This window comes from Diadema antillarum, unplaced genomic scaffold (assembly GCF_040938485.1).
Source record: "Diadema antillarum isolate AM-2024a unplaced genomic scaffold, OU_Dant_1.0 scf00000116, whole genome shotgun sequence".
NCBI lineage: Eukaryota > Metazoa > Echinodermata > Echinoidea > Diadematoida > Diadematidae > Diadema > Diadema antillarum.
Window position 1 is genome coordinate 299,718 of NW_027271005.1, and position 108,677 is coordinate 408,394.

The following is a 108,677-nucleotide window of genomic DNA, read 5'->3' on the forward strand; positions in this document are numbered from 1 at the left end:
AACACCAACACCAAAGAGGCCGGCACCACCGCGGCCAAATGCTCCACCATCCAAACCTTCATCTGCAGTGCCCACAAGCTCCGTAACTTTAGGGAGCACTGATGCTATTAAAAATGCTCCTGCAAAGACGGCTGATGAAGAAGGTGAAGCCAATATCTACACCGAAGCAAACTCACCTGGTCGGCCTGAAGAAGATGAAGAGTCAGATGGGGACAGGGACCATGATTATGAACTCATTCCAGGCAAGCAAACCTTGGAGCGGAACATGAAACCTCCAACGTGCAATAGTGAAGAAACGGCGCAAACCAACTCTAATCGGGCCAGCGGCTACATCGATGATGGCCTTTATCTGGAGCCCATCAAGAATGATGAGGCAGAGAAAGATAATGACTATGTTTATCCAGAGTTTATACCATCAGTTGCTTCTAACAACATTCCATCTCCAGCTCCGTCTCCTCCACCCCCTCCCCCTCCTAACCCAGAGCTGGATCAAGTCTTCTTACGCCCTGCTGCGACGAAGACTCGCCGGTCCTCCGTTAACCACCCCAAGAGAAAAGCTCCCCAAAAGCCTCGTCGGTCACACAGCATCCAGTCTGATTCTTCAGCTGACAACCACAGCTACATGGATATACCAAGGGGTGTTGAAGGCCCTGGAGACAGGTAAGAGCATGTTTCCTTTGAAGTATCTCCATATTCATTTCTCATGGGTGCGGATTGGTTTTTTTTTTTTTTGGTTTTTTTTTCAGAAGATTGAGCTGAGGTGTGTCTTGTCAATGTCAGACAACTGGATCAAACAATTTCTGTTTTGGGAGGTAAACTACAGTATATGATCATGCCAGCAGTTAGCACTTTCAGGAGAAGGAGTATGTCTTAACCCTTGTTTTCTTCCACTGGAGAACACTCATTTTGTTAAATATGATTTCAGCAATCACTGATGCATACATAGTTCAATGAATATGATATTTGTTTGGAAAAAATGATCATACAGTGGTGCAAGTCATCATTACCTCCGCCAAGGGGGTAGGTTATGTTTTCGTTACCGTTGGTTTGTTAGTTAGTTAGTTTGTCCGTGTGCAAAATAACTCAAAAAGTAGTGAACGAATTGGGATGAAACTTGCAGGAAAGGTTGAGAATGACACAAGTAACATATGATTAACTTTTGGTAGTAATCCGAGAATTTTGGGGGAATTTATGAAGGATTTTTGATATTTTGGCACGTAGGGTCAATGAACTTGGGAGTTCAGGCTGCGCGTATTTGAGGTTACAATGCGCGCACTAAAGTGCGTGCTCTAGTTTCTGCTAGGAGAAGGTGCGCCGTGCAGCTGAGTTTTTATGACATAACAAAGGCTTCTATATTGGGAAATCGGGTGACTCTCAGCACACAATGCTGTAATACGTATGGGTGGAAATCACTGATATCTCTATGGAAGAACAAGATCAGTGGTGGAAATGAGCTGCATACTTGGCGGAGGTCTGCGCTCTCAGAGTGCTTCTCTGGTTTGCAATGCAATTGTGTTAACCTGTGGTAGTGGCTAAAAGTGGAAAAACAGCATAAAGGGATGAGAGAGAGAGAGATTGGGCAAATAAAAAATATGAAATTTATTGCAATTCATGTAAACTCAGTATAACATACTTTTGTGTGCTTTGTCTTGGCCAATCTACCATTGATGTGAAACAACTCCAAATATCACACCTTCTGCCATGACATTTGTTTCTTGCCGTTTTGAGTAACTACATTGCGCTTCATTGGCAATTTGCAAAATGATATGCATATCATCTTAATTCATCCCATTTTGTCAGTTGCTGTTTATCAAATCAAGCTGCTTGTGACCAAATATATTATTACAACAGCTTGATTAACAATTTGCAAACAGGCATGTTATCTTCATTCATTCAGACTACTTTGTAAAATGGCTGTTAATCAAATCAAGCCACGTGTGAACATACAGCTCAATGTCAACATCATTCTCTGATGGTTTTGTTTCTGACATTCAGTTTAGAAATAAAACATGTCATTTCCAAAGAAGCAAAGAAAATGTAGAGCTGCATGCTAATCTATTGAAGAGCATCTATGAAGCATATATTAGAAAGATGCAATTTTGTCTGTGTATGTCTTACTTCATGGTTGTATGGTTTGGTTCTGGAAAATGTTTGAAGTACTAGTAAGAAGAAAAGTTTGGTCGACAAATGAAGATGCCTATTTTTTTTTTCAGTACCACTTTTTACTTCAAGTGATTTCTGTAAGTTGTTCCAGGGCAAATGTTGAGTGTTAATCTGCAATATCATGACACAATGTGGAATTAGTGTAACACACGTTATTGGTATCATAATGTGTTTGATTCATTTTAACTTTGATTTTGCACTGCCAATATCCTTTATGGGTGTGACTTTCCAACTTTTGAGAATGGACTTGAAAACTTTTCAGTCATTTCCATCTAAGTCTGAAGAAGTGGAGACAATTTTCAGACTTCCAATCAATCTCAACAGACTACCTCCCAGACCTCTGTCTGTACTGATACAGATTTCTTATGGCTCCCACGTGCTGAAAGAGCCTGAAATGAGTCTCTGTTGTGTTCATTGCATTCACGCTTGCTGGGATTCATCCCATGTGACTCAAAATGTATGTGAATACAGTAATAAGTTGCAGCCACTTGTCATGCAAATGACTCATTAAAGAACTGAGGAAAGATGTACGTGAATGGATGAATGAATGAGCAGGTGAGTGAGTGATTAAGGGAGTGAGTCTGTGTATGTATGAATGAATGAGTGAGTGAGTGAGTGAATGAATGAATGAATGAATGAGTGAGTGAATGAATGAATGTATGAATGAATGAGTGAATGAATGAATGAATGAATGAATGAGTGAATGAACCAAAGAATGCTTGAAGATTGAGAAAGCTAAGGTACAGTGAGCAAGTGGCAGAATGGAGAAAAGGTGGAAATGTTGCATATAGTTTTCATTTGGATTGCAGAATTATCACTTTGGTGTGGAAGGATTTATGGTATAAACCAAAATGAAAATGGGATCTAAATATTTATTATATCAGGAAAGATATATACTTGATGATATTCTGCTATGTGTTTGTAGAATTTGCTGAAATTTCAGAAAAGGTCTGGACTTTCAGAGTGATCTGTCATTATGCCATTGGATTCCCTTTATCAAGCAGAATTTCCCCCACAAATTTATTCAGAAGTAATAAGGAACTTGGAACCATGGGTGAGGTTGTTGGTTTTTTTTATGTCTGCCGTGAAGTGTTTCCAGATTGAGGTATTCTTCTTTTTTTTTTTTTGGGGGGGGGGGGGGGGGGGAGATGAATGTCAAAAGAACACTGAGAATATAAATTTCTGCTAAATGTAGGATTATTTCTTATTCCATTTCCAATTATCTCACGTGGAATGGCACGTACCTGGTTCTAAGCATGAAGTTCTGTTCGTATGTGGACCTGGACGATATACCATATGCACAGAGTACCCTTTTACCGTACGATTGAGTGTTGTGGTATGATTCATGTGCAACTTTGTCATTTTCTTTTATCATATAGTTTTATGGATATGGTGTCAGATTTATATATCAGAAGGGAGTGTTTGCAGGTGTGAAACTTGCATATTAGATGTAAGAGATGGTACCATTGTCCAGATCAGATGAGTCACAAACTCATTTGTTGATGATCTTCGCTCCCCACCGTGCGTGCTCCTCGATCCGCACTTCAATCAATCACAGAAACCAAAAGTGGCCTTTATCTTCCAGCGTGCTCTGTCGGAGATAGAAAGTGGAAAGAGTTTATGATTTCCTCCACAGAGGCTCCATATTTCTTCAGCCAGCCGCAATGTACACGGTGTAGGTTTATTAACTGGTCTGCTATATTACGTGGGTTTGTGTGTGCATGTGTAGTAAGCTGCTTGCTGTGATGTCTTTTTTTCTTGATTAACTGCCAGTTATCTGTGTAACTACACCATTCAGCTCTTATACTTTTACCCCTTGAGTTCTGGATGTTTGTACGTGTGGCATACATGTGGCTGTTAGAGGGAGTTTGCCAATATCAGGACTCAGACTAAGGCAGGTACAAATTTGATATCATTCTGTGATAATGTCAAAGTTAAATTAATTTGCATTGGAATCATAGAAGAATCATTCACATAAGGAATCTGTTGTCTTTTTCATGGCAAATTTGTGGATGTGGTTATGCACTGAAAATGTTACCAAAGTCAGTATAATGCCAAACTGGAAACTAACCTGTTGTAAGATCAGATTTATTCTTGTTTAAATCACAATGACTGGAGGCATGCTTTGTTTCTTCCTAATTTACTTGGTAAAGCATGAGGTTCAAATTTGTGTCATATGAAAAGATTGGTGAAGAAATCTCTATACGGGCCTACATTGCTTACTAATCTTGGACATTTATTTCAACATTTTCAGTGACTGCAGCAGGCAATGGTGGTGTTTATGATTATGGATACTAAGTTGGTGTGCTCTTTTTCTTTGCTAGTGATAACATGAGAGAAACAGTTCATTTTTTATTCTCAACATAACACACAGAGCCTGCTTTGCCCTGTTTGGTTTTGTGGGTATCATGGGGGGGGGGGGGGGGGAGAAGAATCCATCTAGAATTTTGTATCAAAGCCACTCTTTACCATTTGCAGATGGAAAAAAAAGAGGCTTTATTGCTTGTAGTTGTAAAATGTGAGTTAGGGATAGGAACAACCAATGTAAAAATGTTAGTCAGTTAATAAATGTTAAGTATTATTAAATATACAAAATGTGCACAGTAGTTTATTTCTAAAATAAACCATCTACAGGTCTGGTTTATTGAGAAAATTAGTGGTATTTCCTTATATTTTTGGCTTTATTGCAAAGTTTTATATGGTAGGGTATTTTGCAATACAAGTGAACTATAAATTTGAATCAAATGTGAGAACTCAAAACATTTTTGTTCTAAATCACTGCTCTCAGTGGTAAACAGTGGCTTTATAATTGTATAACTTTTGTAGAGATATAACTATACACAAATTTGTTAATGAGCCTATTAGATCCATTTTGGGCCAACTGTAGGCCTATCTACGAATACCTTTAATTTGCTTTCTAAAATCTAAGACAAAAGGATTCTATGAGTTATGAATGGTTTTGTGTGAAGACTCTCCTGCTTTGGGAGAAACCTGTGAGAGTTTACTAAGTGAGATGTTTCCCCCCGAAGAGCATTCACTTTGTGCTGACACAGTCCTACCCTAGTCCATTTACAAAAACAATAGGAATTAAATAAGGTACCGGTAATCAGTTTATTTTGTTCTCAAATGCATGGAGATTTGATAATTCACAGACTGCTGATGAAGTAGAATGCTTTGTTCCATGTGTCTCAATATAATCTTGAGGTAAACTGCAATTTGTGTATCTCGTAAAATTTAGTCAGAAGAGTAACACCATTGCTGTAAGTTTGATGTATCAATGAGACAAATTTGAAAGCAATTGTTTCTTACACCAATTCTTTGGTGAACTGTAAATTATGACAAGTGTAAGACAATGGCACGCTTAGAGTTGGGTAATTGAATGAAAGAGTTTAAAAAAAATGTCATCATGGTTGTTAGCATTGGTGAAACCGGTGAAACCATAATCTTGGTGTTTCTCACATTCTGTAGAATTATTGTCAGAAGCTGCAAGGCAGCTCTACCCATACTTTCTTTGAAAAATACAGAACAAAAGAAAAAAGAACTTTAGAAGTGCCTTACGTAACTTAGAACAAAAGTATATGCCAGTCTGTTGTATTTTTCTACAAGCACATTATGTGCAAGTTGGTGAAAATTCTGGTTTTTGGACATGTCAATCCCCCAAAATAATCATGCAACATTACTTCGTGTGCTTGTTTGGAGATTCTGCACACCCCACTATATAGGCCTATACACGTAATAATGTGCAGATCCAAATCCAAATTACTAAACCAGTAACCCAGAAAAATGTTATCCATAATATCATGATAAGTGTATGCTTTATACCTAGCTTTTATTTTCATCAATTAGCTCTGAAGAGGACAATCTGCTAGGATCGGAAGCTCAGGCCCCTTTTTGACTCAATAGCCTAGAAAGTTACAATTGACAGGAAACCACAAGGGTTTGGGGTTTTTAACAATACAAGTGGACCTATCCATGACAATTCGATATTTTGTTATTTTTTTTCCCTCAGAAAAGGAGAGGTTTGCTTGAAATTTAGTTTTAAAAAATGTTTGCGATGATGTTTGCTGTAGGATTTCTGTAGTGATCAGATTAGTTTCTGAACTCCACAAGCTGGAAATTCTTCCCAGACAAAGGCAACATGTGAATCCACTCAGTCAAAGCTTGCCAAGTAAAGATGTAGGGACCAGTAGCATTATTCCAATGGCGATTCTGTTTGTGCTTGTGAACTTGGATTGTGGTGAGGTCGTGGTCATTTTTATTTGAATCCTGTTCCAGGCGTTCCGAACTTCCCACTCATGACCGATGTTCAGTGGATGAATGGTAAAATAGGGTGATACAAACCCATAATTTCTGCCGGCCTGGGGCGACTAAAACTCACCGACGGGCCAGTGAAATGAATGGGTATTGCCTGTGAAATGCATAGGGCATTTACAGAATGCCCGTATATCTGGTTGACAAGTCAGATATTTTCATTGTTTTCTATGCTCGGTTGAATGTCTGAAGAAATCAGTACTTCTAGTAGGGCATATTTGTGTTACCTAGTAGTGCATTTAAGAGAAAGCTAAAGAGAAAGAATTAAACCATCTTTCTGCTGTAGGTAGTACTGTACTACTCTGTTGATCAGTTTTCTTTTCTCTGTACCCGGTATATGTTTCGCACCAGTCCCAGGCATTGAACAATGTGTAATTAGAATTTCAGTAAGATTTATGGGGTAAATAAATGTATCCACAAACATTGGCAAGATATACATGTAAAAAGGAAATTCGGTTATGGATTCCAGAAAAAAAAAGTGTTAGAAATGAGTGAGAGGTGCACAGAACCAAAGGAAAGATGGCTCCCATTTGAAGAAAAAGGTGGCAGGGGAAGCAAGAGAAATAAAATGGCTGCCTTACAGATATCTACCATGTACCTCGCCTACCTACAGCCTGCTAGGCCCCTTTACAAGAACGACTAGGCTTGGTGCACTCGCTGTAAAGGCAGGGAGGTGGAAAGCCTGCTGTCTGAGCATTACAGCCTGCCAGCTTTATTTTTTTTCCCCCTCATCTTACCATCCTGCCCCATTTGCCGTTTCAGTGTCTTATGTAATATTACATAACCGGGCAGTGCTAATCCCCCACTAAGTCATTGCTGAAGTTAGCACATACACACACTCACACACAGATATACACACCTGGGCTCCGCATATGCAATAAGGGTTTGATAGCAATCTCTTTTGCATATGGAATGGGGGTGTGGAAGTTTGCTTTGTGGCTTGCACAAAATGCTTTGGGCCTGTGGAGGTAGAGGGATCTGAGAGAGGGAGACCCAGCCAGAGAAGGTGACAGAGATAAGAGGAGAAAATGGAGCTCCAAAGGGTGGCAAGCTGGAGGAAGAAGAAGAGAAAATATGCTGAAATTTGCATACAAGTGCTCTGGTAGTAGAGTGAGTGGTGGGGGAGACTGGTGTGCCAGTGCTGGTGCAGAGTTCCCCTATGAAATGCAGTGCTTGGACTACAGTCTGCTCAGAGCCACAGGGTAGTGAAGGTTGGGCCCTGGCTAACACACCATCACTTCCTGCTCTGCTTGTGCTGGGCCCAGCACCAGCACCCAACCATGTGTGCCACCAATATGTGCGGGACTAGGGACTAGCTAGCTACAGTAGTAGCAGCAGCATCTGCTGGAACACGAGGAATCTAAGCTCTGTCCCTTTTGTTACTTGTTTCGCCACGCTCATCAAATGCTTGGCGCTCCAATCCATTCTGCCTGGCAACATTCGTTCTTTGATATGGCCCCCGAAGCAGGTAAATTTATCATTCTTGCTAGCTGTCTTTTGTACATGTTGGGAGCAAGACATAGTAGGTGACTCGGACCATGTGCTTTTGAGTGTGTGTGTGTGTATGTGTGTGTGTGTGTGTGCGCGCGTGAGACAGGAAGTATGACATTTAAATATGACATGTTTGGTGATTTTTTTTGGGGGGGGGGGCACTGGTGAGGGCAGAGAATGATCCTTATGTCATTTTTGCCTTTATGATTTATCCTTTCATGATCGTTTTAATAGATTTTCCTTAGTATAATGTAGTAAATGTAGATGTGATAGTTATGTGTGTGTTAGTGTTTGTGTGTGTGTGTGTGTGTGTGTGTGTGTGTATCCATATATATAATGTATGTATGAATGAAAGAAAACAAAGCTTGGTCAATTTCTGCTCATCAATTCCATTGTCGACTATTGTGCCACTGCATTACTCTTCAGACGATTCTCTGGTCCAGTACGAGTTGTAGTTGCCCCTCCTCCCACCCCCCCCCCCCCCCCCCCCACCCCCAATGTGCTTGATGAATTGATAGATTTAATCTATAAGACTCCTTAAAAATAAACTTATCCAGATTTTTTACCTATCATTCACATGTGAATTGTACAAACTAAGTGGCATGAAATGGTCAAGTAATATTAATGGTAGGCAGAGTACCAGTAAGATATTTTGTAAAGGCTAAGTCTTCCTAATTGAAAATATCATTAAGATATATTAAGAAGATGTTCGAAATTTATTCTACTAGAAGATTGTATTGCCTTTAAATTACTTGAAACAGTGAATGGACTGCAAAATGAGGAAATCATATCCTTTAAGAAAAGTTAGAAAATTCAAGGAAAAGACCAGCTCAAATTTAAAGACAAAATATGGAGAAATATTAGGGCCATCATATTAACAATGTGAATGTGACACGTAGCATTGAGAGTAGTAAGTGTAGAACTGGCTAAAATGTGACTTAGAATTCTCTCCAAATTTGCCAAAATGATTGCCTGTTGGATGAAAACAGTATCATGTTATGAGAAATACATTTTCCTGTCTTTGACAATTTTAAGGCAGTTTGAAAATGTATGAGGGTTTTTTTTTTTTTAAAGATCAATTCAAAGTCTGGTAAAGGACATGTAATTGATTGCTTCACAATTGTATTTTATCTTTTTCGCTGGAAGGTATACCTGGGGGACTTTATCAGTTACAGAAGTTTATGAATTGATGGTGAATGAGAAAAAAATTGCTTTCAACATTCCTGTGTGTTTAGATTATCTTATATAAAGATTGTAGAATATAATAGGCAATATTATTGAAGTGAAGTGTAGGACTAGGAATGGTGGTAGCTGAATGACTAGTCATGTTGCAAAGAATCAGTGTGATAGCTAAAATAGTAGAAGAGAATTTGATTGGCTGACCCAGCTTTAGTTCATCACAGTTTCCTTGTGTTGACCTCCACTTTTGCTAGGGATATAAATGACTTCAATCTGACGGGATGGGCTCACATAGAACATATTTATAGTACATGGAGTAGATATTTTCTCTGCAATACATTGGAATCGATTTGAGACTGATCATTATTAAACTACATAATGCACTTCCTTTCTGCAAAGACCGTCTGCATACATGAAAGCCCATTTGTATGTTTTTATACTGGACATGCTGAGATTTAGCGGAGTATTTGATACTGTCATTTCTGGTTATTTATGTAGAGATTTGAAAAGTGAACAGTGTTCTTCAATTTATCTGAGGAGTGTGCCAAGCCTGCTACAGCTAAGGTCTGAAATAATCAAATTTCATAAATGTTTGATATCAAACATGGTAGCAGAGATTTCAAGATGAATGTACCTTTAACAGCAACAGGTAGATTATGATTGGGAAATTGAGATCATCTCCTAATCATTATTACATGAACTCATTCATTACATGTTCCTTGAGAATTGGATGGGGGGGGGGGGGAGGGGTAAGAACTCTAGGTAGTTTGACAGAATACCACATGGTGGATCTTTGATGGTTTTGTGTCCAGTCATGTGGAGACAGCCATACTACATGCATGAATTCCCCTCCCAGATTTTGTTGTATCCCTCCCCCTTTGTCCTTGTTTGGTGTTCCCTGTATAGGGCACATTGATTGTCCAGCACACATGAAAGAAGTTTGCCGCCTTTTTACTTTTTCCCCTCTGGTTCTTCAAACCCCCCCCCCCCCCTTCTATTCTTGCTGGTTGGCCAAGGGGGGCTAGGACCATGCTGGTTGGCATTGCACAGTGAGCGGGCTTGTCTATGCAGCGTCACCATGTATCACGCCCAGTCGCCATGGTTGGCCTATTATGTAATCGCCTACCCTCAACCCAAGGCCTTCCCTGTGTGGCTGCTGCGCTCTGACCAATGGGCAAGCAGCTGGCTGAGTGGTGGCAGGAGCAGGGCGGTCAGTGCTTGACCAATCATGGCTGGACATGTGTGGTTGGAAGATCCAACCCTCTTCCCCTCTCTCTCCCTCTCTTTCTCTTTCTCTCTCTTTGTCAAGCCACAAGATGATACCCATAGGTGATGTTGTGTGCACCCCAAGGAATTTTATTGAGCATGCATTTATGTCTTTACTGTGTGTAAATACCAATTTTTTTTTGTGTGTGTGTATTCTGCCAGGTAATGAGACAGTTTTCTAGAAAGTTGAAATAATAAATAGGGGTTAGTTTATTGATAGCAAGTGAGCATGTGGGGAAAAATATATATATTTAGACTTTAGAGGCATCAGAAGACATCGACTCCACATCCAAACCTCCAGATGGATTCTTCAAAGAGAACCCCATCTTTGACAGCCCTGTTTCGTGTATTGCTTCATTCAATAAATCTGCAGCAAAGAGAAACTAGAGGATGATGTAATATTTAGCTGTATGATGATTGGGCACAGGTGATAACATGTTTATGTACTGCACATTTGGAGGATAAAAATACCCAAAAGTGCTGTAAAGCATTGAAGTGGAGCTATTTTTTCATTGATGTTTTTCTGAAACTGGAAGAATGGGCCTTTGTGACTGCCACATTGTTGATCTATGAGTCATCTTGGCGATTCGTCTTTCATTTTTGGCTTCATTGTCATTGTGGTCAGGTATGGTCATTCCTTGAGAATATTCATAATGTCTGATTTGATCTGTTCTGTTAAAATGCCTTGTAACATTGAGGAAATAAGTATTAGGTGACAGAACCCCCCCCCCCCCAAAAAAAAAAGAAGAAAAAAACAAAAAACAAACAAACAAATCTTAGTGAAAGATTATGAATTTTTTCCTCAGTTGTAAGATATTGTAATATCTTCTTTTTTTTATGTATCTTTTTTCTCACTGACATAGTCCCATTGGCCTGTCATATACAATGTACACTAGCAATGTTTACTTGACTGTAAAAATAAAAAGTAGAAGCAATGACCATTTAGAAATCAAGATTTTACCCTGAATTCTTGTCGCCCTGATGATTCATTCATACACTGTAGAAGTGGTGATGAGTAAAATTAGAATAAATAAGATGGGTGTAGGATGATTAACACAAGTATGTTTGCTTGCTTAGGACTCCATAAAAGGTGACAAAGCCTATTGAATGTCACTTTTGTGGGTCATCACAACTGAGGACAAAAAAATATTCACATGTGCAATAAGATCATTTCTTTGGTGTGCAAAGGAGGTTGCTATATTTGAAGATGGATATTACTAGGGTCTGGAATACAGCTTGACCGGTGGGTCACTTGACCATTGCTCATTCTCTGTGATCAGACTGGGGGCACGCTGCATCCAGAGATGGGAGGACCCATGCTTGTTTTGGCTTACTGGTTAGCGGAATGACATGCATGGTCATTTTGATTACTTATCCACTGAGAAACAGTAACACTAAATGGAAAGTAGTGAAGTAGGGAAAATAAATCATGTCTTTTCAGAGTTTGATGCCCCTTAAATTTGACCTCCCTCACCCCCCCCCCACCCCTTTTTTTCCCCCCATTTTCATAGCTGCCTGCTGTGCCTCAGGTTTTGGCCTCTCTCTCTCCCTCCCTCTTCACAGACCAATGACCATTTCCTGGAATCGTGGGTCAAAGTCCCTCAACAATGTTTCCTCCTTGCACCCAGTGGTGGCAGTTAAATGGTTAAAGGTCACAGATTACCAACTGACCAGTAAGGAGGGGGTGGGGTATAGAAGGTTAGAAAGGGCTGCAGTGTCTCTGCTGGAAAAGAAAAGAAAGCTACAGGAGTGTTGATTCATGTCTAGCATGCTGGCATGCCACAGATACTCCCGAGCGTGACTGTGGTCGAGAGTATGGCCAGAGAAATGTTACACTATTCAGTGGACACTACCTACGTAGTGGACGACCACCAGTAAAATTCTGAAGAAGGATTGAACTGATTTTTTTTCCCAAGGTGCATAACTTCCTGTGGATGCTTGTGAGTGTGTCCTGCTATGGCATACCAAGGAGGCACTATTGGTGATACTGGAATCAAATACACTGTGCTGAATTTCAGAAAGGTATGAACAGCTGTAATCCATCCTCCTGTGGATTCCTTTTGAGAGCTAGAAACTCTCAAGTTGCTGCTGCTGGTAGTGCCTCCACCCCAAGACTCTCCCATCTCCCGCCATATATTATATTTCTGTCTTTACGGTAGTATAAATTCTTCCAGACACAGATTGCTTGGGGAGGCATGCCTTATGTACACTATAATCCTTGCTGAAGAAGTGGATTATTACAGATATCATGTTTTATCAGTGTTTCATTTTCCCTTTGTTCATTTTTAAAGACACTTGTTTCAGTCATTTCCATATATCTCTGAATTTAGTTTGTTTTTAGTTTGTTTCTTTGTTTGTTTTTTGGGGGTTTTTTTTGCTGCTTTTATATGTATTAAACATGCATATATTGCCCAGATATACAATGTGTATCATTTGTCCATCAATAAGTTTCATTTGTCCCTGGCAAGCCGAATGGTGGCTTAGAAGCATCCCAACGCTGCAGTTCAGATTAGATTTGCTCAGTTCTTCAGACACAATAATCTCTGAATTGCAATCTTGTTGTGTTGTAACATTTAAACATGAGGGAAAAACAGGTGGATTGGGCATGGTTAAATCCCCTTGCTAACATTTGCAGATGCAAAACCCCCCCCCCCAAAAAAAAAAAAAAAAAAACCAAAAAAAAGCAACAACAACAACAACAACAACAACAGGTAAAGTGCTTCAAAATAATTCTAAAATGTGAGTTAGAGATAAAAATATCCAACATGAAACTATTAATTAGTATTATCAATGCTTAGGTTTATACAAAGTGTGAACAATAGTTTTTATTTACCATTTCTAGAACAAGCCATCACTGTTATGGTTTATTGAGAAAGTTAGTGCTATCTCCTTGATATTCGTGGCTGGTTGAAACATTTTTTGTGCCTTAGCCCTTAGGCTATTTTGTGATATAATTGAACTATGCATCAAATGTGATAATTATAACATTGTTTAATCACTGCTTTCAGTGTTCACAAACATTCAAATGACCACACGTTTTGACAGTGTTGATGTAGGGAAGAGAGAGTGGATATGTGCAGGTGTTTTAGCTCCCCCCCCCCCCCCCCCCCCGTCACCTTCCTTTCAGCTTCCAATCCACTTCCAGATGATTCATTCAGAAAATCAGACGGCTACATTTCATGTGGTGCAACAAGATACATTTTTGTTTTCTTTTTTTTTTTGGCAAGACACTTATTTCCCCAAGCTAGAGAAAGGAAAGATGGTTGTAGTAGTGGTGTGTATGCACTGTATCTGACATTGACTCATTTCTCGTGCCCTGTCAGCTCTTTGTACTTCCTGGAGAGTTACAGAGGAAATCTCTGCTGGAGTCTAAACAGTGCAGTCACTAAAGTTTACAGCACTAGAGATCTGAAACACTGCGTCCGACCGTCAGTCACATGGCAAGGAAGGAGTAGGGGATGGTGCTGGTCGAAAGCGAGTGATAGCCAACTGTGTACTATTTATGAGACAAGCTTACAATTGTGGCTCCTGGTAGTCATGTGAATGTTTTGTTATCACAAGAAGTCTGCTTGTGAGCTGCACTTTGAAATACTTGTTGGAGCTTTCTGAGAAAAACGAAAATGTTCGATATTTCGTATTCTCCTGTGGTGGAAGAGCCGTGGTGGTATGTATGAATGCGCCGTGGAAATATTCGTTGTGGAAAATGGAGACTCTATGTATAAGACTGTAAAGAGCGAAGTTCACTCGGAGCTTTTGATTTCCGTGTGTCATGGCCTATTAGTACTTGTCTCGGGCCGCTGTCTCTTTATGAAAGTGAAAATGAGTGGTGCTGAAGCAGGCTAGTCCGGCATGCTGCAGACACAATATGAATTCTACGAGCTCTGCACCTTTGTCAAGAATGTAGTTCGTCATCATGTGAGAATTTTATGTCACAACTGTAGAATGACTACCAGTGTTTGAAGGACTGGCATTGTTTGGTGAAGCACTTCCTGAAAAAGTGAAGAAGTGGTGATTGTTCCAAGTGATAAAAAGCTTAATGTTCTGGTCTGTCACTAAAGAGGCATATGTACATATAATCGCCATGAGAAAATAACTGCTGATTTTCTTCAGTTTTAATTGAGTTGAAGAAAAATGTTGTTAAAAGTATAAGTACGAATTTCTTTAAAATATTCTCCCTGCTCCCACCCCCTTCCCCCTTCAACTTCTGCAGGGCTCGCCGGTCTCCGTCGGATAGGAGTGTCAGCCTCTCCGACAGCAGCGGTGGCGAGGAGTTCGCCTCGCAGTCCGACGAGGACGAGGAAGATGACTACGCCGGCGTAGCAGACATCCACATCAGCGACGATGGCTTCGAGGAGGAGGAGCTGCCGGACGCTCGGAAACGACTTCAGAGCCTGGGCAGGAAGGCGCAAAAGGCATTCATGGTTGCCAAGGAGATAAAGGACTCTGAGAAGGTCTTCGTTGACGTCCTCAAGCTGTTGAATGTGGTGAGTAAACTTCACTGCACACTTTCTGCAGGTTTTCCCTCTACCAGTATTAAAATGTACCAGTAGCTTGTGCACCTATCACCTACATGTGTATTGTAGCCCTCTCGACTACTGGCAACAACTCGCTGTGACAACAGTGGAAATACTTCCTGTTTCCCGTGTTTTAGAAAGCTTGTAATCTGCAAGCTTCATATCTGTTACGCTGGTGAACAGAATTTCTGGAGATAATTTATCATGGAAGTCCTATCACAGTGAATCCGTGCTGTAGACAGGGCCTTACTTCACCTAACATCATTCATGCTTGATCAAGCTGTGGTACAGTATATATAATCACAATAACGGATACTATGCACTCTTGTATGAGAGCTGTCATAGAAACTGTATAAAGGAGTGTCTTTATATGGTCTGTATTTTGAAGTCTGAAAGCCTTCTATTAGTAAAAAACCTTTGCAGAATTGATACCTGTAGGTATAGCAATGCAGTGAACGGTATTTGTTTGTGATGTAGTTGCAGGGATGCTTTTGAAGAAGAAAGGTTTTCATTTGAGGAATATTTATTACACATAGGAAGCAATGAACTCGATAAATTGATTTTTTTTTTCACTAGGAACAAAAGTCTTGAAATGTCTATATTGCATATTGTGACAAGAAGCTTTCTTTTTTGGAAATGCTAATGTTGAGCAAAATCTGACGTAAATGTTCACATATGTGGAATATAATAGTCGCCTATGTCTAGCTGTTTCAACCCCTGTAGTACAGGCTATGTGAACTTTGACATCTGATACAGGAAATCCTACAAACTTCCTTGATAGGCACCGTAGGATAAGTATAGAGCTGTAATGTAATTTCAAGTGGGGAGTCTTAATGACATTGAAGACAAATTCAGGACGAGACTCCCACACTATACATCAATTTCCCTGTTGTGATAGAATCAGAAGAGGGGTATTTTGAGAGCCAAGTCCACTTCGACAAAGATAAAGCTGCAGTAAATTTCAGAATCTCTTCCTACACCTCGGTACGCTATCACACATCTAATTTTTAATGCATTTAATGCACTTTAATACGTAGGTCAAGATTTTAAAAATGATCATACCAATTGTTTGTAGGCATTTCGATGGTTAGAGGGATGGTACCATTTTTATTTAGATGGGCTCGCAGGTTTCCAACTTTTTTGTGTGTGTTTGTGAGATAATGAGAAACCTTATAAGATATGAAAGAACATGTTAATTTTAAAGGAATTAACAGTTTATTTGATGAGAATTCGTCTTGAAATGGCCAAGATATCCATGGTTTTGAAATGGCCAAGATATCCAAGAAAGGGATCTTAATAAAATGCGAGAGGCCATGACTTTCAATATCATTTTGTTTTACCTTGTTTTTGGATATCTCGGACCTTTCAAAACCGATTTGTCTCAAATATACTTTCAATTTCCCTTGGAATTGTATGCTCTTTAACATTTCATTGAGTGGTTTCTAAATATCTCATTAAATGTTCAAAGCCAACTCCTTACCTCTGCCAATACTAAAATTGTAGGTAGAAAATCAAAAGGCTAGACACCCAATATCAAATAACAACCGCTATGAGCAACAAATATATCTTGGGACTACAAAACCACTGTGCTGCAGTAAATACCAACTACACTGGGAGTTCTCTAAGAGGGTTTTGTGGTATAATAATGGCACACGAATGCAGTCTCAATAACGTCCAATTGAAGCAAGAATACAGCCGCATGCCATCTTGCATGTGAAAGTAAAACCATTAGAGCAGTCTGGATTGCCTGTCATTTTTTTGGAGATTTACTACACAAGAAAGTCTGAGAAGAGGTGCATTTTTACAAGCTACCACTGCCATAAATTAATTAGTCCTAAATGGAGTGCTAGTTAACGGTACTCCTTGGGAGCATATTACACATATTATGATATAGAAAAATGGAAAGACAGTTTTGGTATTGATGCTCCCCCCCCCCCAATTCATTCCCTGATAAATCATTACTCGACTATAAAGAACCAGATTGACTGGCATGTACAATTGATTGGCAATATACTGTAAGAGACCCCTTTCATTGTTTTGCTACCAATTGATCAAGGAATTATTATTTTAGTTCTTTGCTCATTGGTTCACCGTCAGCACAATCTTTTTATGATAAGATGGAAATGTGATTAGCATGCATGGGTAATTGCAAAACCTCTCCACTTTCAAAGAACCTGAACTGAGACCAGAGAAACCCATTATCTGCAGTCTGGTGGAGACTTCCCCCCTTTTTCCTTCCCTTCCTCATAGAAAGCCTCGCAGATTTCTCCCATTCTTAAAGGACAAGTTCACCTTCATAAACACAAGGATTGAGAGAATGTAGCAATATTAGTAGAACACATCATTGAAAGTTTGAGGAAAATCGGACAATACGTTCAAAAGTTATGAATTTTTGAAGTTTTTGTGCAGTAACCGCTGGATGAGAAGACTACTGCAGTGTGTAATGTCACATGCGTACAACAATATAAGGACAATATAAAGAGAATTTCACAAAATATCATCTTTTGAAAAAAGTACACATTCCCTTGACTCGTTACCGACATATGTTATGGGTAATATTATTCTCCCTGCCTTTAGAAAGCGGCAAGTCAAGTGCTCTTTTATTATGCGAAAAAAGTGAAAATATGTTGAATTTTCTTTACATTTTCTTTATACGGTTGTACGCATATGACATTACAAGCTGTAGTAGTCTCCTCACCCAGCGGCTCCAACACAAAAATTTTAAAAATTCATAACTTTTGCATCGATTGTCCAATTTTCCTCAAACTTTCACTGATGTGTTCTATTAATATTGCTGCATTCTCTCAATCCTTATGTTTATGAAGGTGAACTTGTCCTTTAATGCATGTACATTATTCCGAGTACAGCGAGATTAATGTTTCAAGTATCATAACACAGAGATATCCCCATGAGATTACTGTGTAAAATCTGTGCTCTGTCCAAAGTCTGGCTCTTCAGTCTTCGCTTCAATGGGTTTCAATTTCACAAGGTTTTGCAGACGGGATATCAGTTCTGCTCAGGCCACAAACATTTTTTAATGACATTAAATGAGGATCAACTTACCGCGTTGTAAGTAAACTGACTGCAAACTGGTCTTGATGTTATTATCGTTTGTGGAAGTAGAGTGTAGTGCTGGTGGAGTGGAAAAAGAGGATAAAACTACGTGCCTTGGACTTTACCTGTCATGTACAGTTTCCTGATTTAATCTGACAGTGTTCATTGGCATCAAGTCTGTCAGAATCCCACCCCACCCCATCATACATGCATTTGATATTTACATGTTTCTACAACAGATATATGGCGCTATACAAATGCTGTGGATCATCAGCATTTACAAAATGGCCCAAGATGGTGCTACAAAATTTGCAAAAACTCAATAAATCCCTTTCTCTTTCCCTCTTCTTCCTGGCTTTGTAGGACCTCCGCCAAGCCATTGATGAGAAGAGCAAGAAACTTGGAGGAAAGCCCCTCGTCGAGAAGGCCACGCTTGACCAGATCATCGGTCACCTGCCCCACCTCCTCATATTCAACGAGTGTCTGCTGACCGACCTGGAGTCCAGGATTAGGAACTGGTTAGTGACGGTCAGAACATGACAAAAATTTTTTTTTTTAATTCCTTGGAATGGACATTCTGAGGACATACTGAGGAATTATATTCTGAGGAATGACCCCCATGCTTGTGGTAGCCAAGCACCCATTCATTTTAAAAAAACTTACTTGCCCTACAACAAGTTTTGGTTACCCTGGGCTGATGCTCGAGTGTGTTTGTAACACTCTGACATAATCACCAAGACCAGTGCTACACGTGATTGAATACCCTGTGACTGTAGTATGTGCAATACTTGGTGGAAATCTGATTTTCCTTTTTGATTAAAAGCCAGAAGTCAAAATGTCTCATCACAGATTATGAGTTAAATGAGCATCTCTGACTAATGTCAAGTTTTCAGTGTTTGCTACATGGTAGCTCTGCATTCATGATTGGTAGATGTATTTCCTCCCGAGTCTCAATTGACTTTTGAGGCTCCCCTGAACTTAGCACAAATCTGATTTTGGAACCCTACATGTGGAGCTCCTGGCCAAGATGCCACATTGCGAAGAAGAAATGTGAAATTTGTTCATATTTGACATGGACACTGCTATTCCTCTGGTTTCACACCTCCCCACCCCTTTACATATTTTATTTATTTATTTATTTATTTATTTTTGTATCAGGTCCACCAATCCCAGGATAGCAGACATCTTCTTGACCAAGGGCCACTTTCTCAAGTTGTACTCCCAGTACATTCTGGACTTTAAAAACATCACTGCTGCCTTTGACGAGGCTTGCAACAAAAACCCCCTCTTCTGCCAGGCAGTCAAGGAATTTGAGGTGAGTGACTTGATATCAAAAGTGCAATTGCTGGTATCTCAGTGGGTAAAAGAAAAAGAGAAAAAATAGAAACCACGGGGCCTAATGACCAATGTTACCAATTCCATACCCCAAGTACATGTTATCCCAGGCTTACTCCGCCTGAAAACTTTAAAAGATGTGAGGAGACTAGATACAGTATGTTAATTGGAGTGCTCTTGGCTTTTAAAAAAAGAGCTTCGATTGAGATGATTATTGCTCACAGCAACAGAATGTATTCTTCCCTCGTAAATGACTTTTTGTCAGCGCCTACTTTTTAGCCCAGATTAATGTTATTCCCTCTTTGTGTTACGATATCCTATGTCTTTGATCATCCAAAAACAGTTTCTAATAGGTTAGTTAATTCATTGACTTCTTGATATATATTCATAGGAAGGTATAGATGTACACTGGTGATGGAATGCCATTCGCATTACCCTATGCACATCTGAGTCATGTACAGGCCTATCTTCTGTTGGGAAGGGGGAAAGTTACGTTTTGGGTTGTCCAAATGTTGTATGGAGTTTTTTAAAAAATGAATCATGATTGTCCTTTTGTTTGCAGATGAGCCCCAGGTGCCAGAGCTTAGCCATCAAACACTACATGCTGAAGCCTGTCCAGAGGATTCCACAGTACAAGCTGCTCCTCACAGGTAAAGCACAAGCCTTCCCAATATTAACCCTTCCGTCACCAAAGGCAGTTTTACTGAACAAAGTGTCAGTGGTACTCTCTAGTTGTGAGCGTGAGAGGGTTTCACTGGGAGGAAGGTGAAGCTTGTAGATTGAAAGACCTCTCTTCATCTCAGTAAAATCTCTCATTTTGCCAGCTAGCGGCATCAAACTTGGTAGTGTCACAGTGGTGTCAAACCCTCGTAAGGTTAGGCCAAGCATCTCCAGAGGACCTTGTTTTCCCATTGTTGTCTTTCATTAGTGCCTCCAGCAAGACAAGTGTTGAGGTTTGACCGATAGAGACCTTGACCATGACAGCTACTGCTACAGCTACCTTGGTTTTCATGACCGACCTTGAGTGACAATGTCAGGAACTTTTTTGTTTTGAAAACCTGTAATATTGTCATCTTTACAGCATCCATCCAAAGACCCTGTATGAAATTTCTATAAGGTAAATTGTGATGTGTTGATTACACATATTGCAAGATAGTGTTACTCTTGACCTTCTTTGCTCATGAAATGCTCAATTTCAGCATTATCTCCCCCCCACCCAAAAAAAGAAAATGGACCTAATAATTATTATTTTGCTTAAAGCTTCAAGCATCTGAATACTTGCAGCCAATTTCCTCACAAAAGAGTTGTGTAAACATGAAATTTGATAAAGCCCTTGTTTTCTTTGTTTTTTTCACAGATTACCTGAAGCAGCTTGATGCAAACAGTGAGGAACATCAAAAGACGACAGGTGAGAATCTAAACTGTCTTACTGGCCTCAATAATACAGAAAGTCTGAGTAGTATTCTGCACTGGGTCTCTGGCATGTAGTAATGACTGATGTATTCCTTCTTGGGGGGCAACAAGATCTATCTATCTATCTATCTATCTATCTAGCTAGCTATCTACCTTTCTATCGATTTGTCCATCTATCTATCTATCTACCTACCTACATTGTACCTACCTACCTACCTATCTACAGTGTATCTATCTAACTATCTATATGCATGTTACATGTAGGTAATGTATAAAAAGACAGTACGGAAGCGATAGACATTGTGTATTAATGATATTATATTTCTGCCTTTATTCATAAACTGTGGCTGGATTTAGTGAACAATTTTGCTCACTCACATCTTAACTTCTATGGCATCCTTAACATTTTATATAAGAATCAGTACATTTCTTGATGTTGACAATAACATGAAGTACATAATGTACGCCTTTTTCCTCCTCCTCACAGATGCCCTAAATATCGTCAGTGAGGTAGCCAATCACGCCAATGAGAGTATGAGACAAGGAGTGAGTATTCTGATCGGACATTCATTACTCGACACTTTAATCTGTGAAGCAATACAAGCAGCAGATTATTTCCAATTAGAGTTTTAATGGATTGCGTGGTTGTAACGTAAAGCTTGTCTCTGATCACTAATAGTCCTCAGAGGCGTAGGGCTGAATGAGCTATTGAAGAAGAGCACTTATGGTTTCAAAGTGATTTAGGGGAGACTTTTATTGCTTTCGACAGGTATGATGTTGAGTGTGAAACAGAGAGCAAGGTAGTTGACCACTATTTGAAGTGATTGTAGTTCTTTGTAGTGAAACATTGAGAGGGTAATGAATTATTTAAGAGCCTATGTATGCGTAAACTACAACTGCCCAGACAGCAGGTTATGTTTATGTATTGTCTCTGACTAGAGATAGATTGGAAATCAGATAATGCATGTATGATGCAGAACTGTCGGTCGTGTTGATTGACGTGTGTACGTTTGAGGTGGATTTACCTGTGACATTGGGTGGGGAATGATTTTATTCTAGTGTCAGACCCATTTGCACAATAAAAAGCCTTTGTCATTCTTATAAACAAGCATATCTTGTGCTGGTTTTTGCACTCTCTCTCTCTCTTTCTCAGCCCATCTTTGCTGACTGGAGTTATGATGTGCAGACTAATTAAATATGCACACACACACAAGCCTGCAAAAGTTTAGAGAATTATGCTGTCACTTTATGGTATGAACAAATATCACCATGGTAATGAACCGTACTGAATGGATTAATGTAACACTGTTGTCTATGGGAAATATTTAGTATGGTAAATCTGGTCACTCATAGAGTTGTGTATGTTCTGAAGTATGAGGGATAACTTTTAAATGATTTTGTTGTTTTCATAGCAGCTTATTTGTTTTGATAATGCAGGCTCTGGAAGCACATATAGGAGACCATGCAGATCAGACCTTTCACACTAGACGCATTGTGAAATGTGTGCTGTCTTATTTTTGATATATTTGTTCATCTTGATATTTTTGTCTGTGTGTACAGGATAACTTTGAGAAGCTGCTAGCCATTCAGCACAGTCTCATCGGCAGTCAGGAGATCGTGAAGCCAGGCAGGGTGAGTGTCATGTGACCTGTCTTTAGGATTCCAGCAGTCGTCTGCTGAGAACCAGAAGGAAAGTTAAAACACCGAACGTAAATACTGCAGGAGTTATTGTGTCCTTCTAGTTGTCAACCGAAGACTGTTTGTCTTATTGTCTTTGACCAGATTTTGATGTAAAAGCGTTTGAAGGGCCCATTTCCATGGTTTGACTCTAAAATTTTCCAAAAGGGAGTCAGTTACTGTTTGCCCATGTTGTGACAAACAGCACACTGTGAACAATCTTTTTGTCAATAGACATTGTGATGTACTGAAGGGGTTTATAAAGTGGTAGGGCATGACATTAGATATAAAAGTTCTCCTCTTTCTTTTCCCAGATGCTCATTTGTGTCTTTCTTTCCCATAGCTGACCGAGTTAAGTCCACCACAAGCAATGAGGCAGTCATGAAAGGGGAGGGGGTTCATTGTTCCTCCATTTGTATTAAGAATTTATGTGTGCTCCACAGTAATAGAAGATTACGAAATTGTCTTTTCAGATATTCATCAAGGAAGGAGAGCTGCAGAAAATGTCACGTCGGGTCAACCAACCTAGGAAATTCTTCTTGGTAAGCCCTTTTACCATTTCAGTAGCAGTTCAATGTTATGTGAACACTATGGTCAAATTTTGATAGTAGGTGTTCCTTGCAATTCAATCAATGTAATCTATTTTCAAACATCAAAGAATTTAATGCATGCCATTGTAGACAAATTAAATTTTTTTCAGGATACATTAAGATGCAAGTACAATTGTAGATGTGTTTTGTCTTGTACCTGTATTTTAGTGATCTTAACAAGATATCCATGATACAGAAGGGTTCCACTTACTTGGCACTCCCTTCTGATCTGCCGACAATTGTCCACGTCTTCTCCTCCGTATGGGGTGGGGGATCTGTACACCTTGTTGACAACATGTTTGGAATTATGGAATGTTAAATGAATGCAGATCTCATTGTAGCCATAGGTATAAAGGCTAGTGTCGAGTCATAATACATGTAACTATGTGAGCATTTTGCAGCCTCCCTTGTAAAAAACAAATGTACTTCCCCCCCCCCCCCAAAAAAAAAACAAAACAAAACAAAACAAAACAACAAACAAAACAAAACAAAACAAACCTGATTTTCTTACAGTGTTTTTTTCTTTTTTTTTCTGCAGCTGAGTGACATTCTCCTACACACCACTCCATTCCCGCCTGGACAGTACAAGCTGAACAATGAGCTCTCACTGGCTGGAATGAAGGTAAGGTGTCTTCCAATCTATTGCATCTATGAGGCAATTTTTACCCCAATTGAGAGTAGAAATACATTTTTTTTTATAAGTGGGATTTGCAGTGAAAGAAGACTTAAATTCAAGCTTCCACTTAGCATTTATATATTAGGAAGAAAATGGCCGTGTTTATTCTATGAAAAAGTGTATTATAAGGGAGCAGATTTTTATATTGTTTTAATGGAATGCAAAGTGATGCTGACTCATAACATCCAATTTGTTTATGTACAAAATACATCTTATATTCATAACTTGCATGGCATAGTATATTCAGTTGTTCTCAGGAACTGAAAAGATTTTTTTTTTTAATGATTTATTTGCTGCTGTCACTTTGGTAAGCAAAAAGAGGAGGAGAACTTTATAATTGTTTTCTTTTTTCTTTGTTGGATGCTAGACACTTGTTTTCTAAATGGCAAGTAGAAGAACATCCCCACTCTGAATAGCACACTTAATACTTAAAGGGACTTTACAGTACTGGTTGAGATATGGGTTCATGTTTTGAACATTCCTTAGTGAGATAATGAGAAACCTCTTATGAAATATGAAAGAGCATGTAATTTTAAGAAGGATTCAACATTTATTTGATGAAAATTGGTTTTCAAATGGCTGAGATATCAATCGGAATAGGGTTAAACCTTGTTAATTTTGTCATCTTTTTTTTTTTTCTAACAGGTTTCCAGGAACATCCAAGACGATTGCTATGAGCTTAGCATCATAAGTGTGCAGAGGTCCTTTACACTACTGGCCTCGTAAGTTCTCCACCTCCCTCTGACTTCTATTCTAGCGTCACTAGGGCTCTCCCTCTCCCCGTTATCTTATCCCAATGTAAAACATAGCAAGAGTATTGCAAGATCTCTCAAATGTATGCATAGTTTGCTGCTGCAGTTGTTAGGATGGAGATGCAAAGGACTTGTTCCATTCAGTCTTGTGCAAAAATGATCTCGACCATCTTCCAGCAATGACCCAAGTGTATCCTTCCGGCTACCTGACTATGGGTTAAAAATGCTCTTGTTTGGCAGTATGAAGATCAGTGTTTCCAGATAGAGCACTTCATACTTTATTAAGAGTCTGTCGGAATCGACTCTTCTCCATCAGGGAGGGGAGGATGGACCATGTCAGCTTGTTCTCCAAAACATTGCTGGTACCTCTGTGATATGATTTTCTCTTTTCAAACTTCTAATAACTCTGTCCATGTCATCAGAATTGCTCTCCGAAGGAAACAAGTGGTCCTTCCAAAAATAATATACAAACAGAAAAAAAAAATCCAAAGACTAATTTCCTTTTTTGTCTTTGGGCTATGTCAGACAGGGAAACTCCTTCATTCATGTAAATATTTGAGAAATACTTACTTAGAAAGCTCATGTCACCTGTATCTTCTTATCAGTAGTGAATTGATGATGATGAAATGTTTTTTTTTTTATTTTCCCCTCCCAGGTCCAAGGAGGATGGTGACTCCTGGTACGAGGCCCTCACAAAGACCATTGAAGAGTACGAGAGCAAGAAGAGTTCCTTCGGACTTGGCCGACCAGAGCTCCGAGTGAGTTGTCGTTTTGCTGTGAGGCTTGTGACTAAAATTGCCAACCGCTGAAATTTGTTTGCAGTTTGCGGTACTGCTTGAAAGTGTTGACAAGTGTGGCTGCGTTTTCTTCTCTTGTTTCTTTTAATGGAATACTTGTCAATGCGCCGTTGTAGTTCAACAAGTCCCAATATTCAACAGGCAAATCTCTGATGTATAAGTTCTCTCAAAGAACATAGGGGAAAATAAGTTCTCCCATTTACTTTCTGTTGTGTTAGGTCTGTTTCAATATTGTTGCGAAAATTTTGTTGGTGGCAATGTTTTTGTCATGGTAGCATGAAACAAAATATTTAGAAAGATACTTTGATATCATTTGGACAATATCTGATGTAACATCTCTGTTATTCTGTGCCAAAACAGAGAAGTTACATGTATACCAGAAGAGGCAGGATGCAATTTGGAGAGGACTTATTCTCATGGGGCCATAATGTTCAACAAAACATTTTTTTTAAAAAGACAAATGGCACGTCTACCATCTGCTCCTGTCGTGTGGGATGGAATTCAGTTGCGAGATTTTTGCCTTCAGCTGAAATAAAAGTACATTTCTGTCACAGACACGACACTGAGTGTCATTTTCTCAAAAACATGTGTGGTAGCTGTGATAAATTTGTGGAAAGACACTCCCCTTCCTCCAAGCACTAATCTCCTATTTGTTATCTATGGCTTCGGGGTAACAGCTCGTTTAAGAGTAGCCCTACAAGTGCCATAATTTGTTTTCATCCTGGGAGATGGGGAAAGCAAAGCGAAGAAAAACAGAACTGTGAATTGCAAATCCACTACTGCCTCCAGTGCGCTCTGTAGCTCTGTCATTTTGCTCCAAGTTCTGGTCAAGATATGCTACACGATGCTTCCCCTAATCTGTGGTCCTCCCAGCCAGATGTCCCTTTTTTTCTTGCTGCCCGCACATTTCATCGATTTCAGCAAAGCGAGAGCTTTTCCGGGGGAGATGGGCCCTAAAGATTCTCCTTCAGACTTCCTCTGTCACACGGTGCATTATTTCAGGCAGTATACTGGTAACAGGGTCCTCTAGCCAGTTCTTATCAGTTACAACCTGAAATCAATGCAAAGTGTGATGTTCTACGCCGCCGCACTGAGGGACTCTTTGGAAAAGTGCTTTGCTTGCTTGCGTACTGGCTCTGCTAGCTCCTTCTCTCTCTCTTTCAACATTCTTTCCTTTTTTTATACCTCCGCCCGAAGGGTGCCAGAGGCACTATGTTTTGTTTATGTTTGTTGTTGTTGGTTTTTTTTTGCTATCTGCTTGGCCCAGAACACGAGTGCTTCTGTATCTGTCAGTGAGATATTGCCTGTATTATTCAGCAGGGAATTGATGTGCAATTGCTATATGAGAAAAAGGAGAAAGTGGAATATTCCATTCGGGTTATTCCTTTCCCTGTGAGCAGCAAGATTTTTTATTAACACTTTTAACTGTGAAGCCAAGTTATGTGCTAGATGTGCAACTTCAAGTCTCTTGACACAGGTCAAGTTTCCTCAACCCTCAAGAATTTTAGAATTTTACTCCTACTCTTGATTGGTGGATTTATTTATTGATGATCTACTACCTCTGTTGGTTGTGTAGTCTTCCTTAAAGATGTTCACAAATTTTCAATTGCATGTTTTCTTGGGTCATGATGTGTTGAGCTACTTTGGATCAGCTCTTAATAGGAAGTAAGATGGGAATGAATTTAGCCATCCTCTCTATTCTTTCTTTTATCTGCTCTGCAGCCCACCCTGTCCGAGGGCGATTCATCCAGCCTCGGCCGCAAGGCTCCCCTGTGGATTCCTGACAGCCGGGTCACCATGTGCATGATCTGCACCAGCGAGTTCACCATCACTTGGAGGCGGCACCACTGCAGGGCTTGTGGCAAGGTGAGTGCCCCACATGTCCCTCTTCCTCTTCTTCCTCCTCCTCCCTCTTCTTCCTCTTCCTCCTCCTCTTCATCTTCCTCTTCCTCTTTCTCCTCTTCTTCCTCCTCCTCTTCCTCCTCCTCCTCCTCCTCCTCCTTTTCTTCCTACTCTCCCTCCTCTTCTTCTTCTTTCTCCTCCTCCTCTTCTTCTTCCTTTTCCTCTTCTCTTCTTCCTCCTCTCCCTTTTCTCCCTTTTCCTCCCCTCCCTACTCCCATTGCTCCTCCTCCTCCTTCCCCTTACCTCCTTTTCCTTATCATCATTATCATCTTCATCATCTTCCTCCTCCTCACACACAACTAACTTAGCTGTAAACTTTGCTGGAGAACATTTGCTGGAGAACATACAATTTTGAAGAGATAGAAAACAAGGATTGATGTGTATGAACAGGATGTTCAGGCTTCTGGCACCTTTTACTCAGGGGCAGCCATATGACAATAATCTGGGTTCTGTTGATCAGACTTTGTTGTGTGTCCTTTCATAGGTGACGTGTGGCAACTGTTCGCGGAACAAGGCTCCTCTGACGTACCTCAAGAGCAAAGAGGCCAGGGTGTGCGACAACTGCTATGAGACTCTGGTCACATGTGAGTAAAACCGTACTAGTATCTAGTGGAGCATATTAGAAAAACGCTGGGTGGAGGGAAAACCCGCATGAGATAATTGGCAAGAAGCTGACTGTACACAATCCAGTTACCAATAATTATAATGCTGCAGTACAATTTGCTGCCTGAAGCTGTATAATAGAGGCATTTACCATTCGCTACTTGGAGTGCAAGTAGTCTGGTCTCTCACAAACACAGATGAGAAATGCTGGATTGATAAACAACCATATTCAGCAATTTACAATATCACTTCCGTGCAATGTTATCTCTTATTATGAAGTTTGCTTGTACATGTACGCACAGTCAGTAGCTATATGAATCAAATACAATGATGGAATCATCTTAAATCAGAAACTCTATCCAGTTGGGTGGAAATGATGGCATTTTGATAATGGACTAGGGATGCAAAATTGATTCATTTGCTGTTTTCCCATTGATTACCAGTGAAATTCCTGGTACCCAGTATATGCTCAAATGTTTCTTTGGTGTTTATTCTAAGAAAGCGAAGAAAATAACAGTTAAAGGGATGTTACAGTATTGGTGGAGATGAGAATCGGTCTTTTAACTTTTTGCGAGATATCAAGAAAACACTTATGATATAGTACAAAGCATACCATTGTAAGAGGAATTCAAAGTTTATTTGATGAAAATCGGGTTTGGAATGACCGAAACATCCAAAAACAAAGTAAAACAAAGCGATCGTAATAAAGTTTGGGTTCCTCACTTTATTAGAATTGATCTTTTTTGGATATCTCAGCCATTTCAAAACCAATTTTCATCAAATAAACATTGAATTCCTCATAGAATTGCATGCTCTTTCATATTTCATAAAAGGTTTCTCATTACCTCACCAAAAATGGTAGAAACATGAAATTAGGTCTCAACAACCAAAACTATATGATCCCTTTAAGGTAATCTGTTCTTTCTCCTACAGCTCAAGGCAGGGAAACCACAGACTCCCCCAGAGAGAAGAAGGAAAGATCCAAGACGAACCGCAAGAAGTCCAACAGGCAGCCCGTGCGACCCAGTGCACTTAAAGTGAGTTCCCTTTTGCCAGTGATTTTATGATAAGCCTACACCCAAAAGGGGCCAGGAGGCAGTAGTTTTCATTCATATTAACAATTCAAGTAGTAAAAAGAATGGATTTGGCATCTAAGAGGATACCAGGTTTTATCAGGATGAAGGTGGCATTGATATGAGCATCTCTGCAGAAAATGTAATGGAGGAGGTTAGGAAGGGAAATAATGATTCACTATCATGTCTTGTGACACTAAGAGCAACACAATGTGCCCTGATCATTTGCTGTGCACCTTCACTCGATCATTAGCTGCGCACCTTCACTTTCGCTATTTCGCTTATCTGTTTATCAAACTTTTCACACCCATCTTCCAACTCGTTCCAGGTCTGCGCCAAGGACCAGACCAACTCGTCGATGAGCGGCTACCTGTGGATGCGGAAGCAGAAGAAGGACTGGAAGCGGCTGTGGTACCGGATCAAGGACAAGGTGCTCTACTCCTACAAGGCCAGCGAGGACGTGGTAGCCCTGCAGAGCATGCCGCTCCTGGGCTACGCTGTCTGCGTCATCAATGAGGTCAGCGTCTGAAATGATTAGTAGACCCTGTAGAGTGTTTTCTGATGCCATTGTTGTTTGTTTACTGCACCATGAAAAACCCAGAGGAAATTTTAGGTGGAGAGCCCTTGTTAGGTATAGATATTCATGGGAGCATTAAAGATAGCTAACATTGAATGAAGAGCTTTTGTAAATGTTTTTTTTTTCTTTGAGTGAATGAATTTAATTAATTTCCTTTCAAAATATAAGCAGCAAAATATTTCCATTACCAAGATACTGGCTGTCAATTGACCACTTCTCTAAATCCTGCGCTGTAAAAGAGCACAAGGGTTGCGAGGAAAGATGTCTCAATTACAGCGTATTGACAAGATGGCCGGAAATAGAACACCAACTGCTACATTAAGTCTTTCAGAAGCATTTGATCAATAAGAAACCGTGATAATTGCCAGATGATGCTTGAATTGCATGGCATAATTGGATTGTAGAGCAGAGTTGTTGAAGATAAAATCTTTTATGAACAAACAATTGATGGTGTGACACCCTGAATGTTTCAAAATGGTGCTTCTTTTGAACATCATATTGTAGAGCAGGACTCGACAGCCCTGGTATGTTTCTCTTTTGGAGGAGCCCTTATTCTTCTGTATATATAAGATGAGAAGATATTGCCTGGCTTTGTGTCATGAATCCTTGTCTTGGTTTATTTCCATCTGCAGCCATTCGAGGGCTTTGAGGCAGGCCTTATCCTTCAGCTGACCCAGGGGCCGATGAAGCACATCTTGAGGGCAGACACAGTAGAAGCCTGTGAGAGGTAAGAGAGGGAGGATTCATGACAACAACCCTTCGTAATCGTTCCCCCCCAAAAAAATAAATAAATAAAAATAAATAAATAAATAATAATAATAATTAAAAATAAAAATGAAAATTAAAAAAATTAAAATTAAATTTGAAATAATAATAATAATGATAATGAATAGATAAATAAAAATGAATAAAAAGAATAAAAAAATCCCCTGTAAAGTTTTTCTTGCAGCACGCGAAGTATTGAACTCTTTATTTGAGGAAAATGTACACTTCAATACTAAAATGACATTAACAATTGTTGTAATGCTTTCATTGTGTGTGTTTGTATGAGTAATGAATTATGGAGTTTTTCGTTTGTGTGCTGGGACCAAGCCATACATGATGTATATATCAAGATTGTTTTGATGAGAGACATGTTCTTTTATCACATTTTGTTATTGAACTACGAGGGATACTTCTTACCCAAGATATCTACAACCCTCTCCCTTACATGCTCAAATGCATGCTGCTACTGTAAAACATGATATATAAACGGCATGAATTTTTCGCGAATTGGAGCCGACGGCCTTTTTTGCGGCATGAAATTTTCGCGAACTGCCACTGGCATTCAATGCATATAGTGTAGACAAGAACTTTCGCATGCATTTTAATTTCAATCTTGGTGCTCGCGAAATTGGCGAAATTAAAATGCATGCGAAAATTTCCTCGTTTTACAGTATTTTAAATGTATGTGTTGCATAGAAGCAGGGAGAACTCTTTTACGGGAAAGACTCGCACTTTTCAGTTATATAGTGATTTCCATTGATTTACACATACACAGATCTGTATCCATGAAAGGGGCTGTTTCTTCTGTCGTAGTGTTCAGAACCTTATTGAATTAGCCTTTTCCAGTCAAAGCTGGGAAACACATCCCTGTTGTTACCATCCGTGTGATGGATGGGAACCTTCATTCATTTGAACCCCCCTCTTGCTTTCCAAAAGGTGGAATGAGGCGATGGTGGAAGCAAGCTGCCTGTAGCCACATCCCTTCACCCCAAGGATTTCTTCTCTCAGAAGGGACACCCCCTGCCCATCCCAGACAAGCATCGCGAAAGAGCTGGGCCAGTGGGCTCATCAGAGACCTCATGGACAGTCGGTGGATGAAGGTGGTCACAGATGCATTCTTTCCATTCTGCCATCTTCGGTGAATCACGAGTCTCGACAAAAGTAATCCCGTGAAGCAGCTGCAGCTGAGCTAGACTGGGATGGGTTGGTGCAGTGACAGTATGCGACGGTGCATGTGTGATACCAAAATGAAGTGACATTTTACAGTGTTTCTTGCATGTCTTCATCAGTGCACCTGCATTTGGTTGGCATGGAAAAGGATCTGACCTTTTCAAGTAGTGCTCCTTAGATGGAGCCCTGTACTTCAAACATTATCCAGAAACACACAAGTATATTCTGTGCTAATATTTTCACAAATATGTTGAATGCAGGTATTCCTTAGTAAACATTTCAACATTTTGATGAAAACAGATTAAATGTGAACATTTTTTTTCAAATTTAGAAGTAAGATCAACTCTTGCCACTTGTGATGCCGTACCTCAACTTGTTCAAATACAAGGGGCTAATGCCCAAAAGAAGAAGCTGGTATACAAAATAACAAAAACCCAGAATTACATTTCATTTTCTGCTGTTTTGTCTGAACAAGTTACAACATTTTTTTAATGATAGGATGATTGGACGCGACCAGTGTATGATAGTGTCTACCACCGATGTACTGTGATTAAAATACAAATTACAGTGGTTGCTTTCAAAAAAGAAAGGAGCTTCAATTTCTCTTACTTTTGATATGCAGAAGGCCATTAAAAGCCAGCACTCAAACATGGCAAAGTAATCTAGTGACAAATTAAGATGGTCAAAAAGTTGACATGGTTGTCTAAAAGTTACTCAGAAGTCCTCTGATTTTTTTTTCCATGTACCCATGTCTTTATTATGTCCATGTTAGAAGTTTCTGACAAAGTGGTTTATGCTTGTCTTTGTGTTGTATGTTCGACTTTACACTGTTTTGTAGAGACATCACGATTCAAGATTTAGTACAGCATTATCAATCACCCATGTAACTTGCGCAACAATTTCCGCATGTATTCTGTATGACAGCAGGTTTCAGCTTAGCATTACATGTTTGTTTCGTCTTGAATGACTTACGTGTGAACTATACACAATGGGCTTTCTCTATTTGCAAATACTTAAAAAAGAAATTGATATTCTTTTCCTGGCATACAGTCTTGTTGATTCAAATGGCCTCATGCACCTCTGCCAATTTCGCAAAAGATGTATGGCATGTATGCTCTAACTTTTGATACCAGAGTGAATGTGTTGGTGTGCTCATAAAATTAGTAGTGTAGTACAGAGAAAGATTGCAAGTTCATGTATTTGTTTAAGCCAAGTTACAGGCCAACATTCCATTCAAAATTCCATGTGAAATGAAGCGTGACAAAACTTTTCTGCTTTTGCTGTTCAGATGGCTCACTGTTGTGGGGCTTCAAATGTAACTTATGGCAGTCTGTCATTGTCTGTTTACTCGCATCATATTTTTTGCACCGTTTTGCCAGATGTCCTTCACGAACAAATGATCCTGTTACTCAATCACAAAGTGCCTCTTTTACTGAAATAGTATGTCAGTGAGTAGGAAGCATAGTCTTTGGTTCCTAGTGTCAGTAGCACTGTCCTAGTCACAGCTTTGAGAGTGCACCAAGTACTTCAGTAGATACAGTCAGCCTCACCAAAGTCCAGTCCAAAGGGACAAGAGAAGATCATTCAACATTTGATTTCCACTTATATCCATCTAGGAGTAGGATTTTCTTTTGGCTTGACCAATTTTTCAACCTAAGCGATGTTAACTCTTGCGAGGTCGACTGTACTTCATTAATTGGAGACACCTTTCAAAGCAGCTGGAGTCTCCATGGCTTCAGCAAAGTTCTTGCACTCACAATTTTGTATCGTCAATTGCGAGAAGGGGATGGGAGTGATGAAAGGGGATATATTTGAAGTAGCTAAGAAATGTTTATACATGTCAAGGAATATATTCTTTTGTTTAGTATTGACCAAAAACCCGTTAGTGTTCCGAAATCCCACATTGAAGAAAGTGTTCTCACTGGCATTGTGATTTTTATCTCAAGTGCCAAATTGTAATTTCCTATCCAGCATATCTATATTCCAACTCCCAACGTAATATCAACTGCTCTGTATTAGTAATGATTACAATAGCAGTAATCACAAATGGGGATTAAAAACAATTTATAATCGTGATGGTACAATGTAGTATTGATGATAATGATAATACAGTGCACTCCTGTTTTAACAGATAAGTTTTCAGGACCGGCGGTTTTCTTTCATAAATAACAGATATGGAAAGATATATAGATGATAACTTTGGGACTTGAATTTTTACTTTATTGTAACAAGAAAACAGGAGTGCACTGTACCTGACTGTATAATGATGCATACAGAACATACTTAATCTCGGAGGAAGTTCATTCAAATCAAGGAGGCTACTCTTGTCGACTGAAGTCCCTGTGTACATACCCCAGTGAACCTAACCTGGGAATCTGATGGCTGCACTAGCGATGTCTCATTGGAATGGGTTTATCCTGTATATATATATATAATTCGCCAAGATTCCCATGTACATATTATTGGTAGCTAACTTATATGATACAACTTTTTGAAGTCAGCATTGATATAAAATTCGCCGTTAAAATGGCAGGGACAGAATGTGTGAAGTATAAATGGAAAGTGAAGAACTAAGGATAGGGGGGTGGGGGTTGTGTGTGTGTGTGTGTGTATGAGGTGTGTTTTTTTTATTTTTTAGGGCCTATTTGTGGTTTTAAAAATGACAATTAATTGCCACACATCTGTGACTGCACTTCCAGGTGGCAAATCTGAAATGGCCAGTCTTCTGAAATTGTGAAGGGATTTTTCAAAAATCCAAGCATGTTTCGCAGGATATTTTTTGGATATTGGTTGATACTCGATATTAACAGAATTTTACATGTGATCAAGAAGTCGTGATAGCAGAACTGCATCTTGCCATGAGTTGAAGATTTATGAATTGGAAAAAAACACTTCTGATCAGTTTCTGTTCATAGCATAACTTGGATTCTCCACATTGTGTAGTTAGTATAAGGATTGGATTTGATGTACTTAAGTTAACTGATATATTCACCTAACGAGCTATGCAATCATGCATGATATCTGTGGACCAATGAAAATATGCCAAATACAATTTTGAGGGAAGTTTTGTTTGTCGCGCCTTGCAGGAGGATCATGCTTGCAATTTGTTTGTCTTGGATGTTGTGTATATTGCCACAGTTGCCACCCCAAGGAATTTATGCAACTTTGATTCAGCACATTTACAATACTGTAACTAATGTTCACAATTTTCCTTTTCAAAAGGTTCCAATATCAGACATTCAGTCCAATGATTTATCACAGATGATAATAGTGCAACAAAGGCATACAACAGGCACAAGGCTTATTATGTTGTGAACAGTTTGTAACTAATACTGAGACGTGTTATCAGTTCCAGTGGCTTTGGACATCAGTGATCTTTGAACAAATATTTTACATTTTTGTATATTATAGAGTTGTACATATATATACATATACAGTATATATATATATATTCATATGTGGAGAAGATGATTATTGTTTTCAGAAAAACTTCTGCAAGGCAATATATATACAAAGGATATTTTATTTTTGCCTACGGATACCGTAAATATGTAATTTGTGTCATTTGGGAAAGAAAGGAAGGATCTTTCTCTTTTGATTTGCTGTTACATCAGTGAATCCCATGCCTACTTATTTTGCCTCACCTTCACAGCAATATTAAAATGATTACATTCTTATCAAAGAACACATGTTCGTCTATGTGTTATAGATTTGTGTGCCAACACGACAGAGGGGGAGATATGGTATGTTGTGTAGGTTTGTGTGAGGAAGTGCATCAAGACTGGAACAGCAATACAGTGTAATAATGCCTTGCAAGTCGGCAGTGTGCTCCCAGATCCGTGTGCGAGAGTATGCAGAATATTGATGCGTGTAGTGCAGGATATGGCTCAGAAATGGTAGAGAACCGCTGTTTTGCAAGTCTCGTCATTGTCAAGCACAGGATATTTGTGTGTGTGTGTGTGTGTGCCTGTAAAATATATGTCTTCATGTTTTGCAATGAGAAGATTGCAGAACAGCGGCCATCGCCGTCAAGGTTTCCATGCAGGATGAGAGTAGACAGTAAACCTTGTACTTGTTTGTGTCATCAAACATGGGAGCTGAGAAAATGTGTGGACATATGCATGACACACACTTACACTTCAGTACAGTTTACCATGATTTTTTTCATTCCAAAATAACAAACCATACAAATGCAATACAGACCTTCAGAATTGCAAACTGTAACTACTATTCACACGTTAAAGATAATATGCAATAAAAAAAAAAACCTAAAACTTAGTATACAATACATTCAGTAACATCATGATAAATTTGTATGAAAACAAATGGGATTCACCGATGACAGAAACAAAGATTAAAAAATAGAGAGAAAGGGGGAGACAGGAAGAAAAATTAAAGAAACAAGCACGAAAGCCTTATCTGGCAGTGGTAAAAAGTGTACAACAACGAAAGTGAGAGAACAATGCTCAAAAGTTCAGTACAGAATACATTGATACTGGTGTATATGGAAAATGCATACTATGAATTGTTTCATGTATAGTTTGCGTAATCAAACTTGATATACAGTGTTTTTTCAAACAAAGTTTTACTAGATTTGATCTAAGGTTGGAATTTGCAGGATTGAAGAGCTCCTTCATCTTTTACATATTAGACTTTGTAAAAAGATAAAATAAATGTAGAATGAGCAAGGCTTATTTGCAAAACAGGGGGGCATTCAAACAGATAATTTGATAATTCATCACTTAGCTTCATGAGATAACACAAAACACACTGTCTCATGGTCCTGTATGAATACATGTATCGGAGTATCTTCCGATCCGGACGCTGCAAATCATGATTACCACATCTTAATCCATACAAAGTAATTTTTCCTCTTTTTTTTTTTTTAAGGAGATCAGAGAGAGATTTTTCGAAACGCATATCTCGTTCGAATATCCTCAGTAGAGTTATTCCTCTGTACAGTGTAATTAGGGATCGCTTGATAACTTTTTTTTTTATCATGGAAAGAGGTATAGCAAGCCTATCGTCCATTCTGTTGGAACTTTTCACTGTCGAATACATGCATTGCATTTAACATTTTACCAATGACATAGTATGTGAGGGATTACGTGCTGGATTTCAGACATTCGTGAAGTGAGCTTTGCTTTTTTTTTTTTAATTAGGCGCTCAATCTTTTTGACTATATACTTCTTCAAAGGTTATTCTGCCATTCCAGGATTGATTACGACATTGAATTTCACATTCATTGATTAAACATTCATTTTGAAATTGAATTTTGAGACAACTTAACCCTAAAAAGACTGGGGGGGGGGGGCCTAAAAGGCCCCCCCTCGACATTTCGCGCGATTACTCAGCAACACGCAATGCTCTCGCCGCGATGCTCTATGACTTTTTTCTTTCGAGTTTCCCGCACATTTTGACACCAAATTTGTGACGCCCGGGGGTACGGTTCTGAAGTTACATAACTTTTTGTACATGCACGTGAGACCGAAAATGGCTCAAAAATGTGATTTTGTGTACAAAGTCAATACAAATTGAGTTTTATCACATGGTTCATATAAATATGCTTATTTTTACTCTCAATGGCTAAAATCAATTTGTTTTAGTAGTATTATGCTTCAAAAAGGGTCTGCCACAAATTTTGCTGAAAAAAACAACAAAAACAAAATGTCGTAAAAACAATGAAATACATAAGAAATTCATAAAACAATAAAATAAATAAGAAATTAATTTTGATACCGAATTTTTTTTCAAGTACATTTGCTAAGAATGCCACAAAGAATATCTAGACCAAAAATGAACACTTTTGGAGCTTTATTTACTGATTTAGATCAAAAAGTCTGATTTCTTGCATAAATTAGCATAATTAATCAAAATAAAATAAAAGAAGACTATTTTGGAAAATTTAAATGTACGATCTTGTAGATTACATCGCACACTACCATTGTGCAAATTTCCGCGGCGATCGCGCGATCCACGGCCGAGATCTTAAGGGGGGCCCTTTAGGCCCCCCCCCCCCCCCCCCCAGTCTTTCGAGCTACCAAAATAGCCCAGTCTTTTTAGGGTTAATGAAGTGCGTTTCCTGAAGAATTTCTAAATCAACAGGTAGTTTAGCTCCTTTATTTCCATTTGAAGAATTAATGATATCCCAACAAACTTGGCATGTACGTTTGACTCTGAAGATTTACAGCAAACTGTTTATAAACGAAATACAGTACAGTGTACGTGCTTAAACTTTTTGTCTTATCAATTCTCAGCGGATATCTTCTGATTTATCACTTTTGCCTGCTTTTTTGTTTAAATGAAACTACTGTATAAAGAACGTGAACTGGCTCTCCTTTCATTAGACCACGTTTTGCTGTTTTTCTTATTATGAGTATCATATTTAATTATTATCGAATAATGACGTTTCCAATATAACAACACCATATCAGTATTCTCTTCTGCTTTTGGATGAACGTCTCTCATCTCATGAACCACTTTTGCCAATGCATTCATGATTGTGTTTTTTTTTAAACAATTCTATTCAGTTTAGCTAACAATGTTTCAATGCTTCCAACGATGTCCCAAGCGGGGTTCCCACTATCACGATTGGTGCCACGATTGAAATCGTGGCAATTGTGGTGATCTCATTAGATCGTGTCAGATTGTACATATTGTATCAGATCTTGAGGTCAATCGTGGCAATCGCGTTAATCGTATAAAATTTTTGGACGGTTCAAAAATTTTCTACGATTAACACGATTAATTTTTTATCATGATCATCGCATCAGATTGTCTTGGATCGTATCAAAACGCAGCAAATCTAATGTGATCGTGCTTCTTAATCGCGTTGATCGGCATGATTGGGATCGATTTTTTTACTCCCTTCTGCTTATTTTCATTTTTTTTTATTTGCCCTTATTTTACTCGCAAATCATATATGTATATTTTGTATTCCGCGAGGTGGTAGCCTGCATCTTTAGATTACCATTTCCAAATGGTAAATTGTATGATTGTGTAGGCATTTCATTAGCATTATTTGTGAGGTATATATGATTTATTTCTTTATAATTTCCTGAAATGAAAGTTGTATCATAAATTGTTAGATATGATATAATAATCCATATTACCATTACACAGACACACATAAAAGGAGTTCCCCGTAATCAATCTGGGGCCCTTGTTTTTAATGAAAAAAAAAAACAGAGCAAAAACAAAATGGCAATGGTATGACTGCACGAATTGACTAACGTCAGTATAAACATGAGAATGATTTCCTGAATCGTGCGTGAGTTAGCACACATCAAAGGCAAATTTGGTTAAGTTTTTAAAGTATACTAGATTATTATTTTTTTTTGGGGGGGGGTGGGGGGGTGGGTGAAGTATTCTGAGGTTGTTGCTGACCTAGGTGCTGCTTTCTCTCTGTTGATAGCGTTATTGTCATTCGCAATACCGCAAAGGTCACTTTGTCATCATCTCAACCCTGTCAACCCTTGCCATCATCAATGGTTGTGGATAGTAGGCCTAATCACTCGAAATCCATCGTCAGCCGGACTTATATATTCCCATTCGGGTCCAACCGCACCTTAAAAGGGGTCGCTTTTGATCCCGATCGTGAAAGATATCGTATCTTATCTAAACAGTCCACATCGGTTCGCGGTATTCGTATTGGAACGTATCAGAACGTAGCTACACGCACCAGATCGGGGATCCCGATCGTAATGACCGTGTTAGATCGGAACCAAACGTGGACTCAATTGGGGCAATCCTATCGGATCGTATTTGAACGAGAGACCAGATCGTGACAGATCGGATTGCTTGAAATAGAACAATCGTGACCATATCGCATCCAACCGAACCAACACGTATTGACTCGCATAATTTCGTGTCCAAACGTGAAATTTCAGACGAGTTCAACCAAACTTCCACGATTAGTTACGAAAGTCCAATCGTGGCGTTCGTAATGGATCGTACGATTGTGGGAACCCCGCTTAAATGCTTATAAGTGTTGATCCACAGTAATTACAAAATCGTTTACATAGAATTAGCTTTCCACTCTCACTTTCAACCATTTTGTGTAAACGTTGTTATCATCGGTCATGGTATAGGCCCAAGTGATTTCCTGGTCAGCTCATAAATCCCCCCACTGTCATAACAACGGAACCGTAATTGTCGAAGAGTGTGAGATAAAATGCTGCATCGACGTTGAAGTCACTGAATAAAGGAAATACATGTAATCCTTGTGACGCAACGCAAAAGCTCGACCGCAAGTAAAATCTCCATAATATTCACCTCATCCAAAGCGGTCATTACAAACAATAATAATATTATAGTATTAAAACATCTTACCATAGGCCTACGTTCTAGCTGCAGTCTGCTGCGATGTTGTTCATACCTTGTCACTGTTACACCTCCTTAGTCATATATCATGACTTCAGGAAATTTGTGACTTGAGGCAGTTGAACTACAATTATACAAGTATCGAAGTGCCACATTCTATCGACATTCTGGCTCTTGTGTTGAAATCATCCAATAAACAAACTGGCAAATTGTAGGCCTACACGACGCTATCACATTCATAACCTTACCATTGAATAATGAGTCATCATAGTATAATTCTTCGAGTGTTTTGGAGGAATGTACACGGTTCCTAAAATAAATGACAATCCAAAAGCCTCTTTTCTCTTTAACATGGTCCATGAGAGAAACTCGTGATGTTCGTTGTTCTGAAGGTCCGTTAATCTGAAAATGAAATAAGGTTCGTTATTCCGAACATTTTTGTAGCGTTATTCCAAAGGTTCGTTATTCTGATGGTTCGTAATTCCAAAAATGGCATAAATTTCGTTATCCCGAAGGTCCCTCAATACGAAAATGAAATTTCTTCGGAATCACGAACCTTATTTTGTTTTCGGATTAACGAACCTTCGGAATAACGAACCCTTTTCTCTCTCTCTCTCTCTCTCTCTCTCTCCCTCTCTCTCTCTCTCTCTCTCTCTTTCTCTCTCTTTCATTTCCGGATAAACGAACCTTCGCAATAACGAACCCTATTTTAATTTCACAATTGCGAACCTTTGCAGTAACGAAACGTACCCGAGAACATGCATGAATACATCATCCTTTACATGCTTTTGGAATACACTTACACCGTACGGATATCTAATCTTGATTGTCTTGTCTTTATTATCGTCTTTGTGCAAAACGTAAGAAAAAAAGAAAGTATTGGTTTGTGAATCCAAAAATTAGTGTCGTTACAAGTCGTTTCAGAGAGGCATATAGGCCTATAGTAAAAATATCGAAATGATCAGCATGATCAATGTAAGCTACAGGCACATCAAGCACTTTGGAAGTTTTTTCCTCTGTTTAGGCCGATCGACTTCGAATCTGTTGGTCTGCACTTCAGAACAGAATGGAGACGGAGTTATCGACATCTGGAAACTGGATAGCTGTTCCATATAGCCACTTTCATCGCTGTCTTGAGTCTCGGATTGGATGGTGATCAGGACCTTGCAGAGTTATCTCAGCAACCATGCTGACATAAAGAGGCAGTCGTTTATCCTTTCTGTTATTTTCAAGGTGGCATTCTTCTCTCTCGTTATTTAGTAGCCGCAACTGAATGTTAAACGGCCTCTTCAATAATCAAAGACAGGGTTTCAAGATTTGATATTTTGATATTTGATATTCATTTATTTCTGCAATTTCATGACAAACGTAATATACAAATGCATTTTTTTTTTTGTACAAATCATAGAATTTTTGAAGAATTGATAAACTTGATGAGTACAAAATACTGACAAATATTCAATACAAATTACACGGTACATTAATGATAAAGAAATAATTTAAAGGTAGGCTACAATCTAAGGGGAAAAAATTGCAGAAAAAGGCTGTATCCTATAGGCTTACGTTTGAGAGCGGAAACAGCCCAGTTGACAAAATATAGACAATGTTTATCCAGGGTGAGTATTGGGATGGGAGCGTGGGGACGGGAGGCCATGGGGGGTGGGGGTGCGACGTGGATTAAATATGAAGAGTGGTGAGTGCCTTCAGTGTGTTTTGGAGATTTGAAAGTTATTTAATGATTACACGACGAAATTAGGTGATTCTTAAGCTTTGTCTTAAATGTTCTGTTCACGGCAACTTCGTCATCTAAAAATGTCGAAGCCGCCTGTGTGGTTATCGGATTCCATAATGACGTCACAATAACGCGTATTGCAAGACAATGCACCGAGATAACTGGCGCACTGGCCAGTTCCAGCAGAGAAAAGAGGATGCGCGCTCGCGGGGCTCTTGTCGCTATGGATACGAGGATGTAATAATCTACGCACATACCACGTAAAGTTATTTGAAAAAAAATCTTGCGTTAGAGTTTTCTCCAAAACATGAAATATATTGCGATGAAAATCAGGCAAGTGATGTTTACTCACGTCACAATGGAGGATGATGAATATATCAGTGCCATTTACTGAATCCTAAATGTCACATAGCGATGTAAAATAATTATTGTCCAGTCAAATATGTCCCAAAAGAGCGTCCCGAGATGGTGTCCAAATTTAATATCTCCGCGAAATGCGCCTCAATAAAAGACGTCATAATCTACTTTGCGCCTTGCATTCACAGATATCTTAGCGTCTGCGTAGATCTGCACAAGGTTGCCATGATATAAGAAAATGCTAATACGCGCGTGATTCATGAATGGTAAAACAAAACAGTGACACGAATTGATAAACCAAACAGCAGTACAGGAACACAACAAGCGGGCTAGCACTAGGGACTTTGATCCAAACAAAAAGGGACGGAAATATTACAAAAGCAACAATACAAACTTTAACCTATCAAACCGAAGTTTCTTTTCGTCAATGACTCGGAGAATCTAGAGGAATCATGGGATGTGCAGCTTCTACCCAACAAACAGGTATGAATGTATGACATCGTGATGTTCGGCTGATTATACCTCAACTCCCTGGGATCTAACGTTAGATCTATAGACACAAATGGAGAGAGAGAGAGAGAGAGAGAGCTAGGGGGGGGGATAATCTATCTTGACGCGATAGTTTGTATTTAAGAATATTTTGGACGGATGATATCGATAATGATGATGCCTATAGATAGAGAATAACATGATGGTACCGTGATTGCGATAAAGAGTTTTCGTCAGAGAATTCAGCTGAATGCACTGGCGTCAGAACACCAGTCTCATTAGAGGTAAATTTGTAAATTTCACGAGGATGACACTAGGTGTTGGCTGTTGGAGATGATGGGGTAATGATAATGACATTTAGAGTAGACTATAATAAAGATATTGAGAACTGTTAGATTGATCATGGTAGAACTCTGTAGAATAACTAGGCTCTAACGTTAGGCCCTAGAATGGCTACTGGCCTGGTACTGACGGTGGTGATGACGGTGATTGGTAGAAAAATACATGTAGTCTAGATATTTCAACTGCTGGTTGAGGTTTAGTGGGGATGGTCATTAAACTGTAATTTTAACGACGGGTAGAAATATGGAACGTTTCGCTGTCAGATCGGACGGTGTTAGGAGCGATTAATGTAGTTAGGGGTCTAGACGCGTGGTGGTGTGTGCTTCTCAACCTTTTTCAATCCAAGGCCCGCTTTAGCTCCTATATAATCTACAGACTTTTCCGAGGCACAGTTATATTTAACTACCTATAGATCTATTAGTTATATTAGTTTTATCTACCTATTTATTATATGAATCTTCACCTGCTAGAATTTCACGTCCCACCGGTTTTGAGAAGCATGGGTATTAATAGACGATGCTATATTAGTAATGGATGGAGGTTATAGAGCATATCTTACATTATCTAACTGAATTGTTATAGATCTAGATTACTATAGGTGAAATAGGGGGTCATCGGACGGCAATGATGGTGATATAATTACCCAATTTCTGAAATTCACCGAGTGGCACATAGTGTCAGCATGAATTCAGACATATCTTTCTAGCAATTTCGAAGACTTCTACATGAAGCTGTTTCATAAAGCTGTTCGTAAAGTTACGAACAACTTACGAGCGACTGGTGATCAGTTCTGATGTGCTGTACTTATTAGAATTTCCATAATTCAGCATAAGAACTGATCACCAGTCGCTCGTAAGTCGTTCGTAACTTTACGAACAGCTTTATGAAACACCCCCCAGGTATGAAATAGAATAAAATTTCTGAAATACATAAAATTTCTGAAATAGATTGATATTACTGAAATACATAAACTTTCATGTATGAAACTTCATGTATGAAATTCATGTTCATGATGTAAATCACAACATGAGCATGTTGTGATGTCGAGACATCACAACATGTCTCTCTGTGATTACCGTAGTGGAAATGCTCTGTTACTGTCAAGAAATGTCAAGAAATTATATTCAATCCTTTGTTCATCATTAACAAGATTTCAAGACGCCAAGTGTCAATGATATAGACATCTTGTTCGATTGATAACATTTTCATTTTGCAGCGTCTTACGCTGCCTACATGACTCCATGATTGGTTGCCATTAACTGTAATATACCACATTATTTTTTTTCTCGCAATTGTCATATGTGCAAACACCCCCTCCCAAATGAAAAAAACAAACAATAACAGAATACGTATAGGCCTACACTCTTTTAACAGTACGTTAAGATTGACTTTGATGAGCCGAAGTCACTGATGATTATTATGATTTCACCATGTTACCATCTTCGCTACCAAGAAGACAATCATGAAGAAGCATAAAGGAGAAGCAAAGGAAGAAACGAAAGAACTTTCAGTATTGCACGTGGCCTGGCAATGAAAACACACTGTCTTACAATGTATTAATAGCAATATAAAGCATCGTTGTGAAAGGGCTATATCACCGGTATGTATTTTTTTTTAACGTCCGTATTCTTAGGTGGTCAGCCTGGAGGATTCGACTCAAAACCCGTTGTGAAGGCTGCCCATACCAAGGAGAAACAGTGAGTTGCAATAAGCCTAAAAGAAAACAAACAAACAAACAAACAAACAAACAAACAAACAAACCCGTTATAAAGGACGGGGATGTATAAACAGATAAACAAAACAAGACAAAACAAAACATCAGAATAGCGAAAATGATTGCGCACAGGACAAATCATGTAAAAATTATTGCAGGAATTATTGTATAGGGCCTACTTCCTTTAATTATGTTTGAATAATTTGACATAATATTCTGAGCGAAATGGGAGAGAACGTGTTGTCTGTGCATGCTATACACACAGAACGTAACTGCGACGACATCTTAAACGATCAGAAGTGAGTCTTTCGAACATCTACATAATGGCACAGTAAATTTAAGCTGTTTTCTGAGTAATATTCAATTATTCCTGATTATTATGTTTTCGTTTAATCCAGAATCCAGTGATCGTAGCTTGTAAAACATACTGTTAGAATCAAGAACTTGTCGTTATCATCTATCCTTGTTATAATGATTATGTTGAATGCCTTTTGGATACTTGCAGATAATGTGATTGTAAATATGCGAAGATATGTGGAAAAATAAAGTACCTCAGATGAGGAAAATAGAAAAAAAAATCTATCCTTGTGGATCTATTATGACGAGAAACCTAAATAAACCGTGTCCTAATATGAACAACTTTATTTTGTTTGAGAGGAAACGATAATTGACACGTAAGTAATATGTTAATCTCAACACCTTCAAAATCAAAGATCAGTGATTTCTACATTATTATCGTGACAGTCACACTGTTGGAAGAGTAGAATGAATCGTATCCTGACATATTGTCCATTTTGGGAAACTTTTACTTATTTGTTATTCGGTATATAATGTATTTGAGATCATTTTATTGGACCGAGTGTGTAGTTGACAATAATCAATTTATTGGTAGGTACCTATCGGTGACTTGGTAATTTGATTGTGACTCGATATCATAACAGAGCGTCATCTACGGCAAAACCAGCGACAACGGTAACAGCACCTGGTCCAAAGCAAGCTGAAACAAAACCAGCCCCCGACAAAGCGCAAACAGCAGGAAAGCCCGAGAATCTGTCAAAGGCGGCCGAGAATCTCACGAAAGACGCGAGTGAGAACGTCCCGTGAGTACAGGTTACCTACACCAACAACAACAACAACAACAACACCAATAAAAACAACAACAACAACAACACCACCACCACCAACAACAACAGAAGCGTCAAAGAGACTCGTGGGGAAATGAGAGGAGAGGTCAACAACAACAACAACAACAACAACAACAATAACACCAACACCACCACCAACAACAACAACAACGAGGCTCGAGAAATCTGTCAAGCCTTCGACGCCGCCCAGTTACGAGTGGGATTCTAATATACTTGTAGTAGTACATCATCACTTTATCAGAAGTTTATCGAACAGCAATAAAGGGAAACACCGTGTTAGACATAACAGCACAACAGAAATAATAAGCACTGGGTGGGATTCAAACTTGTATCCCAATCAAAGGACACGCGTTCGAATGCCGCCCAGTGCTTACGTTCTTGGACAAGATGTTTTTATCCACCACCTCGACCCAGGTGTGTAAATACTAATAATACTAATAACTAATAATATCAGGGCCCTCTGGAAGAGCAGCGGTAATAATGAAGAGGGTACCCTGGGTAAATAAGACCTTATCATAACTAACAATATAATCTCATCAATGCGTTGTCCACGGCGACAAGACGTATGAATTAACATGCAGGACAAATGAGAGTATGAAATGGAATAGATTTATATGATATGAAGACTAAACACATTGTAAATTCTTTTTGTGTCTAAACGTAGCATAGCCTCCCCCCACAAAAAAAAGGAAAGAAGAAGAAGGAAATCAAAATATAAAACTTAAGAATTAGTCAAAGCAGTATTTACTTAACTTTGATGTCGATTCTAGAACGCGTATAGGTGACAAATCAGTACGCATGCGTAGGCCAATATGGCTTATTATAGTTACGATTGGTTGTAAGTTTGTTAAAAGCATTTACGACTAGTTTTAGAATAATGTGAAGGTCAGATGATATGCGTATGTCTTTTGATATAGGCTTTCCCGGTCAATTTCATACTTTTGTTATTCAAGTTCCTATTCCGAGGATTCGATTTCACGCATTCCACGCTCGCAGCACTGAATAGGCAATCAAATTCAAAATCCGATCATTCGAATTCACTATCCCAGCATTCAAATTCACTATCGGAACATTCAAATTCACCAAATTCACTATCGGGAAATGAAAATTTACTATTGGAGCATTTTGTACGCTGTACCAAAATTATGGAATAATCTCCCTTTGTTTGTAAGACAAGCAGTTACAATTAACGAGTTTAAGGCCAGGTTAAAAAGTCATCTCTTGAAGTAATGTATTTTCTGTTTGAATTTCTTGTATACATGTCATTTTGTAATGCGCAGTAGAGTACATTATTATAGAAGCTGCGCAATATAAATGTCCTTTATTATTATTATTATTATTCAAATTTAAGAGAGGAGCACGCACTTAATCAATGAGCATTCAAATTCATGTCAAGCTGGCGACGGAATTTCGTCGGTCATTCAAATTCGTGAAAAGGCAACCATGTTCCAAATAACTGCATTCAATTTATAGAAAGTCCTGAATTTAGTTAGTTTGGGGCGTGTATGCACGTGTTTTTCATTTGGCTTTTTGAATATATTGGGATTTATGATGATTATTTGTTTTGCAGTAATAGAACTCGCGCTTAGCGAAAAGGAATATACAGGCACATGTCCCTCGGATTGGACATAAAATGGATGTCCCGTATTGTGAGAGAGTCACAACTCATGCACGTAATAGAGCCCACTTCATTTATTCATCGCAAAGAGCAGGGTGTTTAAAGGGATCGCTTAGTTGTGGACCCCATTTCATAACAGATGCTAGGATAGCAACTCTTGCTGGAATGGCAACTTCCCATAGCAACAGCCAATCAGGAAGCTGGATTCTTGTCGTTACCATGATAACTGTCATTCCAGCAAGAGTTGCTATCATATCAACTTTTGATGGGACCCAGGTTTCTAACATTTTTTTTTTTTTTTGGTGAGATAATAAGAAACCTCTTATGAAATATGAAAGAGCATGTAATTCTATGAGGAATTCAACATTTATTTCATGAAAATTGGTTTTGAAATGGCTGAGATATCAAAAAAAGGCGATTCTAATAAAGTGTGGGTCCCTCACTTTATTGCGATCGCTTTGTTTTACCTTGTTTTTAGATGTTTCAGTCATTCCAAACCCGATTTTCATCAAATAAACTTTGAATTCCTCTTAAAAGGGTATGCTCTGTACTATATCATAAGTGTTTTCTTGGTATCTCGCAAAAAGTAAAAAGCCCAATTCTCATCTCAGCCAATACTGTACCATCCCTTTAAAGGGGATGACTTGTATAACTGATCAGTGGGAATCAGTGGGAATGCTTGGGGATGATTGTTCCAATTCTTGTAGGATTCATTTAAGAGTACATTATATATCTATTGTTGTGTGAAAGTTATTTGCTTCAGAACGGTCTCATATTCAAGTAATGTGCAGTTTAATGCCCCGTCACTGTATATACAGGCATGCTAACCTGGGAACATTAAACTGCGCATTACTTGAATATGAGACAATTCTGAAGCAAACAATCTTCACACAACAAGAGATAATGTACTCTTAAATGAATCCCACAAGGATTGGAACAATCATCCCCCAGCATTCCCACTGATCAGTTACTAGCCATCCCCTATTAAGGTTTACATCCAACCGTACTGGACAACTTGACCCCAGCAATTGCTGCTGAATATGGGTTATCCAGTCATCTTCTTTGATGGAAAATGAAACAAACAAACAAACAAACAAACAAACAAACATTAGGCACTGTATAGGCTTATACAGACGAGCATAGTACGGACGGTTTTGGTTGACATCTTCGAGAAAAAAAAACAAACAATTTCGACTGTATCGAAACTGATACATGTTTGAACATTTCATACGTCTTGTTTGTTGTGTATTGCTGTCTTATTGGTTTACCTTTGCTGGACTGTGTGAGATCATTGTGTGACAGTGTGTCTTTAGATCGATGAATTGTCATTATGTGGTTGGTGGTGGGGCGTTGTCAGCATGCAGTATCATCAAGAAATATGATCAGATTGTCGTTGTGTAGTTTGGATGCACTGCTGATTGGACATTACAATTTGAAATTGATTGAGATGAAAAACAAAGAATACATGATCAGAGAACAATGTAGAACCTGTAAACAATCATAATTACAGTATATGCAAGCCTTCATTGTTTATGTTGGTCCTTTTTCCCTTCCTAAAAAGTCTACTATATTTTCCTCGTTAAATTGATTGCAAAAAGTAGGAACTTGATCGCCTAAAAATGAAATTGAACGCTCCAAACAAGCTCATTGGGACTTACATGATTATCGTATGCATTTATGTACGAGTAGGAAAGTCGGCGCTCGCATTTTGAAATTGAATGCCCAATCGTGAATTTGATTTCACGAAAACGAAATAGAACGCCCATATATGAAATTGATCGCTCGGATTCTGAATTTGAATGCCGGAACATTTTCGCGTGCGTGCGCTGTGTGAATTTGAATGCACATTAATGAATTTGAATGACAAAGGTATCAAATTGACTGGGAACACCTATATTGTTTGTAGCTCAAAATGGTACAAAAAGGGGAAAATGACTGGCAATTATCGGCTGAAAGTCACTTTGAATATTTAAATGACACACAACTGAAAGCAAAAAGCGCAATTGGGCAATAAGTTAGAATCACTATCAATCGTTTATTACATTCGGCATTCCAGCTCATCAGGCGATTGATGTTGATAAATTGCGTTTGTCTTAATTAATTATGAGGTTGCGTTCGGTGGTAGAGAAAAAGGTGCGATGATTTTTAGGTCATGCATATTTCGGTTAATCATCTAAACAACAATAAATCTTACAACAGGTAACATATTTCTCTCTCCGATTTGTATTTTTTAAGGCCTGATCCAAACTATCCCGACCTGAGCCAGCACAACAACTACCTGGCGGAGTGTTTGAAACCAGCTATATACAACAAGCTCTGCAACCTTCGCACTCTATCCGGGTATTCAGTGGACGGATGCATGCAGACAGGGGTGGATAACCCTGGACATCCGTTCATCAAAACCGTTGGGCTGGTCGCCGGCGATGAGGAGAGTTATGATCTATTCGCCGATCTCTTCGATCCCGTCATCGATGCGCGGCACAATGGGTACCCGCGCAACGCCCGTCACGTCACCGACCTGAATTCAGATAATCTCAAAGGCGGAGACGATCTCGATCCGAACTATGTTCTATCATGCCGAGTGCGGACCGGTCGATGCATCAGAGGATATGGACTCCCGCCTCACTGCACGCGAGCAGAGCGTCGGGATGTCGAGAAGATCGTCACGGAAGCTCTGGCAGCATTGGATGGTCCCCTCAAGGGATCGTACTACTCGCTAACGGGAATGACTGATGAGCAGCAAGAACAGCTTATTGCAGATCACTTCCTCTTTGACAAACCAGTCTCACCGCTGTTGACATCTGCACGCATGGCTCGCGACTGGCCTGACGCTCGCGGAATCTGGCACAATGACGAGAAAAACTTCCTGGTTTGGGTCAACGAGGAGGATCACACGAGGGTCATCTCCATGGAGAAGGGTGGCAACATGAAGAACGTCTTCCAGAGATTTTGCACTGGCCTAAACAAAGTGGAAAACCTTCTGAAGTCGAGAGGATTTGAGTTCATGTGGAACGAACATCTTGGATATGTGCTAACTTGTCCATCAAACCTCGGCACAGGCGTTCGTGCTGGAGTGCACGTCAAGGTGCCGTTGCTGTGCAAACACCCAGCCTTTGAAACAATCTTGGCTCACTACCGTCTGCAGAAGAGAGGAACAGGTGGAGTTGACACTGCCTCCACTGATGGTACTTTCGATATCTCCAACCTTGATCGACTTGGATCATCAGAGGTGCAACAAGTCCAGTCAGTCGTTGATGGCGTCAAGAAGCTTGTTGAACTAGAAAAAGCCTTGGAACAGAAGACAGATATCAAGAACCTTATTCCTAAGGATCCCGCGGTGGTCAGGGCGCAGCAAGCTAAAGAGGGCTTCCCAGACCTCTCGAAGCACAACAACCATCTTGCTCACTGTCTAACCTATGACATCTGGAAAGATCTGAAGGACAAGAAAACACCGAATGGCTTCACTCTTGAAGGCTGCATCCGTACAGGTGTGATGAATCCAGGACATCCACATATCATGACAGTTGGAATGGTCGCAGGTGATGAGGAGTCCTATGACGTCTTTGCCAAACTTTTCGATCCTGTAATTGATGCAAGACACGGTGGATACCCAGCAGATGCAAAGCACACCACAAACCTCAACTTTGAAGATCTGAAAGGTGGAGACAATCTCGATCCTAAGTATGTCCTATCCTGTCGTGTGCGTACTGGACGCAGCATCAGAGGCTATTCTCTTCCCCCACACTGTAGCAGAGAGGAACGAGCAGCCGTGGAAAAAATCACAGTAGGAGCGCTGGACAAATTTGAAGGAGCTTTCAAGGGATCCTACTACCCTCTTGAGGGCATGTCCGATGAAACCCAGGAAAAGCTCATCGACGACCACTTCCTGTTTGATAAACCAGTCTCCCCACTTCTCACCGCAGCCATGATGCATCGCGACTGGCCACAGGCACGAGGTATCTGGCATAACAATAACAAGAACTTCCTCGTTTGGGTCAACGAGGAAGATCACATTCGAGTCATATCCATGGAGAAAGGCGGGAACATGAGAGCTGTCTTCAAACGCTTTTGTGAGGGTTTGAAAAAGTTTGAGGACATGATTATGCAGGACGGAAAGGGCTTCATGTGGAATGAACATCTCGGATACGTCTTGACCTGTCCATCAAATCTGGGAACAGGCCTGCGTGGGGGTGTACACGTCAAACTGCCCCTCCTCTCTAAACATCCTCGATTCGATCAGATCCTGAGGGCCTTACGACTGCAGAAGAGGGGCACTGGTGGCGTTGACACTGCCTCTACAGACGGCACATTCGATATTTCTAACCTTGACAGACTTGGCTCGTCTGAAGTGCAGCAAGTTCAGTATGTGGTTGATGGTGTGGAGCTGCTCGTGAAGATGGAAAAGGCTCTTGAGAAGGGTGGGGACATTGCTGATCTCCTTCCTGAGAAATGTCGCCCACGGCCTCCCATCAAGCCCACAAGCTCCGACTACCCAGACTTGTCTCAGCATAACAACTGGATGGCCAGATGCATGACGGAGGATGTCTTCAATAAATTGTGCAACCTGAAAACCAAGAACGGGGTTACGCTGGATGACTGCATCCAGACGGGAGTCGATAACCCAGGTCACCCTTTCATCATGACCGTAGGTTTGGTGGCTGGAGATGAAGAAAGCTACGAAGTGTTTGCTCCTCTCTTTGATCCAGTAATAGAGGCAAGGCACAATGGCTATTCCCCTTCAGCTAAGCACCCAACCAACCTTAATGCTGCTGAACTTGTCGGAGGGGATGACTTTGACCCAGAGTTTGTCTTATCATGTCGTGTGCGCACTGGTCGCAGTATCCGTGGATACACACTACCACCTGTTTGCACTCGACAGGAACGTGCTGCTGTAGAAGCTATCACATGTGACGCGTTGGCGACGCTCACTGGTCCTCTGAAGGGTCAATACTACCCGCTAACAGGAATGTCTGAGGAGCAGCAGGACAAGCTCATTGAAGATCATTTTCTGTTCGACAAGCCCGTATCACCTCTCCTCCTTTGCGCCAACATGGCACGTGACTGGCCCCAAGCCCGTGGTATCTGGCACAACGACGCAAAGAACTTCCTGGTTTGGGTCAACGAGGAGGACCACACGCGAGTCATCTCCATGGAGAAGGGTGGCAACATGAAGAGCGTGTTCGAGCGGTTTTGTGATGGCCTACAGAAGGTGGAAAATGCCATCAAGGCCAAAGGTCATGAATTCATGTGGAACGAGCACCTGGGGTACGTTCTTACCTGTCCATCCAACCTGGGCACAGGACTGCGCGCTGGGGTCCACATCAAAGTGCCACTCCTGAGTCAGAGGAGCTGTTTCGATGCCATCCTCGATCACATGCGGCTCCAAAAGCGAGGAACGGGAGGAGTAGACACGGCATCTACCGATGGCACTTTCGACATATCCAACTCAGATCGCATTGGCTACTCGGAAGTGCAGCTCGTCCAGCGGATCGTTGACGGGGTCACGCTACTCGTGAAGCTGGAGAAAGCTCTGATGGCGGGAGAGGACATCAACGGTCTGCTGCCTGAAGAACTGCAAGAACCAACTAAAGCCGACCAGGCTGAGCCTGAGGAGGCTTAGAACCCCGGAGCCGTTTTTAGAATAGCGTAATATCTCAGGAGGACTAAATAGAATCATTTTTAATCAACCTTAGGTATCAATTGTGGCATGGCAAATTATACATGAATTTAGAAAATCCTCTGACAGAGTATTAATTACCTTCACGCTTTTTTTTCAAAGTAGCATGACGTTAAGTAATGAAATAATGAGTCCGATTGAAATTAGCAATAATGATTCAAATTCATCGACAAAAATTAAAGCTTTCCATAGAAAACATAATTGCATTGTACATTTATAATGGCAAAGTATATTATCATCTGCGAGCTTATTTTGATACACCACATTTCTTACTAAGTGAAAATGGTCGCATTAAAAGATGATATTGCACACTTCATAATTATGTTGTGGGCCTTTCTGTTAATTTGATACTAACACACACAGACACAAACACACACACACACACACACACACATATATATGCCATGAGAGTATCATTTTGTAAAAGTAAATGTCTTGTGGTGAAACCGATGATTATTTGCATCACAAAATAGTTAACATATCTGTAATGCTTCTTATACACTCCGGGAGTAAATCTCGGTACAAGTGTACTGAGTTATTTGTCCCCGCCGAACGAGTTCGAGCAGGGGACTATGAAACGGGCTCCGTACGTGTGTGTGTCCGTGTGTCCGTCCGTCCGTGTGTGATCAAAATCTTCAATTTGCTACTTCTCTGTCATTTATGAGCCAATTTTGATTCTGTTTGCTTTATATGATAGCACTACATGGGAGCTTTGAAAATTCTACACAGAATTTCAGTCGTGACCTTTGACCTTGACCTTTGACCTATATTGTACATTTTGCTACAAAATGCTACTCCTTCGCCATTTCTAACGCGATTTCGATTCTGCTTGCTTTATGTGATGGCACTAGGTGAGGGCTTCAAAACTTCTACACAGAATTTTGACCTTTGACTTCTTTGACCTTTGACCTTGATTTTTGACCTGTATTGTACATTTTGCTACAAAACGCTACTCCTTCGCCATTTCTTACCCGATTTCAATTCCGTTTGCTTCATGTGATGGCACTAGGTGAGGGTTTCAAAACTTCTACACAGAATTTTGACCTTTGACTTCTTTGACCTTTGACCTTGATTTTTGACCTGTATTGTACATTTTGCTACAAAATGCTACTCCTTCGCCATTTCTTACACGATTTCAATTCCGTTTGCTTCATGTGATGGCACTAGGTGAGGGTTTCAAAACTTCTACACAGAATTTTGACCTTTGACTTCTTTGACCTTTGACCTTGATTTTTGACCCATATTGTACATTGGCTACAAAATGCTACTCCTTCGCCATTTCTAACCCGATTTCGATTCTGTTTGCTTTATGTGATGGCACTAGGTGAGGGCTTCAAAACTTCTACACAGAATTTTGACCTTTGACTTCTTTGACCTTTGACCTTGATTTTTGACCTCTATTGTACATTTTGCTACAAAATGCTACTCCTTCGCCATTTCTTACCCGATTTCGATTCTGTTTGCTTTATGTGATGGCACTAGGTGTGGGCTTCAAAACTTCTACACAGAATTTTGATCTTTGACCTTAATTTTTGACCTACATTTTCTTGTACATTTTGCTACAAAATGCTACCTTTGCCATTTCTAACCAGATTTCGATTCCGTTTGCTTTATGTGATGGCACTAGGTGAGCGCTTCAAAACTTCTACACAGAATTTGACCTTTGACCTTGATTTTTGACCTATATTGTACATTTTGCTACAAAATGCTACTTCCGGCGGGGACATATATTACGCACTGCGTAATTTCTACTTTTCCTTGTTGCTCTGATATTTTGCTTCGTTCCTATTCATGTACCTGTTGGTTTCTACATAAAAACAAAGAGATAGGGGGAAATGAAAACCAGTGAAGCTTCACCTCTTGTTACACCATAATCTGAATGAGTAAATGTTTGATCATGCATGTGTGTGGAGGGGTGTGCGTGTATGTGTGTCTGTGTTATCACTGTTTGGGATGTGTGATATCCAGCATGAAAGGTGCAACTGCACTTGTGTGTGTGTGTGTGTGTGTGTGTATGTGTGAAATAATGTAGTTTCGAGGGAAGAGCTGGAGTTCCAACTGGCTGTAATCATTCAAACAACTGTCAGTTTTTTAATGCATGCACAACAGTATCCCAAAGGTGTATTTCTGCTTTTGATGATCGGGGTTCGATGCTGCCATGTTACTTAGGCGTTTTCACATCAGCCTGATGTTTCAAAATAGCGCGCTATTTTCTGACTTGGGAAATTAACCCAATCACGAAGTAGAGCGCTACTTGATAATGTGAAAACAAATTAGCGTGCTAATTGATCGAGAAAATTTCTCGAGTCCGACTCAGGAAAACACTGCATTCTCTTTGTGACATGCACACACACACATGCACACACACACACACAAACACACACACACACTCTATAATTCACATCAACAAGCATGCATTTATGCCACTACCTGCAGCTTCAATTTAGATGTTCCTTGCAAAGCATCCATCAATTTACAAGCACATAGAACAGCAATGCATTGACCAAACAAGACACTTGTTATCTTGGGTTAGGAAATTTTATTTCCTCAATATTCATGACTAGTGCAAATGAAGTCATAATCTGCTTACTGAATATATATTACTGGAATAACAAAACCAAGAAGTTAATCATAAAATCCATGCACTACAATTTATATACTTAGTATAACAAATGCTATAAAAATACAAAATGTTATTGCAAATTTGACAGAGATGTACAAAGTTGCCTTTATGCTCCACAGACAACAGCTGAGTAATGTAATTGAGTAATGGGCTCACCTTTGGCAAAGAATATTACACGCTAATTTCCTTCCTCCTTTCTCACTTAAAAAAAGGGGCGGAAAAAACAACAACCCTCAAACAAGCAAATATAGCCCTGATGGTGCTAACTTGATGTAAGTACATGATTGATTGCCGGAATTACTCGACATAGGCTGAGATGGGCAAGAATGAGATTTTTAAACTTTGGATTTTTGGTGTGATTTAACCAACATAGGAGGATCAAATGATTACTTGCACTATCTTGCCATTATGGCATTTCAAGCGGTTCTAAGATATAATCATGGTTTAATGCATCTCGGGACCACATCAAATATCTTCGGTATAAGCAGGCCATCTTAAATGATAACAGCTGAAACATAATGACGAGGATTCACATTTGATCTGGTGAGGCGGGGTGATGGTCTGCCTTGCGTTTGGCTCAAGTTGTCACCGACACAGCATTCTCACAAAGCACTTTGACAACCAAAGCAATATTGACAAATGAGGCATTTTAAAAAAGGCATTTCACATCTATACTTCTTACCACTGAACTCCTTCCAGTAACCAGTACACTGTACTTTCAGCATGAGTTCATTTCTTTATCCTTGGAACCCCCCAAAAAGTACAAGTAATGCACAGTTGATACACTTCAATGTCTACTCAAATCAGTGACAGACTTAAACCTTGTAAATGAGCGTGTTCATTTGAACATATATCTCACTGCTGTACTGAAAACATCCTAAATCCAATGTTATGAATCATCATATACCACATATCTCACTTAAGTCAGTGCAAAGGAAGAGCATCCTGGGGGTGGGGGATGGGGAGAAAAAATATAAATTTTGAGAGATATCAGTGACTTTTGAGAAAACGTCAAAGAGCATTCATTACAGATTGACACTGGCTTGGTAAGAGCAAATCAAACCCAATAACACACAGGGTGTGACTGAGAGAAACATGGCTCATGCATACCCAGTATACCTTTGAACACATCTTTTTTTTTGTCTGACCTGTATCAATCACAGTGGATGCTCTTACTTCTTGACAAGCAGATATTCAGGGACTACAGCAACACCAGGACAAACCAAAAGAATCTAAAAGCAATGATAAACACGAAGAAAATCCACGCCAACACCCTGAACTTAGACTTTTGACATCCAAATACCTTAGTGGTCGGGGTATGTTTTGATGGTTTTCATTAGTAACAACCAATACGTGACATCAGGGGGGTGTTTCTTCAATGTTTGTCAGCGCTGACAATTTCAGCAAAATCCTTGGTTTTGATTGGCTGAGATGCTCTGGTCACTGACTGTTACTATGGTGATTCAAGTTGTCAGCACTGACAAACATTGATGAAACACCCCCAGAACAGACCTCAAGTATGTCACCCATCTACTTGAAAAAAACTAACCTAAGTCAATATACATGTGATTAGATTTGTACCAATCATAAACATGGTAATACTAATAATTTCAAAGGATGGACCCTAATATCTATGATATCAAATAGGAGGATGAGATTGCAATGGTGTGATTGCCACTGAAACAGATAATTCCTTGCCATCATGGATCAATATGATAGCATCTCGATAGAGGGGTGGGTGGGGCAAGCTTTACTAATGCAATACTGGAATCACTGCTATCAAATGTGTAATGTTTTCAAACATTTAAAAACATACCACTTATTTAATGCAAAGGTTGTATTCTCCTGGGGAGATCTTTGCCCATAAAAGTGTTACCTAGTAGGTAAGGCACTGTGGTCATGAACCATGGATCCACGACATGGATCATCCAATAAGTGGTAAATTTTTATAGGAGGAAAAAGACAGTTACTGGCAACTTAAAAGGAGGGAAATATGTCATGTAAACATCAGTAAATTAAATTATATCGCAGGATTTCACTTTGATTGACGTCATTCACATTGAATGATTGTGGATATTCTCATTAGACACCATTATGAAGATATCATTGTTATTCTCAAGGAGCATCAATATATCCTTCCTTGTTTATTCTTTGTACATACAAATGCTGATGTGAGGGAATAATTTCTGTGGCAAGAAAAGTAAAAATTTCACATCTGCATATTGAGCGACGATATATAATTTGATTTAATTTTGTGCACCATGTTTTCTTCTTTTGGCTCACTATTAGACAGTCATGTGGAATGTTCCTTTAGCTTTACACACTCATCTTCTCAACTTTGAATGACAACATTGAGTTGAATCTTTTACTCTTTGTCAAGCTTCATGAAATTCAATCTTCATTTTTGAGATGTTTACGCAAACTCTGATGCCTTGGTCACATGTGATACCAATCAAATTCACAGTCTCACCTTTGAAGAGAAGTCAAATGAAGCTACACATTATTACGAATGTGACCAACTTTCTTTTAAAAAATACCAATGTTAAAACAAAGAGCAAAAAATAATTGCACAATATCTCATCACACTTAATTCATCACTTCAAACAAAATATTTATTATCATGTAGAACTGTCCAATAAGAAAGGGTCCAAAATATCAAATAAGTGAAACAAGAACCTCATTTGGCCAAGATGAAGCACAATCAAGCTGAATATTTTGCTGACATGTCATTTTCACTGTCACTTCTACATCAAATGCGAGATTCTTTTGAACCACAACTAACATACCAGATATTTCCATCATTTGAAGAGTATTGTTTGTGAATGTTATAAGCCGCAAGTAAATTCATATCTCCGATATGAAAGGACCAATCCTGATCTCTGTTGGTAAAATACCATTAAGAGTTGAGAGCTTGTGGTGAGCAAGTTTAAATTTTAGTCCACTTTGCATTACATCAGGCAACCACAATCGCTCAATCAGTTGAGATTGCTGGATATTTCCAAGGCTTTCTGATACACCTTGGCCAGGCTCTCCAGGTCATCACCTAGACCGGAATCGCGAGCACCTTTGCGGAACTCCTGCTTTTCAAAAAGCGCCCCTGACCTGAACTGCTGCTGGTGATGGTGGTGCGCCTCCATGATGATCATCTCCTTGTGCGTGCGCATGGAACGCCGGTGGGCCGTGAACCGTTGCCGGGTGTGCCTGAAGGAGCTGCTGAAGCTCTTCTTTAGCTGGGTGGAGCTAAGGATGTCCAGGAGATCCTCACTGGAGCTCGAGCCCGAGCTCTCCTCGGAGCCCGTCTCTGACTTTGGCGATCTGGAGCCCGATGCTGCTCCCGACGAGATCATGGCCTGCACATGTGTTTCATTAAAGATGGACTCCCACAACTCTGTGATCTTGGAGTACTTGCCACAGGAGATGCGCTTGGACAACCGCGCACTGGACCGCTTCTCATCAGCACTGCACTCAAAGAGGGTATCTTCTCCCGTCAGTTGTCTTACTAATGTCCTAGGGGAAGGCAAGTCTGGGTAGTAACCACCAACTGTTGCAGGTCTCTGCACTCGCAGCTGTTTCCCATTATCAGTTCTTCGCTTCACGACCTCCTGGTCACTGGGAGCCACACTGGAACTTTGGTATGCGCCACCGATGGGCATTGCACTGACACTGTCTGCTGGAAGAGTTGCTGTTGAACTAGCTAAGCTCAGGAAGCTGTCTGTTTCATGTTGAATCGCACTGGGTGTCTGTGGCATGCCAGGGGATTTGGCTTGGAGGTTTGACATATCACCCTTTGAGCTGACACTAGTGCCTGTCTCCACTGGCAGTGCCTGAGGATTTGCTCCTATCGCTGAATGTTCCATTGACACCTCATCCTCCTGTGACGAGCCTTTCAGGATACTCCTCGGTTGCACAGCAACGAGCTTGCTGTCGCTCTCTGTGTCACTGGATGATGTACTTCCCTGCTCCCTTACAGAGTCCATGGGGCGTTCTCCCTCGCACGCTGCCAGCTCTAGGGCAAGGACCTCATCTGCGTCTTCACCAAACACCCAGGGGTGGTGAGCCACATCGTAAATGGTCGCTCTGTATCGTGGGTCCACCGTCAGAAGGAATCGAATCAGCTGGGATGGTACTGGAAAGCAATGACAGGCAAAAATCATATGAAGTTATTGTACAAGAAACTTGTAAAGTGCAAACAAAAATATTATTGTCCAAATGTCATTGTCTCATTATCTATCTAATTCAACTAAATTCTGACTGATATATTGCTATTACTTTTAAGAAGAAACTTGCTCCTTGCAAGCAAATTATATACCATTGTTATGAAAGTGTAGACTGTCCTTACTTATAAGATTTGCACAATTTAAGGATAAATTGTTTGGATTATTTGATGTTAATTTCTTACCAGATCCAGGGCATGGGTCATAGTAGCGCCCCTCCATAATCTGCCTTTTCAGTTGATTGAAGTCATCTCCCCCGAATGGCATTGTCTTGTACACCATGGCATAGAGGATAACACCTAGACTCCAGCAGTCCACCTACAGAGGGAGACAAACATGTTAGACCAAGTCAAGTTTACCCTTTGAATATGAGTATAGGGTACTCTTTACTGGATTTTAGTGGAGTACACCTTGTACTCTAATGCAAGATATAATCACGGCATGAAATTTTTGTGAATTGAAGCCTGCAGTCTTTTTTGCGGAATGATATTCCGCTAATTGCCACTGGCATTCAATGCATATATAGTGTCGATAAGATTTTGCACATGCATTTTATCAAGCAATTTGACACTGACACACTGAAGCACTGTGCTACTGAAGCATAAAAGTTTGAGGATCTAGTGTATCAAGAATTTACAGACAGTGGTTTTCATATATTTTGCAAGCCTTGTAAACAAGTTAGCAGGTTTGATTCATTAAAGGACAAGTTCACCTTCATAAACATAAAGATTGAGAAAATGCAGCAATACTAGTAGAACACATCAGTGAAAGTTTGAGGAAAATTGGACAATCGATGCAAAAGTTATGAATTTTTAAAATTTTTGTGTTGGAACTGCTGGACGAAGAGACTACTACAGCTTGTGATGTCATATGAGTACAACAGTATAAAGAAAATATACAGAAAATTCAACATATTTTCATTTTTTTCGCATAATAAGAGCATTTGACTTGCTTCTTTCTAAAGGTAGGGGGAATAATATTACCCATGACATATGTCGGTAACGAGTCAAGGGAATGTGTACTTTTTTCAAAAGATGAAATTTTGTGAAATTCTCTTTATATTTTCCTTATATTGTTGTACGCATGTGACATCGTACACTGCAGTAGTCTTCTCATCCAGCGGTTACTGCACAAAAACTTCAAAAATTCATAACTTTTGAACGGATTGTCCGATTTTCCTCAAACTTTCAATGATGTGTTCTACTAATATTGCTACATTTTCTCAATCCTTATGTTTATGAAGGTGAACTTGTCCTTTAACTCAGTCTTTACAATTGGCACCTTCTTTGGACAGATTTATGATAGGCCCTTACAGCTGACTTAAACCAGAGGGGCAAAGTCAACCGAACAGCGATAAAGTAATACCAGATTAGATAAAATGGCAAAGTTGTTTCATTTTGCAGCTTAACTCGTTGAGGATGGGTTGATTTGGCTAGAACAGGCATTTCCTATAGACACCTGCCCGAGTATACTCGGGCAGAGTATACTTTTGATTTCATATCATATAAAAAAATTATCATTTGTGTGTAAGCAAAATATGACACTTTTGATGCCACAACATCAAAACCTTATCTTAATTGCATTCACAGGACTGTGATTGCATATTACTGTTGTGGGAAAACTGATAATTCCACATCTTTCTTATTTTGCTAGATATTCGTACAAATTTTACAGGTCAGAATGTTTTTCATTTCACAATACTGTGAACTTGAACGCAAAGAGAATTTTTCTCTCTCAAAGTTTTCCCTTCCTCCCAACTTGCACCTACCTCCGGCCCATGGTAAGGTTGGCCGCTGACAATCTCGGGGGACGCGTAGAGCGGGCTTCCGCAGAATGTGTGCAAGAGGTCATTGTCGCTGTAGTAACTTGAGAGCCCAAAGTCTGCAATCTGTTGTAGAAACCACAAGGGGTAGAAAAGAAAACAAACAAGTAATTAGACAAGTGACTTTGCACCCCTCGTGGAACTTTGGATGAACATAACAAATTTTGCATGACTTGTTTGTGGAACTACAATGAATGTGTTACAACTCTGGAGACATCAGCTTTTCAGTAACATTTCGGTTTGGTTGTTTTGACAAAAATATCCTGAGCTTTTAATCATGAAAAAGCAGTCCACTGGAAAGAAGAAGGAATATTTAATGTAGCCTACCCTCTATTGTTCTTTAAACATTTCCAATCCTCGAGACAGTCAAGTCCTGACACTCTGCACCTTTCAGCTGTGCCCCACTACCCTTTCATATTCTCAGAGAGATTTGAGAACAATGTTGATAGTGTTGCCAGTAAAACCTGGAGCAAGCGATGAAGTCTTGAAAATTCTCCCCAGAAATGAGCTAGCATTCCGATGTTGATTGAATATCCTCTCTTCTTCTTCGCACCCCCCCCCCCCCTTTCCAATTTCCAACTTTCTGCTTGGTTTTTGTCTTTACCCTTTCAGAGCGGAAAAAATATTGAAATCCTGATGATCACAAAGGATCCTGTTTCCTTTTGTTTCCTGATAGCATTTTGTGAGCAGACAGCAGCTTCAGGCAGTGTTTTATAGATTACTCTGACTGATAGTAACCAGCAGAGTCCATTGTCTTATCATATCATTACATGGCAATGATATTCTGATAGGATAATTTCATGTACCTTGTTTCTATGTAAACTACAAATACTTGTTCTGAGCAAGCAGTCTTGCAGGTCATCATTGATAACCTGAATACAAGTTATGCCACTTTTGTTTGACTGAGATTATTTTGCTTTTATTTATGGTGTGGTTTTTTCATTCTTGTTTGTTTGTATGTTGTGTTTTTTCCCATATGATTAAAGATCATTTTGTTACTGATGTGACACTATTCATGTATGCACTGCATCAGGGGTGACCCCTTCAATCTGGTATAACGTTCGTCTGGGTGTGAGAGGACAATACTTTATGGCAAATGCTTGATTTAAAGATTTTATTGCAACTGTTCTGCCAGACACTGGTTCCCAGGCACTGCCAGTGTGAACACAGCAGTGCCCCAGCGGGTTCCTGTCAATATTCATCACCAGATGGGGAGAAGGAGTCCCAGTCAAAACTCCTCCTTTTCCCTCCCTGCCCCTGAGAGTTACTGGCGGGGTCGGAAGTCAACAGGAGGCCCATTTATGCCACAGTTTGTAGCAAGCCAGGGCAACAGCCCTTTCCATTAGCAATATTGCTGCATATTTTCAGAATTTTTCCTTACACGTGAAAATTGTGGGAACAAATGCAAGTGTTTCTTCTGAATCAATCCTACAGATGTTTCAGGAGTACCTGAACATGAGTTCCATTTCTTGCAATATTGCAACATGCTTTCCATTATCATTGACATTTTGTACTAGGCATCGGCTTATCAAATTTGTAGCTGTCTGTACCAAGTTAGATACCCAAATTTCTACAAAATAGAATCCAGCAAATTAAGCAGAGTCATAGGCCTATACATTAAACAGACAGACTCTACATCACTAACAACAAAATAATCAAAATGTATTCCACAAAGCTACTTCCTTTAAAAGAGCCTTCAAAAAAAGAAGAAGAAAGATGTTAATCCTTAGTTCGATGAAAAAATGGCAGACTCTTTCATTAAACTTTGATGTCAGGAGAACTTTGAAAACTGGATTGTGTGCTGAGTGACGGCTCTGAGTTCAGCTGATGACCCAGCCATCTCCTGTTGTGTTAAAGGGTGTAGGAGGAGGAACAGCCCATCCCATGACCTTGCCCCACCCCTACTTCCTGAATCCCTGGCGACTACCAACCCCCTCATTCTCCCTCACCCCTTCATCTAGGGAGACCCCTGCTCAGCCAGGTTCACTAACACGTACGTGGGCTGCAGAGGTGAGGGAAATCTAAACTGGAGCTTACTTAAACATGATTAAAATGGCAAATGTGGCATGGCATGCTCATTTGAAAGGGATGTCACAATGCTGACATGCTGCTAGGTGTAGCCTTCTAGGATTAGGCACGCTGAAAACGTGCGGTTGGACTAAACAATGACTGTGACGTAATGTTCGTGACACATCTACCTATGCTCCTTGTTAAAATCATTGCCCGAGCCATCTTTCGTCACCAGACAAGCAACCATGTCAAGAAGATTGCATGATATGCATAAAATAGAATCTTTATCTTTTATATCTAGATTATTACATCATCAGATTTGCTGACAGACTGAAATTCAGATTTCAAAATGCAATACATGGTACACAAAATTGTAAATGGACAACTCATTCCCACGGCCACCCTTGTCAAACCCTTGAATAAACAATGCACATGATCAGTCTTGGGGGGGGGGGTCTATTCAGACTGAACAATCATTCTTTAAGATTAGAAAGATACATCTGTCATGAACTGGTGACTCCCACCAGGGAGGTGGTAAGCGGCTGCTGTTGTCATTCTATGCCCTCACTGCCAATATTCTGGCCTTTTCGCAGGAAGAAATCTTTATTGCCTTGTCAAAGACAGAGAGAGAAAGGCAAATGGCAGGATTACCACAGAATCCTGTGTCTCTTAGGAATGCGCACATGATATATTTCGCCAGCTTAAAGTTTGTGTGTCCCTTTTGAAATGCTGAAAATTATATGTAGATTCCTTTCATTTAAAGCTGGTATATTATAGAGGTAGATACATGTAATTCTGAGCATTCCTCAGAATAATGTAACTGGAGACTTCGTTCTGATGGAGGGAGAAACAATACTTTAGATATCCAGTGAATTTATTCGAACCCTATAATAATTCTACATGTTATTCCCCGTACAAAATGGAAGCATATTTTTCAAGTGAAAGGTAAATTTCTCATTTCTTTTTTCAAAAACTCTTGAGGTGTATTACTGTAAGATTTCATACACGCTGCTGGGAGATATTATTAATCGACCATTCAGAATTCTGTGACATTTGCAAAAGGGATATATGACCTTTAAAGAAAGACAGGGCACCAGTCAAATTTTTATCCGTTCTTCAGGTGATTGAACTCTTCTTGAATTGTTCAAGTCTTGATTCTTATCATCCAGAAGAACTAATTGGATGCAGTTCTCAGAAACTGGAAATTGATGGACCAAACTTCTTTCACCACAAGCTGGAGGGCACGCATCCAGAGATACGTCACGGTTTTGTGATTGAGATGGCTATTATCAAATGCTTTAGAGATGCCAGACAAGATCAACTGCATAATTTGGTTTTCCCTTTCACTGATTCCTCAGATGCCATTATCTCTCAAAAATAATGTTCTGTTTTTTATAGAGAGGTGACTTTTCAATGCAATTAGATACTCAGTAATTTTTGCCTGCAGACAGTAGATTTTGAATTTCAAAATGGCTTCCTTGCAAAGGAAGGTCTGAATGTCAGATGATCATCTACCATGCAGCAGTTTCTGAGGAAATAGAACAAAAAAAAAAAAAAAAAACTACATTTGCATCATGCCATGAAATTATAGGTGTACGGAACATAGCTGTTTTCCTGTTTGTTTCAACACACAGTACATTGCTCGGCTCACACCTTTAGCCTGCTTTGTATGTAATTGACATGTGATTCCCTCACCAACTTGGGGCTTTAAAGGGATGGTACAGTATTGGTGGAGATGAAAATTGGGCTTTAACTTATTTGCGAGATACCAAGAAAACACTTATGAAATAATACAGAGCATACCATTTTAAGGGGAACACAAAGTTTATTTGATGAAAATCGGGTTTGAAATAGCTGAAACATCAAAAAGCAAAGTAAAACAAAATGATTGTAATAAAATGTGGGTCCCACACTTTATTAGGATCACTCTATTTTGGATATCTCCGCCATTTCAAAATCAATCTTCATCAAATAAACGTTGAAATCCTCATGGAATTACATGCTCTTTCATATTTCATAAGAGGTTTCTCACTGTCTCACCAAAAAATGAGAAAAGTCTGAAGTTAAGTCTCAAACAAAACTATACAATCCCTTTAACCCTCACCTTGGACTCCCCCAGAATGGAAATGGGCGCAAGGCGGAGGTTTGTACCACAGGGATTTGGGGTGGGGGGTGTTCTTGACCAACTTTTGCATGAACGGTTGGTATTGCCTACCTAAGGTGTGGTTGTGATGTAGAGTCACATTCTCTGCATATCACGTTTCACCAAATGTCGGCTCTCCGAACATAAAGGCTACACAGGGACAGAGCCTGAAGCACACTAATGCTTTCAAGTCTACGATCAAGCATGATTTTCCTCGACTCAAATTCTTGCTCGCAAAGTTTCGCCTCACCCAAAGTAAGTATACACCTTCAGAGTTTAATCGTCAAAGCTTTAAATGCCTTGTAACAACATCCAGTTCTCAAATGTCGCATACACCAAGATTTTTCATGACACAAAGTATGATTAATGTCCCTTTCTATTTCTTAAATTTATCATTTTCTTGTTTCTTTTAGGGATCTATAATATCAAAGATAGTTTCGTTACTTCCAAATATGAGCATGCAATTTCTCAGAATGCAAAACCACACTTACCAATTTCTTTGAAAAATTGATGTGTGAAAAAAAGTAATGAAAGAGAGAACACATTTGTATGAAAAGAATAATCTGACTTAGTGATAATCACACAATGAAAATGTATAGAATTTTTTAGTAAGTCAGCAGCGATCAATGATGAAAGAAAACAAGATATGCAACCTGACAACTCCAAAATCATCACATCATGGAAACAGCTTTAGACAACAGTTTAATGTGGGAGATTCTCCATCCTTTACGGCATATCCTCATCTCTTTACTTTGGGTTTGTTTTAAAGCGACAGAGAATGATTATTGGGCACAGGGTGATTCACTGGAAGGATTTGCGTGCCTGGAGAACTGTCGCGTGAACCGAGCGGATTCACATGACTTCTTCTTCCTGATCGGGAATTATGTTCATGAGTTTGTCCCAATTGTATTTCCACCGCAGGTATCACATTTCCTAAATTGGTATCATACCTTGATCCTACAATGCAAAATAATCATGCCATGTACACTATATGGTTATCTGGAATGTATCACTTCAGCTGGTTAGCTCGGGTAGAACAGTTGATGCTACCTAACTGCAATAGAGTACAGAAGTGTGATGTCATTGCATAGCCATTCATCCATTCACCACCATGGAAACTGGTTCTAAACAACCTCACCTGGCCTGGGCAGGTGAACACTATTGTTCCTAACCATGCTTGCACCTGGTTTCAACCCAAACTATAACAAAAGACAGTGACATCATTGCTTTGGTACTCTATGCAGTTTGTGCTATAAGTCAGCTGACATAATGAAAAAAAATGGTCTGTAACTGTATATTCTTTTTAAAGGACATCACTCAATCTCAAATTGTAGATCAAAGTCAATGATAATCAATACAGATGAGAGTCAAAATCTTTAGGGAGGCTTGTGGGAGTTTAAAAAGAAAGTGGCCCAGAAAAGTAGTTAACCGGTGGGTGCGGTGTATAGAAACTTCGTACTTCCACTACGGGTACACGGATTACAGCAAAGAAAACTAACAAATGAGGTTTGAATGTCCCTTACACAAAGCAGCACTGGCTTTCATTTGTGGCGTTTCTTACTGAAATCCTAATCTCATTAAACAGGACTCACGGTTGAATGACTATGAAACACCAAATGCAAGTAACAAAAGAACACCATTTATTCATCCTTTCATTGTGGAGCCGCATAAATTCATCACTTGCAAGGGTAAGTGACAATCCTTTAAAGTCCGCCACTCTGCCACCCACAATTCTATTCCCCTCCATTTTCAAATTCCATTGGAAGCACTTCCAGCTGGCACAAAAGGGAACAATGCAGTAAAACAACAACAACAACAACAACAATATGTCCATTGACATGGTATTAGTGTAGATTTTAGCAGGTGCCATGCACACTTTTTACTAGCATACAACAATAGATTGCTATGCCAGGAATCTACAGGGTCCTAGATGTGATTGCTCCACCCAAGGATTTTTCATTCTTTGCTTTATAGAAAAAAAAATCCCATTAACAACAATGACAAGAAGTGTCTACATTATCACTAGGGAGAAAGTAAACATATGTTACAAGATGTATGGCCTGGTTCCTCTGTAGATTGTACTGACTTCAAATTGAGCGGCTGGGAAGGGGTTGGGGGCAACGGCGTAGCCAGGATTTCATCTTAGGGGGGGGCGGTTAGTCTGCGAGTGAGCGAAGCGACCGAGCCCGAGCGAGCGGAGCGAGGGAGGGGGGGGGGAGGGTGTGGGGGGAGGGGTTTCCCCCCTCCCACGGTAAGAACTTTTTGCATTTTGATGTTGCAAATGGTGCAATTTGATGCATGTTTTTGCGCGTTTTATCGACGTGAAACAGTCCCACTTGTTTATGGTAGCAGTTTATTTTGATGTAGATTATTATTGAACAATTTGCCTATAAAATGGTATAATCTAGATACACTTTTTGTATTAATTCTTTTTACTGAATATTATGAACGCGACTGGACCCGATCGAGCGGAGCGAGCGTGGGGGTAGGGGAGGGCGTTGGAGGGGGGTGTCCACCCTCCCACAGTAAGAACTTTTTGCATTTTGATGTTGCAAATGGTGCAATTTGATGCATGTTTTTGCGCGTTTTATCGACGTGAAACAGTCCCACTTGTTTATGGTAGCAGTTTATTTTGATGTAGATTATTATTGAACAATTTTCCTATAAAATGGTATAATCTAGATACACTTTTTGTATTAATTCTTTTTACTGAATATTATGAACGCGACTGAACCCGATCGAGCGGAGCGAGCGTGGGGGTAGGGGAGGGCGTTGGAGGGGGGTCTCCCCCCTCCCACAGTAAGAACTTTTTGCATTTTGATGTTGCAAATGGTGCAATTTGATGCATGTTTTTGCGCGTTTTATCGACGTGAAACAGTCCCACTTGTTTAAGGTAGCAGTATATTTTAGTGTAGATTATTATTGAACAATTTGCCTATAAAATGGTATAATTTAAATACACTTCTTGTATAAATTCTGTTCACTGAATATCATGAACGCGACTGAACCCGAGCGAGCGGAGCGAGCGAGGGGGGAGGGGAGGGTGTGGGAGGGGGTGTCTCCTTCCCACGGTAAGAACTTTTTGCATTTTGATGTTGCAAATGGTGCAATTTGATGCATGTTTTTGCGCGTTTTATCGACGTGAAACAGTCCCACTTGTTAAAGGTAGCAGTATATTTTAGTGTAGATTATTATTGACCGATTTGGCTATAAAATGGTATAATTCAAATACACTTCTTGTATTAATTCTTTTCACTGAATATCATTGAAATATCATATTCACTGAATGTGCACCATCTGTGCGTATGTATAAAGTCTAGTGAGGTAGAGCTTAGGGGAAGGGGGATTCCCCCTCCCGCTCGCGGAGCTTTTGCGTTTTTAGAATTGAAATAAAGCGATCTGGGTATAGCCACAGTCTACTTCTTTGCATGGCGGGGGGGGGGGGGGGGGGGGGGGGGAGCAGGGAGAAGGCGTGGGCGAGTGTTATCTCCACCCTTCCCTTCCCATGGAGCTTTTATCTTTTTAAGGTTGAAATTGAGATATCTCGTATACGCATATTTGATGGAAGCAACATTTGGGAAATCACAAAAAAAAAAAAAAAACTGATGGGGGGGGGGGGCTGAGGGAGGAAAGGGTCGATTAAAAGGGTAAATTCCCTTTATACATGAGGGAACCTTAAGTTTTCGGAATATAAGTCTTGTGCACTCAGAATTATTCAGAATTTTTTGTAAATCTAAAAAGTGTACTTAGCTAGGGAAAGACACACAGAGGGGGAGGGTTTGAGAGGGGGATAGCCCCTCCCAAGCACGAGAGATTTTGCATATTTTGAATTGAAATTCAACGATCTGGTGCACACTTTGAGTGAAATATTCAAAAAAAAAATATCTTATTTGATGAAAGGTTGCAAAGGAGACCCGCTTCATGTGCATGCATACAGTATACACGCATTTTTTTTTTCCGCCTCCCAAATCCCCGGTCCAAATCTTAGGGGGGGCGACTGCCCCCATCGCCCCCCCCCCCCCCCCTGGCTACGCCACTGGTTGGGGGAACTACTATTACAGCATGGGCATTACTTGTCAAAAGAGACAGTCGTGAGTGTCTGAATTCTCAGAGTTTCTCTCAATCTGGTAAAAATTTTGAAAATGTGGCCATTTCATCTACGGAGTGCACTGTTTCCACCAATTCATTCAATGCTAGTGAACAAAACAAGAAGATGTCATAAGTGTCAGGAAGGATAAATACAATCTGGATCAAAGAGAGATTATTTTGCTGCTAAATTACTGAGAGGGGTGGTGACTCACAACACTGTTATTTCATACCAGGATGGGTCATCAATCAAATATGCATTAAGGGATAATATTGGAAAATTATTAAATCCTTCCTTCTCCTTTTTTGCATGAGTAAACTTACACTACACAAAAACATGCAAAAGGTATCAAACCTAAGGTCTGACAAAACCCGACAGGCATACTGCTTGAAACGTCAATAGCCAAGTATTCCAAAATAGCACTGCAGGATAAAAGAAAACACCCATTTTTTCCAGGAAAGCTCCACAATGGTTTCAGCAGTTCTATTAAAGCTTAATTTAGTCCAAATTTCTTGACAAGGCCATCTACTTGTGATATTAAAGTGCAACAAAAGAATTGCACTTGGGGCAAATAATATCGCTTCAAAATGTTTTTGTAGTGTGGAAAGACTGGACTATTTCAGGTATGCTGACAGGTCGTATCATATGCTAGCAGATGAGGGGAAAACAAATGTCAGCAGACCGAAGCACATTCCTCAGCTGCCTGGCATTACAAGAGACCTGGAATACGGTCACAGCAAGTGGTTCTGGGCAGACGACACCCTAAACACGCAATGAGAAAGGACAACATGGCAGGGCAGGATGACGTCCCAACAGGCATGCTGTCTACCAAGCTGCGAGGCCTCAACTATTGTTTAAAGCATGGTGATACAATAGCTCCATGGTTTGAACAAGCTCTCCTGTTCACTTCCACGGTTTCATCCTACTATTCATCATTCTCAGTCCAGAGTCATCCATGCCACACCCATGGATACCCATCTTCTTGGATGTGTATCAGGGCAATTACCCCCCCCCCCCCCAACCGGGCAAAATACTGGTTAGTGATAAGGTTGGAGTAAAGATATTAGGGTTAAAGTTAGGTTCAGGGTTGACGTTTGGGTTATGGTTAGGATTAGATTCAGGATGATAGGTTAGGACGATAATTGTAATAGTTATTGTAATTGTAATTCAGCATTGCAATTACTTTTCTTGAACCGAGAGGAATGGCAACAGGGAGAAACAAACATTAAGAAAAAGCAAAAACAGACTTGGGCATCCATCTGATAAGCCAGTGTAATTACAGAAATGAAGCATATGAAATGGTAGTGGTATAACTTCACACTTTAATACTCACACTTATTGCTGTCTGTGATATAAAAGCACACTGCTTTCAAATATGACACTTTGGAATGATCTTTAGCATACATACCCCATTATGACCAACATTTGGTCCTACAGCACAGTAAAGTGAGATTTCAAACGAAAATCATTTTTCAGTTCACTTTCTCATCTCGGGGCAACAACACTGTGATGGGGGAGGGGACTGAACTTCCAATAAGGTGCACCCTTGACAGGAATTGCCTATTTTCCTGCCAAGTGAGTGAGTTTCCCTGGAGTACATATCTGCCAGTTAGCATTAACTTCTTGCAATCATTTCACTTTTGCTCTCTCGGTGCTAGGCGGAAATGAGACATTCCATACTGCTGCAGAGAAATTGGTGCACTGTAGCGATACCACAGCGTGAATCTGCTGTCATAAAGCAGAAGAAACAAGACCTGAAAATCATGAAAAAAAAGTAGCAATCATTATGTAGCTGGGGTTACCTGAATAATTTTGACAAGGAATCACAGAATAAAAGTAGCCAAATTTTTTAGGGAGACAAAACTTTCTTACATAATGTGTGTGAACAAGAAACAAATACCTTTTTATTGATATTATTCTAACCCTCACACAATACACATGGAGATGTACTAGGAAACATACCGCGCAGCAAACCCAATTCAAAGGAACCCCATAATCCCAACAGATTGGCTGAGATCTTACTCAGATCTCAAATGTCAGACAGAAAAGCCATGACTCATTGCATCCCTGTATCAATGGCTCATGCTTGCCTTGCTCTCTCCGGAAAAACTCGAGCAAGCGAGGGCAGCACATTTGCTTCAAATCACCACTTCCTGCAGTCTCGTTTTTCCTTCCATTTACCTTACCCCCTCCTTCACCCTTTCATCTTGTGCTTCTGCCGCCCCATCCCATCCCATCCCCCCCCCAACTCCATACCTTTGCTAGGTACTCGAGACTTATATCTTGATATTCGTTAGATCACCAGCAAGGAGTGGAAAGAGCGTGGCAATGACAGCGACTCAGCACATCTCTCAGTTTACACGGGGATTAACTGTGCCCGACAGGAAGACGTGACCGCAGGGTGACGACCATTTCTCCCTAGTTACACGCATTACGGTGAAAAGATTTGTAAACCTGACTTAAAATGGGTGTGTTCGGGTTGGGCAGGCACTTTTAATCCTTTTTAATAGTAAAGTACAAGTACAGTATGCCATTTAATTCCCAAGGCAGATTGAAAGCCTATGACTTATTTGTTTGCATGAATAAAGTCTGCGGTTGTTATGTGTAAGTATGATCACAGAAGAATAACTGCTCGCAAGAAGCAACGACAAAGTATCATTATAAAGCATGTGTCACACCATCAAGAAATCGTCAAGTAAGAGAGAGAAGGGGGGGGGGGTGGGGTGAGAGGTACAGAACAGCTTGAGCAGTAAGGTGGTACAAAGGACCCAGATGAGGAGTTAATCAATTTACTGCATCAAAGCACACATCAATTAGCTATGAGGTTCACGGGCAGCTGGCACGCGAGAGATTCCTGCCAACCGTATCGAATACATTCCTGGTCTAAAACAAGACATTGACGTCGTCATGCTAATTACCGCACCTGACAGGAGTTCATCATCACATTCCACCACCTTCACAGCGGCATCAGCGGCGACGTTGTGCGTTTTTAAGAAACGGATGTGCTCCTTAATCGGTATCCAGTGGTGAAGAAGGACCTCGCATAGCTGCTGTGATGCAATCATTCCAGACATGATAGGAACTCGTCATGATTACATAACCACCCACACTTCTACTTTACTTGGAAACTTGCCACTGGACTTATACGTAGCTGGTAGATATTGTTTCTGGCTAACATACAGTATTATGCTGGCAACGAGAAATGGCCAAAGCACACCGAGGAAAGATGAAACAGTAAAAAGGTTGGACCTCCCTCCACTTACGGTACATTGTGGAGGATTTACATTGTAGGAAGAAAGTGGATAATATGGACTGATAAACTTAAAGGGGATGGCTAGTAATCGATCAGTGGGAATCAGTGGGAATGCTGGAGGATGATTGTTCCAATCCTTGTGGGATTCATTTAAGAGTACATTATATATCTATTGTTGTGTGAAAATCATTTGCTTCAGAATGGTCTCATATTCAAGTAATGTGCAGTTTAATGTTTCCAGGTTAGCGTCCCTGGTCAGTGACGGGGCATTAATCTGCACATTACTTGAATATTAGACCGTTCTGAAGCAAATAATTTTCACACAACAGTAGTATATGTAGTGTACTCTTAAATGAATACCACAAGGATTGGAACAATCATCCCTCAGCATTCCCACTGATTCCCACTAATCGGTTACTAGCCATCCCCTTTAAGAGGCACTCGTATCACAATCACAACTTTACAGCTATAATCAGACAGTTACATGAGCACTTCACATGTATTTGCCCTGTGATTCAAAAGTATTTGAGACAATCAATGGAGCATTTTCGTTTGTTCCAGCATTTTATAACCCAATGACCCAATGGTGGTTAAAACTGAAACAAACTATTCACCCACTAGATGCCATCGAAACATACAATTTGACAATGGGGGTTGGGGTTGGGGTGGGGGTGGGGATGGAGAGTGGGTGGGGTCTACAAAGGGAATGCTACCAAAACTTTTCCCGACACTTGCTGCAATATTCCTAGCATTGATAATGGTATTGAGGTCATCGGAAGAAATTCAATGCCTCCCACATAAACCAGCCTCATCTGTGTTTCCTGCCATGCATTTCCTACCAACTCGTGATTACTACTGGACTCTACATGAAGTGACTTGCATGACCACAACTTTTTCCATTCTATACTTTCACATAAGGTGAAGGGATTTTACAGAGCATTCAGGAGCATATTAAGGACTTTGTGTGAACACCTATTTATCTTCATTCTTTCTACTGGCACTGACAATATTGTTCCTTTCTACCTTTTCCTTCAAACTTTTGTTTAGACAACACTGTGTATATGATGGCAAAGTCATCCTATACTAATATACTACAAAATGCAGTTGTATACCTCAGCTTATCTTTCACACATGGTTGTCAGACCTTGCTCTGAATGTAGATCAACAACCATTGTTTCTTTTTTTTCTCTTCGAGTAGGCCCTATTATTTTTTTAAGTGATCTTAAAAGAGAGTTCACCAGAATTGGGTTGAAGAACCAGCCAGGGGGTAAAGGGGGTTGGGGAAGAGTGGAATGTAAGGCATATAGGGAACATGAATGACAAACAAACTACAGAGAATATTTTACTACATGTTAGGACTAAATGTAATCACAGGATGGGGAAGGGGGTGTTACCTGTCCTTGCTCAACCCAAGGAACACTGACTGGATTTCTAAAGAGCCTATAATCAAAAGCCTTAGACAGAAAAACACAATCAATTCTTGTGAGAGCACATGTAATAGCACATGTCTAGTATTCATACTGACATCCTTGCAACATAAAAGAGGCTACTGTATCCAGTGCTCTAAAAGGTTTGAAGGTCTAAAGGACATGGTGTTGACACACTGGGGAGTATTCAAGATGCACATGGACAGACACATGCCATCCCGCCCCCCTCTCCCATTTCACAGATCAGCACGCCCACTCCTTTGTCTGCAGAAAATTTTCCCTTTCTTTGCTCTCATGGACACTGTTAAAGAGAACTTTTAAATCAATATAATTGGCAGCACAATTTATCCAATGAAAGGCCAAATGGTTTTCCCTTAGTCCTCTTTCATTTTTCACAAACCTATTTATATTGCTCCTGACTGGTAGCGGTAGCAACTGAGCTAGTTTGTCATACCAACAAACATTGGAAGCCATGTATTTATGCCAACTCAACATACTACATGTGTCTTATAGTAGCGATGTATGGATAATAACATAAAACATTTATGACTTGTTGGATGGTGAGGGGTGCCTGTGAAAGTCCATATTGTAAACATACGTCCAATCAAACCCTAAAAATAGCAATCTTGAACCGTAGCTCTTGATAAAATAGACATGTCAAAAGAGAGTGGCTCCTGAAGAATTTGCATCATGAGGGAGTGATCGAGGCAGGTCCTCGGTAGGGGAGTGTTGGGGGATGGGAGATTGGGTTGGGTGGTTCCAGGTAGAGGATGGGGAGGAGGAGGAGAAATGGAAGGAGCAGAGGGTGCTTTGACCTAGATAGGGTCAGCAGCTGGCAAGGAGGGCACCCTGCAGTGGTGTCTGAAACACCAATTGAGTAACCCCCCTCCATCCACCAATGAGCTTCTACAGACAGTTATTACATCTGCATCTATGTCCGTCTTGGTGTCTGCTATACCAGTCAGTGGGTGGACAGTATACATGTGTAGGTCTCATTCTCCTCAATTGAAATGACAGATAGAGAGATGTGAGGTCACTATTAACCCTGTTACCCTGCCATCTCAACGTGCCCAATGGGTATGCACGCAAGCAGGTCCTCCAAAGTGGTGATAGGGTTAAAGGGGCGTGTAAGAGTTTGGTCTCGTGCCCCTCTGGGTCAGGAGGAAAGGCTATCACTATGATTGATGGGCTGCTACCAGGAGAATTTCAGTTTACACAGCTTAGTTGGTTCATCCCGTTCTGATTGCCTTCCTATGACGTCACCCAGATGCTGATCTTCAGAAGATGTGGAGTAACTCTGCAATCATAAGGCAATTATCAACTTACACCCTACCCCTCTTCCCACCCCCTACCCCCCTCCATTAGTATAGGCCCACTCCCAGACTGCCTGTGCATCTTTGAGAACAGTTGTACCAAGCATGCTGTATGCATGACGTTTGATGTATGTGATAAAGACATACCATACTCCATACTCCCCGAGGTGCTATTATAATGCTGTCTATTGTGACTCTGCACTGGCACTTGCGTCATGTTTGCAATAACATCTGATCACAAGATAGTGAATAATATGTCACCTTACCTACCTTTGTCACTTTCCTTAAAAAGAAAATAATACCAAACAGCTCATTAGTGAGAACTTGCATTTGAATTTGAAATACAAAAGCAAAGGAATTACAAATTGTACTTGACACCAATGCAGCACTGCAGCATATGCATGTAACCCAAGTAAAAGAGTACATAATTTTTACAGCAAACACATTGTTGCATGTCCATGACCTGCCTCTGTCTCTCATTTTCTCCCTATATCTTTCTCTATCTCTTCCTCTCTATCTTTTATCTCTCCTTCTCTATTCATCTATCATCTCATCTCTCCCATTGCCTGCCTATCTATCTCTCACCCTCACCCCACCATTCCATCTGCCAGTGGTATGCTAGTCTTCCCCTTCCATAAATACACACAGCTGTGACCCTCGAACACAGACAATGCACCACAAGCGTTTATGAAATTCATACACCACACGCTAATGCAGGCTGGTGCAAAGGAGGAAAAAGGAAATGGCACTATACTGCCATGGAACTGTCTCTTAACAAAGACAACATCACAAGGATCATTCTTACATCACATTTTCAACATGTCCTGTACAGGCTTTTGATTTTATATAAATTGCTCTCATTCTATGATGTATGTTCCATATAGATAAAATGTCACACAGAAATATTACATTCTAGAGCACCCTTGATGGTGTGCCATCATAATGATGCAGTGGATCTTTAAAACTTTAAACTAACCCCTATTAGATTAAATATAAACAGAATCTCACGACGAAATGTTGAGCTTGCTTGGGAAAGGGGGGTCAATTCACAAAGAAATTAATACGATTTAATCTTTTTTTTTTTTGCAGGTCAAACCATTGCAGAGTTTCAGTTCTGAAACAGCATGCAAGTTTGCTTTTAAAAAGGACAGAGAGTCACTATCAGGTGATTATTCATGCAATTCACCATGAATTGGCTCGTAGCCATATGGATTAGGCCTACACATCATCATGCAGACATCTTTAAATCCCTTTTCAATGCCACAATCACCCACTTGTGGTATACTGTGTCTCCTCCACCATACCATCCTCCCGATGTTGACTCACATCCAAAAGATACATCTGATGACAATAACGCTCATACCATGTCACCCTCACATTCTGCCTACTCTGATTCCCCTCCCATCTCCCATCTCTCTCCCCCCCCCCCCCCTACTTGTTAAAATTGATCTGAACCACATTTGCTAAAGAGAACTCACTGGTTGAGGAAGCCCCCTTGGTATTCAAGTGCTGACACCTACAATCATGCACCAGAACAAGACATGAGCAAACTCGTGCAAACATGAAAAGAGGAGTGACGGGGAGTACAAATTGCTTCCTCAGGCGATGCGGTGGAGAAGTAATGACAAGACATAAAGCATGGCCTTCATGTCAGAGAAACGAGGAGAAGAGATTCCAACCCCTCATCACACTATCTTCTTTGTCCCTGGAGCCCAATTAATAATATAGCATGTTGTATCTCATTCTCCCCATAGCCAGTGTATGGAAGGCCAGGCTTAGGTCAGCTCAAAACTGGGTAGGGGGATAGTCTCGATTCCAGGCCAACACCTCAGCCATGCGGCTCTACAAGCTGGAATAGAAGGGTGTGACAACAGCTTGCTCTGGTGCTGATGGCTGCGGCACCTATTGACTTGATTATCTGGATTATGTATGCAAATACAGTGCAATAATTTTATTTGCAAAAGAGGGCAGAAAAATTACGGATATCTTCAAATTTCTTGTGGCAAGACTAGGCTGGTCACTCAAAGGGAAAAAAGGTCATCAGAGACATGTGATGAAAAACGTGAGGTCCTCCCCCTTTACAATCCAAGGTTCCCCCTCCAGGCCCTCTTCACTTCCCTAGTCACTTATGACTTGTTTAGCCCCCCCCCCCCCCCTCTCTGAGAGTCCAGAAAGCACGTACAACAGCACATGGTCTAAGGGATATCCTATATAAACACTGCCCTCCCCCACACCCTCAAATAATAAATGCAAAGAAAAGTCAGAGAAAGAGAAGAACATTGTCATCTTTGAGATCCAAAAAGCGATGATCCACTTCCTGTCTGCAATGTCTGACAAGACTTCATCCCATCATTGATAAATCCCCTCTCAATCATAGCGGAAGGAAGGATTAACGCATAACAAGAACAATCTGGTTCCTACAATGTGCATCATATGCGACTGCTCTTTACCTCTCAAGAGCAGGGGAAGGGGAAGATAAGCAGGAATGGATTTGAGCACATTATCTACAAGCAAAAAAAAAAATGAATACATAATCTACATTCATAATGATTAACTGTAGCCCAATCACAAAGTTCAAGAAATATCCATCGAATCTCAAGCATGAACACAATATTGACATATCACTGATGAACAATAATGTAAATGCCAAATAGACCTATCCTGTGACCCCTCCCATTTTTTTTTTTAGGAATGCTTCTATTCATTATTCCATTAGAAGTAAAATTTCTGATAAAATTATCATCTGGTCTTGCAAAAATCAAAGAAATAATTCTTTGCATGCGACATACACTCCCTGGTCTACAAAAAAAAAAAAACCCTGAATAATTATGCCACAATACGAACAATCCTTCCACATCCTAGTTCAGACATATCAACTGAGTCAGTACTTTCTGTCAAAATGAACCCAATTCTGTTGCAGATCCCCTACTGTGAATAAACAAAAGTTACAAAAAGATTGCATTATTGCACTGATTAGTTTTGTTACCTATTGTTGCAATATATGCACTAATTCTAACATACGTTTTGTTTCCTTGATTATGAAAAAGGAAAATTCTCAGCGGAGTGAATCATCAAATTTCACACTAACTTAAAAAGTAGCAGAACTTTGCATTCTGTTTGCATGAATGGATCAAGCAGAAGAGCTCAGACACACAATAAAAGAAAAAAAAATGATATGCAATGAACATTCAAGAATTTGTAAAATGCTACGCATTACCTTCCCAGTAGAAAAATGCAGCTTTTGGCATGAAATCTATACTCTTGGTAAACTGCATGCAAATTCTGATTTTAAAGCATGCATTTCAGTCACGATCAGTGCATTTGGGGATAGGAGGGACTTTGAAACCGCCTTTTCTGGCAGACTGCATGCACCACATGGCTAAGCTTTACAAGCCTGTTGTCCTCTATGAACGCCGCAAGTAGCCAGTGATTCCCGCATTGCCCTTGAAATCGCATGAGTCACATGACGGCAGACAAGCAGTCGACACGGTGACATCATCCTCTCATTAATGACGGGTTATTGCACTGCCCGAGATTCACCTGTGGTCTGTGTGATCGTCACAGCTGAGGCGAATTCACTCAATAAAAAACATAAGACAGACTTTTTTTTTCTCTCTTTGATGTACAAAGTATTCAAATATTCGTTATGCATGAATGGGGATATATTAACCTCCCTTGGGATAATGAACTAAGAATCTTGAATTGCTTTGCCTTTTTGCCCTATGAGGCAGCACTTTTCTTGATCCTTGAGTACCTGGAATCGGTATGTGATCGGCTGATGAAGAAGCTATTACAGTATTGCTGGTAAGCTACTGCTTCCATTCTCCCCAGGCACCTTGAACACATGGATGACGGCCACTGAATCATCTTGGATACTTGGCAACGATGAAAAAGATGTCTATGATGAAGAAGAGGTCTTTGTCGTCACCCCAACAAATGCATCATCCAATCCCTCCACACTCCCATTCTCTACCTCCATCAGTCCATCACTCCCTCTGCTCTTCTTCCATCTTCAATATTTCCTCTGTCTTGATATCTAGTAGTAGCCTAGGTTCAAGTCTTTTCTGAGAAAGGATTTGGAAAAGAGTTAAAAAGATTCATAGAACCAGAGAGTCTGGTGTTAAAAAAACTCTCATCAACACCTCTCCTCCTGCTCCTTCTCTCCCAGCCCCTTCCTCTCCAAACCATCTTCCCTTCGATAGGCATGAGCAGTGGAGTTTAATGATGGGTGGTAGTCTCTTCGTACTAGACCCCCTTGAGTCAAGTAGGAACAGATAATGATACAAAAGAAAGAAAGTAGAGCATGATAGCATGGAACCTAGGTTAATATCACGAGGGTTACCCCTGTTCCGAGTATGATGACCAGCCTTGGTGGGAGAGGGCACGCGACAATAATGACCGATTATTGGCCGTGGTTTGATGAGGATTCCAGGTTAGCGTGAGTAATTCATGCATCACGGCGGATTCGCACAACTGTCTGTCATTACTGGATAACTCTGCCAGCTGCTTGGGGGAGAGAGTGAAATAAAAGACACACACACAAATCTCTAATCTCTGATTTGACATTGATATGACTTTGCCCCTGTATCCTTGAAGATGAAGGCAAAAACTGAGTTTTACAACTGTCCCTGCTTCGAGAGGTGCCATGGTAACAAAAAGCAAGTATGCAAATCAACTGGAACAAATCAATTCAGTATTGAGTCTATTCAACTGAAAATCTGCAGGTCCAGGGTCTATGGATCACGATACTCAGAGCGTCCAAAACAATGACAAAGTCCCTCTATCATTTTGATAGATAACTGTGATCATGCACATTGATTGTCATGACACATTATCATCATGTGTGCTACTACTTCTACCATTAATTCTACCAACACTGCCACTACGTTCAGATTTGATGGCTTGTATGTGACAACAATATTCTACATGTTTACCTTTGATTCATCCATATCTACTACCTTGCTGAAAAAAAACACAACAACATATCAATTCACAGCATAAATGGAACATGGCCAAGAATCCATTGCACAACATAACAGTAGTGTAGTGTGGTTTGCCAGGTTGAGCATGTTCTCTCCCACACTCTTTCCCCATAACTAGAGACAGAGTCAAGATTGAACTTCTACATGTAGCACAGCAAACAAGTGTCAACAAAAACAAACAAACAAACAAACAAACCCCCATTATGGTCAGAGCGGTTAAGTTCCTGGATCTCAAACAGCTGACTCCTGTTTTAAGTCCAGGCTGGTGCAAGCAACCACTTTAACGGTCTATTTTGTGCAACTTGACCAAAGTGTACAACCATATGACTAGCAATACTTTGACAGTAGTTGATAAACACAAAGTTGTTTTGTAATGCATTTATAGTTCGGACCTGCCTACGCCAACCACTGCCGACTACACATCTCCACTCCTCGGGTCAAACTGTGCAATGGAGCTGCACAGTGACAAGGCCTCCCAATCTACTCACGACAGAGTTACTAAACACAACAACTCAAGTAACAAGATCTGAAAGGCATTTGCAAACACGTTTTGATAGTGGGTATTTAAATACATTTCAAACATGGGAAAGTTGATAAATGCAGCCTCTTTTTAAAAAAATCTGCTGCACTCACTCACTTTCATGTTTGCTGTTTCAGATATTCCATACACCTACGAGTCAATCACACAAAGTATTTTAAAAACAACAAGCTAAAGGTGACAAATCCACAGATGATGAAAAGTCATGAATAGATTATATCTACTCTGAAGTTCATCGCAGAAAAGGAAGCCCACTGATTATTCTTCCCCACAGCAATAACATTTCATATACTTTGGCTGAATAAATAAAAAAAAAAAAGAATGACAGGACTAACTGACGTCAAGTTGCTAACTCCATATCCATGGTAACTTGATACAGCTTGTGATTAGCACATTGACTGGCATGTTGGCACAATGTTCTACTGCTGCCTTCACGAAGATATGATCTCTACATTCTCATAATCTCACGCGACAAAAATCAGAAAGAGCTAAGCAAGAATCAAAGCTGCATGAGCCATTCTTATTCATGGGGCATCAATCATGTCGTTGATATTGTCACTTGCAAGCAATCTTATGGAGAAAATGTCCTGTTTATGTCGTATGCCTGAAATGATTGAAAACGTCTTCCCAAGCAACCAAACTGTGAAATCATGTTGAAGTCGAACCTATTTGGACTGAAGAAATAGCTTTGACTTTGAGAAAATTCAACTTTTGAGGGATTAAAATCAACAGAATATAAAGTGAAGAGGACTTCAAAAGACCTTCGACTTGGACGATTATTCGAATTACGTGAGATCGACATAAGCAAGGGTTGATTGTAGTTACTGAAAGAGAGTGGCCCTTTAATCCCTGTATTTTGTTTGATAACATCTCGTGCAGCCTTGAACTTGAAAGGAAATATGCGACCTTGAGCGGTCATCAGCTGAAGCCCACAGTGGCAGCACAAAAACACTGATTAATGGAGCAACGTTTGACTCGCAGAGATTGCATATGGCGGAAGGATGCTCGCTGTCAAGACTGGTTTGCCTGCGGTTCATCTCGACAAATGTTCGGAGGACGCATTAATCACTTCCAGTCCACCTTACCCCCCACCAATCCAACCCCCTCCCCCAAACACACACAAAGTCTGACTACCAAGTCCAACATTCGCTCACTGCAGAAAGGCACTTTCCCTTTCTTACTATGTCATGACAAAAACATTCACATGTTCATATTCATTCCAAAGAGAGATTATACGAAATCAACCTGAAGTTACATGTATTTTGCCCATGCCTCAACAACTAGATGCAAATCTCTATCTTTCTCAGCTAAATTGGAAGGCGTTTACAGCTAAGAAATGCCCACATTGAACCATTTCTAGAAATCTTTTCACTTGCCACTAAATCCCTCAAGAGTACCAATTGTTTATACTAAGTGGTATGTAATGTGGGTGTACTATGGCTTTTTAAAAAATCATAATAAAGCATCTACTAATGGTTTATGGAAAAAAGAAACCCACAGGACAATAAATCTTCTGCATGATATATGAAAAAGTCAAGGACTCAGTATCACTGACAAATAATAACAAATATTTGCCCTTTGTTTACATTCCAAACAAGGAAGTGACCCCCTTTGCTGATATGCAGAGGACTACCCTGGTGATTAGTGGTGTACAGTGTATCTGGCTGCCCAGATTTGCACACTGCACCCTGTTGCAACACACACCACATAATCTTGTAGCATATCTGATTTTGGGCCATCACAGCACAAGTTTGAGTCAATGACAAGGAGTATCAATGTTCTTTCCATCTTTAACATTGTATTCATTTCATTTCATTTCATTCAAAAAAAATATGTAATCAAAAAAAATTGTGCTGTACATAGATTAGAGAAGCCACCATTCCTACACTGTGAAAATCAGGACTGAAAACTGCTCATTTAGCTTCTCAACACATTTTCAGGAAAAAAAAATATTCCATTGAAGATTGTACGTTTGCACTAATACTACAGGTAATATCCAAGATAACAGTTCTTTTTGGTTTTTCCTTTGGCTGTTACTACTTAAGTTCCAATTAGAATCTTGAATTTTCTTTTTATATGTTACTCCTATGTTTCTCCAAGGTCGTCATCCCAGTCAAGCACACTGGTAATCAATGACAGTCTCCTCCGCTTGCACTATGAAATATGTAAATGTTCACACACTTCATTTCTTTCATGTACCAGTGTGTCTTATGTTATGAGTAAGATTAGATATAATACACAAGTTTGTATATCATTTTGTAATTTTTCATAGTTAACCTGTTGTTAATCTATTACATTCATTTCTTTTGATTTGTACAAATAAAATAAACTGAAACTGAAACAACTTGACATCAGCAGAGCAGGATGCAAACTAAAATACATGAAACTGAACAAAGAAATGACAGAGGCAGAAGGACAGATAATAAATTGTCATATTAGGTTTCCTACTTGCTCTAATAGCAGGTGCGCAAACAAAGACTGATTTGACTTTGTGGAAATACCAATACCATATTCCTGGACTAGGCCGATACATTGCATCAACCCAAGCTGGCAAATGCTGCATTGCTCACAAGGCTTTCTCTGAACAACCGCTGGTCAGAAAAACTTGAGAAGCACAGAATCATTTGTGGTCAAGAGTCTGGTTACCTGCATTACAGAGAATTTTCACATTACTGCAGGCTAGTTAAAAGGTGTCCCATTAGGATAATACTGTAAATCAATTATTAAGTCTCATGTCATGTTGAGTGTGGATTTTTGAAAAGAATTTTTGTGAATAGATTGTGACACTATCAAGCATAGTTTAAAATTATATGGCATTTGAAGCCTGCAGTTTGACTTGGTATGACTTCATAGAAGGCCTGTCTACTCTGAGAGAATCAGAATGAAAAATTTGCAGATTACTCCGCCATATACTTTCAGCCAAGATTTGCCACATTCAAGCCCGAGTCAAGCCTGAGTCTCAACAGACTGCGATAATGAGCCTGAGAGCCAACAAAAGAGAACTTGTCTTCTGTTACCACACATGTAACAAATTCTCATCTCGCATACATGACACAACGAACTGCAACGAACATACAGCATTTTGAAAGGGCACTTTCGATTGTCCCTGAACATGCATCTCCAAGCCAGGAAGTGGCCTTCCTGTAACTTATACTTTCACCCCAAGAGGGATAAACACACAAGACTTGCATTGTTACCATCAGATGCATCACAATACATTTCTCTTGTTGCCATGGAGACAGAGCCCCTCCTCTGTCTGGTCGAGGTCTGCGAATTAGAAGACTTCCTGTTCTAGCGCAGACTGGCTGTGCTGATAAACAGCGTTGAACCTTGGTATGTAGGAATCAACGGAGAACACACACGCTATCGGAAACTGCAGGCACGACCCTATAAAGGAGTTCAACTCTCTACCAAGGCTAACCCTAACCCCTCCTGAAGAGGCGTAAAGTGGACGCAGCAGCGGTCAGATCACTCTGCAAGGATGAGATGACCAAAGGCAGCAAACTTGAATAGCTGATGCCCATTATCTGTCAACCTGACCGGTCACTTTTCTCTGAATGCATTTCAATCATAAATCTATAATTTGCTTGCAGTAAACCTCTCAATCACACTGCTCCTTTTCTTGGAACTTTCCATCCAGTGAGCAGAGTTCATTTCTTACAATAGAAGTCCCGCTTTTCTACGCATCATGCTGAGTAATTAGAGTGAGGGATCAGCAGATTGAGCATCATGAAAGAAAAAAAAAAGGAGAAAAAGAAAATGCGGTAAAATGCTCCAGATCAAGACCAAAAAATGACACATCAATCAAAACATGAGACAATTCTCCACGTCTGAAATGAAATGATACAAATTGCTTTGAAATTATGAAAAACAGCATCACTCCTATTCAATTGTAAGATCTTTCATTTCTACTAATGTGTGTGTGTGTGTGTGTGTGTGTGTGTGTGTGTATCAGAGACTCCAACCCTAAGCACCTTCTGATCTGGAGATTCTCCCGCCTGAAACCCCTAGCAAACAGGAGACTCCAACTTGCAAAGTTCCTTGCAAAGTTCCTTCCAGGGCCCGCTTGGGCCCTGGCAGCTTTAATAATTAGGGTTCTTGATGCTCTCTCGTGATTTCTAAGGCTTATTTTTCAACATACATACAAAGACAAAAAGTAAGAAATCATTTCAAACGGGAGACACAGAGCCAGGGCGGGAGAAATTAATCTCAATTGGGAGAACGGGAGATTTTGCAAAAGTGGGCTTTCGGCGGGAGATCTCCCGTCGAAAGTGGGAGAGTTGGAGTCTCTGGTGTATAAAGGGGGGGGGGGGGGAGAAGGGAGAGAGGGAAGTGTCCAAAAAAACATACAAAATGTAAATGAAATCAAGCTGTAGTAGAACTTGACTGCTCTTTCACTGCTGGGGATGTGTTTATTGTGCCTTATTTGTTTTATATTCCCAATCATGAACCCTCAAGGTACAATGAGCCCACTCACATGCAGCAAATGTTCTGCCCCAGTGGAAAAAAAAATCATACTGATGGATGAATAAGCTCTTTTTATCTTTCTTTTTGTTGGTTACTGTAGACTTATCAATCCTAATCTATTTGGAGGAAACAGGTTTAATTTCACAAGTCACTGCATGCACACTCCAGGCAAGAATGTTATATGCCCACAGGGCACTGCATAATATTGATGTATGTCATACAACGGTGAAAGAAATGCATTACAAAAGACAGCCCAATCCCCAGGGAGCAACATAGCATGGAACTGCCTTGATTGCTATGAGGTTTCAGACTTACTTACAAGTGAACTCGTTCATACTTGTGTCTTCGACAGTCTCTCAATGTGTTCAAACTCTAATAACAACAAAATAAATGTTCTTCCATGAAACAGGTGTCTCACAAGTACCCTTACGAACGAGAGTATGATCCTCTAACAGTGACCATAGCCGAGGTGACTACACGGTAAAGCTATTCTCCAACTGATCAAATGTCTTTATAGAGATCAAACCATTCAGACTGCAAATGCACACCATGAATCCAGCAAAGATTGATGGCAAAACATCCTCAGACTGTTATAACTGGCCAAACACGATATGGGTATTTGGGAGGAACATCAGTCAAGTTTGCTTTCAGACTTGAAAACAAAATTATATTGGAGTAGCAGGAAGCTTTCTTCTAAACAAGTTTACAAAGAGATTGGTTCTTCTGACAATCTGAAAGGGCCCTCTGATTGCTATTTACCAACTCCTACATTGGAAGACTTCTCTTTCAGCTCCTGCCCCTCCCCCACTTAACCTGCTGACATGACGTGCATAGGGTTCAGTGGCAGACATTTCGCCAGCTTGAAATAACATCAGGTGATCTGTACCAAACATGGAAAGCTAGACTACAACTGTGATAACAAAAACACATCAGCTCCAATTTCCAGCAACGCGTTTAAGTGGTTACATTGTACCATTCCCTTTGGAGACTTGGGAAAACTGGGTAAAAGCAGTAAACATGTTTTCCACTTGTCGAAACTGCTGGCGAGAAATCCACACATGCCCATTTCGGTTGCTGTCTCACTTTTTTCCTATTTAATTTTTAGAGTTCACAGGTCTGCATCTGGTATGTAGTTGCTAAAAGGAGGCTTTGCAAATTTGTTCGCGGGTCTGGACCTTTTTCTATCTTGGAGTGAAGCATCTCCTGGAATGCGACCAAGCTCACCCTGCGTTTTACTGGAATCCTCAGTGGGTGACCAAAATAATTTGATTTATGATTGACATGTGAAGTAGAAACATTTTGTTTGGTCTTACCCCCCTTTCAGACCAGAGAGTTCTCTTGATTTACCTTGATTTACCTTGATGTTGGGCATAAAGTATACTGGACTTATTTGCTATGGATATATGATGTATGGCTATACAATGTTTCTATGTGGTTGAATGTTCGCAGATTGAAACAATGGTAAGAGTATTATTTCAATAAACGCAAGACGTGCAACGTTCATTTGTGTCTGAATACTTTCATATCCATACGTTGTATGAGCAGGCAGGGCTTAGTTGCAGCACTCACAAGGGTCAGCACGAATTACCAGATGAATGCACTGCACGGTAAAACACAATGTGCAAAACACAAGGGAGAGATTGATTCATATTCATGAGCTTCCCACAAATATGATGGAACATGAAGTTATGTACCACACACACATACACAAAGGGAGAGTAGGGACTTATAGGATGATTCTTGGGGTAAAACCAGGGGAGGTGGCACCTCCCTGGGTAAACTCTGTCCTTGGGTGTGACAAGTGTGACAGTTCTTGGCATCAAATGAGAATTGTTTCAGACTTGTGGGAGGGCAAGATGATGTCAGTGTTACGAGGGCCTCTCGGCAGCTGTTCAATCTTTTCACTACTCTGGTTTCTTTCTCTTCATTTTTCTATGGGAACAACAACAGCAAAAATGGAATACATGATTTCTACCAGTTACGAGGTACTGAGAAGTAACTGAACATTGCATGCAAAATCAGTTTCAAGATAGGCCTATATTAATTTAAATATTGCCACTACTTCTACAAGAGTTTGTGGGTTCTTTTAAGCCACACTGAAAGGTGTGGCTTCTTTGGAAATGTTATCAAATTAAAATTGTGTACATGTGTTCAGATAGGCTTAGAGAAGAAAATGAAAATTGGCTCATGCAGTTGACTTTTCACCTCTTTTTTTTTTTCTCCTCACGATGAATTCTATTCATGTTTTCCTTCTTTTCACATATTTTATGCTTGGCCCTTTTCGCAAAAATATGCAACAAGCTACATGTAGTATCACGACTGCACAAACAACACTTACAACATACAATTGTATTTCTCTTTTTTTCTGCTTTTGTTTTTTTGGTGCATGAATCAATGGTAGCTCTGCCCTGTTTTGAAATTCCCACCATACTCGCAAATAGTCAATTTGCTGAAGTCATGCTACGTCTCCTATTGGGGCGTGCCATGATGATTGGCAACTTGATATTGACATCTCCCCGCATGACACCATCAATTTTTTGCTCTGTCACAAGACACCAGACAACCGTTCCCTGATGAGTGACAACACAGCTGAAGACTTGGCCAGATGCGGTTACCATGGTGATGTTTGAGTGGCAACATATTAAAGACACGTCTAAAAGAGCAGCATTAGGCATGGAACAGGAATGTGCAAAACAAACACCTTGATCTACCCCTCATTCTAGCATTATTGAGTACAGCACGTAGCACGTAGTTTCTGGTATGTGCAAATAATATCATAGTGCAGAGTGCCTTATTTATGGATCAAACAAATTTGTTTAAAACTAAAACTAGAATCCCCGCCCACTTTTGAGTATTTACTGCTGTTATGTTTGAGGTAGCTCTTGTCGAACCTGTGTGATCACTTCATGCACAATGTGTATTTTGCTTCATAGCCTAGGTGTCCGACATTTAACTACTTACAAACAGGATCATGCACGCATTTCTGTTCACAAGAATGTGCACTGGGATTCCCGGACAGTCTGGGTGTATGTTCCTTTTGATGATCATTGTTAGTGCAATGGCTATATTGTACACATGCATTGCGTTCCTTTGGGATGCTTTGAGAGAATAATGCCCACACAGACTTGCTCCTGTGGGACTAGCAAGCACAAACTGCTACACATTCTCACCTTTGCATCTCCGTCTTGGTCCAGCAAGACATTTTCCAGCTTGAGATCTCGATGAACAATGTTGTTCTGTAATGAAACAAAAGACAGATGAAATATGTATCAGTTTAGTTTTGACGATATATGTCTTGGCGGAAAAAGGGAAACACCAGGGTAAAACGAAAGTCACTGACACTTACTGGGAAGCCTTTCCTTCCATGTCAAACACCACAATGCACGATAAATTTCTGTTGAATTTAACCTACATTTTGCTTTTCATCTCATTACCTAAAAACAAAATGTCAGTTGAAATTTTTATTGCAGCTACAACAGCATTAACGAGACTGAGAGCTGAGCTTAGTTGCTACCATGGTAACAATGATAGCTGCTATTTACAAGAAGCGTAAACCTCTCTACGAAATAAACCCCCGAGTCAATGCTAACTCTGTCTAGATATTTAATGCTTAGCTGCTTTTCATCCGCTACATTCACATTTACCTATGGTTGAATACACTTCATCTTTAGTAATCAAATCTTTCCATAAAAACCATGCCTTCCTGTTTTTACTTTTGTCAGGCTCAAATTTACCACATAGCATATCATATCTTCCTCTCTATATTGTAACTCCATTTACTCTGAACAGTCATGGCATAAAGCGTCTGGGGTGACTCTGAGGAAAAGATTGCACTAGACAGCACAAACTCTGAGACTTGCGCTAGGTGAGAGGACTCTAAACAGTCTTTGGGGTGAACATGGCACAGACTTCCGGTGAACACGGCATACACTTCCAGTGACCCGCACTGTTTATGGTGGAGTGCGCATATTATATGTGCATGAGAAACTGCCACCTCTCTCTCTGAGACATGCCCATCCACGGTTTCCATAGAAACGTGTGTCAACCTCGCACTAGATGGAAAGGGGACTCGAAACAAGGGTTTCTCTCAACCCCCCTCCCCCACCCTGCTCAGTAAGTATCAGAAAAATGCTCATTTTCATCGGCATGTCCTCCTAGATGCGAACTCTGAACAGGGTATATATTTCTCTCTTTCTTTTCTTAACTTTCTCTTTCTATGTGTACATTCTCTCTCTGTAATATATGCATTTACGTGTGTGTATGTGTGTGTGTGTGTGTGTGTGTGTGAGTGTGTGAGGTTTCATTCACAGTCTGATTATTTTTTTTGTAATGTATTTGATGGGGTTCATTAAAAGCAGTCAGCCTCAGATTAGGGGACCATCACTGGCTTCCATCGGGCTCTGTGATTGGACAAGCACGCGGAGGCTTAACGGGATGAGTCACCCAAACAGACCACTTGTGGTACCCCCTGTCAAGCAGAGGTCACTGGGTCGCTGGCCAATATCATGACAGCATTAGGAGTCATCTTCACCTGTGATTAGTAATGTGTAGACGGAGCAGTTGCTGTCTGTTTGTTTTGTTCTCAAAGGCCTGTTTCAACATTCAGCCTCTTGAGAATATGGTAATTTACCCATACCCTTCCATAAGGTCATCCAGCTCCCACAAGCAATGGCATACTCAAGATTTGTAAAATGAACTACAACCTTATTTGGTCGGAATCGTCATACAAGAAATGTACAGCTATCATGATAAATTTGCATATCAACGACTCCTTCAAGTGTTTTAGACTTTCGGTTGTATTGTTGTGTACCAATTATAGCATCTGGGATGAAGATGAAGGGTTTTGTTTTATCCTTGGGTTCTTAGGCTCTCTTACATCTAGTACAAACCTATCTATGCAACTGGTTTCTCTAGTTTCAGGCTAGGATTATAACCATAATAAGGTCAAGACATTTCTTTGATTTGATTGTCTTCAAACAAAAGTTTGGATGAAAGAACAATCATGGACAGACTTCTTTCTACTCACATTTTTGAACATGTTGTTAAAAAACTAAAAAAACTAAAACAAACTGTGCTAAGATAGATTGCATGATGGGGGGGGGGGGGGGGGGGGGGGGAGAAAAGAACTAAAAAAGCATGTTTGACAGCTGATACTAGATATTTGACATAAGTGCACACTTACGAAGGACAAGCACAACAAGTAGTGCCATTTCATTGTGTTGTCACAAAAGGGCACTTGAAATTTAGAGCGGCAAAAAAATTCAAAAAGCTAAAAATATCATGTCTAACACACTGACTTTACAAGCGGGCATGTTTCTTTGGTCCCAGGCAACACGGAAAGAGAGTAGAGAGATCTCGAGTTGTTATTTGTGGCATTGTACTCCTAGGACATTCTTCAAATTCTCCATCTATTGTAGCAAATGGCCTGGAGCGGGTTTGCTGGAACATAAGAAGGCGGGGTTAACAAAAGACCATGGGCATCAGTCCCCGAAAAGATCGGCTGATCTGGGGGAAATTTTGATTGACTCATAACTGCTTTCACATTCCCAACCTGTTCGGTCTCACTCCATAGACTCTGACACAAAGGAGAATCGAAAAAGAATTGGAATGTCTAACAGAACTATTTGTGTTTGATTCTGCTTTTGAATGGATTAGACAGACTTTGGGGCCCTGTCACAATGGTTTAACTTGGCGGAGAATGTAATTCTATTCCTGCATCACTGAAAGGCCAGGTGGGTTAATATGACTCATTCTCCGGTACACTTGGGATGTTCTTTTTGACCCCGCCAAATATCAAATTGATGTCAACCAGAACCGTGCAGTAGTGGAAAAAGAGAAAAAGAAAATTCACATAGTTTAGTCTGGTATGTCACCACTTTAGCAGACAAGGGAAAGAATTGGAGGCAAATGAGTTCATCATCAGGGAGAAATTCCATTTGTGATGGCTAAAAATTCCCCCTCTGATTGTTTTCTCACAGGCCTCTTTGCATTTGAAAATGTTATTTTTCTCCTCTAGTGTACAAGTCTTTCGCATAGAAACCACTTGCTATAAAATCATCCACCCATCATAAAAAAACATTCACAATCTATGATCGCTGTGTTACTCTTTAGTCTTTGGCACATATAAAAAATGGATATATCTCAAGTTGTTTGCATGCAGGATGTGTCATAATAAATTCCGATACGACAGGAGACGAGTGTATGAAACTAACATGGGTTGATGGTACACAAGCAAAAGTATAATCAGCTTCACTTTTCACTGCAATTTAGAAACAAGAAGTTCTCAGAAATAAAAAAAAGGAAAAATGTGTGCTGCAGCAGCAAGGTGTACAAATTAACCCATTGAGGACGAGTCCCGAGCATACTCGTGCAAGTGTCTATGGGAAACGTGTGTTGTAGCAAAATAAGCCCATCCTCAACAGGTTAGTGGAACTCTTTACTCGGACTTTTTTTCTCCTTTTCACAGATAAAAGAGTGTGACACTAGCAGCTGTCAAACAGTCTTATTGGCAGGTACGTGATCCAAGCTCAACGACCTGCTCACTGTTGGTTTCATTCAAACTGAACGCCCCTTCCATCGAGTTGACATGTGACAAGTACAAAGTCACTGCGGGGCAGCGCTCGCTCGCTCGCCGGGTTGACGAGAACCGGTGATGACGACCGACTCGCTAGCTGTCACGGTAGATTTCAATTTCCTCACCGCGATGTGGCGTGAACGCAACAAAGAGCGGAAACGGCAGGCCACAACAGCCCAGGGACACATTGAAGCACAAGGGAGAGCAGAAAACAGGAATGGGCGATGGGGGAGGGGTAGTCCAGAGAAAGTTTTCTTTCTACCAGGCTTGTATACTTTTTATTGAACCGATATATGACCTTGGCGCACTGTCAGATGATGTACAGTGCACCGATGTGATTGATACAGGCAGGTAAACAATTAACAATTTCCTTATCACCAACACATAGGCCTAATGGAAGAACATAACCCTGATTTGACTTTTCTGCTTAATGAACTAGTCATTCCAGAGTTCCCTTGATATTTTATTCGGAAAAAACGATGAAAACACAAAAGACAAAACCATTTACATTATACAAATTTACCATGTCGATACTGAGGTCATCATTTCTTACTGGTCATCAACTTTCAAAAGATATAAACAAGGGATGTTTACATTCTTAGGTTTGTTCCTTGACATCAAGAAGTAAGTTTGCTTGACAGGTGGGTTTAGCCCCATTCTGCTCAAACCTGCTTTCCTTGGTCTTGGCCTCTCCCCCTTCAATAAGTACTCCTGCCCCCCCCCCTCCCAAAGTTCACATTCTTTACCACAAAGATACATTTGTTAAAGGTACAAACATTCCACTATCATCCACCACCTTGATGACATTTATGACTCTGTAACGAAGTCTTCTTGTAATTCAAGTGTGCTCCCCCCCACCCCCCTCCCCGTAACGAAGTCTTCTTGTAATTCAAGTGTGATCCCCCCACCCCCCCCCCCCCCCCCCGTCTTCTCAATCACTCATCTACTTCCCACATGTTCATGGGGGGGGGGGGGGGAGGGGGCGGACTCAAGCAGACTGTTGTTTGCTAATGCCAGGTGACTCAGCCACAGATAGGCACTTTACGATAGAATGGTCAAGAGTAAAAGGAATGAGTCATGGCAGGAAAGCAACCTTTAAAATGTCTAAACAGTGAAGAAAAAGGCAAAACAACATAGTAGTGGGTGTCTGTACGTGGGGACAAATTAGGTTTTCGTTTACACATACCACCATTGCTATCTTAAAATCTCTGATAATTCTCTGTCAGAGGTACAGATGTGGTAGTACAGTTATATACACATGCTAGCCAATATAAACTCTGCCCAAATAATGTGAAGATGTTTAATGTGAATTAGAAGCCTGAAAAAATCATACTATTACTGCAGAAGATATCACGAAGCAATATGAATTTCTCTCTGTGACAAACGTGAGTTCTTCATGGTCCAACTCTTTAAAAAGACTTCTGCCTAGAGCATGAAGAACTTCAAACAGGCAACAATATCTGTGCTGTAGTCTGCACAATGAAGACTAGAGGCAGACATAATGCTCCTAAGTAGCACATCTAGGGAGGAAATGAGCATCTAACAGACACAGTTCAACTCCAAGGTTACATAGCTGGCATACTTGGCCTCTTCAATACCAGCTCACTCAAGATCTTTTTCCCCCCTTTCTTCCCCACTTCCTGTAGGAGGATCAAAACCACCAGCTAAAGCCCTTGAAAAAAGCAAGAAGCACCCCCTATAGGGAGGGCAAGAGGGGTGCAGGATGGGAACATTTCCCCCTTCCACTGTTGGCTAAACTCTGAAGGATGACACTGATAAATGTGGCAAAAGTTTACAGATTATTCTCTATATTCTGTAGATAAATGAAGGGGTAACAATGAGTCCAAAAATGAGAAGCGTATTTAGTGCAATGTCATATCTAATTTGTTCAAAATTCTTCACGAGGGTTGGTGTGCGCATGTGTGTTGCATAAAAGTGTGAGAGAGAACGTATGTGTAACAAGGTGAGATTTGAATCGTACCCAAGTACACACTTGTACAATGTGTATAGCCTACACATGTACACTTACTTCAGTTCACTCACTATGTAAGGAATTCTGTTGATTCTGTAAATCTCGATATGCTTTCGATACCAACAAATGAAAGACTGAAACAGAACTGCACATGACGGGAAATAAGATGCATTAAATTCTGCATGAAGACGGTATGGTTTACAATCCACGCATAGTCATAGAGCACAGATTTGAAAAGCTGCTATGTTCAAAGGGGGGGGGGGGGGGGGGGAGAGAAGTCCCATTACATACTATGAGGCGCATCACTGTCACTCAACAGCTAAGACCCATAGAACTTTTGGCTGGTTTGAGTGAACTGGTTACCCCTGCTGAACCACATCAGGCTCCGTGCCACGTGAAGTCAGTGATAGATCTCTCGCCTCCTCCACAGTGGGCCCCCATGGACTTGAGCCTGAGCCAACAACACACAAACTACTCTGTCTGGCAAACCCTTGAACTAGGGGGGAAGGTACCCAAGACTGAGAGTCAGTCCATCCGGTTGGAAGACTTGAAGAAGAAGAAGTAGAAGAAAAGAAGAGAAAAAAGAAGTGATGAAAGAATGAGGAATAGAACTAGAAGGAAGGGGGGATGAGGGAGAAAAAAAATAGATAGATTTGTAGAAGAATGGGTTGAAGATAATGGAGAACAAAGATGAGAGGGGAAGGAAGAGGAGAAACAAAAAAAGAAGAGTGAAAAAAGGAAGGGAAATAAGAAAGAAATGGAAGAGGAGGAAAAGGAAAAGGATGGTGCAAGTCATCACAGTGCATAGTCTGCTTTGCCTGCCAGCATCAGCAACAGTTCTCACTATCAGGATTAATGAAAATAGAGACAGTGCCTGGAAGTGCCATTACTAGTGACCTGAGGGTACTAGGTCATAGCAAATACCGTTCCTGTATCCTCCACTAACCCCTTTTGATAAACCATCAGCATTTTGCATGATGATGATGATGATGATGTATTCGTCCTCGACCACACAAACCTAATGACACATCACAGACAATATTCCCAGTTTATGTTGTGGTTCCCCACAGACACAATTGCACCCCCTGTCTTGCGGCTGACCCAAAAAATGGACTTGTGTAACTTGCCCGACAGAAATCATTGGAAAAAAAAATTAAAATTTTCCTCATGGGAGCAGCAGCACATTACCTGTCTCATATTGTCAATGCAGAAAATTTCACAGTACATTAATTTGTGCCTATTTCGTGCTACTTTTGGACTAGTGCGAATTCTAGAACCCATGAAAATATCTTCACACTTTTCTTTGCACATTTTGTATGCGTTGAATCATGGGCTTCGTCAATGGTACCCTTCATGGTACAAATGTGTGTGTGCACACATATGCCCTTGTCATTTGAGCGCATTTGTGTGTGCAGTAAATTTATTCATATTTCTGTGCAGGCCACACATTCGAATGGATCGGGCAACACAAATTTTCTGGGAATGGATAAAAACGTGAGTAAAAGCAGTTGCATAGTGCAAATTCAAGAACCCATGAGTATGTTTTGAGCCACTCAGCGCCAAAAATCAATCGCATGAAAATATAAACGTTTACAGTATGCAGACAAAAGTGTCTGCTACAGTCAAACACCATATCCCATAAAATGCTATTGATATCATAGTTTCAATGGACATGTGTACTGCATAATAGCTGAGGAAATGCACCACTTTTCATTGACATTGTCTCTTATTCATGACTCATTTCAGAATGTATGTGGACCTGACCATTGCAGAGCAATTATAGCTACAATTGTATGTTACGCATTACACCATTGTCGATTAAGTTTGAATACCAGCTGCTGAACATGTGCCAAACTCATGTTAGCTAGCTCAGCCATTGCGAGAATGCCCGTTCTTTCCCAACCTAAGATGGTGGAACGAGTCTACAAAATGCCCCGACCCATTATGATGTCCCCCAGCGGTCCTGGTGCATCAACTGGTAATTTTTGTAATAGAGAAAACTTTAGTTTATCATTTGTGGGCAGCGATACACTAAATCCACAAGGTGGCTGGTTTTGGGACCCTTACCAGATGGCAGTAGGCCAGAGCCGAGACGATCTGCCTGAAGATCCTCTGTACCTCCTCCACAGGGGTGCTGTTGCTGTCGATGAACTCGTAAAGCTCCCCTCCACTGGCATACTCCATGACGATGACAATCTTCTCTTTGCTCTCAAACACTGTGAAATGTATAGCAAGAAGGGAAACCAAAATGAACACTTCATTTATAATCATTGCAAATGTTTACATACCCATAAATTATAAGACAGGTTGCCAATGTTAAATTTTAATCGTCCACCATGTATAAATGTATGAAATCACTTACACTGTTGCCATGTATAGACAACAATTCAAAATTGCTTGAGGATCCAAGTACCATTGTACATGTGTGCGTACTGTTTGGTTAAAGCAAATTTAGGACATCTCATAAACTTTGTATTTTAATAGGCATGTGTTACATAACAATGTGCTGTAGTTGCACATATGATGTACAAAATTATCACCTAGAACTGGGATGGGTATCACCTTTGATATCATTCAGGTATGAGGGAACATCACAAAATTAACGACTGATGCAAATCCATTTCCAAATTTTATTTTATTACAGGAAGCCTCTAATAAACGTAAGCTACTAAAGTGATCATGTTGGAATGTTGCCATACAACTACATTATCAAAGGCTCTACATTATTTTTCTTAAACAGACATTGCAAAAGGATTTTGTCAACATCTCTAGATTGCTCAGGGTACACAATATCAATAATTTTGATTACTTAGATGTGTGTGTTTTGCATTTTATGAGAATAATGCCACTCTTAACGAGATTCTTTGGTTGACAATATTTGTCTTTCCCAAGAGGTTTTCCCCACACTCTTTGCCTTCGCCTTGAGCTCACAATAACTAAGCAAAGCGGCTCTGATGCGCAATGTTTAACATTCACACAACACCCAGCCACATGCGGGGATGATTCCAGACAAACAAAAGCATGACTTATTTTCATAATTCCTGTCAATATTTGACTTCTGAGCCAGTTGGCGAACTTTGCCCATCCCCGAAAACCCGCGGACTCCAGGAGGGCTGGAGAGGGGGATTTACCTTGGCACACAGCTAAACATGTGGGTGATAGCGGCACCACTACTTTGGTCTCAACCGTACCAATCTCTGTTGTCAGTAATTCAAGCATGACTCACTCCACAGCACAATGCCTTTGTTCTGTGAGATCCTGATCCTGTCATTTTTGCAAAATCTGGAGCCCCAAACACTGCCAAGTCCCTGACAGCAAAATGCCTCTACCCTGGTACTGCAGGTACTTGTGGTTAATTTTTCCCCCGATATTTACCAATTCGTTTCTTTTGAAAAATGGGAGGGGTTGTATGGTATGACATGCATGGTCTTATACTTCACACTTATCTAAATTAAAATGCAATCTCCCGTGAAGGACAGTGGACTACAGCTCGACACTGTCTACTGGTTTCATCATTGTCACTGGCCATGCTCGGCAAATTTCACACGAAGATTTCACAACTATTCTGCTGTGTTTCACAATAAAAGCAGACAGTTTATCTGGAAAATTATTTGTCTGGTTAATTTCCTTGTCCTAAAATACACCTGCATATAAATACTGTCACTCAAGTTCCCTACACGTATATACTATTTTTCCCCAAAAAATACAGCTAGATTCACTGACAAGATTACCATAATCAGTGTCTAAACTGTACCATAATTCATTATTTGTGGCTGACTGAGGAAAAAGACTACATACCGGTAATGAAAACACATGTCATACACATGTACATATACTATTTTGTAGCTCTGTGTGGGAATTCAAATCTGCATGACCATGATCTTCAGATTCCATGCTTTGTGATGGGGACCATAAAAACCTAGGCAAACTGAAATGAAATCATGTACATGATACTCATCCAATTCATCCTACACAAGCTAGATCAGATGCAAAAACATTGTGTAGAACATGATGAGGTCCTTTTTCACCAGCAGCTACATGTATTTCCTGCTGTGTGGTTAAACACTGTCAGCACTGTCTTGCATTAAATGTCATTAGCATTTTGTAATCACGGTGCCCCGTATGTTACAGAGGGATGCAATACGATACAAAAACATAACAGGAAATGATCATATTGGCCAGACGTTTAATGCAATTCTCATCTAAATGATCATGCTGATGAATCTAATGACGTGATTGATGAGATAGGCATGTCTCTTTCCATCGTTGAGAGAGCAGTCTCAGTATAGAAATATATAAAGACAGAATAAAGAAAAGTTAATGAGAGATGTGCGCATTGACTTGTCAAAAACGAAGTAAAAGTAAAAGTGATTGGAGTAGGTACTGCATTTAATAGCTCTTTCAATTGCAGACATTGAAACTACTTAATGCCTGCCCAAGGCATACTTATGACATATTGATTTATCATATTGATATGTCTCTTCTCCTTTAAACTTTAAGAAGATAAGTCCTGACCCTTTAAAGTCACTCATAAAATCATACATACAAACTGTAGTTAAAGAGGCTTTTTTATGATATCAAAATGAAACAATCAAAACAACAGCAGAATGTCTGCAATTTTAATAAGTAACCAATGGGATGATATGGCATGCATCCATCCTGCCCACAGAATGTACTGCCAGACTATGTGCCACCAATCAAACTTTTATTTTTTTTTAAAGACAGATGTCATGTTTCACTCTTTGTTTTGGCCTACCCCATAAATTATATATTTTTGATTAAGTTTCTCTCAATGTAGGGGTAATTTTTTTTTTTTCAGAAAGTACCTTTGCTCGAGTACACACTATTTCAGAGAAGTTTCTCTTTCACATTTTTTTTTCTCTGTTAGGGACATGAACTTCACATTGCTGTTTTTTAAACAACAAAACATTCCCGTGAGAGCTTTGGCATTGCTGAGTGGCACACCACAGTCTGACGTCTAGACTCAACTGTGGTTTGCCATGGCATTGGGGTGAATGTTTGCTCTCTTGGCAAACAATTCTGATAATTTTTTTTTTTACCCCACTGCAGCAGGTTGGTGTCTGTTTTGATCCTTCCTTGCAGTCCACATGACACACTGAACTTTACAGATCTTGATTGATTTTATTTCATTTCTGCATGCTCATAATCAGCACAATAAACATTGCATGCAGAATCAAACACATGAATGTCAGATTTTATGGTACGTGTTCTTTTGTTTTGCCTAGTGAAGCATAATGGATATATGAAGACATTTAGTAGGTAAATTGAAAGGATACATCTATATAAGCAATAGGACTTTCATTGCAATTAGCAAACATACATCATAAATCACTAACAACAGCCACTCCTAAGGAGCCTAGCTAAGACAAGATGATCAATCAAAGTTTGATAAGAAGAGCAAGAGAACATTTAAAGCTTGAAGCCTCTTTAAGCATGACATTTTGCAGAATTTCTATAAAATTCCATCTAATTTCATACTTCTAATTGCTTCTTTGATGAGCAGAACATCACGACCAAAGCATTTTACTTACAAATAATGTCAAACTCCTTAACAATATTCATTTCAAAAAGCATCTCAAATCCACTGAAGTGTGATTTTCAAGCAGATGCTTTTAATAGCATCTGAAACACATATTTGTACAGCCTTTGAGGCACCATTCCAGGGTCATTTGACTATGGGAATAATTGTAACAGCTTTCCGCATCACGGGACTGCGATTAAAAGCCACAAAAGTGGTAGCGAGCTGAAACGACATGATGTGATTAAATCTGCTCGATCGCTGTCATTAAGGAAATTACCAGATGAATTAGACATGTAATATTTGTCCTCTTTATCCAGCATTTCATTACCCATCTGCATTTGGAATGAACTGTGTCTTTCCACTCAGACTTCTTGTGGTTTACATTCAGGTGATATGATAGTGGGATTTACAAAAACACAAATGTGCTGGATACAAATCTTAAGATTTGAGAATTCAAGAAATAGAAGCATGCATGAAGACAAAACAAAGATACTGGGAGAAAATAGTTGTGTCATATATGACCACAATCTACTTATCGGTTTCATTCAAGGACAAAGAAACACATGGTACAAAGTGTCACGAGCCATCACTGAGTGAATTTTTTCAGAATCTAAATTTGTAACATGACTTCCAGTCTTCAGCATTGGCTTCTTTGGAATCATACAAACAAAAATATATTATGTGCACTGTCGGATTTTGACCATTTCATCTTTGAATTCTTCACAAGCACCCTGAGTGCACTTAAGCTCAAGAAACCACATTTTCTGACTTAAATAGAAGTTTTCATTTCTTACCTTCATAGATGTTCACAATATTGGGATGGTCCAAGGTAGACATAAGCTCTATCTCCTGCCTTATTCTCCGCATGTCTTCTGGATCTTCAATCTTGTTCTTTGGAATGGACTTGATTGCAACCTGAGTAAAGGCAATGAGAGATTTCTCAAGTTAGTCGGTGCTAAATTTTACTGTTCACCATAGCTTTTGTTGTGAATTGATGAGCCAAATCTACTTTTTATGATCTTTCAGGATTCATGAATGCTGAATAACACATACTGAATGCATGAAAATGCTTGCTACTAAAACTAGATAAATTTCACACATACACCCTGTACTGACCTACTGTAAAATCAGGGAATGACCCACATGGATACAAATGTACAGATGTACATCCCACAGCTGATAAAGATCTAGAGTTACCACAATCCAAGTTGAGGCAGAACAGTCAACAAAAATCTGAAATTTAAACCAAATATTCTGATTGTGTCACTGTCAACAGGAACTAAACTGTTGTGTTTTTTTTTCACAATAAAACTCAGTGATAGTATAAATTTGTCACTGTTTGGTGACAGTGAATGATGGAAAAATACAGATGAATATTTATGAATACAAATCTGTGTTTAGTTCATATGGTAGGTCTATCCTACAGAAAGCATTGATCAGGTTCTTTAATAGTACACACAATATTAATTATCACGCATTGCTTCAAAGCACATTTAATTGTGGCACCATGCTAGTTGATAATTAACCTTCAGTCTATGTTTACACACCAGTCTCGTATGGTGGATGGTATTCACTATTAAATGCATGACGCAGAGTGATGATCACGTGCACATTCTTTGAAACAACTGTCTGATCGCTATCATTCTCAGAATTACAAATATATCATGTATAGCAGAGACTGGTCAGTGCATATGTGATAAGATTTTACGTAAACATGAGATAAAGTGCTACTGACCCCAGATGTCCCATCCTGCACTGTTTTGAGTTTACATCCACCGTAAACAAGGAAGTGCCAAAGATTTTATCGGCAAATAAGTACATTTTCTGTTACATCAGAAGAGGTTTTAAAATACCACAGGTGTGCTTGAAATAGGTTGGAATTTCAAGAAATAGTTCAATGACTTGTATACATCATGCCTATATGATCAATACCAGGACATAGTAAAGCATTGTGTTACACTGTTTGTGTATCAACAACAATCTGTACAAATTAGGTGACATTTCCATTTTCTCACCTTCTCCTCAATTCAAAGGCATGATAAAGGACTCTATCAGGAGTTATATTTTTGCATCTATAGGAAGGATTGGAGAGGACAAAATTGACACTATAATGACTAACGAAGGGGCAGAATCTGATGAAAGAAACACTATGGAGGAGGAATAAGAGGATGTTCGCAAGAAGTAGGAGATGAGGAGGAAGAGGAGGAGGAGGAGGAGGAGGAAGAGGAGGAGGAGGAAGGGAAGTAGAGGAGGCAGATGAGGAGGAGGAGGAAAAGGAGGAAGAAGAGGGATGGAAAAAAAAGAAGTTATGACACATGTGGAGTAGGCCCAACAGTATTGCAGGGACAGTTTCTCTCAAAGCTTGTTTTGTTGGTAAAGGGATTCAGGTTGTCTCCAAAATCTGGCAAGGCGGAGAACAAAGAGGATGACAATGAAGCTCTTCACAAGTGTCGCTAATGTCAACAAATGGTCATGGATGCCTTCCAACAAGCCTGGAATTCCCTCTGTGGTCATTGTTTGTTGGTTGTACCTCTCTCTCTCTCAGTCATGAGTGTCTTGACTCAGGGTTAAAAACATTAGCAGACTCCTAGTCTGGCTTTTAATCACTTCAGACAACCATGCAGAGACAGAGTAGGTAGATGGTTACTTGCTCTATCCCATTCCCCCTGTCTGCCCCCCTGAAGGACCCTCCTTGTTTCTCCGAAAACTACAATGACCCCCATCACCGCTGGGTGTTTTGGAAAACTTGTGCTGTCTCTCTCTGAATCTATTTTGTTTTTCTAATTCTTAATCCTTAACAACAAAGAAGAAACTGTTTACCACTCCTGAAAATGCATTAAACTTATTTTGCTTTATAGCTATTTCAGATAAACAACACAATGGTGAGCAAGTGTAAGTAAGTAGAAGCACATAAAGTCATATGCTTGATAATTATAATTTATAGCTTCAAGCAATTGCATGGCTGGTAGATCTACAGTTTTTGAGGCTAAGCAGGGAGGTACTCCTTGATCCTTTTCTCCCAAGAGTTGATACAGCATGGAGTCATTCTTGACATGTGTGTGTGATATGAACATGACTAATGACAGTCTTCAAAAGTAGTTACAAAACCCGGAAAATGTACTAAAAATTGTCCTATTTCCCAATCATATAGAATACTTCCCCCCCCCCAAACAAACAAACAAAATATTTTTGAAAGACCTTGATCCACACACCATAATTGCATCATCTGTTCCTCGTGTCATTATCAACTTTTCCTGAAAATTTTATCTCAATCTGTTTATTCTTTTTTGAGTTATTTTTTAACAAACAAAGAGACAAACAAACCAACACTGACAGAAATCCCCTTGGTGGAGGTAGTAAATACAAAATGAACAACAAATGATCGGCTAACCTCAAATATGTTGCAAACAGCAGGATTAAAAAACCATCCCATGCAGTTCCTGTACATGCCTTAATGGTCTTGGCCTAGTGTAAAGAGCTTAGACATATTTTCTATAACAATGCACAGTAGCAGACGGAATCCTTTCAGTTTCATGTCTAACTTTTTTCATTGCATCTCCGTCAACAATTCTCACTCACATTCTGTCTTAATACAAGGGAAGCTTGTAAACAAACCAAGTACCAGTACATTAATTGATAGGCCTAAAGGCATAAGATGCAGCAATATGTTTTACTTTCACCGAGTATGATTCTAAGCACTCTCGATATAAAACAAATTACATTCTAAGGATTTTAGTTTTGGGTTCCTGTCTATACCATTGACTGATGAATGTTCTACAGTCTACAAAACCAATATGAAGACAGTCTCCTGATTTTTTAGCTGCCAACAAACAAAAAACAAACAAAGAGGCACTGTCTGCAAGTTTGAAATCAAGGTCTCTCCTCTACCACACCCTGACACGCTCCTGTCGTCTCCTGTAAATGACTCTTTCTCAGACAGGAACAACAGTTCCTGTCTGATGCTAATACCATTATCCATGACAGTAGCCCTTATGGTGGATCACACACGGATTAACTTTTCATCACAATGGCACAGTACAACTGGATAACTCCCCCTAAGCAAACTCCATGAAGCCAACTATGTGAGCGAACAATGCACTCTTTGTTCTCCCTTTGTTTAGTTCTTGAAGCCACTAGCAAAGACTACAAATCGATAGACTACACCCTTTTCTGAAAGCCTACTATATACCAGAAAAAAAGTGAAGTTTGAAGCTTGATAAGAGGATAGGTTCAAAAAATCTCTACATAATAATGCTCTGTACTTTGCTGTGATTTTCTCAATCACAGCAAAGTCTTCAGATAATTCATGGAATGACAGTACAAAAACAATATATTTTTCAGATCTATTACAATGTTCTTTAATACACACTCAAACAGACTTAAATATTTTTAATTTCACATAAATTAAATGAAAAAGAATTTGTCTCACATCTATGTGTACATTCTATTGTACAAATTTTATTGGTTTTCATTGTGAATTTACATGCCGGTTCCACAGAGAATATATACAACACTTCGAAAAAGATTACTTAGCTATCAGATTGGTTGATTGCATATCATGTGACACAGTAGTACCATTGCATTGCACGCTGCTGCTGGTGAGCTGTGCAATTTTTGTAGAGCAATTTTGGACATTGCACAGCTAAGGTCACCAATTTTAACAAGACTCCCATGTCAATATTAGCTCATGATCAACTCATAATTTTGAATCATTGGCATTGCACACCTCTGAGTCTGATGTCACATTCATATCACAAAGTATGTCTCTTTGCCACACACACTCAGTTACAAGAGCAAATTCAGTCACTCATTTTACCGTCAACAACTTCAACTGATTGCTCTCACATTCAAGCATACAATTAATACAACTGACTGAACTTTGCTGTGCTGTGCCACAGTACGCATGTACACATTTCACATTTTTTTTCTTTAATATTCATGATATGTAATTTTACCTTAATGTCAGAGTATTTTGAACAGGTTCAAATGACACTTTCTTCTTTTTTTTTTTTGTACTGACCTGATTCCCGGTGCTTATTTCAGTGGCAAGTTTCACTTTCCCGTAGGTTCCTTTCCCCAACGTTTTCTCAAAGCGGTATCTGTGTTTCAGCTTGTGACGATGCCGATGGTGCTTGACACTGGCCGACGAGGGGCTAGGAGCCGCACCGGGCAGCACGGGGGAGGATGAAGGGTCATTGCCGTTATCGCTCTCCCTCACGGCGGCAGTGACCGGACTGTCGCCCGTCATATTGCGTCTCACTGACAAGTTGGATCAAAAAGATAACCCAGGCCCAATGCGCTCAACACCGATGCAGGTTATGACCGACGGCTAGTTTATTATTCTCAGAGTTTTATAGTTTATCTGGACAGTCATGAACAAATATCGACCTAGAGCAATAAGCTGCAACAGCTCATTCCAATGTCAATGTCACACAAAGACCAGCTGAGCTGGAATTGAACAAAGGGCAGTACGCTTCATTCACACAGTTGGAGCTTCAAGCCGAGTTACCATGATGGTGTACTTGAGAAGACCGTCGCATGCACGTGAGACTATTCAAGTATTCGACAGTCACTTCCAAAATTGAGTTGTGTGAATATGAGCTGAGGCACACAACTTATTCGAGGCAATTCAACAACGAAGATGCATTGTAATCACGGAACTCCACACACTGTCAGGAGACATGTGATTTAGTTCGCGATAGCAGCTAGACTGACAGCGAGAGGGTGAAACAACGCTCCTTTCAAACGAAGTGAGAGCTTGATTGCTGGGATCGGTAGTATACGCGGCGAGCGCCTGCCTCCTCTCCTCGGAGCTGAATCATCAAAGCCAGGTCGCAACTGTAATAACGTACGCGAGGGCTCTTCACTCGGGACCGGTGCAACGAGTGTGCAACGAAGCATCGCAGCTGTGAACAGACTAAACTAGTTTTTTAAGGTCATTGCTCTAACGATTATAAGTGTTCGCATAAGTTTACAAACTGAGCACATTCTTTATAATCCGTGGCACGAGTACCAAACAGGGATTTCCCCTGAAAATCGCTTTTTGAAAACTTCCTGCGTAATCAAACGACGATTCACGTTTCCTTTGTTTGATTTCTTGTTTACTGTCTTAATATTCTCTGTTGGGAAGAGCGAAGGCGGAATCGGGAGAATCAGTCTTTATTTCATGAATAAACATAGCCCAGTCATTGATTATCCTTTGATAATTGCAAATAGTACCGGTACTCATGCACCATCACCACTCCACCCATCCGGGTTTATGTCATCCTTTCGTTATTTTTTTTTCGTTATCTGTATATTCCGGTTTCTGGTTACCATAGCAATGAAAATGATAATGATGTTATTCCAGAGGGATGATGGGGATGATGACGACCACGACGACGACCACGACGACGATGATGATGATATAGGTAAAGGTAATCAATATCAAAGCCCAAATCTGTAGGACTAGTTCAAACGCCAACACGATGACATATTATCATCTATAATCTTCGCCATTGGAGAAGCATTGTTAAAACTGTATAACAGCCCATGCAGCGAATGGAGTACCTCTATATTGAATATGACTGTGAGTTCATATTTTGTGTGGAATCGCAGAGAAAGGGGAGGTTGTAGGAATGGTCATTCTAAGTCATCCAGAACTTATTGGTAACGCTTAATTAGCTATAGCTCAGTTAGCTAATCCAGTTATAGGTGCCATCCACACCATATTCAAGTTGAATTTGAGAAATAAAGCAAAATCAGACAAACGGAATGGTCGAAGTTAAAAAAATGGACGTAGAATAAGACAGGGCGTTTTAAATTTTCACAAGATGTCACAGAATGGTGACAGGATTTAGAAACGCATATAAGCAAAGGCAATGACGTCATCACCTCAGAACTCCCTCATTCCATCGATATACACTCAAAAAATAATGGTGTAATGATGATGCTTTTGGTTGATGATTTGGCAACAACATCCTTTTCCCCAATAAGATCATTGTTGCTAGGCTGTTATACAAATGAAAAAAATTGACACAAATATGCAACTACTTCCAATTAATTTCGTGTCAAAAAGGGAAAATTATAGTGACGTCATAATAGGAAAGTTTTATGTACAGGTCAATATGAGACTTGCAAGCTGATGACATCTTGTGATGACATCATCGCTGTCTTCCCAAATCGTGCTTCACTTGGTGGTTACGCCTAGTATCACTGTTTTGTAACACACACACACACACACACACACACACACACACACACACACACACAAACAAACAAAATAAAACATGCGAAAGTTTTAAAGGCCCCACAACTTTTCATTTAAAGGCCGATTTTGAGGAAACCTCTGTCAATGTAATTGCATGATCTTAGTTTTGTTTTCACAAAAGTCAAATTGAATGCGGAAGAGGTTAATCCCTTACAGGTTTAAAGTCCCCATCGTGTTCTAGTTGGATTTAACAGAGTAAAATCAAATTTACTTGCAGAATTATGTAAAGATTTCATCAAAATCAAAACTGACAAATAATTTTGGAATTTTACAATAGGGGGCCTATTATACAGTTTTCAGGAACGCCCATCGCACGTGAATGCAAATGAGATAAACGAGATAATGATGTCATAATGATATACCTCATAGGTCTCCCATTTATCTATGTACTCACATGTTTCAGATGATATCTGTTTTGACACGAAATCTTTAAAAAAAAACAGAAACAAACAAACACCCTCGTGTCCTCTCATCATTGTCCTTCCCATGATTTGTCTGTGTGTACGTTTATGTATGTGTATGTGTGTGTGCATGTGTGTGTGTGTGTGTTATAGCACTGATGACTTCTGTTAGAGAAATTACTTGCTATGTCGGCTAAAATTAGGTTTTTTTCATATTTTTTTATCGCAAAAAGTAGGATGATAGGATCTAAAAAGCTGTGAGAATTGATAATAATCACCTCTGTCAATATTACTATTCTTTAAGTTTATAATGATGTTGTGAAAACATGCGCACCTAAAATCCTACAACGCTCTCATTCAACATCAAATGATGATGAAACTTCCACAGCTTTGTCCGCCAGGATTTGACTTCATTTGCTGGAAGTTATTGTCGTGGAAATTTGAAATGATTGTACTTTTCCATACACCATGACGCGTATTTAATATTATCTATATTAATTATGAGCTAAAATTATAATGGCAGACTGCACGGACATAAAGTTGTCTGGGGAAAACCCCGAACAACATTCAACATGGCGTTGACATTAAAAGTCGGACACAATTACGTTCCTTTACGTCACAAATCGACGTGCAGATTATGATGCTTTTTTTTTTTCTTGTCTCAGCTATTAGTTTCGAAAGTTGTTGCTGTTGCGGTTTTTTTTTTTTCACAGTTACACGCCCAAATTCTAAGCTGCGTGAAATCTTGTGAGTCTGTATGTGTGAAGAATTAAGTGTATAAATGTCGCGGAAGCGATGATAAGATTATTGAATGATTTTTTTTTTCAAGGCAACATTTTTTCCGATCTTCAAGTGGAAAATCCTTTCTTTCCTCATAATGATTAATTCATGAGTCATGGATGCACTTTATTAGTTTACAACTTGCTTAGGACTTCAAAACCATTATTTCCTTTTCTGCTAAGCATACTTCTACGGTATAAAATAGGACCCTTTAAACTTCTAGCACATTTACATGTCTGTTTGTGAATATGTTCTGTGAGTATTTCCATGATTGTTTTCACTGAAGAGTATGTAGTGTTGAATAAACTTGAATATCATGCTTGGCTGTAAATATGGCTGGTTTCTTTCAAAGCTTATCGACATCAGATAGCCACTGAACATGGCAGATGTGACAGAATGATGCAAGTGAAAATCAGTGTATTATTTTCTAGTATACTCTATGTTCACATTTTATTGAAATCATTAGAATTGAATCCGATGAGCAGAGTGGTAGATTCTTTTATTTTTTCAATCAAAATCGGACATGAAAGAAAGAAGTTGCGGTGAAAAAAATGAAAACGATCTCTTTTTCACCGA

At 39.9% G+C, this 108,677-nt stretch overlaps 3 protein-coding genes across 3 annotated transcripts; 2 read left to right on the forward strand and 1 right to left on the reverse strand.

The window, feature by feature from the left end:
• The first annotated feature begins 390 nt into the window (after positions 1-390).
• LOC139719890 (FYVE, RhoGEF and PH domain-containing protein 6-like) lies at positions 391-31,280 on the forward strand. The gene is made up of 18 exons (XM_071631275.1): positions 391-660; positions 14,621-14,894; positions 18,342-18,496; positions 19,137-19,293; positions 19,876-19,963; positions 20,671-20,721; positions 21,214-21,272; positions 22,287-22,358; positions 22,877-22,945; positions 23,532-23,615; positions 24,315-24,391; positions 25,077-25,179; positions 26,941-27,084; positions 27,605-27,704; positions 28,657-28,760; positions 29,125-29,313; positions 30,006-30,093; positions 31,075-31,280. Exons 1-18 carry the CDS (start codon positions 623-625, stop codon positions 31,278-31,280), a joined length of 2,058 nt encoding a protein of 685 aa, XP_071487376.1. The 5' UTR covers positions 391-622.
• An 11,377-nt stretch (positions 31,281-42,657) lies between these two features.
• Positions 42,658-52,769, forward strand: LOC139719891 (creatine kinase, flagellar-like). Its single transcript, XM_071631276.1, has 4 exons — positions 42,658-42,700; positions 44,184-44,247; positions 45,206-45,364; positions 49,263-52,769. Exons 1-4 carry the CDS (start codon positions 42,658-42,660, stop codon positions 52,645-52,647), a joined length of 3,651 nt encoding a protein of 1,216 aa, XP_071487377.1. The 3' UTR covers positions 52,648-52,769.
• Positions 52,770-57,701: 4,932 nt separating this feature from the next.
• On the reverse strand, positions 57,702-105,205 carry LOC139719868 (uncharacterized). The gene is made up of 7 exons (XM_071631252.1): positions 104,692-105,205; positions 100,466-100,586; positions 96,197-96,345; positions 88,754-88,819; positions 61,310-61,429; positions 59,727-59,859; positions 57,702-59,453 (listed from the first exon to the last, which is right to left on the reverse strand). The coding sequence occupies exons 1-7, from the start codon at positions 104,917-104,919 to the stop codon at positions 58,303-58,305; spliced, it is 1,968 nt and encodes a 655-aa protein (XP_071487353.1). The 5' UTR covers positions 104,920-105,205; the 3' UTR covers positions 57,702-58,302.
• Positions 105,206-108,677: the final 3,472 nt, after the last annotated feature.

Coding starts and splice junctions, on each gene's coding strand:
- LOC139719890 (XM_071631275.1), top strand. CDS start 623: ATGGATATACCAAGGGGTGTTGAAGGCCCTGGAGACAG. Junction 24,392..25,076: donor TCCTTTACACTACTGGCCTC/GTAAGTTCTCCA, acceptor TTCCCCTCCCAG/GTCCAAGGAGGATGGTGACT. Junction 30,094..31,074: donor GGCAGACACAGTAGAAGCCT/GTGAGAGGTAAG, acceptor GCTTTCCAAAAG/GTGGAATGAGGCGATGGTGG.
- LOC139719868 (XM_071631252.1), bottom strand. CDS start 104,919: ATGACGGGCGACAGTCCGGTCACTGCCGCCGTGAGGGAGAGCGATAAC. Junction 100,587..104,691: donor AAATAAGCACCGGGAATCAG/GTCAGTACAAAA, acceptor GCCTTTACTCAG/GTTGCAATCAAGTCCATTCC. Junction 88,820..96,196: donor CTCTGGCCTACTGCCATCTG/GTAAGGGTCCCA, acceptor GTTTCATTACAG/AACAACATTGTTCATCGAGA.
- LOC139719891 (XM_071631276.1), top strand. CDS start 42,658: ATGGCTACTGGCCTGGTACTGACGGTGGTGATGACGGTGATTG. Junction 42,701..44,183: donor GGTGGTGATGACGGTGATTG/GTAGAAAAATAC, acceptor CCGTATTCTTAG/GTGGTCAGCCTGGAGGATTC. Junction 44,248..45,205: donor GCCCATACCAAGGAGAAACA/GTGAGTTGCAAT, acceptor ATATCATAACAG/AGCGTCATCTACGGCAAAAC.